This window comes from Diceros bicornis, chromosome 13, assembly GCF_020826845.1.
Source record: "Diceros bicornis minor isolate mBicDic1 chromosome 13, mDicBic1.mat.cur, whole genome shotgun sequence".
NCBI lineage: Eukaryota > Metazoa > Chordata > Mammalia > Perissodactyla > Rhinocerotidae > Diceros > Diceros bicornis.
The window spans coordinates 16780418-16889992 of record NC_080752.1 but is presented as its reverse complement, the minus strand read 5'-3'; the positions used below and the strand labels follow the sequence as shown (position 1 = coordinate 16889992).

General features: G+C 49.3%; 3 protein-coding genes across 6 annotated transcripts; 1 reads left to right on the top strand and 2 right to left on the bottom strand.

Moving 5' to 3' along the window:
- Positions 1 to 10195: 10195 nt before the first annotated feature.
- PARS2 (prolyl-tRNA synthetase 2, mitochondrial) lies at positions 10196 to 16922 on the top strand. 3 transcript variants are annotated; one of them, XM_058552511.1, is made up of 3 exons: positions 10196 to 10688; positions 13992 to 14137; positions 14757 to 16922. In XM_058552511.1, exon 3 carries the CDS (start codon positions 14786 to 14788, stop codon positions 16202 to 16204), a length of 1419 nt encoding a protein of 472 aa, XP_058408494.1. In that variant the 5' UTR covers positions 10196 to 10688; positions 13992 to 14137; positions 14757 to 14785; the 3' UTR covers positions 16205 to 16922. The 3 variants fall into 3 exon arrangements, with proteins under 3 accessions (XP_058408494.1, XP_058408493.1, XP_058408495.1); XM_058552510.1 differs by lacking the exon at positions 13992 to 14137; XM_058552512.1 differs by lacking the exons at positions 10196 to 10688; positions 13992 to 14137 and adding an exon at positions 13269 to 13292.
- A 6998-nt stretch (positions 16923 to 23920) lies between these two features.
- On the bottom strand, positions 23921 to 46227 carry TTC4 (tetratricopeptide repeat domain 4). 2 transcript variants are annotated; one of them, XM_058552508.1, is made up of 10 exons: positions 46082 to 46226; positions 45519 to 45636; positions 44618 to 44779; positions 41090 to 41167; positions 39494 to 39618; positions 33312 to 33398; positions 31237 to 31454; positions 30549 to 30630; positions 27357 to 27439; positions 23921 to 25254 (listed from the first exon to the last, which is right to left on the bottom strand). In XM_058552508.1, exons 1-10 carry the CDS (start codon positions 46190 to 46192, stop codon positions 25152 to 25154), a joined length of 1167 nt encoding a protein of 388 aa, XP_058408491.1. In that variant the 5' UTR covers positions 46193 to 46226; the 3' UTR covers positions 23921 to 25151. The 2 variants fall into 2 exon arrangements, with proteins under 2 accessions (XP_058408491.1, XP_058408492.1); XM_058552509.1 differs by lacking the exon at positions 27357 to 27439 and having other exon boundaries at positions 46082 to 46227.
- Positions 46228 to 50512: 4285 nt separating this feature from the next.
- Positions 50513 to 94446, bottom strand: MROH7 (maestro heat like repeat family member 7). The gene is made up of 22 exons (XM_058551992.1): positions 93222 to 94446; positions 84213 to 84286; positions 81482 to 81565; positions 80446 to 80525; positions 79973 to 80102; positions 78024 to 78119; positions 77441 to 77545; positions 77095 to 77230; positions 74437 to 74549; positions 73846 to 74022; positions 73316 to 73470; positions 70694 to 70832; positions 67463 to 67653; positions 64682 to 64819; positions 62294 to 62408; positions 58509 to 58649; positions 57660 to 57839; positions 56922 to 57077; positions 56521 to 56643; positions 53496 to 53598; positions 51316 to 51378; positions 50513 to 50757 (listed from the first exon to the last, which is right to left on the bottom strand). The coding sequence occupies exons 1-22, from the start codon at positions 94444 to 94446 to the stop codon at positions 50513 to 50515; spliced, it is 3969 nt and encodes a 1322-aa protein (XP_058407975.1).
- Between the last annotated feature and the right edge of the window lie 15129 nt (positions 94447 to 109575).

Sequence of the window (109575 nt, the reverse complement as noted above, 5' to 3'; positions counted from 1 at the left end):
GGGGGAGGCTAGTGGGTGGGTGATCTTTATTTAGTTACAGCTCTGAGCCCTGCAGAACACCCCCGCCCACTGGGCAGCTGGGAGGACCACTGCCTGTCACACAGCTGAGGCAGCAGGAGTTCCTTAGGGAGCCCGCAGAGTCAAAGCCTCCATGACCCATAATCCGAGTGATGAAGGTGAATCCCACCTTGTGCCGCCTGTCGGCTCCTTCTACTGCGTCTAGCGGCCAATGTCAGACAGCTAGAAACTCTTCTTTAGTCAGTGTGAGCAAGGCATGTTAAAGTTCGTGAAAACGGGTGAGATTTTTCAGTTATAGATTTCTAGACTCTCAGGTTGGAAAGAACCTCAGGTTGGTCATCACCTCTTCCAGCCTGTACATCTAGATCTGAACTCCTCTCAACAGTGAGTGTTCTGAAAGGAGCATCTAAACCGCTTGCCTGCCTCTGGAAGACAGGCAGCTCACTACCTATTGAAGGAATCAATCCGTTTTTCACCATGTCTAAGTCTTCTGCATTTGTCCTTCTATTGACTTGAAATCTTCTTTTCTGTAATGTCTATCTCCTAATTCAAGTTCACCTTTTGGGGCCACACAGAACAGACCCTAATAAGCAGCGTGACTTTGAACAAGTCCTTTTCCTCTGGCCCCCATTCTCTCTTTCTGCTGTGGCACCTGTTACAGTGTTTGAGTTGTTCAGAGGGCAGCTGGCTACTCCACCAGCCGCCAAGCTGAGCTCGACCTGACCTCCTGCTGCCGGCGCCCAGCCTAGAGCCTGCACAGAGCGGGGTGCTAGCAGCTGAAAGCTGAACAGAACAGGGCTTCTCCCCATCCCTAATCAGGCCCCAAGGGAGCAGCACCCTGCGTGGATGCTGGTGGCCAGATGCCAAATGAAGTGAAATATCTCCTTTTCTCAGGCTGTTAACTTTTTTTCTTGTTTAAGGAAAGGGAGGATAATGACATTTAGCACTTCACAACTCAGCAGTAAAATGAGCAGATGGAAACAGATCCCCAGCATTGCGGGCGTGCTTCCAGGGAGAAACCATCCCTAGCTCCAGCTCCGGCTCTATGGGGCCGAAGTCACTGGCAAGGCTTGCTGATGGGGCTGGGGACACGGCCAGCTCCCTCCTCCTGCCCCAGCTCCTCCCCACAGGCTGCCCCTCCAGGCGGCACGTGGGAACGCCAGCCCCCACTTCCTGCTTCCTGCCTCTGCTCACCCTGTTCCTCTACCTGCAGCACCTTTCCCACCTCCCACGTCTGGTTGGAATACACCCTCTCTAGTTTTGGGATGAGGAGAAGAGACGGAGCCCCCTCCATCCGGACGTTCTTGGCGAGACAGTGGTGAGCAAAAACCCCTGTGGAGCTGTGGAAAAGCCCCAGCAGGCCTCTAGGTGGCCACAGAAGAACAATTTGACTGAGCAGGGAAAGTTCCTGCAGGGAGGGCAAAGAAAATCGTTGTCATCATCACCATCAAAACTATTTACTGCGAAATTGCCACGGGCTGTCACTGTGGCTCGCGTTCCACACGCCGTGTCTCACTGGACCCTCACAAGCCCATTAGCTATGTATCAGCACCGTCTCCTTTTTACACACAAGGAAACTGAGGCTCAGAGGTTGAATAACTTTCCTGAGGTCCCTCCATGCTGCCTTGAATGGCAGGCAGGCTAAAGAGTACTAATGAATGGCTTTCTAACTATTTGGGTTTTAGATACTTTCTCTTCTATCACATATGTTGCTCTATATACTGAACGGTTAAAAATCAGAATGCATTTTTCACGTTTATTTTTCCAAACCAGTCACTAGCTCTGTGGCGGGCTTGCTCTATTTGGGCATGTAAATTGTTTCATTAACTGCAGCACCTCTGTGAGTTTTGTCATCCACAAAGTAAAGGAAACAAAAGAGCCCCTACTGTGGTGGGCTCTACTGTTCCATCTGCCCAGCACCCCTCCCTGCTGGGAACAGCACACCTCCTCCTCCTGGACTGCTGACTGCCCCTTCCCCACCCTGCCAATCATAACACCCCCGGACCACACATGCAGACAGATGACCCAAGTTGGGCTACTCAGAGTCCTTCCCAGAGGGTTTTCCAACTGGGGCAAGGGACAGAAAATGCCCTTGTCTGCTGGAACGGCTATTAGAGTCTATCAGGGCGAGGCTTAGCCATGGGCATCAAAGACCTGAAAACAGTATCTCAAACGAGACGGTGTGTATTTATCTTGCAAGGCCAGCTCAAGTATCGCCTCAGTGCCCGCCATGTGCCCTCTCCCCTCACCCACCAGGTACCTGCCAAGGTGGTCCCCTGTGAACCCCTGCCGCCCTCCGCCTGACTGGGAGCTCTTGGTAGCTGACGTCCCAGGAGTAGGCTTCAACCAACGGGGAGTGGAAACTGGAGGACAAATATCCCAGCCTCACAAGGGGGGACAGGGAGATAGTATAAACCTGGGGCACATGCCACACCATCTCCCTACGTCCCATTGGGATTCAGGCCAGTTGCCACAGCAGTAACCAGCTCCTTTGTTATCACACCCTGTATCATTTCCCGCCCTTCCCTCTCTCCCCTCCCCACTCCACTACCAGTCCTTCCTGGGATCGCCTCCCAAATAAACTGCTTGCCCTTGAATCCTCAACTCAGGGCCAGCTTCTGGGGGAGCCCGGTTTTAGACACCCTTGACGTCCTCCCTCATCCCAAGAGGAGGACTCCACCTCCTCAATACTCCCACGGCACTTCCTTTGTACCTCTCATAGAACATATCACGGCCTATCTTGTATTTGTTAAGTATAAAAAAGAGAGGAATATGCATTTACTGAGTATCAGCTGTGAGTGACGCACTGTTCCAGGTGTCTTGTGCTCATTCATTCATTTATTCACTAATTAATTCATTCAACAAATACTTATTGAGCATTTACAACGTGCCTGGCAATGATCTAGGCCAGGGGTTGGTGAACTATGGCCCACAGGTGAAATTTGTCTTACCACCTGTTTTTGTAAATAAAGTTTTATTGGAACACAGCCATGCTCAATTGTTTACATATTTCTATGGCTGCTTTCACGCTATGACAACAGAGTTGAGTAGTTGTAACAGAGACCATATGGCCTGCGAAGCATAAAAATATTTATTATCTGGCCTTTTACAGAAGTTTGGTGCCCGTTTGTCTAGGCACCGGGGATGCTGAATGAACAAAGTCAATAAAAATCCCTGCTCTCCTGGATAGAGCTTACATTCTCCTGGGGATGGGGCAGGAGAGGTAACACAGATAAACCAAATACTGGGTAAGACATTTGCTGTGTTAAATGGCGATGAGTGCTGTGGAGAAAATAAAGCAGGGAGAGAGGATCAGGAGTGCTGGGGGGAGGGATGGGGACTGCAGTGAAAAATCGGGTCTCAGAGAGTCCCGACTGTGAAGACGGCATCCCGGCAAAGACCTCAAGGAGGTGAGGGAGTGAGCCACAGGGACGTGGCGGGGAAGAGCCACTGGGTAGAGGAGCAGCAGAGGAGGGCCACACTGGAGTATTAGCAATAGTTAATCCCACACTGAGCACTAGGTGCCAGGTCCTTTCAAGTGCCTTACATACATAATCTCATTTAATTACTTAAAAGTCATCATCTCATTACACATTTAATCTTACAAACGAGTGATCTGAATATATTTCTATTACTAATATTTATACAGAACTTTCAGTTTACAAAGTTGTTTGTTTGCTCTTCACAACATTTTGAGGCGGTTCTTGCCCCCATTGGAGTAGAGCCAAGGGCCAGAATGGTTGAGTCCCTTCCCCAGGTCACACGGCTAGTAAGTGCTGGGGCTGGAAAGCAAAGCCGGGTCTGTTTGGCTGCAGACACGGATTCTTCTCTCTAAGCCACCAGCTTTGAAGGGCACGAGCTCCACCTGGGTCCACTCACACCTAACCCAACCCTGCACCAGAGAGAAAAGGCAAAGTCCTGTTGGAAGGAACTCAATTCCCATCCACCTTCCAGATGAGAGTGACCAGACAAACAGCTGGAGTCACAGCCAAAACTCACAGACATTTGATTGTTCTGTCTCTCCTGGGACACCTACACTGTGCCCCAGACTTCCAGCCATGCCCAGTGCTCTGGAGAACTAACCCAGAGCAGGTGCTCAGAAAGGAGTTGTTGTTTGACAGATTAACGATTGCTGAGGTTTTGCTTTGTTGCATTTTTAGCAGGGCATTCTTAAGAATTGAGAGAATTATTTAGAAAGACACTAATTCAGCAGATAGGTATTGAGATTTACTGTGTGCGAAATCTTTTTACCTGGTAAACAGATTTACTGTGGCGGGGCTAGAGGTGAGCAGGACATGGGCCCTCCCCTCTGGGAGCCCGCAGTCTGCGGGGGTGAAGAGACAAAGTCTTGTCCCTACTGTGTGCCATGCACTGTGCCAGCCGGGGCACTTTCATTGATGATGATAATAATAATAAACATTACTGAACCCTGACCGTGTACCAGGCACTGTGCTGAGCCCTTTCGACAGGCGTACTCCTTGCATCTTCATCCCAACTCTATCGGGGAGAGGGCACTACAATTTTAAGGATGAGGCATCTGAGCCTGAGAGAGGCTGAGCATCTCACCCACAGGCACATAGTCAGTGGGTGTCAAAGTGAGGATTTGCACCCAGGTTTGCCCCACGTGGACACACTCAGCTGTAACATACCTCAGAGAGCAAACAGCCAGATGAGAGACTCAGACGAGATTCTGGGGGGAGTGGAGTCCCTGCCAGTGGGGGCTTCAAGGAAGGATTCCTAAAGAGGGACCTCAAGAGCCAACCTCCAGACAGAGGGCACCCAGCCAAACAGAAAGGGTCTGTTTGGGTGACTGCCCCCACAACTTTGGTTATAGGTCAGGACATATTTGAGACAAAGAGGTTGCCACTGGATGCTGTGAGTGTGGAGATCAGGCTGTGCCCACACAGACCTGGAAATGAATCCTCTCTCTCCCTTTTACTGGTTGTGTTGACCACGGACAAGCTCACCAACTTTTCCAAGCCTTGGTTGCCTCATCTGTAAAATGGACATGACAGTGATATTCATACCTCATGGGTTATTGTAAGGATTTAATCAGACACGGGCGTGAAGTGTTTAGCACTGTCCCTGGCACATAGCGAGGGCTCTAGAAATGTGAACAAGGGTGATGATGATGGTGATGACAATTGGTGGCCAGTCTTGAATTCTGAGGAATCTTGGTAAAAAAAAAAGAGGCCCATCTTCCCAGCCCCCTGCTGTCTCTAATCATCCTAGACTTAGACACTGAACAAATGAACCAGTGGTGGACTCTGGGCCCCAAGAGAAGAGGTCCCTGAAGATGGAAGGGGACTGGCGTCCCACACAGCAGCGGGAGTGGGGAGTCCTTCAGAACCAGAGGCGGCAGCAGAATGATGGTTCTCGCCTTATGGTGAGGGAGCCATGGGGTCCCCAGAGTCGGGATGGGTTGAAGGATGAGCCAGATGCTTTCAATTACATCTCTCACTGAACCTTCCCAACACTCCTACGTGGTGGTATTGTGACTTCCGTGTTACCTATGAAGAAATGAGGGAACTGGCCCAAGGTCACACACCTGGGAAGAGGCTGGGCAGGATTCCAAGTTAAGGCGGCCCTCCCACCTCCAGCCCAGTCTGTCTGGGCCGAGCTGGGCTAATGGGGCAGGGGCCAAGGGTAGGGGTGGGAGGAATGAGCTCAGGAGTCCATGAGGTGGACTGTCCCAGTGCTTGTCTGGAGTCTGTCCCCGCCTCTCCCACCCACTACCCCAGTCTGGGCCATTGTGGGAGGCTCCCATCCAGCCTCTCTCTGCATTTTCTTCCTCTACTCTGAGTTCACACCTCACTCAGGCAAAGAAACGGAGTTGACCGTGTCCTTCCCTGGCGTAAAACCCTTCCACTGCCCACAGGCCTGCTTCTCACACTGGTCAGCGTCTGCCTAGGGGCCCTCAGCAGAGGAGGACGCCATCTCCCTGGAGTGACAATTATACTTTTTTTCAAATTATAACAAATACGTGCTGTAGAGTGGAATGCAAAGCGTCCAGGGATTTTTCTCAGAGGAGGAGTTGTTTGGGCTAAGCCTCAAAACAGATTGTGTGTGTTGGAGAGGAGGGAGTATCATTCTTCACAGAAAAAGTTTCACTGGCCTCAAAGATGAAGAGAAACTCACAGCCTGGTCCAGCAGGCCCTGACACACTGGTGCCCACTGCCTTTCCGTTGTGCTGCCACGAGGCCTGGGGGTGCTCTGTGCTCCAGCCAGAACTATCTTTAAGCCCTCTTCTTTACATCCAGTGGTGACTTACTGCCCCTCTTTTCAGCTTGAGAAGCTCCTAGTAATCCTTTAAGGTCCAAGTCCATGTCCCCTCCTCCAGGAAGCCCTCCCTGATCCCACTTGCACCTCCTTGCAATGCTGCTCCCTCAGCATCTTGCTCTCCCTCTTCACAGCTTCTTACCATAAGCTGCTGGGACCACCCCTTTGAGAGGCAGCCTCTCCAGGAGATTATGAGCAACTTGAGGTCAAGGAGTTCACCATGAACTCTGCCTTCACTTGTTCATTGAACACATGCTCGGAGCCCCTCTCTGTGCCAGGCCATGGGCTCTGGATTCGGGGATGGCTCAGGGTGTCCTCGCAGGAGCCCCAGCCTGAGGAAAGACAAACCGTCCATTCGTTTACTGATTGATGTATTAAAACAAACAAAAGCAAAACCCTGTGCTGATCCCCAACTGGCAGGCCCTGTGCTCAGGACGGAGGATACAGAAAAGAGCAAAATCTGTGCCTGCCCCCAGGGGCTCCCCGTCTGGCCAGCAGCCAGTGGAAACCACTAAGTGCACGGCGTGTCCGCAGGGCTCTGGGGCACCAAGGCAGACACGGGGTCCTTTTGTTTTGTTTTTGATGACAATGAAAGAATGAAGGAATGAATTTTTTTTTTTTCCTGTTTTAGGGAACTTGTGGGGCTCTACCCATGAGTGAACTCTGTAAATCAAGCCACCCAATAAATGACTGATCAATTGATTGATTGAAATGTCACACAAGAAGCTGCTAGCAGGATAGGGCTAGATTCTGGGACTCCACCACCCTGGACTTGCTTAATGTGGAGCCAACCCACTCTGACCGTGGCCTAGGGCCTGCTCAAGCCGGCTCCAGGATGCAGGGCCTCCTGCAAACCGGCAGTAAAATGCAGCAGTTCCCGGCCTGCCTCCCAAGGGGGTCGTGAACGTTAATTAGTTACCATCGGTAAAGTCCTCTGAAGATGTCGGGGTGTATAAACCCTGCAAGTCATTAGGCCTCTCCACACCACTATGCTCTACAGCCTGGGAACTGCTAATTGAGAAATAATTAACACCTCAGGGTGCAGAGGAGGGATGCCTGGCTTTTCTAGGATTGGAAGGGATGTAATAACATGCATGGGGAGCAGGGAGAAATATAAGGCTATTTCTGATCCTGAAATATACTGAAGATTATTCACTTCCAGCCCCCAGAGAGGAGGCGTGGGGAATACTGCCCCGGTAAAACCTTTGGGCCTGCACCCTGGGGGAAAGCCCCACCACAGGGCTGGGCTGCAGAGGCTGAGCGACACTCAAAGCAAAAGAGCTCAGGTCCAGCCCAGCTCTGCCCGGACTCCTAGTTGGCGGGCACATGCCAGTCGTGGAGTCCACCCAAGCTGTATTTTCCTCAACTGTAAGACCAGGATGATGACACGTGTCTCTGCCCCGCCCCGCTCCCCCAACTGTCCAGTGCCTTTCCTCTAGGCCAGCAGATCTAGCCCAGACTGCACATTAGGATCATCTGGGGGACTCGAAAGTAGTGATGCCCAGGCCCAACGCAGATGGATAACCAGCATCTCGGGGCTGAGGCTGGGGGGCACACGGTGATTCCACTGCAGTCAAGGTTGAGAAGCACTGCTTTGGCCTGTGTGTCAAGCACTGTGTTAGGAACGGTGGGAAATGAAGATGTAAATCCTACCACACCCCATGCTTCCCCCACACCTCACACCCGCTCATCCTTTCCTGATCCCATACCTATGAGTGTCCTGGTCCCTCTGGCTGGACATTCCACTCCACTTGCTACCGAACCAAAATGAGTTTGCTCTCTGGAGAGTTAAAATCAGACTCTCCACCAGAAGTAGTTGTCACACAAACCAAAGTATATTTGCAGCAAATAGGAGACCACACGGGATCATTTCCAAAGACGCGGCGCTCCTCGAACAAAGAGAAGCAGGTCCTTTCATTTTGGGTGGGGAATGAATGTTTAAAAGGGAAGTTTTATCATCACATGTACTAGCTGGTATAAGCAGGTATTAGCTGGCACCGGCTCAGTCTGAAAACATGCTCTCACATACCTCGCATGTTATGCTAATCAGCCCTGGGCTCCTCCTAGGGCGGAGAGGAAAAGGGCATCTTCAGGTCATCTGCGCAGGCGCTGCTCTTGCAGTGGAGCTCGATCTGGTTCAGGCCGGTTGATGCTGGTATCTCTTCCCGACACAGCTCTGAAAAACAACCTTGAGGGAGTGTTAAGCACCTTTAAACTTCCAGCTGCTTGGGGAGTGTTAAGCACCTTTAAACTTCCTTCCAGCTGCTTAGGGAATGTGCCAGTGACACACTCCCACTGCCATCCTCGTCCTGGTAAACCCCACTCATTCTTCAGGCTCAGCTCTAAGCTCACCTCCTCAGTGAAGCCCTCCTTCCCTCTAGTCCCACAGGACTTTCTCAGCCCCCCTTACACCTGGCAGGTGTAATGTTGTTCCTGGCAGATCTTGGCGGGCTGAGAGCTTCTTAGAGCCAATATGGGAAGCATCAGTGTCTTGCATTGGGTTTGGTACATTTTAGGCACTCAATAAACTACAGTTGTTATCAGTTAGGTAGAGTTATACAATACACAGCTCCCACCTCAGGACATTCGCACTTGTTCTCTGCGTCTGGAACATTCTTCCCCCAGATATCTGCAAGGCTCTCTCAGTCTTCTTCAGGTCTTTGCTAAAATGTCACCTTCTTGATGAGGCTTTCCCTAATTATCCTATATTAAATTGCAACCACTTGGTCTCCAACCCATTCCCTTCCCTAATTAATTTTTCTCCATAGTATTTAATACCATCTAACTGCTGGATACTGTTTGTTTGTTTGTTTTTTGGTGAGGAAGATTAGCCCTGAGCTAACATCCGTTGCCAATCCTCCTCTTTTTGCTGAGGAAGATTGGCCCTGGGCTAACATCCGTGGCCATCTTCCTCTACTTGATAGGTGGGACACCTGCCACAGCATGGCTTGATAAGTGGTGCGTAGGTCCGCTCCTGGGATCCGAACTTGCGAACCCTGGGCCATGAGAGCGCAGCGCGCAAACTTAACCACTACGCCATGGGGCCAGCCCCTGGATACTGTTTTTATTTAAAATTTGGACATTTTGTTCATTATGGATTTTTTTGCATTATTTTAAAAAATTAATTGCATCATTAAAATACTACCTATCTTGATTACTCAGTTCTTTGCCCCCACCCCGCTTAAATTCCACTGTATTGGTTTATTGACTGTCTCTTCTCACTAGAATGTGAGCTACATTGAATGCAGAGAATTTCGTTTGTTTTGTTCACTGTTCCCAGTTTTTTACAACAGTGGCTGGTACGTGGTAAGTGCTCAAAAAATATTTTGTGAATGGAAAGTTTGATTCAGCGTCTTAAAGACTGTCTTGGCCTTTGTAATAAAGGTGCCTTTTCCCAACTGTTTAAAAATTTTAAAGTTATTAAAATCGAAAGCCTGTAAAATACGGTAGATTCGAAACTGCACTGCCCACTGTTATCACGCTCACATTATCTCCAGCCGTGCCAGTCTCCGGAGGGTTGGGCGGGCCCCGGCAGTGAGAAGACACGCGAGACTCAAGAGCCCAGGCTTTGACCATAGAGTTACACCTCCCTAAATCCTAGAGCGCGCTTCCGGGACGGTGATGCACTCGTTGCTGCCCAGTCCAACCTACGAGCCTGGGGAGAGCCGGATTCCCCCTCCTCCGCTAAGCTTCCGGAAAGCCTCTCACTCGCGGCTGGAGGGGGGTGGGGCCAGTTCCTGCGAGTGCGGCTTTGTGATTGGCGAGAAGGACAGGGGGCGGGGCTCGGGGAGGGCACGCCCCTGGCGCCGGCGCGCTGGCCCGGCGCGGCGGTCGCGCGGCCCGCCTTGGCGGGGGCTGTAGTTGGTGAGCGTGGGTGATGGCGAGGGCGGAGGGACTGATGGGCGGGGGGCTCGGCGCTGGGTGCGGAGCCCTAGGACCCTGGTGTCCGCTTTCCCACGTGCGTCCCGTCCTTGAATTGCGGCGGGTCACAATCACAGAAACTCTTGGATAACAGTTTTCTCGGTGGTAAAACTAGGGAGGACTTCCTCCCGCGTCTGCCGCGGGTAGTTGTGAGTGTCACGGTGTTCCTAGAAGTGCCAGCCCTGGAAAGGCCCTCAGGCCTGGTGGCTGAGCCGACCTTCCCGGTTTGCGTATGGGAAAACTGAGGTCGGGAAGAGGAGTCATTTCACCGGGGTCCCCCGGCCAGTGGAGGCCGAGCCGGTTCTCAGAACCAGCTCTGGGGTTCTTTTGCTGTTTTATGCAGCGCGGTCCGTGATGGAAACTTCCTGGGAATTGGACGCGGGGACCTTGCCTTCCATGTGTGGCCCTGCGTTCATCCCTGCGGTGTCACTTGTCATAAGTGACCTCACGTCTCTGAGCCTCCCTCCTCTGTAAGTTGGGCATAATAATAATAATAGCAAGCACTTTATGGCACTTACTGTATACCAGGCACTGTTGTAAGCGCTTTAGGCACAGCTTTCCTGATGGGACTGCCGGCCGTTGTGTCAAAGAACCTTGGAAAAGGCCTGTATGGGAAGGCCGGAGCAGGGGCTCTGTAAAAATCTGTTGAATGATTGAATGACTCTGAGGCTCTTTGCCAGAGTCTGAGGAGCAGGACACAGGAGTTACTATATTGCTTTCAAGGTATTGTCTGTGAATAACCTTGAAAAATTGAGATAATAGTCATTATTCCCCTGTGTGTGTAAGCTGAGGGGTCTGAGTACAGGCACACATTTGGAATTGGGGCAGAGGGCTTAAGGCTCTTATTTTAATTATGCACATAATTATCCCATTACACCCCTCACTTCACTCTTCGTTTACTAATAGATTTGATCAACAAACATTATTAATAATAGCCTCAATATTAGGCATTGTGCTGGGCCCTAAAATCTAAAAATGTAGGAAACCTCATGAACTCATAGTTTAATGGAGGAATAGGACATGAAACTGTTCACACAGCAGTTTCTCAAAAACGTTGAAAATTATTCCAGTACAGTAAACCATAGAGAGGTGTGTACAGTGGGAGCACAGAGGAGGAAGTGACTGTCTCTGTTTGGGGGGTTGGAGAAGGCTTCTTGCATTAAGTGAGCCTTGAGTGATGAATTGGGGTTGCTGCAGGGAAGTTGGTCTGTTCAGGGAATGATGAGCAATTTGGGGCGTGTTTGGGGAGTGTTAGGATAAGAAGCTGGAAGAGGTGTGTTGGAATCAAAATATGAAGAGACTTTAGTACTGTTTTGAGAGAATTGTGATGGAGAGCCATTAATGGGTTATAAGCAGGGGAGTGATTGGATCAACTATCTTTTTAGCTGTAATATGGAGACTGGACAGAGAGGGATCAAGAGTCATTCAGATCATTCATTGGTAGGCATTTATTGAGTGTCCACTGCATGCAGGCACCGTGCTGGATGCTGTGGATACAACTTGGAAAAAAATAGACACGGTTACTGCCCACATGGAGTTTATGGTCTAAATCAGAGTGGGTGAACCGTGAGCTCCCGCAGTGGTTTTCCCAATGTGGTCCCTGGACCAGCGGCATCAGCATCAGCTGGGAACTTGTTAGAAATACAGGTTGTTTGCCCACACTCCAGACTTACTGAGTCAGAAATTCTGGGGGGTGAGGCCTCACAGTCAGTGTTTTGACAAGTTCTCCAAGTGATTCGGATGCTAGCTTAAATTTCGGAACCCGTGGGCTACTGTAATGTAGCAGGTAGTACTGAGGGCTAAGCCAAGGTTGAGGCAGTAAGGGCCAGAAAGGTGGGGTGGACTTGAGAGAAATCTTGGAGACAGGCTCATTTGCTTTAGGGGGAGTCAAGGATGAAGGAGTTTCTGGCTTGCCCACTGGCCTGCAGTGGGCCCTCAAGTGAAGGAGCCAGGTGTGAACCACATGTGCCTGGCCGCCAGGGCTGTTCTTTTCCATGCAGTCACACTAGGGCTGTGTGGCAGTACCTCCCAACTCTTATCAGGTCGTAGGCCACACAGGAAATGATGATGCTTGTACAGAGCACGGGGTAATGGATGAAGCTGCCTCAGGTTGGAGGGGAGCAGCTCGGGGACTGGAGGCTGCTGAGAGCTGGAGGTCACCACCTGGGGGATTCCAGCTTCCCAGAGCTGAGTGGAGGCAGTGACCCGCTCTCAGCGTGCTGCAGGGGATATGCTGAAGGGTAGAGGGGCTTGCTCAGTTTGGTGATATAAGTCAAGGTCCTTGAATGAGTTTATACCCTTTGACTCTGTAATTCCATTCCTGAAAATCTCTCCCAAATATATAACAACAAAAAGGAAAAAAAAGAAAAGAGCCTTCTGTTTTCACTGTAGATTATGTATAACAGAAAGCTGACAACTCGCTGGTAGTAGGAAAATCATTTCTGATATAGTCAATCAGTGTAATGTTGGACTGCCCTTAGGAATGTGTGAATATTTCATAAAATCATAGAGGAACACACGTGCTCATTCACCAGACAATGCCTAGCAAGCCTCTGCAGTGTCCTGAGTGGAGAGCAAGTCACACGTGGTCCTGGCCTGCACCCAGCTGAGTGCCTGGGGAAGACAGGCCGCCAGATGAGTGGTAACTCCGAAGAGCGACTGGTGTTTGGCTGGGGATCAGTGGGCTGATGCAGGGGAAGCTGGTCTTTGGGGTATAGGAGTGGGACAGTGGGACATGGTAATCCTGAGGCCTGGAGGATGAAGAGATGTTGGTGTGCAAAGGGGACAGTGTGTTAAGAGTGAGTGCAGTGCAGCTGGAACACGGGAGGGGGATTGGTGAGACAAGGCCAGAGGGGGCCGGCAGCCAGCTCACGTGGGGCCGTGTGCACTGTGAAGGTGAGAATCTTAGACCTGATTCTAAGGGCAGTAGGAAACTGTTGGAGGATTTTAAGCAAGAAAAACCGTTAGCGTCCATGTTTTGGAAGTGTCCCCTGTGGCTGCAGCGTGGAGAGTGGATTAGAGGAGACAAGGATGGAAGCTGGGAGCCGAGCGAGGAGGCTGTGGCAATATCCCAGGTGAGAATGGTGGCCTGGACCTGGGAGGAAGCTGTGGAGGTGGAGAGAAGGGGCAGAATCAACAGCACGTGAAGGAGGGGGAATGACAGACAGGGCGCAGAGGGTTGGTGAATGTGGGGCAGGGTGGGGCAGAGTAGATGAAGCTGAGACCGAACCAAGTGGGCTCGCCTCCTGGTGAGTTAAATAAGACTCTACACCGGTGGAAGCTGTCTCACAAAGTAAAGTGTGTTTGCGGCAAATAGGAGGCCACGAGGAATCATTTCCAAAGTCGTGGCGTCCCCAAACAAAGGGAAGCAGGACCTTTTATTTGGTTGGGGAATGAATATTCAAAAGGGAGAGGCGGGTATTCGCTTGCACAGGCTCAGTTGGAGAACGTGCGTCCACATAATGAGGCCTGAGCTCCTCCTGGAGAGATCTTTGCACTAAAATAAGGCAAAGGTCATGGGCATAGCTCTTGTGGTGAGGCTTGGTCAGTTTCAGGATGGCTGCTGGTTACATCTCCTTAACACACAAAAGGAAAAGAAACAACCTGGAAAAACAGTTAATTGCTTCTAAACCCACCTTTGAGTTTTCCGAGGCACCTAGTCAGTGATAAAGTCAGGGTTCTGGTTTGGGTGGCTTGCAGTACCATTGAGTGATTGGCTGCCCCAGAGAGCGGGCAGGTTGGGGGGAAGATGCTGAGTTCCTTCTGGGGTGCAGTGTGTTCCCCAGGCGGCAGTTGCAGAGACAGGTCTGAAGCTCGAGAGACTCGTATGGAGTGGCAGTGTTGACTCCACAAGTCCCCAGCGTGAGGCCTGACCAGGGAGCGTGTGCTGCAAGGAGGGAAGAGGCGCAGGACATTTAAGGTAGGTTGGGGTGGGGGCCTGGGCAGAGGACAGGGCTGGCAAAAGAGACCAGGGAACAACAGCAGCGGTTGTCTCTAGGCCGAGGGATTATAGTTGATTTCCTTTTCTTTTGTTTTTGTTTTCCCCCAGTTTTCTATAATAGCAAACACTGATTGAAGTCACAGAATGGGCCAGGTACTGTTCTAATAACTTTTTATAACGCTTCTAAATTCCTGCAATAAACCTACAAGGGAGGTCCTGTTGTATTACCATTGTACAGATGAAGAAACAGCACAGAGGGGTTCAGTCACGTGTCCCGAGCCCCACAGGGTGCAGTCAGCGGGACGCTGCCTGGAGTCCGGGCTGCCTACTTCCAGAGCCCATGCAATCACCACGCACGGTGCCTCTCCACAGTGTGCTGTGATATTTGTATAAATAGGGAAATAGTGATTTTTTTTCAACAGCAGTAAGAGGTAAGAGAAGTAGTACTTGGATCTGCTAGGATATTAGAAGTGAAAGGATTTGCATCTGCAAAATCAGTGGCTGTCTTAGAAGCTTGTTAGAGACCAGACCAAGCTGGCTGCTTCCTGGTGTCAGAACACAGTTAACGCTTATTTCTGCATGACTCCTTTCTCTCCAGGCACAAGTGCGTCCCTCTGCCGGGGTGTCATGGAAGGGCTGCTGACGAGATGCGGGGCACTGGCCGCCTGCAGCCGCCAGCTCTCTGGGTCCATTCCCAGAGGGTTTCACCACTGTGCCCTGGGGAGAGGGAAGCGCTTGGTGCTGTCCCGCATGTTCCAGCCACAGAACCTTCGGGAAGACCAGGTGCCCTCCTTGGAGGGCAGATCTGGCGACCTGACTTGTAAAAGCCAGCGGCTGATGCTTCAGGTGGGCCTGATCCACCCGGCGAGCCCCGGCTGTTACCACCTCCTGCCTTACGCTGTCCGCGCCATGGAGAAGCTGGTGCGGGTGATAGACCAGGAAATGCAGGCCATCGGGGGGCAGAAGGTCAACATGCCCAGCCTCAGCCCGGCAGAGCTCTGGCGAGCCACCAACCGCTGGGACTTGATGGGCAAGGAGCTGCTGAGACTAAGGGACAGACACGGCAAGGAATACTGCTTAGGACCAACTCACGAGGAAGCCATTACAGCCCTGGTCGCCTCCCAGAAGACACTGTCCTACAAGCAGCTTCCGTTCCTGCTGTACCAGGTGACAAGGAAGTTTCGGGACGAGCCTAGGCCCCGCTTTGGTCTTCTCCGCAGCCGAGAGTTTTACATGAAGGACATGTACACCTTCGACTCCTCCCCAGAGGCCGCCCGGCAGACCTACAGCCTGGTGTGTGATGCCTACGGCAGCCTCTTTGCCAGGCTGGGGCTGCCGTGTGTCAAGATCCAGGCAGCTGTGGGCAGCATCGGGGGCACGATGTCTCACGAGTTCCAGCTACCAGTGGATGTCGGAGAGGACCGGTTTGCAGTCTGTCCCAGCTGCAGCTTCTCGGCCAACGTGGAGACACTGGACTTCTCACAAACGAACTGCCCTTCTTGCCGGGGACCACTGACGGAAACCAGAGGCATTGAGGTGGGGCACACATTCTACCTGGGCACCAAGTACTCTTCCGTTTTCAATGCCCAGTTTACCAACGTCCACGGCAAGCCATCCCTGGCTGAAATGGGGTGCTATGGCTTGGGCGTGACCCGGATCTTGGCTGCTGCCATTGAAGTCCTCTCTACGGAAGACGGCCTTCGCTGGCCCAACCTCCTGGCCCCTTACCAAGTCTGCCTCATCCCCCCTAAGAAGGGCAGTAAGGAGGCGGCGGCCGCGGAGCTCACGGGGCAGCTGTATGACGACATCACCGAGGCTGTGCTGCCGCTTCGCGGGGAGGTCCTGCTGGACGACAGGACCCATCTGACCATTGGAAACAGGCTGAAAGATGCCAGCAAGTTTGGCTACCCCTTTGTGATCATCGCTGGCAAGAGGGCCTTGGAGGACCCTGCACATTTTGAGGTTTGGTGCCAGAACACTGGAGAGGTCGTCTTTCTCACCAAAGAGGGAGTCATGGAATTGCTGAGCCAAGTGCAGGTCGTCTAAACGGCCCCGCCACCCACCCATCTCACGGCCTTGGTGGTCGTTCTAATGCTGTCTTGTCCTACACTCCTTCCTGGGCTGGTCTCCCCAGAAACAGGGCAGCTCCTGGAAGGTGAGACCGTGGTAGGGAAACCAATTTTTATCCAGTCATTTGTTCAGACTATTTGCATTTAAAGTTGTTATCTTGACCCTTTCCTCTGGACCGACCATACTGCCACATACCATTCCTTTATATTCCATTCTGGAAGCTTCTGTCAGGAGGCACACAGGCAGGAAAGAGCCGAGTCCTCGTGGTGGCCCTTAGGCGAGTCGCTTCCCTTGTCCCAGCTATGTCCCATGTCTCGGAGGGGAGTGGCTGATGGCCGACACCCTCCCGCTCCCGCAGTCTGAGCATGTGCCTCTTGGTGCATTCGGTCTGGAGAGCCGGCCCACCAGCTGTCCTCTACTTGGACACGTCCCCTTCCCTGCTGGGGCCTCAGTTTTCCCCCCTGTGACATGAGAAAATGGAACTAGATCTGTAAAGTCCTTACAGCTGTCACTGGCTGGTTCCACGAGAGGTTCATGAGCGGCAGGTCTGGTTCCTCTGATGCTCTGTAGTCTAAGCTACACAGGAAGTTGGTATAATTGGCTAATGGCCCAAAACCTCCGGAGACCTGGCTGTATGAGGCAGCTTAGCACTGAGATGGTGGTATATTGACTGAATAAAGTCTGACTGTTGGGATGAGCCTTGCGTGTTCATTTGAAACAGTGGTAGCACCTGCCATTTCAACAGTGCAGCGGCTTCCCACCTTGAGAGTCTTTTTCTATTTCTACACTCCACTCAAAAAAATAAAATTGAGTGCCTGGGAAAATGTTTTAAACCTCTCTTCCTAAGAACATCAGCGATAACAGTCTTCACGTACCACAGTGACCTTGTCCTAGGGGCAGAGCTGGATCCTGAAGCCACACAGGGGGTGAACATTAAGGTCTCTGCCTGAATTCTCTGGAAACCTGGGAGCGGACCTGAGCTGCCACAGCAGTGCTGCCTGCTCTCGCTGCTCCTGCTCACCAGCTCGGTGTCTTGGCACGTCCACATCCAACAGGAGTCTGTCAAGGCCGGCGCCTCCTGAAAATGTGCCTGACGGCCCCTGGGAGGGTTTTCCCTCTGGCTCCCAGCACTGCCCATCCGGCACTGACGCCATCCTTCTTGCTAGGCGCGCACACTGCTCACTCTTAGTGGGCCGGCCTCTCATAGTGGGTGGGCGGCTCCCTGAGGCAGGGTCCTGGCTGGTTCCCAGCCCACTGTAGTTCTTGTCTTGGCCACTTGTTCCACCTGCCAGACAGCTTCCCAGCAGCCTGTTATTGCTGCTGCTGTTACTGCTAGAGGAACCTCACTAAACGACGCGCACACCATCAGGTTTCCCGGTTAATGTACGTGACCAAGCCTTAGTGGCTCCCAGGCCTGCTACGGGAGCTCTGGGCCCAGCATCCAGGCTAGGAGATGTGGGTTCTGAGAGCCAACCTAGGAAGGCTGCACTGTAAGACGGGGGGTCTGACACTTGGCTGCACATTGGAATCCCTTGGGTCTCACCAGGGGTTCTGATTCTGGTCTGGGGTGTGGCCTGGGCATCGGGAATGCTACAGCTCCCCTGATGATCCTAATGCGCAGAGTGGCCTGAGAGCTCCCAGTATGAGGGTAGCGCCTTCTCTGAGCCACTTGGTAGCTGAGCGTTTCTCTGAGTAATTTCGGTTGTGCATTATCAGACTGATATGAGCTCTACGCTTTTAATGGTCTGGTCATTTATCTGTTGAGACCTGCCCTGTGCCACGAGGCACCTTTATATACCACTTTCAGACCTTAAAACTGTGCGAGGTAGGCGCCCTTCTCGTTTTACAGCTGAGGAAACCTGAAGCTCCGTTTAAGCAGCTTACTCAAGGACGCACAGCTGTAAGTGTCAGAGCAGAATCCGAGTACTAATCAAGACCCGTGCCGTTCCCACTGTCCTGCACAGCCTCTGCCTGGGCAAAATTGATTGCAGTAAATAAAACTGGATTATTTATGTCTGTCTCCACAAGTTAGCCAAAAGTAGGTGAGAAATAAGAATTTGTGTGAATGGGTGCTTTAAATATTTTTTTAATTTTAAATTTATGCTCCCTAAGCTTCCTTATTTATGGAAGCCTAGCTAATGTAAGCACTTTAAAAAACCAGATTCCAGGAAATAGAGAACCAATTAATTTTAAACTTCATAAATGTGCGAGTTATAGAATGATTGAGGATGATGTAGAATCATGGAGCTTTAGAAGGGAGGAGAGCTTGGAGCTGGCCTGTCCAACCCTCATTTCACAGATGGGAAGCAGGCCTGGAGTGGGAACTAACCTGCCACACACCAGCTGATTGGCAAAAGGCCTGATTGCAGGCCAGGTGCCTTGTCCCCTAAATTGCGCCACCTCCGGTCGATCTTGTTGCGTTAAAAGAGGTCTGGCTGGATCTGCCTTTAAGCTACGAAAGCCTTATAGGGATGAAGCAGGTACCCATCCTCTCTTTTCCAGTAGGGAGACAAATACAGGGAGTACAGTGATTTGCCCAAGGTCGAGCTGAACTGAAACCAAGGTGTCCCAATTACTAAGCCAGTGTTTCTTCCTGTATCCAGGGGCAGTATGATTTGGTGGAAAGATCAGAACTTGAAGAGAGGTAATCCTAGATCTGCAACTTACCAGGGATGTGACCTGAGACAAATTAGTTGCCCCTTGCACATCTCAGATTCTTCATCTGTAATATGCACTCATGATAATGGCCCCCACCTCCAGGGTTGTCCGAGGGTTGGCTGAGCTTAGTTATATGAAATGCTTAACCTTAGTGTGGTCTCAGGAGACGCTTCCTTCACACCAGACGACTTAGGACATTCCCCCATCGGAGCTCAGCTTCTGCTGTTAACTGTATCTCGAGACCTGGATCTTTTCTTGATATGATGCTTTACTACCTTCCTGGGGAATGCCATCAGCAAGAAGTAAGTAATGCCTGTGGGATGGCTCCAACTCCTTAGGGAAAGACAGAAATATTCGAACTGTGTACCTTACTCTCTCCTTCCTAACTTGCCAGTGTTACCTCTTGCCATAAATCGATGAAATGGGGATGCTGGCAAAATAACAGGTACAGACTGTATTATCCTTGCTCATTCCCTGGGGAGATCTAGAAGCAACTGGCTGGGAAATATTTAGCAGAATTAATACTCGGGGACAAAGGCTGGTGCATAACAAAACCATCGTGTAAATCAAGCTTAGAATGTAAATCAGAGGCTCCAAGCAGCACCTGCTGGGCTATCAATAAAGGAGCTTTGTAGAAATCTGTTGAAATTGTCATTTCCTTAACTGCCTGAGTGCCAGGCCTCTTCATAGAGTTCCCACTATCCATGTCTACACCAGGATGCCAGAATGCTTTCTAGAATGGATTGTTCTGCATCCGAGGACGTGTAAGGCTTTGTTTTAGTTAGGAAAAGTTTTTATAAGGTGGAAAGTTTTCTATAATGTGGAAAATATTTTTATGATGTTATTGCAAACTGAGAGAATATTTGAAAAAAATCAAGATTCTTAATTTAAAATAATGACTTACATCATAGTGACCCAGGCTAGGGACTCCAGAGTCAGGCTGCTTGGGCCACTCAATAGCTGTGTGACCTTGTGCAAGACACTTCCTCCTAATTGCTGCCCTTCCTCGCCAGTATGAGGAGGACAGCAGTGCCTGGCTCACAGCAGGTGCCTGGTGAGTGGAGCTGCCCTTACGTCAGGCCAGTTAGCCCTTTGCACCCAGTAGGTGGGTGGGTGGTGTGTGGGGCGAGCAGAATGGGGTGACACCTTTAGGCTCCCTTCGCTCAGGCACCAGCTAATAAGCCAGCAGCTCCAAAAGCTGCTGATGAGCTCCATGGTTAAAGCTTCATTGCCCTTGGCTAATGAAAACTGTAGGGCCAGGAGAGTGGGGAGGAGGCACTGAACGGTTAGTGGTAACTACCTTACCATTTGCAGGGGTAGAACTTGTTACCCAGGCTCACCCAGAAAGCTCATGGGCTGACACCCTACTGGCAGGGTGTCGGGTGCTGTGGGGATTTGGCTGGGGACCCTGGCAGGGGTTTCTGCAGACCGTGAATTCTTCTACCCAGGCAGACAGGTTGGGGACATTACGTGACAGTGAATGCCAGACTTTACCATAACCTTGGAGTGAGCAGGCAAAGGCAGCTGGGTCTCCTGCCAACTTCTCGAAGGCGGGGGCCCGGTCTTGTTACTGTTAATATCTCCTGAGGGGCTTAAGGGCGTCCTGAATTCAAGTTCTGGCTACTTTTCACTAGCTAGCTGACTTTAGGCAAGTTACTTCCCTTCTGTGCCTTTTTTTATCAGTAAGATGGTGCTAAGAAACTACTTGCCTCCTAGAGGTTCTGGGAGGATTAAGTGAGCCAGTCCACGGGAAGCAGTCTGGTATGTCGTGCGTGCTCAGTAGATGGCAGCTGTCATTACCGAGCCGTGCCAGCATACGCCCTCCCCCGGACATGCCCTCTCCAGGCTCCTTGCCTTTGCTTAAAGGCCCTTCCACGTCACCCACCCCGATTCCTTCCTCAGCTTCATGGCCCACATCCATCATGCGTGGTGGCTGCCACGCCTCATCTGTGCGGAATTCCTCACTCCTTCCTCTGTGTCATCAGTCAGTAATTTGTCGTGCACCTACTCCGTGCTGAGCAGGTGCTGTGCTAGGTCCTGGCAGTAAAAGGTACCCAGTTCAGGGCCCCTGACTCAGTTTACAGAGAAGTGAGAGGACCCATCCAGTAAGCAGACAATTACAGTGCAGTGTGGTAAGTGCAGTGATGGTGCAGGTGCCATGGGACGTGGGATAAGAGGCCAGAAGGGCTTCCTGGAGGAGGCAGTCAGGCCTGATTGAAGACTCAGTGTTAAATAGTAAAGGGAGGAACAGTTGGGGGTGGAGGGTGGTGAGCAAGTGGGGATAAGAGTGTTCCAGGCAGAGGGAACAGAATGTGTAAAGGCCCAAAGCTAAGAGTATGGCAAGATTGGAGAATAAAAAATGAGTGTCACAGATTGAACATTTAGTATGAGGCAAGCTCTGTTCCATGTGCTTCACACAGATTAATTCATTTCATCCTCACAGCACCTTCATGAGGTTGGTGCTATTACCCTGCTCGTGTTGTAGATGAGGAAACAGAGGCACGGTGCCTAAGCAAAGTGCCCGAGGCTGTACAGCTAGTGAGTCGGGCTGGAATTGGAAGGCAGGCAGCCTGGCTCCAGAGCCATTCCTCTCAGCCACTGCACCCTCCTGCCCCATAGCTGAACCATGTCCAGTATGGCTGGGCTAAGGAGGTCAGAGAGAAAGGAAGCTGCAGAAGTGGTAAGGGCCCCTGAAGGGCCTTGAATGCTGCCCCAAGAGTGTTGAGGGAACAGGGAGCCACTGAGGGCTCAGAGCAGGCACGTGGGCAGACTTGCGTGTTGTGGCTCTCTCCCCTCATTGGAGCAGTTCCCAGCCCAGGGTTAGATTTACGACATCCACTCAACAGCGTGACCTGGAAGGCAGAGGCTGCCCGGTGCACTTCGCCTGGACACCCTGCCCTTGGTTGGTGCCGGTTAAATCTTTGTAAAGCAAATGGAATACTGGTTGGTGCCGGTTAAATGTTTGTAAAGCAAATGGAATACGAGCGACACAGGCAAGGCACAGGTGGGCTCTGGAGTGAGGTGTTTGGGTTCAGATCCTGCCTCTGACACTCTGGTGGTAAGACTGTGCCCCATCTCCTGGTTTATAAAATTGGGATCACAGCCTGAGAGCCTGGCTGTTAGCATGAAAGGATTCAGGTACATGGTTTGCACAGAGCCAGAACTCGGGAAGCTGGGGCCTTGGCCTTGGCCCTCCTTCTCTCTGGGCCTGTTTCCTCATCTGTAAAACGGGGCACGGAAGGGTTGAGTCCTTGAGGGAGCTCTGACTCGGCTGTGCTGGAGTCCCAGGAATGGGAAGGTGGCCAGGGAAGCACCCAGGGAAAGCCAGGGCCCCATGCCCCACTGGACACATCTGCTTTGCAGGCTGCCTGTCCCCTACCCTGCTCTGAAGGGGAGTGCCCAGGGCCCTTCCCCACCCCCCACTCCCCACCCTGTTCAGCCTAGTGGAGCCAAGGCTGGGCCAGGCCATGAGGGCTCGGTAAGTGGTGGGGTCGGGGGGAGGTGAACTCACACCACCTGGAGCCCCAAGGTGGCTGGGAAGCACAGGCTGGGCTAGACATCATGGGGGTGGGGGGGGGTCTTGGGCCAGGCCTGTGTGGCCCGTGGGGCCCCCTGCTCCCTGCCCCAGCCAAATTCTAGTCTTAACCTCCACAGGCCTGCTCCTAAGTCCGTGCCCATTCCACTCACCTGGTGACCAAAGAGGACGGCAGAGGTCAGAGGAGGCAGGGGAGGCCAGGAGCCTTCCTGGAGGAGGTGTGAGACAGCCACGTTAGGCCTGAGCCCGCGACGCCGTTGCTGATGCTCATGTGTGTGCAAATGAGGCTCGGGACAGGACTCTGGTTTTTCATTCATTAGTTCCTCATTCGTTCGTTCATCATCCATCCACTCATCAGCACGCTCACTCACTGAGCTCCCACTGTGTCAGACGTGGGCACTCACACAAATCCCCATCTGGCCTCTGCCTGCTGAGAGCTCACCTTCTGGAAAGTTTAGTGCAGGTTTCTCAAACTCAGCATTTTTGACAATTTGGGCCAGGTAATTCTTTGTGGTGGGGCTGTCCTGTGCACTATACGATGTTTAGCAGTATCTGTGGCCTCTACCCACTAGATGCCAATAGCATCCCCCAAGTTGTGACAATGAAAAATATCTCTAGACATTGGCAAATGTCCCCTGGGGTGCAAAGCTGCCCCTGGTTGAGAATCACTGGTTTAGTGCTACCGGTCTGCAGAGATGTGCCCCTGGGTATAGTTCCCTGGAGTTAAGAGCTAGTTACTGAGTAATCACGTGCCAGTCACCAGACTGAGCACTTGCCTACAGTGTCTGCACAGAAGTGCCCCGGACAAGCCTACAAGGTGGGTGCAGTGAATCACTGTCCAGATGAAGCAGGCACCAAGCAGCAGGCCCTTACTCACAGGCACAGCAAGTCAGCAGCCGCCAGGACCCTACTGTGATCTAACATTCTAAGTCTCTTTTCCCCTTTGCACTTCTGCCCCACCCGAGCTAGAGGGAGGAGCAGGGACTGCAGGGAAGCTAGAACAGAAGCTGGCCTGCCAGGAGCCTTATGACAGGGCTGGGTGATGAGGATGAAGGAAGTTTAACGACCCTTCGTGGGTGTGCATGCTTTGAATGTACAACGTGCTCTCATCTGGCCACCTCCTCCCAGGCTCTGTGTCCAGGAAGGGGCGAGGAATCAGTATGTCACAGAGGAGTCAGGCGGCCCTCTGGAACCTGCTCTGCCCCGTGCGAGTGAGGTGGCTGCTCCACGGAGCCCTGCAGGGCCTGCTCAGGTTGTTGCTAACTCAACGTCAGGTCTCCTACACAAAGTGCCGAGTGCTTACAAAGAGCCAAGTGGGGAGTCCAGCTGGGGGGAGAGAGAACGGCCTCAGTATGGCCTAAGCCAGGCTTAGGATGGAGGTTGGGCTTCAGCTTCCTGGACAAGCCACAGGCAGGGACCTGCGGCTGGAAGGAAAGCTGCGTGGTTCTTTGTCAATATTCCACAGCAAATTGCCCTTCAAAGACAATGAAGCACACGGCACAAAACCCCAAATCAGTCTGTCTTAAGGGCAGCTGGTTTCAGTTTAATGATGTATTAGTTAGCTTTGCTATAGTAACAACCCCCAAATCTCAGTGCTTATTACTACAACAGACATTCACTTCTCACTCTTGTTACCATCAGTGGCTGCGGGCCAGCTGCTTCAGCTCTGCTCCACGGGTCTTACATTCTGGCGCACGGGCTGAGGGGACAGCCCCTCTCTGGGAAATACATTCTCATGGCAGAGGGGAAAGAGCAAGAGCCTGCCACGCAGCGGCTCCTTGAGCTTGTCTGGACGTGTCCACTCACAGCCTGTGCGTGGGGAGCAGGGAAGTACACTCCTCCCTAGGGGATGGGGTGGCACTGTAAGAAGTCACACGGCTACAGGTAAGGATGTATAAAATCCTCCAGGAAGGAGGAAGCAAACAGCTGCACGCAAAAATACAACCTAGGACAGTGACTCAACATGCAAAAAGATTTTCCAGTTTAAAAGGCACAAAATCCTAAAATGTGAAAACTGGAGAGGAACTCAGAGTCCACTGTCCAAGTCTGTCACAGTTCTCCATACAGCAGAAGTCAGGAAAACTGGCAAATGTTTTAGGGGTTCTGGAGGACCCCAGTGGGTAGGTCTTTATAGCTGCAGAAACAAGACGCGGCTCTCCTGGCCCCATCTCACCCCGAGGCATCTACGGCATCCCCACAGAGCACCCCTCTATGCTCGTGAAATAACTGGAGGCCGGAATCTCTTTAGTGCCTTAAAATGACATGCGTGGTTTGTGGATATGTGCAGTCTGAGGGGTAGCTTCTCTAAGGCCTCTAACTCCACAAAGTTCAGAACCGTGTCACTGGATCCTGAGTCAGTGTCCACAGGCCAGTGAGTTCCTCGGGTGAGTCGCTGTGGTTAACTGCAACAGATGGTCCCGTCAGAGATGGAGGCTGGTGGTTATCGCAGCTCACAGTGGGTCCACAGATGTCATGACCAAGGTGCGGAGTCTTGTATCAACAGAGGAGGGTGAAGACCAGCTGGAGCCCAGCACTCTGACCAGAGAGGCTGCAGTCCAGGGAGGTCAGCAGCTCCTCCCCAAGCACGATGCAAGGAAGGACCGTCCCCAAGGTGACAGAAATAAAGTCTTGGATTCTAGGAGTATGTCCAGTTGATTCAAGTACACTGGATTCCAGGTGGAGGAGGGTGAGATAGGAGATCCAGGGGGCCTGGCTCCCAGCCTGGCTCGGTCACTTTACCTGGTGCACCTTTCTCCCCCGGAGATAATTCCTACAAAAAGGAGAGGATCCTACACAGACCAAAAATGCTGGTGTCAGGGCTTTTACAGAGTACCTGCAGGGAAGACAACCAAGGAAAGGGGTTAACTTAACTGCAATCTTAATCACCCATGGACCTTCCCAACAACATTCAAGGTGAACTTGGGATATGAGTCAACATTAAAATGCAAGTTTAGCACGTTTGGTTGTTTCTAAATCCGGCAAGTCAGCGTGACCCTCTCCCCCTTACAAGCCAGCCAGAACCTTTGGCCCAGTCCTCCAGCATCACATATGTCTAAGACTAAACACAAAATAAAACTAAAAGAACATGCTTTCACTCATTTATTCAACAGTGGGTGCCCAGGGTAAGCCAGGCGCTGTGCTGAAAACAGAGATTAAAAAACAAACAAAAACCATCGTCCCTGCTCTCAAGTCCTGAGGAGAGGGAGATAAATAATGAATTAATGACAGCAAGGCACAACTGTAGAAGCTTTGTGCAGTACAGCCTTAGCCCAAGGGGTGTGATTCTCTCTAAGGGGAAGGGGAATCAGGAAAGGCTTCCTGGAAGATGCCATGTCTGAGCTTGACTTGCATGTGGAAAGGGGGTGGTCACGGGGCATGGGGGAGCAAAAGCCTGAGGTGCAGGTCACCAAGGTGTTTGCTGTTGTAGGGGCTAAAGCAAACCGAGAGGGGCAACCTGGAGAAGCGGGCAAGACCTTGGCCTCCCAGGTCAGGGGATGTCAGCATTACCCAGGGGACTTGGACCTGGACAGAGGGGCCTGTAACTTGGCTCCACCCAGTTCAGGGTCTGAAGATGCCAGAAACCTGTCCTGGGGAGCCTCTTGCCTGTGATCGTCTAAATTTAAAAAGTCATCACTTCCAATGGCATTTACATTTTCTGAGAAGCATGAAATTGGTTTTCCTCCACAGATCAGTCTGCTTTCTGTTTAGATTTCTCTACTATGTTTTGGAGATGGGGTAGGGTGGACCTCAGGCCTTTAAAGAATTCTGGGTAATTTGCTAACAACTGAGAAAATGAACAGCTAAAAATTTGTCTATCAACTAGAAGGGAGATTTGGTGCCAGAAAAAAACACTGCCAAGAGAAGTCATCAATCATATCTGAAGAAATCCTCACCTCAACTCCTACCTGCCAAGCCAAAGCAGAAGCCTCAAGACCAGCTGGACAGCCCTACCGAGTCAGTCACCACATCCCCAGTTCCCCTCCAATCTGCCTCCTAAACCTCTCTCCAATTGATCCCCTACTTTAGGCCTCACCATTGAATAGTACACTTAAAATCTGGACCTTACTTGTAAATTTTACCTAAATAAACACCCTCTGTGGCTCCACACACCACCCTCAGGATAAAGTTCATCCTTCTTAGCAAGGTGTTTGAGGCTTTCACGCCTGGCCCTAACCTAGCTCTCCAGCCTCATCCCCATCACACCCAGCACCCTTGGTCCCTAACACACTGGGCTCTTAGCCTACATGCAGAGCATCAGCTTTGCTCAGAGCTTAGGGAAATGTCATCCAAGAGTCAACTTAAAACTATACCGAGGGCATTCCCTTATAGTCCAGAACACCCCAAAGCTGAAGAAAGAGACCACTGCCAAATGCACTGGCTGCCACTGCTACTAACAAAGATGCCCTCTTACAGCAAGTCCGCCCTTCACAGTTTACACTTCGACTCCTACTCTCTCATTGGTGCTCAAATAGCTGAGAAGTGTGTAGGCAAGAGTTATTATTCCCATTCTAGAGATGAGGAAACAGCCCAGAGAGGGAGTATGTGCTTGGAGTCACACAGCCAGGCAAGGATGGTATCTGACTTCAAGAGCCAGTGCTCTTTCCACATAACAATATCAGGGGACACGGCACAATCAAGAACAGGAGGGCCATCCCAGCTGTCTTCAGGTACAAGTCAGGCAACTTCTCCCTTCTCAGCCCAGCCCCATTCACTTCTCCCAGTTTGAGGGTGTCGTGGCTGTGGTGCAAACACTGCAACCTGTTTGGCCAGTGGCCCGGGCCAGTCTCCGTGGCTGCCGTCTCACTCAGCTTTGTGTCCAGGGCGGCGGGGGGGGGGGTGGGGGTGGTGGTGGCGGCAATCAATCAGTGGTGGCATGAGAACCCAGCTTTTATCTGCATCTTCCCTGGTCTGCTCCGCCCCATGAAGGCGACTCACCTGGGGTGCTGCAGCACCTGCAGCAGGGTGCTCTTGGGAGGCACCCGGTATAGCTCTGCCCTGTCCTCATCCTCAAAGTAGACCTGCAAGATTGTTAATAGAGGAGCAGGAGTCAGATAAAAATACGAGGCTTCAGCAGCACTAGGCACGTTGAGGCCAAGTGTAGGGAGGAGTTAAAGAGATGGCCACTGTTACTAGTCGAATGCCTCCTTATGGAGTTGTGGAGTATAAAGCACTCAGTCCTCCCCAAGACACCAAGAAAGGTATTACAGCTCCATTTTCCAAAGACAGAACCAAGGCTCAGAGAAAGGAAATAACTCACCAATAAGGCCAGCTAGTAAACAGAGGGGCCAAGACTCAAGCCCAGGCCTGTGAGCCTTCTCTTCCCTAACAATTCAGTGCTAGAGCCATTAGGTGTGGGGGAAGAAAGCCATGGTGGCCCAGAGCAGGGGAAGAACCCGACCACGGTGCAAAGGATGTCCGCACAGGGGATGCCCCTGTGCAGGCGTCAAAGCCCAAGCAGGGTGAGGAAGACATCTGCACAGGAGGGCTGCCGGGGGTGAGGGGTGTCAGAGCCCAGCCAGTGGAGGAGGGCATCCCCAAGGGGGCTGGCCAGCATAAGTAGAGTGAGAAGGACTTCCAGGTAAGATAGCTGTCCAGGGTGGGGTCTCAGAGCCCACCTGGGGTGAGAAGGGTGTCCATACTTGGGGACAGCCGCTATGGGGTGTCAGGGCCCAACCAGGGCGAGGAGGGCAACCACTCATGGCAGGGTAGCCTGCTGTGGGGAGTGAGAACCCGAGCAGGATGAGGGGGACATTCATGCAGGGTGGTTGAGCAGTGTGGGGTGTGAGAGTGTGTGCAGGATGAGGAGGGCACCCATGCTGGGGCAGCAGCCTGATGTGGGAGTCAAGAGTCCAAGTAGTGTGAGGAAGGTTCCCTGTGGGAGAGGGAACAGTGGTGGTGACAGGAGGAGCGTTAAATACAGGGAGATTGATCAAACCAATAAATATATTAAGAATAATAAAAGCCACTGTTACAAATAGAGAAAGGGAGAAAACAGGTCCTGTGGTGTTGGATTAGAACTGGAGATACCAATGAGACCTCATGTTTTCTCAGACACACACACACACACACGGCATTGGAGCAGTGAGCTCCCCTTCCCCCAGCCCCATACTTATGAATATACCTATTGCATAGACACTGGTTCTAAATACCATTTTCCACTAAAAAGAACCAGGACTCCTTGGGAAAAATGGCTGATTCCAGAGCTGGGGCAGGAAAGCGTAATTTGCCAGAAAGTAAGGAAGTGCTTAAAAAATGGAGATAAGTCAAAAGGACACAGAAACAAATTTGAAGGGATTTCCATTGGCAAAGTCTGGGATTATCTGAGCATAACATAATCATAGTAATAGATTATAACTCAATAAAATAGGAAACCATAAATCCATTGATATAAATAAACGATTATGTTGAAGGTTTGATGAACAATAGGATATTTATATTGTTTCAAAGTACCTCCCTATAAAATACTAATTACAAAGGGGAAAAGAGTAACTTTACAGTAGAGAAGCCTGGTAGACCCCCACCTCAATCAGATGATCAAAGTAAACATCACCAGTAATGGGACAAACTGAAATCATGTGCACCTGATAGGATGCAAGGAGAACACAGAATTACTTCTGTGATACTCCACTCAAGTATGCATAATCCAGATCTAGTCATGAGGAAACACAAGACAAACCCACACTTATGGACTTTCCACAAAATAACCGGTCTGTAGACAACCAGCTCTGGTGGTCTAGTGGTTAAGATTTGGTGCTGTCACCACAGGGGCCCAGGTTTGTTTCTGGTCAGGGAACCACACCACCAGTCTGTCAGTTGTCATACTGTGACAACTGTGATGCTGAAAGCTATGCCACCAGTATTTCAAATACCAGCAGGGACACCCATGGTGAAGAGGTTTCAGCAGAGCTTCCAGACTAAGGCAGACTAGGAAGAAGGACCTGGCCACCCACTGCCAAAAAATTGGCCATGAAAACCCTAAGAATAGGAGCAGAGCACTATCTGTGCTGGAAGGTGAGAGAATGGCACAAAAAGACCAGGCCAGGTGCCGCTCTGCTGTACACAGGGTTGCTAGGAGTTGGAATGGACTTGATGGCACTAACAAAATCTTCAAAAGTGTTAAGATCAAGAAAGTCGAGGAAAGACTACAAAACTTCTCTATAACCTGAAGGAGACTAAAAGGACATGACCAACAAATACAATACAATATAGGATTCTCAACAGGTCTTCTTGCTGTAAAGAGCATTAATGGGACAACCGTGAAACTGACGGGAGTCTGAGGATTAGATGGTACTAGTGTATCAACATTAATTTCCTGATTCTTTTTTTTTTCCCCCGTTTCTCCCCAAAGCCCCAGTAGATAGTTGTATGTCATAGCTGCACAACCTGCTAGTTGCTGTATGTGGGACGTGGCCTCAGCATGGCCTGACAAGCAGTGGGTCGGTGTGTGCCTGGGATCCAAATCTGGGCTGCCAGCAGGGGAGCGCGCGCACTTAACCGCTAAACCACGGGGCCGGCCCCATAATTTCCTAATTCTGATGGTTGATTGAGATGAAGGAAAATATTCTTGTTTGTAGGAAACAGACACTCAAGTATTCAAGGGTGATGGGGCATCAGCTGGCATCTTACTCTCAAATGGTTAGAAGACAAATTCTTCACACTGTAAGTTGTGATTACTTTTTAAAAAATCCCAACAGAATATTATTCAGCCTTAAAAAGGAAGGATCTTCTGACACGTCACAATATAGATGAACCTTGAAGACATTATGCTAAGTGAAATAACCCAGACAGAAAAGGACAAATATTATAGGATTCCACTTATATGAGGTACCTAGAGTCGTCAGATTCATAGAGACAGAAAGAATGGCAGTTGCCAGGGGCTAGGGGAGCGGGAAATAGGGAGTTATTGTTTAACGAGTACAGAGTTTCAGTTTGGAATGATGAGAATGGAGAGGGATGGTGGTGATGGTTGCACAACAATGTGAATGTACTTAATGCTACTGAACTGTGTGCATTTAAAATTGGTTAAAATGGTAAATTTTACCACAATTTTTTTTTTAAAAGACAGTGAAACCTCACCCCCAACCAAAAAAAAAATCCCATAGAGGAACAAAATAAAACTTCTCTTACCTCTAAATTATCAGGGCAGTATTTTTGCTCTAAGTCCCAACAGGGTGTTTCACCAAACATCACCATTAGATGATCAATAAACCTAAGGACATACATGTACTTTCTGGGTATCAATAACTCATGATCTGTTTTCCCACATCCCAGTCCCCAGACACCAATTCACAAAGATATCAAGAATGTATAATACATGAAATGCAGGCTTAAGCCATTTTGGCAACAGTGCCCAAAATGTATGTAATACTTGTCCTATTATCATATAATAATTTTCTCTACACTTACTCAGGCGTAACAACATTCCTTGCATTTAGCCACATTCTAGGCATTAACCCTATGAAATCACACGTTAAAATTGCTAGTTATATTTTTTCTAATAAATACACACTTTAGTACTTTGCTGATGATTTCCTATCTCAGCAGAGCTGTGCACCAGTACTTGACAAACCCTGTACTGTGGTGTTCACTGACGAGCCCAGTCAGCGTGATGGTGAGACTGGTGTCCATCACTGCAGAGCTAGTTAGTAAAGGGAGGAATCAGTTACAGGATAGAGACATTATACCAACCAGACTGTGTGAAACCTTCCAAACCATTCTCTTCCCTCCTCAACCAAAAGTCCACCTGTCCCTCCTGCCAAGACAGCAGAAAAAGTGCATGCAAGCCAGAGCAGAGGGCTGTAGGGCAAGTAAGTACCTGGAGTCCTCGTGAAAAGCAGAGATGAAGTCTGACTGGGCGTATTCTGGGTACAGAAAGAGCACAGGCCAGCTCAATCTGCCCTGGTCATCCACACTCAGCTTGGCTCCGTAGGGGTTCTCAGAGCTGAGCCCATCCAGGAAAATCTCACCGAGACCTTCTGAGGCTGAATCTTCATCCTCAACGGCAGCTTCAGAGACTAGCCGGACGTTCCTAGCCTGGGTTCAGGACAGAAGCACACACACACCCCCCTTACCGCGTGGAAGGATGCCAATCCATTTCACCAAAACAGGGAAACGATAACACTGCAGCTCCCTGAGGGACAGCTCTACACGTGATTCGACTGCATCGTCCCTGAGGCCTGGCACAGAGTAGGCATCACTCTGGTTTAACTCACCTTCACCAGCCATCTACCACCTGCTGGACTCTGTGTCACAGAGACGAGCTAGACATGGTTCCTGCCCTCAAGACCCTGCTCACAGTCCAGTGGGGAGAGAGCTATGGAAACAAGTACCATATAAGGTCAGAAGTGGAGCTGTGGAACTGCAGACCATGAACAGTTAATTCAGCCTGGGGGCTGCAGGTGACTGGGGGAATGCCAGGCCTTGAACAATGACTTTGAAAGGCAGAGAAGCTAGAGAGTAGGGGGAGGGTGGATGGGCATTCCACCCCAAGAAACAGCATGTGCAAAGGCACTGAAAAGATCAAGAGTATAGCATGTACAAAAATGGCAAACGTTTCAGTTTAGCTAGGACATGGAATACTAAAAATAATGCACATTAACTTAATCTTGCCTGCCTCATGGAAATAAGGAAAAATCAAAGGTCTGCATAGTAGTCACCTCTTCTGTATGTGTGTGGAGGTTCCTAAGGCTAGCACATGAGGGGAAAATTACACGCAATCAGAATTATCTTTAATGGGATCTCCTAAATCACAGGCTGCCAAACTTTTCCTCAAAGGGTCAGACAAGAAATATTTTAGGCTTTGTGGGCTAAACAGTCTCTGTTGAAATTAACTACTCAACTCTGCCAGTGCAGTGTGAAGACAGCCATAGGTAACACATAAACCAACAGGCAGGGCTGCGATCCACTGGCTGCAGTGTGCTGACCCTTGCTTTAAACCACGGGTAAAGTACAGTAGGTGTGGCTTCATGTGGACTACTGTGGAGAGTGATTCCTACGTATACTGAAGTTGGAGACGTTAGACTAAAGGAGAGAACCAAAATGAGGTCTGTGTGCAAACGTCTGGGCATTCCAACATTCTGCATTTTAGGAAATGACCAAATCCCTTACTGTGAATGCGGATTCAATGGAGAATCTGGAGTATTCCACTCTGTTACTCTGTTAATATGTATTAACAGATTGCTTGTTGTGGGGAGGGACTAGTGGAGTGCATCTTAGTAGTGTGAACTTCTCAAAGTCAACAAGTAACTTAAATGGGTGCATAACTGAATGCAACAAAGAATGACACAAGAACCTACCCCACAACAGGGCAGGTGCTATCTCCCTTGTGAGGACCAAGCAAGCCCAGGCTCAACAGGAGACTTGCTGGGTACTGAGGTAAAAGCAAGACTTGGATCAGACTCCATTCATTTAAAATGCAGAGAAGAGAGGGAAGGGGAGGTCGAATTGTGTTCTTGTTGTCACAGGTAGAGAAGCAACATCCTAAAAATTCAGACTTTCTGAAGATGCAGTAGAACAGTGGCTAGGAGCAAGGACCAGGCTCTGACACACATTAGCTGTGTGAGGTTTCTTCACCTCTCTGAGACTTCGTCATCATCTAGCAAAACAGGAGCAAGAAGACCTACCTCAGGAGACAACTGTGAGGTTAAATAATGCTTAACCCCTAGCAACTATTTACTGTAGGTTACCTGAGACCAACACACGTACACAAGTGGGAGAGCTGACTGAACTCAGGGGTCTGACCCCAGAGCCCCTTCATCATACTGCTTCACCAAAGCAGAAAGAAAATGAACAAATTCATTCAGGTAAAAGCATCCCAAGAAAGGTTCCCAACAGGCTTCAGGATTAGTGGATTTAACAAGAACCATAAGGGCCTAAGGTTTGAGAACACACCTTGATGGCCTGGAGTAAAGCCTCATTCTGATTCTGCTCCTTCTTTTCTTTCAATTTTGCTTTCCTTATATCCCTCTGTTCAGTTCGCTGAAAATGAAATTCAGATGCATCAGTTCTAGAGGACTTGCTTCCTCTTCCGTTACACCAGCCTGCTCCTAAATCACTATTTCTGGTCTCTACCCAACCCAGGCTCCTGTGTCAAGGGATACCAGGGGCCGGATTCAGTTCAATAAACATTTAAAGAGGGCCAGCCCCGTGGCTTAGCGGTTAAGTGTGCACGTTCCGCTATTGGCGGCCCGGGTTCGGATCCCGGGCACGCACCAACGCACCGCTTCTCCGGCCACGCTGAGGCCGCGTCCCACATACAGCAACTAAGAAGGATGTGCAACTACGACATACAACTATCTACTGCGGCTTAGGGGAAAACAAAAGAGGAGGAGGATTGGCAATAGATGTTAGCTCAGAGCCGGTCTTCCTCAGCAAAAAGAGGAGGATTGGCATGGATGTTAGCTCAGGGCTGGTCTTCCTCACAAAAATAAAAAATAAAAAAAATTATAGCCATCCTAGTGAGTGTAAAACAGTACCTCACTGTGGTTTTGACTTACATTTCCCTAATGACTAATGATGTTAACCATCTTTCATGTGTTTGCTGGTCATTTGTATATCATCTTTGGACTTACATTTCCCTAATGACTAATGATGTTAACCATCTTTCATGTGTTTGCTGGTCATTTGTATATCATCTTTGGAGCAATGTCTCTTCAGATCTTTTGCCCATTTAAAAACCTGGATTGTCTTGTAATTATTGAGATGTTAAGAGTTCTTTATATATCCTAGATAAAAGTCCCTTAACAGACATATGATTCACAAATATTTTCTCCTATTCTGTGGGTTTTCTTCACTTTCTCAGTGGCGTCCTTTGACGCAAAAAAGTTTTTACTTTTGATGAAGTCCAGTTTTTCTATTTTTTCTTTTGTGCCTATATGCTTTCTGTGTCATAGCTAAGAAACCACTGCCTAATCCAAGGTCATGAAGATTTATGCTGATGTTTTCTTCCAAGAGTTTTATAGTTTTAGCTCTTACGTTTAGGTCTTTGATCCATTTTGAGGTAATTTTTGTATATCATACGAGATAGGGGTCCAAGTTCATTCTTTTGCATATGGATATCCAGTTGTCCCAGAATCACTTGTTGAAAAGACTATTCCTTCACCACTGAATGGTCTAGGTACCCTTGTTGAAAATCAATCATCTGTAAATGTGAGGATTTGTTTCTGAGCTCTCAATTCTATTACAATGATCCATGTGTCTATTATGCCAGTACCATGTCTTGATTGTTACAGCTTTGTAGTAAGATTTGAAATTGGGAAGTGTGAGTTCTCTAACTTTTTGTTTTTTAGGATTATTTTGGCTATTCTGAGTCCCTTGAATTTTTATATGAATATTAGAATCAGCTTGTCAATATTCTACAAAGAAGCCAGGTGGAATTTTGATGCAGATTATGTTGAATCTGTACATCAATTTGGGGAGTACCATCATCTTAACAATATTAAGATCTGATCCATGAACATGGGATGTCTTCCCATTTACTTAGGTTTAATTTCTTTCAACAATGTTTTGTATTTTCAGGGTAAAGTTTTATGCTACTTTTGTTAAATTTATTCCTAAGTATTTTATTCTTTTGATGCTATTGTAAATGGAATTGTTTTTTTAATTTCATATTTGGAAGATTCATTAAATGTCTACAGAATACAATCGATTTTGTTATACTGATGTATCCTACCAGCCTGCTCAACTGATTTATGAGTTCCAATAGTTTTCAGTGGATTCCTTAGGATTTTCTATATACAAGATCAGATCATTTGCTAATGGAGTTTTACTTCTTCCTCTACTTCATTTTTGAAGGACAGGTTTGCTGGACATAGAATTCTTGGTTGACAGTCTTTTTCTTTCAGCACTGAATTTCTTTCATCCCACCACCTTTTGGCTTCCATGGTTTCTGATGAGAAACCAGCTCTTCATTTATTGAGGATCTCTTATCTGTGAAGAATCACTTCTCTCTTGATGCTTTTAAGATTCTCTTCGTCTTTGACTTTCAACAGTTATGATTATGATGTGTCTAAGTGTAGATGTCTTTAAGTATATCCTACTTGGAGTTTGTTAAGCTTCTTGGAAGAGTAGATTACTGTTTTTCATCAAATCTGAGAAGTTTTCAGCTATTACTTCTTCAAATATTCTTTTGTCCCTTTCTCCTTCTCCTCTCCTGAGACTCCCATTACGCCTATGATGATATGCTTGATGGCATCCCACAGGTCTCTCAGGCTCTCTCCATCTTTCTTTATTCTTTTTCCTTTCTGTTCCTCAGACTGGGTAATCACAATTGACCTATCTTAAGAGTTCTGTTGTTGAGCTCCTCAGTGAATTTTTCATTTCAGTTATTGTACTTTTCAACTACAGAATTTCTATTTGGTTCCTTTTTATAATTTTTATTTATTGATATTCTCTATTTGGTGAGACATCGTTCTCATATACATATATTTTTTTAGTTCTTTAGACATTGTTTCCTTTGTTTGTAGAACAGATTTAAAGTAGCCGGTTTAAAGTCTTTGTCTTTTAAGTCCCATGTCTATGATCCTTTAGGGACAGTTTCTGTTGATTTTTTTTCCTGTGTATGGGCCATCCTTTCTTGATTTTTTGCATGTCTTGTAATTTGTTGTTGAAAAACGGACATTTTAAATAATATGTTGTAACTCTAGAAAGATTCTCTCTCTCCTCCCCAGTGTTTGTTGCTGCTGTTATTGTTGTTTAGTGACTTCTCTGAACTAATTCTGTAAAGCCTTCTTTACAGCAAGTAAACACTTTCTGTAAAACAGAAATACTTTACAGAAAGTATTCTCTGTTTTATGTGACCACTAAAGTCTCTAATTGCTTAGCTTTGTGGTCAGCTAATGACTAGACAGATTTCCCTAAGTGCCTGAAGCCAAAGTGTCCCAGTCTTTGCTGAGGGGCTCTGTGTATGAGTTGGGGCATGCCTTCAACACTCACACAAGAAGTCTACAATTTGGTCTTAGCTTTCACTTCCTGCTTGTACAGAGCCTGCAAATCAGCCAGAGGTGGGAGTTTAGGGCCTTCTTAGATCTTTCCTGAGCACATGCATAGCCCTGGGCACACATGTGACTTTCTAGATTCCCAGGAATACGTGGGAGCTTTTCAAAGCCCCTACAGAATATCATTCCCCAGCTTTCAAGTTTTCTGGTAAGCCTATTGTTTGCCCCAACATTATGCACTGCCTCAGGCAGCTGCAATTTTAAATAACTGCCTCTAATTGTTTTTGACAAACACACTCCCCTTCCTCCCTGCCATGAAAAAGCTTTTCATACTGGGATAGCTCCAAGACAGGTCAAATAAAAACAGCCTTGTGAGTGTGGTCTTCTAGGGAACCACCAGATGGTCAAAACATGACAATTCTGGGCCGGCCCAGTGGTGCAGTAGTTAAGTTTGCGTGCTCTGCTTCAGCGGCCTAGGGTTTGGAGGTTTGGATCCCAGGCGCAGACCTACAGACCAGTTGTCAAGCCATGCTGTGGCAGGCATCCCACATACAAAATAGAGGAAGATGGGCCCAGCTGTTAGCTCAGAGCTAATCTTCCTCAGCAAAAAGAGGAAGACTGGCAACAGATGTTAGCTCAGGGGCCAATCTTCCTCACCAAGAAAAAAAAAGACAATTCTCTGAGAATGGGGCTTGGAAGGAGCTCTAATCCTGTTCTGCCTCCTCTGGTGGCTGCCAGGCTGCTCATTTTCACCATGACTGTGGGCTGTTTGCTTTCAAGGCAACTGTGGAACTAGGGAGGGGGGAGATGGGAATAGGACAAGTTAAAATGCCACAAAGTTTGCTGTTCTTATAGAAGTTCAGCCTTTTTTCTTGAATAAACACTCCCCAGACTGCTACAAGCCTATGGTTCATTTCAGAGTTCTGAAAAAGTTGATTCTGGCCACTTTTGCCAGTTTTCCATTGACTTTATGGAGACAATATTTGCAGGTCTTTAGTAGGCCATTTTTGCTGATATCAACTCTCGTTACTGATTTCTTTATCTCCTTGCTCTATCAGTTACTAGGAGAGAAAAATGTTGACCATTTCCACCTATTTGTAGATTTGTCTCTTCCTTCTTTGAGCTGTCCATTTTTTGCTTCATGCATTTTGAAATTCTGTTATTAGGTACACACACATTTAGAATTGTTAAATCTTCTTGATAAGCTGACCTTTTTATCACTTAAAAAATGCCTTGCTTTATCTCTGATAATACTCTTTGCCTTAAAGTTTATTTTGTCTGATATTAATATAGCCATAAGAGGTCTGTTGCTTACATATGCCAAGCACAAAGGAATCCAGAATCAATTTATACGCAGATATAGGGAATAATCCTGATGCTCAGCAAATGATGTCATCTATACCTAATGTCAGGCTTTTGGGCCCCGAAATCTCCCTTTAATTGTGACTCTGCTGCAGGACCTAGAAGCTTTCATTTAGGTCCACTAAGGGCTGTTCTATGGATAAGCTTGGCTATGGCCTTCCACAGTAGCCCTCTAGACATTCTCTCCTGTACATACAACTTTCAGAAATTCCGACCAACATTCAGTTACCTAGGATCAGAAATCTGTTATTGAGCCTTGTGGGTCCACAGATATCTACTTTTCCTACCATTTCATGACCAGAATGGCCTATGACTAAAACCTATACCTGTTTAGGGCCAGCTGAAGGCTCCCATGGCACTGAAAATTCCCACTCCATAGTATAAGCAATGGAGAGAGACTTAGACCAGGAATCAGGAGACCCGAAATCTAGTTCTGGCTTTGTATTGAACAGACACGTGAGGCACTACTGAACAGAGACTACGAGTGTGGACTCTGGAGCCAGAATGCTTAACTTTGAAGCCTAGCTTCACCACAGTTGTGCAACTTAGACAACTTCCTGATCTCTCTGTGCTTTAGCTACCTCACTAGTGAAAGGTGAATTAGAATAGTTCCTCCCTATGGGGCTACTGTGTGGTTTAGATTGACTCATTTAAGTAAAAATTTTTAAGTAGCACCTGGAACATACACAAAATGCTATCTTAATGTTGGATATTATTATTATTTTGTGTGTGTGTGTGAGGAAAATCAGCCCTGAGCTAACATCTGCCAATCCTCCTCTTTTTTTGCTGAGGAAGACTGGCCCTGAGCTAACATCCATGCCCATCTTCCTCTACTTTATATGGGACGCTGCCACAGCATGGCTTGACAAGCGGTGCGTTGGTGCGTGCCCAGGATCCGAACCAGCGAACCCCAGGCCGCTGCAGCGGAGTGCGCGCACTTAACTGCTTGCGCCACTGGGCCAGCCCCTGGATGTTATTTTTGATAGTAATGGTATTCTGTTATTGTTTTTATCATCACTGTTGCTGTTATGTGCCAGAAATGTAGTGTTTCATCAGCAAGTTATAGGTGTCTTAATGATGGGAGTCACATAACATTGTAGAAGCTTAGGGTTTTGTTTAAACATTTAATTGTACTTTCCCCTCCTCACTATCAAGAGCTTTACACAGTGTGCAGACTAGACTATGGCAGTCTTATCCTATTTCTTATTTATTCAAATCATAATAGTCATGAATTTACCAAATCCTTACGATATATAAGAAATGTGCTAATACACACACACGCACACATATATTCTCATTTAATCCTCATAAAAACCTTTGAGGTATGTATTATGTTCACTATTTTCAAAGAGGGGACTCAGTTTCAGAAATATCAGGAACTCGCCCAAGGTTATACAGTTCTTCTTTCTCCTGTCTGGAATGTTCTTCACACCCACTCCCCTCCTTAGCTGAGTAAACTCTTGCTCAATCTTCAAGAGATTAGACTCAGGCATCACCTCTTTCAGTAAACCTTCTCTGCTACCACCATCTCTGCCCTGCTCTTGGCCAGGGCAAAGTTAGATAACCACTACTATATATACTATATTCTTGCTTGCCTCTATCACATTATAACTATTTATTTACATGTTTGTTTACTTGTCTGTGTCCTCCAGAGCTCCAAGGGTAGGGACTGGTTCGGGTTTTGTTTTTAAAGAAAAAATGTACAATGACCCAAAAGACAAAATCTGGGGAACGCTAATTAACAAATGCCAACTAGCTACTGATTCTGCCACCAACCTTCAGCTTGTCTGCTTTAGCCCTCATTTCCAGAAGCTTCTTCTCTTTGGCATCTATCTGCAGCCCCTCATCGCACCAGTTCACAGCCTCGGCAAAGTTTTTCAGTTCCAGATGGCATAAGGCACCTGCAGAACCCAGAATTCTTAGGATCCATGGACAACATGCATGGAAAGACCCTCCTTGAGCAGAACCCCCCCACCTCCACCAGCTACCAGCCAGCATCCTGAAGGGAAAAGAGATGATAAAGCCCCTTGTATTGCATTCCCCAGACAAGGAAGAATATATTTTGTATCTTAGATCAAAAAGATCTCTAGGGCCCACTCAGCTCAAAACTTCTGTAAGCATCCCTGGTATTAAGGACTCTTAAAGAAGGGAAGGCTACAGCTTAATGGAGAAGAGTACAGGCTTTGGAATCAGATCTGGGCTGGAAATCTGCTCTGTCATTTACTAACTAGACTTTAGACAAAGAACTGAGCATATCTGAGCTTCAGGTTCCTCATCTGCAAATGAGAAGAAAACAGCCCGTCTCAGATGATTTTTTTAACTGAAGACAAAGAGCAAAATTAGCCTCAGTCATTCACCAAACAGTGGCAAGACCAAAGACTTGAGGTCTCTCCTAAAATCATTCTCGATGGCTACCAGTTTAAGCTGCCTCTCCTTTAATCATGTTCACTTTTTCTCCAGTTAGCCTCTTCAGGTTTTCCACAGAATTTCAAAATATCAGAACTGCAAGGGCTTAGATGTCAATAGAATCCAACCTCACCTTCCAGAGATGAGCAAACTCACATGCTGAGTGGGTGTCTTGGCAAGGTCACATAGTAAGGTAAAATTGACAATTCACTCAAGCGTTACTTGAGGATTACAGACTTCAGCCTGTGGCCGATTCCACAGGACTGCACTCAATTTACTTGCCAATCTTTGTTCAGTACCTTCCTTCCCTACAGCTGAGGGACATGGATCTACTTACCACCCGCGAACCATGAGTATCTAAATAAGCATAACTTTGATAAAGCATTTTAAGTTGGTCCATGGGGATATGGGAAAGATTAACATGTGATAAGTAAATTAAAGTTTGCAAAGCACCTTGGAGCTTCTCAAAGAAAAGGTGAAGTATAAAAGTAATAAAAGTACTATTATTACATGGAAAGATCAGATTACAAAAGAAAAAATAACCTGGGAACATCTCAGCATCCGAGTTATCAGCAAAGGTCCCATAACTTATCTTTTAATTAACATTAACATGGCATTTGAAGATCTCACCTTTCAATTAACTAATTTGGGAAAAAATTAGAATGCGGCTTTTGAAACTGCTTTCTTTTAATTAACTATATTCTTTATTAACTTAAAATGAGGAGTTTAAATTTCTCTACAAATTCTTAAAACACAAAGGGTTAGATTATTCTCTAGAGAATTCTTTTAAAAATGGCATGTTGCTGTCAATAAGGACCAGGAACTTAATATCAAGACTGTAAAAATAAGGTGACTTCATTAGTATCTTAGCACCTTCATACCAAAACTTAAAATGTCTTAATTTTTGGTGCAGTGAGTGCCAACTTTTCCATAATGACAATCATACTGTAGTTCTACAAGACTTACCTCTTACTATTGCTTTGAGGTGGCAGGGTTTTAGCTTTCTGGCAGCCGTCACATCATTGAGAGCAGAACGAAAATTGCCTAACAAAACACCATTTAGTAAAAGAGAACAAGTTTGGAGATCAGAATATTTCCAAAATTTTGTGCATAGAGACAAAGACACTCTTGTACAATCTTGGAGAAATATAAATCAGAGCAACTGTTTTTAGAAAAAAATTTGGTTGTACTCATCAAGAGCCTTAGAAATATAACATTATAACATCAGGCAACGCACAGAACAACTATAAATGGCTAGTAAGCACATGAAAAGATGCTCAACATCACATGAAATTGGTAAAAATTAAAGACAGATAACATCCAGTATTGGTGAGGATATGGAAGAAGCGCACTCTAAGGATACATTAGAGAGCAAATTAGTATGCACTTTGTACGTACACTTTGACCCAACAATATTCTTCTAAAAATTTATCCTTAAAAATACTTGCACAAATTTAAAAGCACGTGAATTGTAGCATTACTTTTAACTGCAAAAAGCTGGAGATAACTTAAATATCCTCAATTTAGAAACGATTAAACAAATCATGGTAAATTCATACTATCGAATACTATGCAGCCATTAAAAAGAGCAAGACGGATCTGCATGTAAAAGGCGTGATAGGATGTCTTTGCTATACTGTTTGAAGTGGTGGCTCAATGTGTAGAGAAGTCCATTTTTGTACAAACAAACCAATCTAAATATACCGACATATGTATACAAACACACATATTTGCAAGTGCATTTTAAAAAGGCATGCATTCACACATACCGGTTATCCAAACTAGTAGGGCAGGAGGTAGACTTTCACTTTCTAGTTTATACTGTAAATATTACTTAACAGTTTGGTATTTACCTATTAATTTCACTTCTAACACTCTAGCCCAGGGGTCAGCAAAATTTTTCTATGAAGGGCCACATAGTAAATATTTTAGGATTTACATGCCACATATGGTCTGTTACACATTCTTCTTTGTTAGTTTTACAATCCTTTAAAAATGTAAAGAAAATTTTTAGCTCAGAGGAGGCCAGGGATCCACATGTGGCCTGTGAGCCACAGTTTGCCAAATCCTGCATTAGCCTAAGAATAATCAGAATTATTGGAAAAACTTTATCACTAACTTTGTTTATTTTTGCATTATTTGAAAAAACCTAGGGGCCGGCCCAGTGGCGTAGTGGTTAAGTGCGCGCGCTCCACTGCGGCAGACTGGGGTTCGGATCCCGGGCACGCACCAAGGCACCGCTTGTCAAGACACGCTGTGGCGGCGTCCCATATAAAGTGGAGGAAGATGGGCACAGATGTCAGCCCAGGGCCAATCTTCCTCAGCAAAAAGAGGAGGATTGGCAGATGTTAGCTCAGGGCTGACCTTCCTCACACACACACACACACACACACACAAAAAAAAACCTAAAAGCAGCTATATACCCAACAATGTACAGAATGGTAAAGCAAATAGTGTAAACACTGGTATGTCCATATGATGCAACTTTATGTAGCTATTAAAATAGTATTCACAATTTTAATGACAAGTGAAATTATTTATAATTATTTATAATATAAAATATTATATATTTATTTATGTTATAAAATTAAGTGAAAAGAAGTGAATACAAAACTGGATGAACGGTATGATCTTAACTATGGAAAAAATTGCATATAAAAGAGACCCAAAGACTTCTGGTTAAAGGCGAAAGACTGAACACATGCATTTAACTCAACCCCACCACCATCCTCTTTCCCCTCCTCAAAAAAGCCCTAAACCCAGAGACAAGAATGAGAAGAACACAGAACACTTTAAAGCTGGAAAACAAAAGGACAAAGGTTAAATGACTAACCAGGCTTGAGAAAACTGAACTCTAAGCCAGCAGAGAGAAAGCCCCAAAGCTACCGAACTGTACTGCAGAACCTAGAGTACTCAGGACTAAGGAACTGACAGCACCAAGTACCTCTGGAAATGTGGGGAAAGGTGTCTCCCATTTAGTGCACTTTGAATCAACCCGACTCTGCATCCTAATCCTAGCACTGTGCACCATGAGGCAATTCATTTTCCTACATTTATTACATTTTACTAGTTTCTTACTCTGCTGACTAGGGGTAAAGCTATCAACCTCATTTACCTTACACAGTTGCTACGAGGTCAAGAAGAATAACAAATGTGAAAGCGCTTTTTAAGCCATACCAGTGACTTATTTAAGGAAAGGCTCTGATTATGATGCATCTGCTCCTCTGGTATTGCACACACACTGTTTTTCTTGGAAGGTGCTTTTGGTCTTATTAGCCCTATACATGACATTCTTTAAGTTCCCCAAGGAAAGGAACTATGGAGCTTTTGTTCACAGTACAGTGCCTAGGACACGTAAGTGCTTTATATATATTTACTGACCGAATAAGTAAATGAATAAAACTCCTTTGGGGAAAGGTCAGGTCTTACTCATCTCTGTGATGCCAGTGCCTAGCACAGAACAAGAACTCAGTCTGTCTGCTGAATGAAGAAAACGTATTCCTCCAGAAGTCAGAAGGCTGGGTTTCTAGTCCAGGTTCTGCCACTAACCAAAGGGTCCCTCTCTGGACTTACGTAATATGAGGGGCTTGGTCGGCCCAAATAATTTCTAAAGTCCTTTACCACTCTTACTTTTTAGAATTTTATAATAAAACAGGCTAAAGGAGAAAACAGTTGGAGCAGACTATGGTTGAGGAAAAACTCTGCTCAAATAGTGACAAGTCCCAACAGACTCACCCCAGCTAGACTGCAAGGCTCATTCCCTACCAGCCCCTCAGAAATGCCTGAGGTCATTCCCAGGTCCTCTCTAAACTCTCTGATAAGAAACAAGGGTCTAACATGACGAAGACTAGTCACCAGTAATGTCACCCAAATAACCAGTGTTTCCCAAAGTCACATCTGCAGAACAGTCCTGCATGTTAATAAGTGTTACTTGAAAAGGAGGCTTACAAAACTTGAGAATCACAGGGTAAAGTTCTTTGCTGTAGGTCATCCCAGTGTTCTGAACATACTAATGTGTGCTGCAAACCTCCAACAAAGCAGCAGCACTTTCCAAACTTACTTGTCCAAATAATATTTTTTACTTCAAGGGTCCCATAGAATACTCTTTGAGAAATTCTCCCTTAATTAATTTAGTTTCTCTCACACAAAGATCTTAAATTTTTCTAGCATCCTTCAGAAGAGGGTAAAAAGGCCAGAAAAAAGTTTTTTGAGAGAGTAGAAGCATTTGGGCTCAAAAATCCCAGATCACACCAACTCACGTATGAAGGTAGCTGATGTCACGCATTTGGTTTGGATAGTAAGAATTACACCATCTATCTGGTTTCCCTTTTCACCAAGTCTGCCTGGAAGATCAGAGTTCAAGTAGAGTAAACTATCCTAGGTTCTGGGATCAGCAGCTCCTTCTCTGACACTCTCAAACCCTCCACTAGCCATCATAATGGCTTTTATCACAAATTAATTCTTTAGAAAGCACTAAGTAACGGAATAAATTACCCAGATAGTATTGTGCTGCTGCCCGGTTGGTATAAAGAACAGCATTCAAATCATGGTCTGCACATTTCTTCTTTAATCCTTCAGTGTATGAAACCACAGCTTTTTTATAGTCTTTTTCTTTAAAGTAATCATTGCCCTCATCTTTATAGGTCTTGGCCTGTTCTGCAAAGAGAAGAAATAATCACTATTCCTATTTTTTAAAAGGCTCATTAAAAATCCTCTAAATCATGCAATGTCATATGATAAATCAAATAGAAGAAACCAATAGGGGCAGAAAACTCAAAAATTAATGCTATAAAACTGAGTATCAACATGGAGAAACAAAGTCACGTGTACTTAATGCCATAATCAATTCCAAATACCTTACAAGGTAGATTATTAAATGCTTACACACAAAAAAAGAAGCACAAAGGAAAAAAGTATATTTATCCTCCCTCTTGAAGAACGTTTTTTTAAATTACTGAAGAAATGGGGGGAAATTACACTTCTGCGTTTATGTTGTTTTATTCCCTAGAATGCAAATTCCCCTCCTCACCCTAGTAAGAACCTACAAAATTGTTAAGATTCAGTTCAAATTTCCGACCTACTGTGAGCGCACTCCCATCTCCCCCGTTCGGTGTGGGCACCCAGTGTATAGCTCCATGTCAGCACTTATCACACACACCTTTGTCCTGATTCTTTTGGACAATGTGGCTGCCCACCGGAGCGCGACCTTCGAGGGCAGTCTCCTTCACGCCCGTATCCCCAGTGCCCGGCATTTAGCAGGTATCCAAAGGGGCACAGGTGGAATACATCGCGACCTGAGCTCAGCCTAACTACTCATCATCAATTAGAATCTTTCTGACTCACTACCTCAACTGGACGGAGACACGAAACAAATGTCAAGAGTCACGGAAGATACCTTCCGGAGACCGCTCTTCATCAAAAATAATCGACTGGAGGCAAGCCAGGTCAGGATTCTCCTTGGGATCAATTTCTGACGGCGCTTCCTTCATAAACAGGGGGATCTTTTCAAATTCCTGGAGATTAAGACAAGACTGAACAGGACTTTCCCCGCAGCAGACCCAATCCCAGGCCCGTCTAGCAGTTTTCTTACTCGTCGTTACTGGCTCTCCGTCCAGCCAGGCCTCAGGCTCCCGGCAGCGGAAGGAGCGCAGGAGAACGGGCCCCTCTGACGACCCCTTCAGTCCGCCCGCCCCGTCGCCCTCGCTCCCGCACTGACCCGCCCCGCCCCGTCTCCGCCCGACCCTGCTCTGGTCAGGGCCGCTCGATAAGCGCGGGACGGCTCCGCAAGTACGCGCCCCGGGGTCAGCGCGGGAAGGGGCGCAGCCAGGGCCTGTCCACTCCACAGCCCGACTCTCAAAGGTCCCGGCCGCCTACGACCCTCGGCCCCTGCGGCCCGCTGCCCGCGCTCCCGGGGAACGCCTCTCGCGGGCTCGCACGTGCGGCGCCCCGACCGCCCACCTCCTCCCACCGGTCCTCGCGGAAGCCGCCGCGGTACGGCTGGCTCCGGAACTTCTCCAGGAACGAGTCCATGGCCTCGTCGGCGGCGGCGTCCGGCTCCGGCCGCTCCATGGCAGCCCCTCGGCCCTCCCACCACGGTCCGGAGAACCGCGCGGCAACTTCCGGCGGCGCGGGCACCCGCTCAATCCTCCGGGCGGCGCCGTCCCGCGCGCCTCGAGTTCCGCGGGCCTGGGCATAAAAGCGGGCGCGGCTCCACCCCTCCCCTGCGAGCCCCGCCCCGGGCTTGCCGAAGCCCCGCCCCCTTGCTTTTTCTTGGGGGTTGAATACATTCAGTGCCCACGTGCCCCACGGTCACTTCATTCTCTCATTTGTTCAGCCAGTTAACACGTATTTCCTAAGCTCTTTGTGTGTCCCAGGCCAGTTGTAGTCATGGGTACACAGTGGTGGGCAGAGCAGGTAACATCCTCGCCCTCTGGGAGGTGCCAAGGTCCTGGGGAGACAGACAATACACAACCAAGACGTAAGAGGGTGTCAGGTGGGAGCAGGAGCTATGGGAGGAAAGTTTAAACCCGGTGGACAGGCGTTCACGCGGAGGAGGAGGACTGGGGTGGCCAGGGGTGTCGGCGGCCGCAGCCTAGGGAGGGGGCTGGGGTTGGGGTGGGCTGGAGCAGGAGAGAGGGCGAGTAGAAAGTGAGGGGAGGTATCGATAATGGGCCGTGATTCCCAGGACTTGGGTTTTCTGCAGTGTGGGACCTTTTGGAGAGTCTCGAGGAAAGGGGTGATGTGATCAGACATGTCTATTTCTGATGTCGATGACCCCCTACCCTCCACAGCTGAGATGGAAACAAGGTCTCCAGGCCAGGTGTGCCCTCCTGCAGCCGCTGGGTTACCCAGCACATGGCTCTTGGGCCCTGTGTTGGGTGTTACAGCCTCAGGGAGCCCACAGTCTGTTCTAGAAGAAAAGACAGGCAGCAGACCAATCTAAACCGGGCTGGTCAGAGGTCTGCACAGTGGAGGCACCGAGGAGTGGGTGCTACCTGGGGGATTCAAGAAGGGTTCACAGAGGTGGTGATGCAGAGCTGACAGCAGAGATGAGAAGGATGAGGCAGATGGATGGGGGCTGGAGGGACATTAGGCATTTTAGGTAGTGGGAGCCAGTGTGTAGAGAGGAGTGGAGGTGGGCAACAGCCCCACGTGCTGGGGACTGCAGGAGTTAAGAGGGAAGGCCAGCAAGGTGGGTGGGGGCCAGAGGGCCTGACTACCCCTTAGCACTTTATCTTGTGGAGGCTAGTGAGCCGCTGATAGAGCTAAGGGCAAATTTGTCTTAGGAAGGGTGGGGTTGCCAGGTGAAGGATTGATGCAGGAGGCTCGGTTAAGAGATTGACAAGCCTGTGAGAGACCAGGGGAGAGACGAGCTCTGAAGCCCAGCAGTAGAGCTGGCAGGCCTGGTCATTTGATACGGGGATGAGAGAGACAGCAGGGCGAAAGGTGACACATGAGGGGCTGTGAGCCCTCCAGAGCCAGGACTGCCTTTTCCCTTCTAACTTGCCACACCCAGCAGAAAACCTGGTCCGAGTACTCCCTTCCCTCCAAATCCAGACCTCCTCTCCACACTGCCTCCTTGACCCACTCCCTAGCGGCTCCCGATCTTATTCTCCTCTTCGTTATCTTTTCACTTCTTGAGTAGAGCTTACAAACCATTTTTTCATTTGATTCCTATAAAACCCTGTGAGGTGAGAACCTATTTTACAGGTAATGGCAGGGGAGGCTCAGAGAAGGGAAGTGACTTGCCCAGTGCCCTTTGACCCTTCCAACTCGAGACTGCTCAGGGGCCTTGACCAATAACTCTGTTGTCATGTGTCAAGGCCACCCCAGGCTTGGGTTCTGGCCAATGAAAGCAGTAGTGTCTCTGGGTGGAAAGGGCTCTGGCATGGGAGTTGGGAGGGCTTTGGGACTCTGGTGTGACCTTTGACAAGGCTCACCCATCCTTGAGCCCTATTCTCATCTGCAGAATGTGGGCAATGAAGCCGGCCTGCCTTCTCCATAACTCCATATGGCTACTGTGAGACTCAAAGGAGGCAATGCTTGTGACCGTTCTTGGCAAAGGAAAAGCTTATGCAAAAGGACCTCTCGCATTTCCCGCTTTCTCTCAGGCCCAGAATCCCGATGGCCTTGGCCTACCATTTATTGGAGGGTGATTGTGTGGTCAACTTCATGGGTTCCTCATCCCCAGCAGGAGCTTGAATATAGGTGCTGCTCAGGCTTATGTCTCTTCCCACTCTACACATTCGCCCCGAGAATCTCACCTCACCCCTGTACATGGATGAATCCCAGATCTGTTTCCACCTCAGACTCCTCTGCTGAGCTCCACCCCTGTGCAGCCAGCCACCTGGTGGATGTCTCCACTGGCATGGCGCACAGCCCCTCAAGCTCACCACGTCCAGACTGTACTCTTCCCTCCCTGAACATGCTCCTGGTCCTGAGGGACCACCCAGTGGGGGAACACCATTGACCCAATCATCCATCAGAAACCGGGGCGTCCTCCTTGACTTCTCGCTCTCCTTCCTCTTCCTCCATCCTGTCCACCACCAGGTTCTGAAAGCTCTCCTGCCTCAGTCTCCCGCAGATCTGGTCACCCTCTCCATCCTGCACTGCACCCAGGCCGCTGTTCCTCTCCGAGGCTTCCAGCCATGTGTCCCTGCCTGTGCTCGTCCCCCACCCCACCCCCCCAGCCCTTTCACTCCACCACAGTGAGCTCTCTGCAGCTCTCTTTTTTCATTTACTCCCTTTTATGCCCCAGAGCCCTCCTCCCTACCCCTCCCACCACTCTAATGTGTTTTCAGTTTTTAAGTGTTCTTGCAAAATGTGAATTCTTTTTGATATACTTTTTCACTCAACACTAGGTTTTTGTCCCATCCACGGTGCTATATGTACCCCACTGCCTCTAACTGTTGCGTGGGGCTCCCGGGCGCCCATTCGCTCCCGAGGATGGATACCCAGGCTGCCTCCTCTCCCAGGCACCACAAATAACGCTGTGATAGACTTCCTCATGCATCTCTCTTTATGGACCTCTGGGAAGATCTCCCCAAGCTGAGTGCCCATGAGTGGAAATGCTGGGTCACGGGTATGCATCAACTTAACATGACTAATAGAGACAGATCCTGCCCAGAATGGCTGCACCCATCTACCCTCCCACCAGCAGTGCCTGGGGGTTCCTGTATCCCCACAAGGAGGGAGCTTTCTAGAGCAGACATCTGCCCACGTCTCTCCCCTGCTGAACACCCCACTGCCTTCCGCTGCCCTCTGGATGAAGTCTCCCTCCTTAACACAGCCTCCAAGGCCATAGAGACCCAGCCCTTCCCCCTCTTCCCCTCCCACTAGGCTCCGTTGCTCCTATGGATGTGCAGCTGTGTCTCGGTCCCATGTGCTCTGCTCTCCTCCATACACTCCCACCATGTGGTCCTCCCTCCAAACCCTGGAAGGGGGTCTCATCTCTGGGAAGCCTTCCCTGACACCCCACCTCCCAGCTGGTCTATGTGTCTCCTCTGGACTTCACAGCCCCCACACTTCCCTTCATCTCAGCACTGACCTGCTGGGCTGCTGGGGTCTTTATATGTCCCCGATACTTCCATCAGACCAGAGTTTCTCAGCCTGGCAGTTTTGACAATTCGGGATGGATAATTCTTCACTGCGGGGGCTGCCCTGCGCACTGAAGGATGTTTAACAGCATCTCTGGCCTCTACCCACTAGATGCCAATAGCATCTCCTTCCCCAAGTTGTAACAACCAAAAATGTGTCCAGACGTTGCCAGATATTCCCTGGGGGGTCAACGGCACCCCCAGATGAGAACCACTGCATCAGACCACGAACTGCCCAGGGCCTGGGGCTGCATCTTGTTCGTTTCTGTGTCTCCAGCACCCAGAGCAGGCCTGGCCCAGGTTAGGTGCTCAATAAATGTGGCCCAAATGAGTGACGGACAATCTCTGGGTGACGACCCAAGGGTGGGACTCAGATCGGGGTTCTGGATATGCATGATATTATGGGTTGGGGGAGTCTCTTCTTTTCCTCCCCTAAAGGCCACCCAAATCCTCATCTCCTTTTGTTTTTATACTCTCCCCGTGGGGGAGGGGAAACTGAGACATCCAGCAGACTTACTGTGTGGCCTTGAGCAAGTCACTTCACCTCTCTGAGCCTCAGCTTCCCCACTTGTAAAACGTGGACAAAACAATTTATGTGAGTCTGTAAATGCTGAATCAGCAGTGAAAGCCGTGCTCATCTCACAGATCTGTCGCACAGAGCGATGGCTGCCCCAGACCCCGGGGCATCTCCCATGAGGAAACACTCAGCGGGGAGAGGTAAGCCACGTGGCATTTATAGTGAGCATGGCTGGGACCGTGGCTACCCCTGAGGAGGGCTGGGGGCTTGGGGACATCACTGCTTCAAGGACATCTTCCAGGAGCCCAGTGCCTGCATGATCCAGGAGCGCCGCTGGTGGGAAGTGGGCAGGTTCTCACAGCTAGGGCTCCAGCGGTGTGTGGTGGCTGGGTCGCACACCCATGAGTCCCTGTGTGGCAGTGGCCAGGAGTTCCTCCAGCAGCTGGCCAGGATGTGGTCCTGGGCCTGGGCTGCAGAGATGCACACTGATGCTTCTGGGTCATGTCTCAGGTTTTCCAGAGCTGGGTTATGGGGAGGGAAAAGGCCACTTGTTAAGACGAGGTCCACACACGGGTCCCACACCTCATCCTTTCTTCTCACTCCCATGCCTTGGCTTGGGCACCCTGTGCTCAGCATTCCCTCATCTCACCCTCCTCCCAGCTCTTCAATTGTTCACAGCTTTCAAAGCCTGAATCAAAACCTGCCTCCTCCAGGAAGCCTTCTGGGACTGCCCCAGCCTACCTTCATGCTCCCATCTGCTTCCCCAGTTACTAAAATAACCTGCCCCCTTAAGAGTCTGAACTACTCACCCTACACTAAGTGGTTTTTGGTCTTGTTTTCTGAGCCTGTTTCCTGGATTATAAGCTCCCCAGGGTGGGGCTGTGTATTCTGTCTTGGTAACCTCACGGTACCTGACATGAACTCACTTGGATGAAGCCCAGCACAGCTGGACACTGAACTGAAGTGCCTTGCCCTGGGCCACATCCCTCCCCTTTCCTGTTCCCCACTGTGAGTCTACTCATTTATGAGTAGACTCTCTCGCTGCCCCTGGAACCTCACCAGCGCGGGACGTGACGTACCGGCCTTAACTTCATTCAGACACTCTTCCGTCATTAGGCTCTCCATGCAGGGGACCAGTGACCCTTGAGCATAATCCAAGAGGTGAGTGCATCCCCCTCCTGACTCCGACCCCACCCCCTGACCAGACCTCCTCAGGGAAGCTCTCCCCACCCTCCTCCAGCCCCACAAATGAGGACGCAAAAGGAGAACCTCATTTTGACCCTGGGGTAGATCCCCCAAGAGGAGCCCTGGAGAGGAGGCAGGTCCAGCGGGCAGGGATGGCACCAGGACAGGAGCAGGATCTGGGCTGCAGCCGACTCTGACAGTGCAGCCGTAGGTGGTCCCTTACCCAGGCTGGCCCTTAGTGTCCTCATCTAAGACTCGGGGAGGTGCTGTCTCGGCTGCCCCCTTCTTCAGGGAGTCTGAGCAGCAGTAACGTGAAGGACACTGAGTGCCTTGTGTCCCTGCCAGGCAGGCGGTTGGTGGAGCCCCTGGAGGGGCTGAGACCCAGCTCCTCAGCCACATTGCTTAGCCCTCCTCTCCTCCAGCCAGAGTGCCTGGCTCCCAAAGTACCTGCAGATGCTTGAATGGGCCCGACCTCTCGGAAGGCCTTCCTGCACTGCTTTGCCTGGCTTGTCACCTCTTTATCCTTGAGGATTCAGTCTAACATGGTCGATTCTCCAGGATCTCCTTCCTGACCCTGCCCCCAGCTAGGTTAGGTGCCTCCCTGGGTTCCCAGAGTGTCTGTGAGTTTCTCTCTATCTGCATATACTGTGTTGTACTTTACTTGTGAGTCTGCATATCTGCCACCAGACCAGGTGTTTCTTCAGCTTAGACCCGCGGGGGACAGGGGAGGGGTGGACAGCCTCTGAGGATCTTTACGTCACATTGCACAATTGCATGCATACGTGTATTTTTCTGGAGAAAGTGTTCATAACTTTCTTCAGGGCCTCACAAGAGATCCGTAACCCAGAAGAGGTTAGACCGTGCTGGTGTGTCTGAGGGCTGGTGTGGGCGCTGCTCAGCTTTGTTTCCCCAGCACAGGCCCGGCACAGAGAGGACTCCCAGGGTGATAAACACCAATGTTTTTAGAGGTGATTAATTTGGAGCAGGATTTAGAGAAATCAGCGTCTAGGAAATAATGTCACTCGGTGTGAGAGGCTGCCTCTGAGCAGGTCCCCACATTCTGTGGGGTGCCCCAGTCCTGGGCATTCCTCCTCTGTCCCAGAACTGATCATGTTAGCAGCTGCCCCCCACTCCCTTCAGCACCTCCTGAAGGTTCTTTATTTCTCTGCACTGAGCATAGAGGCTGACACAGAGAGGAGGACCAAGCAATGGCTGCTATGTAAACCAGTGAATGGATGCACGGAGGCCTGAGTGAGTGAAAAGCTGCAAATGACTCGGGAAGGGGACCAACAGACACACCGCTCCACAAGGTGGGGGCCGGGCACGCCCTCCCCTCCAGGCCTCTGTGCAGGGACCAGGGTCCCCTGGTCCTTGGCGAAGGGCACGGTTGTTTGGGGAGGAAACACACCCAGCATGCCATCAGAAGGGCCCTGGGGGGACCTGGGTGAGGGGCTGTGCTACTTGGTTTCTCCCCAGAAAGGCGGAGGTTGGGATCATGGGGGTGGAAGAAGGAAGGTGACTGACACTGACTGAGCACGTTGATGTGCCAGGCTCCACCTCCTAAAAAATATTCTCATTCAGTCTCTGGAGCCGTTGATCCCCATCTTACAGAGGAGGAAACTGAGGCTCAGTAGGAGTAAATGACTCAGTTGGGGTCACACAGGAAGGGGGTCATGTCGCTGAGAGTCTACGTCGCTCTTTCCACTGTGCCGCTGGGCCCCTCCTGCCACCGTCAGCGGCAGGTTCCTGCTAGGCCTGGGCCCACACCGTAGACCTGGGGGTGCTGTAGACCTGGACCCATGGTACGTAGACCTGCTGCATACAGTTGCCAAGGTTGTGCCCTACACAAGGACTCCAGGCTGAGTCCAGCCTGTGGCCCACTTCCCAAGCCAGGATCTTAGAGGAGGGAAGACTTTCTGATTTGCACCATGGCTGTCTGCTGGCCAAGCCTTGCCCCCAAGGGGAGGCACCCAGCCAAGTGCTGGAAGGGCTGGCAGCTCTCTCCAAGGGGAGGAAGCAAACTGGAGAGCAGGCAGAGCCCCTGCACAGGGCCTGCTGGGCCAGGGCAGGTTACCTATGAGCATGACTGAGGACTTCCGGAGGGAGGCCCGGGGACTCCTGGCGTACTCCAGGCTCTGGCGGAGGAACATCAAGGCACTGTCTGGGTGGGTATTCACCTGGGACAAGAGAAACCCCGGGAAGGCTGGGTCCTCAAAGGGGCTAATTACCCATCCACCCCTCCCAAGCCCTGGCCCTTTGCCTCCTAAACATCTCTGCTACCCATCCTGGCCTCCGCCCAAGCCTCCTCACCCCGCCACCCTGGAGGCCAGGCCTCATCTTCTCTTAGCTGATTACAACAATAGCTTCAATGGTCTTCCTGCCTTGAATGTTTCCTCTTCTAGTCCACCCTCCTGCTGCAGCTGGAAGGAAAGTTCTAAAATGCAAGTCCAGCCAGAGGGGAGAATGGACATGGCATGAAAGGGACCTGAGAGGTAAGGAAACAGGTCTGACCAGGGTGAAGGATTCAAGTTACAGAGCAGTGGGAATAAACTGGAGAGTTAGAAGGGTCTTAAAAGCCGTATGGGAATAGGCCTTACTATGCATTAGAAAATAGGAAGCCTGCGTTTGTTCTCCATAGGTCAATGAAAAGCAATGTTTTTGGCAAAATAGTCTGACAGTGGTGTTTAGGATGGGTTTGATCAAGTAGAAACCAGAGGCCAGGTGTCCTGCTAAAAGGATGTTGAAGGAGAAGAGATATCTGATCTGATCACTTTCCTGTTGACAACCCCTGCATGTCCAGGAGTAAACACCTGGGCCTGGCATGCAAAGCCTTCGTGTTCATGTTCCTTCTCAGCCTCAACTTCCACCACTGTCCCCACCTGCCATGCATACTATGCTCCAGTCTCAGGACGTGGCCCATCTCTCCCCAGATGCGTGCCTGGTACAAGCGATTGCTCCTGATTGGAGTGCCCTTCCCTCTCTTCTTCACCTGATAAATCTCCTCTCATCCTTTAAGGCTCAGCTCCTCCTCCCTGAAGACTTCCACAACCTCAGGCAGGCTGATCCCACCACCCTTGATGTTTCTGCAGCATGTTGCACAGCCTTTATCATGTCACCTATGACATAGTGCTCTAATTATTTATACCTGTTTCCTCCACTGGATCTGGAGCTCCCCCTCTCACTCAGCTCAGAGTCCTCAGCACCCTGGACAGAGCCTGGCATGGCACAGGTGCCCAGAAATTGTTGGATGAATGATTGAATGAATGAATGAATAGGTCACCGAGCCCGTCTTAAGGCTAAGGCTAGAAGTTGACCTTCATATGAGCAAAGCTGTTGCTGCCCGGAGAGCAAAGAAGAATCCAGAGGGCTCTAATGCAGAGGTCACAAGCTGGCAGCCCACGACCACAAGTGGCCGGCAGAGCAGTGGCCAGCACAGTGTTTTAAACAAGCTAAATTGGTTGCTAATTAATGTCTTATAAATGTCTGGGTTTCTAGCTTTTCTTGTGAAACTGAAGGACCTGGCAAGAGGGGCCTGCACGGTGACCTGGAGCACTCCACTCATGCTTTCGACGGGGCCTGAGCCCTCCAGGTTGCCACAGGCCCCACCATTTCCACGTCACTCATGATTGTCATCTGCCCAGTCACTGGTTACTGTAGGTATTTGAATGAGCGCCCTGGCCAAACACTTCCTCCAGGCCTCTTTTTCCGTCGGTTAAATGATGGTAATAACATAGACACTGGATCGCAGAGGTTTGGTATTACTGATAATGGCAATGTCAAGACCTGTTCTCAATCCTAGTAACAATCTGTCACTCTGAGTATTTTCATTAGATTGATGTGGGGGATGCTGGCGTGCCCCTTCGGGTGTAAAGGATTTATTCCCCCAGCCACACGGATTGCCTCAGCTGAAGAGAACTGCTGGCCCAAGGTCACGTCCCTTCGCAGGGTGACTGGCCTCCAATGACGAATGGACACAGGGTGTAAAGAACTGACCCCCGGCTAAGACCTCCCCTGAAGTGACACTGCAGCTCACCCTCTCCTCTGCCACTCCTGCTCCCCTCCTCCGCACAGTGCTGACCCCAAGGGCGCTCCCTCATAAACCCCTGAGTGTTGATCTCTGTCTCAGAGTCTGCATCCTGGGGAACCGGCCGTGACAACAGGGAGGGCAGATGGGACTAGCGGGCAAAGCATCCCCAATGCTGCAGCTGGGCTGTCCTGCAGTGCGGCGTTTCACTGTGCTTGTGGCTCACTCCTCAGGATGCTCTCAGGGGTTGCCTAGAGAGGGGGTGCTCTGGCTAAATAAGTTTGGGAAACCATGAATTAAACCATCATGGAACATTTCCTCAGCACAGAACGTCTCAGAGCCTTTGACGTGCTGATGGCATTGCAAAGCTCCAGGAGGAAGATGACGATGCCGTATTTCCCAGACTTGTTGGTCTTGGAACTCCTTGTCTCCCCTGTGGGGCAGATCTCGTAGCACTGCTGTCACTGAGAATATACACTGGGAATCACTGTTGTACAAAAGGGAGCCAATGACGCCCTTCGAGTAGGGAGATAATAGACAGGCTCAGGTTTAACAAGACCACTCTGGTGGCCTGGGTGGGGAATGGATTGGAGGGGATGAGATTAAAGACTGGGAGACCCACTGGATGGCTGGGCCCATGGCCCAGCTGAGAGACTTCCATGACCTGATGGCAATGACAGCGGGGATAGGGAGGGAAAAACAGATTCAGAGATATTTAGGTTATTTAAGATTGATCAAATGTAGAAGGTGAGGGAAATGAAGATGCCTAGGATGAGTCCAGGTTTCAGCTTTGGGGCCCAAGAGGAACAGAGCAGAATTGAAATGGGGAGGCCATAGAGTCAGAAGAGACATGAAGTGCCTGTGGTTCAGCTGGGGGAGATGTCCAGTAAGTCACTGGAGAGGGAACCCTAGAAGGAAGGGAGAAGTTCAGAGATGAACATTCAGGAGTCAACCACTTGTAGGTGGTCGTGGAATCACCAGTCAGGATGCTGTGTGAAAAGAAGGAACAGAAAGGAAAGAATTGGCCATGCCTGACATACTCATAAGGAACCACTGTAGTCTTGGAAGCACTCACAAGGTACTTGCAAATTTTGGCCACCGTCTGCGGCTGGGTGTCCCAGGGCTTCCGGCTGTAAGCTCTTTTTGGCAGCTCCCAAGCCACGAAGCAAGAACAGCGGAACAGGGTCTTCACACATTTCTGGGGGCCAACAGGAAGAGAACACCAGAGCTGTGGAATTCCAAGACAGCCGGACAAATTCCAGAAAAAAATTGTGTGAAACTGGATTTTGGAAAATAAATTCCTAGTTGAAACGTTCAAGTGAAGTTGGCTGCTTTGAGGAGGAGTCCTGACATGGGTGCCTTTGGAAAACAGACTTGGCTGGACGTAAGGAACTGCCTACCATAGTTGTTAGTGATTCTGACTTGGTTTCCATAAAGGGAGGCGCGCCCGAGGGCTCGGCGCCTGCGCACACTCACCTGGCCCACCTTGGCGTTGCCCTCTTGCATGGTCAGCAGCAGGGGCACCAAGGTGCCAATCAGCTGCGCCTCCATGGCCGGGGTGCAGGGAGACCGCAGCTTCTGGACCACCTTGCCGTACAGGCTGATGCAGGAGTAGCGCACCTCCTCTCGTGACTGGGGCAGACCCAGAGGCTCAGGTGTGCTTCCTCCTCCAGGAGGTACCTGGGCCTCTGTGCCCCACCTGGAGGCACCGGAGCCTTCCTTCCACTCATTCTGAGGGGCCCTCCAGGCACAAGAGGCACAGAGACAGAGAACAGCCAGGCGCACTGGTGGGGCTGCCCTGGGGTCAGTGTCCCCCCTACTGGAACCTAGACCCTAACTCTGCCCATTCCTCCCAGCCAGGGCCCCTACTAACCTATAAGGTGCCTTAGTGCCAAGTGGAAAAATGTCCCACCTTTGCTGGGACCAAACAATGTGCCCCCTCCAGGTGGACCAATGGAAATGAAGCGACCTTCCCTGGGGAGCCTTGATTACAGAAGAGCCCCTCTGTGAGCACCAATTAGAAAAGGAACTTTCTCTGGGGGAACCAACTACAGAAAGGTCAGCTGGAATGAGGTGCCCCTTCCCCTGGGCTGACTGGGCCCCGTCCAGGTCCCAGCAGGGCGTGGGAGCTACTGCACCCCCAGGGGAGTAAAGAACGTCCCTGCATGTGCCGCCCCCCCACCATCCCACCCCCACCCCCGTGGGAGTCCTTACATCACTGAAGTGCGGCAGCAGGACCTGCAGCATCTCCACGTGGACTGAACTGTCCGTCAGCTTCCGGTCCTGCGCCTTGAAGATGGTCTTGAGGTTGTGGACCGCCTCCACCACCAGCAGCCCCTCCATGCTCTTCAGGCCCTTCACCATGGACGGCAGGAGGGCCTGCACCTTGGCAGCCTGGGGGGCAAGAGCACCTGGGGTGGGGGCACCCACCTGGGCGAAGGGGTGGGAGGCCCGGCCTCTGATTCACTGAGATGAATGTGGTGAAGCAAGGTCTGCCTCGAGGCCTTTGCTTGTGCCGTCCCACCTGCCTGGGATGCTCCTACTCAAGCCCCTGCTGTCCCCAGAGCCCTCGCTGACCCCTTCCTGGCCCGCATACCTGAGGGCCTGCTGTCTACTCCCTTCCTTGGCACTAGGTGGATGAAACCCTGCATTGTTAGTTAGCTTTCCAAGTCTACGTCCTGTCCCTGCGTCCTGGCTACATCGTAAGCCGCAACAGTGCCTGACAGAGAGAAACGAGAACTTCTTACAGTGCTAATGAGGCACCGGCAATCTGGGCCTCAGTTTCCTAATCCGGAGAATTAGGAACTGCTGTCCCCACTCCCTCCTACACACGCTGCCTTCAGGCTCATTGTGAAAAATCTGGATTAGAAACTATCTCAAAAAGAATAAAGTATATAGGGAATTACTAAAGGCTGTCCATTTTACAGATGGGGCAACTGAAGCAGAGGCAGAAATGGGCTCTGATCCCAGCTACCAGCATCTGAGAATCACTGACGGCCAAGCGCCATCCTTCCTCCAGCCTGGGGCCTGGCTGGGCCGGGCTCTCTTGCACCCTCTGCTCACCTTCTCAGTCCTGCGGGCCAGGATGACCAGGCCTCGGATGGACAGCGCCTTCATGATGGGGTCCCGGTGGCTCAGGCCTTCCGCCATCCGCCCCAGGGAGTACTCCTCGGGGATCCGCCGCACCTGCTCCAACTGGAGGAGCTGAGGGAGGAACAGTAATGACTCCCTGGGCCGAGGTCCAGTTTCAATTTTTAAATTTAAATCAACGTGTAACCAATATAAAAATTATTGATATATTTTACCCTCTTTTAAAAAAATTTTTGAACCAAGTCTAAAACCTGGTGTGAATTTTATATTCACTACACATTTCGATTCAGACAGCTACATATCAAGAGCTGAACAGGCCCCCGTGGCTAGTGGCTATCGTACTGGACAGCGTGGGTCTAGTTAATAATTGCCCCTGGCTTCTCCGTCTCCACCCAGCCCCCATTGCTGGCGACCCCGAGCCCTGTCTTCTCTGCCCCGCTGCCCACTCTCCTCGGCGAGCTCCCCACTCACAGGATCTTAACTACTGTCCCTACGCAAATAACCCCCAAGTCTCCATCGCCAGTCCCAGCCCTGTCCAGAGCTCCCGACTTGGAAAACTAACTGTTCGCTGGACACCTCCACCCGATGTCCATCAGCCATGACTGACATTGCCCCCAGGCCTTACCTAGGCTGACTGCCCCCTCGTCTGGGCCCCTGGGAGCCCTGAACATGGAAACCTTCGTGTCCCCATCTGCTTTTGCATCTGCCGCCTGTATCCCACTGGGGGCTTCCTTGAGGACACAAACTGAGCCGTTTCTCCCTGGGTCCCTGTTACCGAAGACAAGCTCTGGTGTGGAGTATGTGCTTAGGGAACACTTGTTGCATATGACATGAGATTTGGTTCCTTTCCTCTTTAGAACTGCCCTTCCTCCTGTGTCCCCCACTGCAGGGTTAGCACCACCAGCCCCCCATTGTCCCAGCCCCAAACCCGGCGTCACCCTCATCTCCTTCCTCTCCCTCACTGCCCTCCCCACCCACCGCAGTCAGCCGGTCTTCAATTCCTGCCTAGTGGTCCTCATAAACACTTCTCCTATCCGTTCCCTTGCCCTACCTCTACTGTGACTATTGAGACCATGTGTCTGCATGATGAGAAGAGAGAGCTGGGGAGAGGGGGCAGGACGGGGGTGCGGGAAGGCAGGAAAGGCGCCCTCTATCCATTCATACAACTGATACTCAGTCCTGTTGTGCACCAGGTTCTGGGCTGGGCACCAGAGACACAGAAAAGAGTAGTGATAATAATCGTAGCAATAGAGCTGACTCACAGAGAGCACTTCCTATGTGCCAGGCACTGTTCTAAGTGCTTTACATGAACTCATTTAATCCTCATCAAAGCCCTAGGAGATGGGCAAGTTATTATCCCCATATTACAGGCGAGGAAACTGAGGCACAGCCAGGTTCAGTGACTCTCCCACGGTCACGCAGCTCCCTTGAGGCGTTCACCCCCATTGGGAGGAGCAAGCACCCACACAGACAGTCACAGCAGAGGAGGCTGGGGGGCACTGGGGAGGGTCATCTGAGCTACATCAAGGCATCACTGTGAATGTGGTGGGCCTGGCTCTGGCTGGAGCAGGCCATCTCTTCTGGGGAGTGGGAAGAGGACTGAACCACTGCTCAGGGCTCCAGGGGAATGCTGGGAAAGGTTAAGCCTAGAGTCCCTGACCTTGTGGTGGACACGGGAGTATCCCCTGAGGTCTGGCATGGTCCAACCTCCACCCCCTCCCCCAGGAACCCCTGTGGCAGCCACTAATAGACTAAGAGAGCAGTGCCTCTCCCACAAGGCTGACGGGGAAAGAGGAGCCAGGTAGGCAGACCTGGTCTGCGTCTCTCTGGACTCCCTGAGCTGTGCAACCTTGAAAAATGCCCTTACCTCACCTACACATGAGCATCGCGAATCTGTCTGTGCAGCCGTGCTGTGCAGATTAGTGGTGTAGCATGAACAAGGGCAACACAGTGTCTGGCATATAGTAGACCCTCGAGAAATGGTACCTTCCCTTTCCCTCTGCAGGGCCATGGGGGAAATTAGAATAGAAGCCAGCAGAGCTGGGACCCAGGACTCCTGACCCTGACCCAGGCTTGTCCTCCTGGAAGGGACACATTCTGTCAGTGCCTGCAGAGCCAGGCCAGGGGTTCATCCAGGCACTCACTTGTCCACTCAATCCCACTCCTCGGGGCCCTTTCAGGGCTTGGTGTGGGGATGCCACACAAACGTGACATGGCTCCTGCTCCCAGACTCACAGTCCAGCTGGTGTCACAGAAAAGATGCAACAAGTGCCTGGATTGCCGTGCTGCCTCCTGTCCATCTGGCAAACCAGACTCACCTGCTCAGCTCAAATGGCACCTCCTCCAGGAAGCCTTCCTTAACCCTCCACTGTCCAAGCAGACAGTGAGCCTCCTGCCTCTGAGCCCCACTGCACAGACCCAGGTGATAGCCCGGACCCCTGCCTGACAAGCAGCAGGTCGCAGGAGGCGGGGAAGGGTGTGGTGAAGAGAACGGGTTTCACAAGTGTCCATCAACAGGTGAATGGAGAAACAAAATGTGGAATATACCTACCACGGAATATGACTCAGCCTTAAAAGAATGAAATTCTGACCCACGATACAACATGGCTGAACCTTGAGGTCATTATGCTAAGTGAAATAAGCCAAACACAAAATAACAAATACTGTATGATTCCACTTGTACAAGGTACTAGAATAGGCAAATTCATAGAGACAGAAAGTAGGATCGTGGCTGCCAGGGCCTGGGGGAGAGGGGATAGGGAGTTCTTGTTTAATGGAAACAGAGGTTCAGTTTCAGAAGGAAGATGAAAGAGTTCTGGACATGGATAGTGGTGGTGGTTGCACAACACTGTGAACGTACTTAATGCCACTGAACTGCACACTTAAAAATGGTTAAGATGGTAACTTTTATGTTACATATATTTTATCACAATTTTTTAAAAAACTAAAAAAAGAAAGAGGGAGAGAGAGGGTTTTAGAGTCCAGATATCTGGGTTTGAATCCTGGATGTGCCGCTCGTGAGCTGCGTGGCCTTGGGAGAGTTACCTACGTATGTGCCTCAGTTTCCCCCTCTAAACTGGGGGTGGAGGAGTGTGTATGTTGTGGGATTATTGTGAGGGTGAAATGAATCAATATGTGAGGCTCTCAGAACACACCTGGAGGATAGTGATGTTGGGTGTTACTATCAGTGAGTCTTCTCTTCTAGGTCTGACCCCACCAACTTTCTCCTGGCTCCTCTCTCCCCAGCACCCCACCCCCAGTCACCCCCTACACTTACTCAGCTTAGATGTCACTTCCTCCAGGAAGCCTTCCTTGATGTCCCCCCCTCAAGTATCCTCTTCTCCCACCACAGCCTAGACTGCCCCCATCATAGCACCAGTCACCCTATGGCCCCTCATGTTATAATTGGGCGTCCTCTGTCTCCCTTGCCACACCAAGATTCCTTGAGGGCAGGGTGGAGTCAAATTCATATTTGTATCTCCAACCTCGTATCTCCAGTCTGGTGCCTGGCATACAGCGGTGCCCAGCAAAGGTTGGTGGTTGTGGGGCACTGGGTGAGTCTGGGAAGAGTGGAAAGGGGTGCAGGGGTAGAGAGAGGAGGAGAGAAGGAAGGAGGAGAGAGAGAGACCTACGAGGTCTTCATATTCAAGAGAAATCTGACAGCTCAGGAAAGGCTGTCAACAGTTCAGTGCTGTTTGCACAGGAGAAATGACCAGGGGAAGGCTGGGGAGGAGCCCCGCGCCCGGGCCGGTCGGTACCTCCACGAAGAAGGCGGTGGCGGTGATCTTGTGCTTCTCGTCGCCTCGCTCCAGGAGCGGGATGAGCAGGTAGAGGATGCGGCACAGCTCCTGGCAGGAGTAATGCACCATGGCCCTGGGCGGGGAGAGGGAGAGCAGGCCCCTCAGTCTCTCCAGCCCAAGGGGGACCTGCTGGGTGGGGTCTGGCCGTGACACTCGAAACTCCGGGCAAAGCAGGGTCACCTGGTTTCCTGCGTTCCCAGGATTTCCCACCTGGACAGGATCTCAGAGGCCATCTAGTTTACAGCACTAGATGTTCATTTTACAGAAGGGGAAACTGAGGCCCAGAGTAGGAAAGCGACTTGCCCGAAAGCACAGAGCAAATCAGTGAGCGAGACAGGCTTGAGACCCCCGACCGCACAGGACCACTTGGGAAGAAGAGACAGGAGGGAGAGGATGTGAGGACCACCCGCTAGGTGCCAGGCAGCAGCCATGTGCTTTCAAGCCGTTGTTGCATTTGATCCCACCAGCGCCCTTTGAGGCAGGTTACTGTTATTATCCCTTTCATAGATGAGGAAGCAGAGGCTCAGAGTGTGAAATGCCTGAGGTCACAGAGCTGGCAAAACAGCAGAGCTGGACCCGCAACCCAGGGCTCCCCACCCCAGCTGCCTCATTCATTCCGCTAAGTCAGTGGTTCTGAGTGTGGGCCCCGGACCAGCAGCATCACCATCGCCTGGGAACTTGTTCAAAATGCACATTCTTGGGGCTGGCCCGGTGGCATAGCAATTAAGTTCATGCACTCCACTGGGGCGGCCCGGGGTTCGCAGGTTCACACCCCAGGCGTCCACCGACGCACAGCTTGTCACGCCATGCTGTGGCAGCGTCCCATATAAAGTAGAGGAAGATGGGCACGGATGTTAGCCCAGGGCCAGTCTTCCTCACACACACAAAAAAGCACATTCTTGGGGCCAGCCTGGTGGTGTAGTGCTTAAGCTCGCTTAGGCGAGCCACTCTGCTTAGGCGGCCTGGGGTTTGCAGTTTCAGATTCCAGGCGCTGACCTATGCACCACTTATCAAGCCATGCTGTGGTGGCGTCCCATATGAAGAAGAAGAAGATGGACACGGATGTTAGCTCAGGGACAATCTTCTCAGCAAAAAGAGGAGAAGTGGTGACGGATGTTAGCTCAGGGCTAATCTTCGTCCAAAAAAAAAAAAGAAAACGCACATTCTTGGGCCCCATCCCAGATGGACTGAATCAGAAACTGTGGGGGTAGGCCCAGCAATCAGTGTTTGAACAAGCCCTGTGGATGATTCTGATGCTCGCTTAAGTCTGAGGGCCACTGCACTATGCTCCATTAATCAGTGCATCCAGAACAGAGTGGCAGTCGTGCAGAGTCTAGAATAAGACAGCCTGGGTTCAAATTCTGGTCCACCACTAGCTGTGTGACTTTGGGCAAGTCACTTAACTTCTCTGGGCTTCAGTTTCCTCATGCGAAACACTGGGATAATAATAGTGCTATTTCATAGGTCATGGTGAGGATTAGATGAAATAATCTGCATACATACAGCTCTTTGCATGGTGCCTAGAGCATAGTAAGTGCTCAGTAAATGCGGTTGTATCCTGAGAGCCCTGGGGAGAACACCGTCCTGGGCACTCTGGGGCAGGGCTAAGCAGCTAGGTGTTCCTGCAGGAGTCACATCATTGGAACCAAGGTGCCCCTCCTGATCCCGGGGCGGGGTGTGGTTGGGGGAAGAGCCCTGGTCTGGGTCAGCAGGTCGTTTCCCAGCTGTGCCACTTCCTGGCTGTGTGGCCTTTGGTACATAGCTGTCTCTCTCTGGATCTTGGCATCCTCCTCTACAAAACTTGCGAGAATAATCCCTGTCCCGTGTCATCATGATAATGGTGAAAACCAGCCTGTGTTGAGCTCTTACCATATGCCAGGGGCTGTTCGAAGTACTGTATTTAATCATCACCCCAAACCTTGGAGGTGGGTCCTATTATTATTTCCTTACTACTGAAGGGAAAACTGAGACAGAGAGGGGGAGTAACTTGCCCCGGGTCACACAGCTGGGAAGTGGCGAGCTGGGATTCTCAAAGCCACACTCTTAACTACTTGGCTCTCCCACCATTTCTGTATCTGAGTGGGAACTAAATCCACAGTGTGGGGAGACAAGCGCTTTGTGAACAGTCTCGGCGCTCTGCAGTTGCAGGGTACTGGTGTAACCACAGTCGGCCTCCGCAGAGCGTGTGCCGTCTCTCACACTGGTCTTGTCTACCCGCCGGGGTGCAGAGAGGAGGAGACGGACTGAGGGAAGGCTCCTGCCCAGAGAGATGCACAGCCAAGTCTGTCTGAAGATGCTGCGGTCCCTCCCCACCCTCTGACCTGCCCCCAGCGGTCCCCGCCTCACCTTGCTAGCAGGGACACCCCGCGGTGGTGGCTCTCCGCCTGCGCCATGAGCTCCCAGCCGCCCTGGTCCTCCAGAAAACTGGCCTCGTACGAGCAGCCCATCTTCAGCAGCAGCGTTTTCACCACTTTGATCACCCAGCTGCCGAGACAAGGGGGCTGAGACCTCCCTTCGCCCTGCCCCCTGCAGGCCGGGCCTGCCTCCCCACGGGCCTCTCCACCATCAGCTCCCATCTGGCCGGACAAGCTTCTCTCCGCTGTGTTGTTAGAGAATGGTGTTCGGTGTATCCACAAAGCGTGGCTTTTTAAAAATAGTTATTAGCTTTGAGAACAAGAGAGTCAACGGAAGCAACATTCCCCTCCCTTCGGGGATGGGGCTGTCACCCCCTTTCTCCTGAGCCTCCTTTCCTGGAGGGAGAGGTCGGAGGGAACTCCCCAGCCCGTGGTCCTGTCCCCCTCTCGCCCTTGGCATCCCCACGGCTGGGCAGGTGCCCAGCGGGACAGTCCTCTCTGCTCACTGGGATACAGTCTCCTGTCCAGGCCCGAGTCCTTCACCCCCGTGGGACACTGAAGGAGTGACTCCAGACTTGGATGCACAGCAGAAGCCCCTGGGACTTTGACCACCTGTGGACTGACCAGCTGGGACTTGGGCCTCTGTGCTTTTGAAGCTCCTGGTGAGCTCAAGATGGCCTGCTGTGAGGGGGCAAGGGGAGCGCACGGCTGCGTATGCACATCCTACTGCGGGCCTGGCACAGCCTGGGTGTTCACAGATGTGAGATAGACACACACATAAACCTTGATGAAAATAAAACCAACAACGTGTGGAATAAAGTGTACATTTAAACAAAGTTTTCCAGGAACCTAAACACTCAAAGAGTTTATGACACACCTGACCACTCACCCCTTTCACAGGCAAGGAATCCAAGCCACCAAGAGGTTCGGTTAGTTTACCCAATGTACAAAGTGCTAAGTGATGGAGCCAGGACTCAGATCCAGTGTGTTCTCACTTCAAACCTGGCTGCTCCACTGCCTGCCCTCTGCCCCTCAAAGCGCGCCTTTCTGAGTGTAACACACAATAGAAGCCAAGAAGGAAAAGACCGATAACCTCAACTACATGAAAAGTTTAAAATTTCTGAATGGCAAAAGACCATAAAATAGTTGCAGGTTAAGTGACAAACTGGAATACAAATGACAAAGAGTTAATTTCCTCAATATATAAAGAGTTCTTACAAATTAATAAGAAAAATTCCCAACAGTCCTACATAAAATTGGGCAAAGAAGAACAGGTTGCTCGTAGAAAAGGAAACAAAAATAGCATTTAAACCTCAACCTCACTCATAATAAGAGAAATGCAAACTAAAATTACAGAAAAATGCCATTCTTTTCAACTTTCAGATTGGCAAAGATAAAAATGTTTTATAACACATTGTGCTGGCAAAGGTATGGGGGAATCAACACTCATACGCTGCTGCTGGCAGCGCCCTCTGTGGGAGGCAATTTGGCAACTTGGGTGCTTTAGGAGGTCTTCCTTTTGCCCTTTTATCACTCAAAGGTCAAGAACTCTTTCCAACATGTATTCCTGATCCGCCTTAACATGTAAATGCAGAAACCCTTTGATGCACCCATTCTACTCTCAGGAACTCATCCTACATATACCATCGCCTGTGTGCCTGAAGACGTAGGAACAAGCAAACTCGCTGCAGCAGTGTTGTAATTGCAAAGGGCTGCAAAGTACCTAAATCAAGAGGATCCTGGGTAAATGAATTCCAGTACCTTGGAATTCTACACATAAGAATATTATGTGGCTGTTAAAAATAATGAGGCAGCTCTATGTGATATAGAATATGATCAAAGAAAAATGTGTAAGGTACGCTATCATCAGCGTAAAAATCTAGAATGTAAACACACGTGCTTTTCTCTGCGTAAACCACCTCTGGAAGGGCATGAAAGAACCCGCTTATTTGGGGCAGATAACCAGGGTAAGAGAGGAAAGAAGACTCGCTTTCAACGTCTTTTGAGATTTTTGCCATGTGCATAAATTACCTATACCGATTAACAATTAAAAATAAAGGGGCTGCAGAGCCGGCCCCGCAGCTTAGCAGTTAAGTGCGCATGCTCTGTTACTGGCGGCCCGGGTTCGGATCCCGGGTGCGCACCGACACACCGCTTCTCCGGCCATGCTGAGGCCGTGTCCCACATACAGCAACTAGAAGGATGTGCAACTATGACATAGAACTATCCACTGGGGCTTTGGGGAAAAAGAAAAAAAGGAGGAGGATTGGCAATAGATGTTAGCTCAGAGCCAGTCTTCCTCAGCAAAAAAGAGGAGGATTAGCATGGATGTTAGCTCAGGGCTGATCTTCCTCACAAAAAAAAAAAAAAATCAACCTGAAGTTTCTTGAAAATGCCCTGTTTGTTTCATGTACTTAACAACATTTCGCAAGTTCTGTCTTCTGCCTGGAATGCCTTTCTTTCCTTATAAAAAATAAAATAAAATAAAATAATAAAGGGGCTGGGCCTTGGGTACAAACCTAACACAATAATATCTCCAGGGAGGGAGGAGGCAAGATGGAAGGGAGAGCTCCCTGGGCGAGGGCTGATCTTCCCCGACACCCACGGCAGGTGCTCACAAATGGTTGTTGAACAGATTATTGGCTCGCATAAAAGTGTGCTTCTGTTTTCTTTTCTGGTCCTAAAGCTAATTTCCATTGATTGATTGCCCTAGAGACTTTGGGAAGAGCCCTTGCCAGGTGGCTCCCCCCTGCCAGGGACAGCAGGAGCATACCGCACGGGGACAAAGACGGAGGGCTGTGCGTCCTTCCTGGCGTCCTTGTGGGAAGCCACGCGGCCAGGCAGGTTGAGGCCGATGTGGTAATGGACCTGGATGAGCAGGGCCAGGAGCAGCTGGGGGTAGATGCGCCTCACGCGGCCCACGCAGCTGTTGACGGACAGGAGCTCGCACAGGCCGCTGGCTGCCTGGGGGCAGAAGGGAGGCCGTTCGGACTTCCTGGCCCATCGGCCCAGCACTCCTGGCAGGGGCCTGGACTGCTCCTCTAGGAGGCTGGACCCAGGTCTTTGCTCTTCTCAGCCGAGCCTGGAAAAGCTCAGATCCCCCACCACCACCGTGCCCTGATTCCCGGCTCTCTGGGTGAGCCCTGCCCCAGGATAACAGTAGCCCCCTCTCTGACATTGACACAACCCTGGAAGAATCATGGTGGAGGGACCCCTTCCCACATCAAGGTAGAGTTTTGATCCCATTGTGCAGGTGAGGAGACAAGCTCAGAGGGATGAAGCGGCTTGCCAGAGGTCACCCAGCCCCTTGGGGGCAGAGCTGTGACTTGAACCCGGGTTCTCAGATATGGGCTGTCTCGTGCCCTGCCTCTTCCTCAGTCATAACACAGGCACACAGACTGTGAGGGGCACCAATTGCCTCTTCACTTTGGGCCATTCAACTAGGCTGCACCCCCCCCACCGCCTCCCCATGTGGCCAGCAGCCAAGAGAAACAAACCCCAGCCTTGGGTGGGGGACCAGTCCTGGACTCTGTCACTCCATACCCACCGGCCTCACAGCCCTGCCCCTTCCAGACCGTGGCTCCCACACCAGCCCTCCAAATTCCCGGGAACCTGAGGACTCTGGCTTTGTTGGCATTTGGCCCACGGTGTTCCCAGGGACCCAATGTGTGCTCACCCCCCAACTTCTCCACCTGCCAGCCCAGCTCTGGTCCTGGCCTGGGCCCACCCCTCACACTCGGCCCACCAAGTCCCCTCTAACTGGCCAAAGGACAATGTGGGGAGAGGTGACAGGCTGGGGTCACAAGACCTGAGGCCTCATTCTGGCCTCACCGCTCTCTGGCCCCATTTGGGCCTCAGCTTCATCCTCTGTAAGTGTGGTTGCTGGTCCTCATCCAGCCGGCCCCGCAGGTGCGGTGGAGACTGAATGAGAGGAGAGGTGAGAACACTTACAAAGAGCGGTCAGGAGCTGTGCCACCAAGACCCACGCAGCTGGCAAGAGGGAAGGGCACTCAGCTGTGATGTGAGAGAACCCTGGCCTGTTCCCACGGAAATAAGTCACGTAATGTGGGCTGGATGAGAACAATCAATGACAGTTATCTGTACTTTATAGCTGAGGAAGCCCTTTCTCACACACTGGCTCACCCTTCTCAACAGGTGAGATAGATCAAGTGGGAGTTAGTACTACCCATCTTACAGATCTAAATACCACGGCTAGAGAGGGGAAAGTGATTGACCAAGGTTATGTAGTGAGGCACTGGCAGAGCTAAGACAAGCCTCTTGAACTCAAGCCTTGATGTTTTTCAGTAGCCGAAAGCTAGTGATTGTATCCAAAGAACACAGTCTGCTATGTAGAGAAAAGTCTCTAGTGACGTGCCATAGGGCTCTACTCCTGGCTCAATCTTGCTCAAATGGTTTATCAATACCATAAGGTAAAAATTAGTCCAGGCTGTATCTATGCTCAAATTATGCTTGTTGAACAAGAAGCATGGATAAATGACTCGAAAATACACTAACACACACTGATGGAAGGAGGAGTGGATGAATGCCCAAATCAGGGAAGGAATGGGTGCTGGTGCCTTATTCACAGAACTCAGCGCTGGGGGAGAGAGGCAGAGAGATCCAGATCCAGCCTGGGCTTCAGAGGCAGGAGATCTGAGTGTGAGTCATGGCACCACCACTCACTAGCTGTGTGATCTTCGGGAAGACATAGAATGTGACTGAGCAGCAGGTTCTTCCCCTGTAAAGAGATAACACTGCCCGCTCCTCCATCCACCACATCTTGGTTTATTTCTTCCCTCCACAGACTGTCTTGGTCTCTGCTGATTCCCCATAACTTATGAGTGTGCCAGGCACACGGTAGGTGCTCAGTAAATATTTGTTGAATAAATAAATCAGTCGGACAAAAACTTTTTGAGTGTCTACTATGTGCCAGGTGTGTGTCAGACATTGGGGATATCGTGGTGAGCAAAACAGTCTCAGGCACTGAATTCCTGCATCTCACAGATTAATCAAATGACCCTCTACTATTTTCAAATCACAACTGGGGTAAATGCTCTCAAGATAAAGTGTGTGAAGCAAAGTATAATATGCACCGATTTGATCTGGTCAGGGAGGTCAGGAGGGCTCCCCTGAGGAGGTAATACTTGAGTTAAGGGATAAGTAGAGGTTAAATTGGTGGAGGGCGGTCTAGGCAAAGGGTACAGCATGTGCAAAGGCCCTGGTGTATGAAGTTCTGACAAAGACCAGTGAGGCTAGAGGCCTCAAGCAAGCAAGAGGACCATGGAGAGTGGTGCGGCGGAGAGGGTGCAGGGCCTTGCGGCACAGGAAGGAGCACTGTGCTACTCTCAAGGGCCATGGGAAGCCATTGAGGGGTTGAGGAGAGTAGATGTGCGTTTCTCAAAGACTTCTTGGCTGCAGTACAGGTTGGAGGGGCTAGAGTGGGAGGAGGGAGACAGGCAGGGGTGTTATCCAACTGGCTGGGACCAGGGTGGCAGTGACAGAGGCAGAGAGAAATCCATCACTCCCCAGCCACGTCCCTGCAGTCCAAGCTGCCCTTCCCTCTGTGTCCCCAGGGCCGAGCTCTGAGACTGGCAGCAGAAGCACTTGAATATCTTGTGTCGCTAAATGAATGAATGAGTTACCTCATTTAATCTTCACGACCACCATCTGAAGCAGTTATTATTATTTCCACTTACAGATGCAGAGCAGAGCCGGAGCCTCAGAGAGGTGAAGTGACATGCTCAGGTCACAAAACAGTGACGGAGCAAAGCCAGTTCTTAGACTAAGGCCTGTGAGTCCCGGGTCATTCCATTCCCGCTATCCCAGGCCGCTGCTGTCGCCGTAATAGCAGTACTGTTATCGCCCAGTGGATCACTAAGAGCCCAGAGACAGCCTAGCCCAAGGCCACAGCTGTGTGTGGCAGAGTGGGCACGAGAAGCGGGGTGCGCTGAGCTCAGCCGGAGGGGGCGGGAGCGGGGGAGGCAGGACGGCGGGGGGTCCTCACCGCGAGGGGCACGATGGAGGCCCGGCCCTTCTTGGTGACGGGCTTTTCCTTCAGGCTGCTCAGGAGCAGGTCCAGCAGGTCTCGGATGTCACAGCTGGGCTTGCGCAGGATCAGCTGCCGCCACATCTCGGCTCCATTGCTGGGAAGGCAGGGATGGGCACGGTTAGGGGGACCAGGGCAGTGGGCCCACCCTGCCTCCCAGTGGTTTGGGGAAGGAAAAGGGAAGAGGCCATCGAAGTGGCATCCGTGGGCACACCAGCAAGGAAAGGTCCAGAAAACACTCCGGAAGAGGCACGGGGCTAACGATTATTGAAAACACTGTTTCCAGGTGCCACACAGGTGCTTTGTACACAATTTACCACTTCAGCAAATACTGAGCATCTGCTGTCCGCCAGGTACCAGGCAAGTCTCCGGGCACACAGACGTGAACAAGATATCCAAGACCTTCAAGGTAACTGAGTTCTCACAACGACCCTCCAGGGGGGTTGTTATTCCCATTTTGCAGATGCAGAGTTGAGGATCAGAGAGGTGAAATCACCAGTCCAAGACCACACAGCTAGGGGGCTGCAGAGTCCAGAGGCGACCAGAGCTGATGCCTCCAGGGCCTGTGCTCCTTCCTCTGTCCCGAGGAGCCCTTTGGGGACTGGATCTTGCATTTGTCACGTAAAATCAGGGTGCGCTGGCTCCTGCCCCTTAGGAGGCAGGGGAAAGCACGTGAGCCAGCACAGCCTGTGAGCGCGCCTGCCGCGGGGACTTGGCAGCACTGACAGGCCAGCGCACTAAGGGTCAACCAAACCCTCTCCCCTGCTGCATAAGGTTTGAACCTTCCATTAACTTTCCAGCTCTGTTCCTCTGGAAGCCTGATAAAGATAGTATGTCAACTATGCTGCTAAGCAACATTGCTTATGGTAAAAATGACCCAATTGGTAAATTGCATCTGGGCTGGGAAGAACCATAAATTAACTAAAAGAACCGATGGGGACGCTGCAGCATTGAGCTTCCCAGGCTGCGGTGACACTTGTGGCTGGGTTTGTCCCTGTGGGGACCCTGGAAGCAAAATCTATCGTTATTGTAAGAGATACTAGTTCCTGTAAGACTTTAAGCCAGGGCAGCGGCCGCACCACCCACCCTGGGGTCTCAGCCCCTCACCTGAGATTTTGCCTGTGAGGCCCGAGAACCCAACTCGTGGACTCAGGGCCAAGACCAGGGTGAGGAAAGTGAGTCAGCCGGGGCACAAACTTCAGGAGGCTGTCACGCTCAGGCTCACCCTAGTGCGGGCGTGGTGCTGAGAGTGGGCACCCCTTGCATTCTGTCCCAGCTCTGTCGGGCCTGCTGCCTGGGCTGCTGTGAGGACTCCTGCAAAGAAAAGCCCCGACCCTGCCCTGTCCTATACCCTGCCGACGTCCAGTGTGGCCCCAGTCTGGTGAGGCTGGATGTTTAGTGGCTCCAAGGAGAAAACCCCCTGGTGGGCAGTGCAGCCAGAAGGGTTAGATTTTTCCAGGTGGGAGGACAGGATGTGTCACTCCAGCCCTCGCCATCTCTACTGATCCCCTTGGTTTCTATGAACGACACCGACTGTCCTTACCAGAAGCACACCCAATTTTCACAGCTCTGCACAGTTCTGTTTTTTTTTTCGTGAGGAAGATCAGCCCTGAGCTAACATCCATGCCAATCCCCCTGTTTTTGCTGAGGAAGACTGGCCCTGAGCTAACATCTGTGCCAATCTTCCTCCACTTTATGTGGGACACTGCTACAGCATGGCCTGACAAGCGGGGCGTCAGTGTGCAGCCAGGATCCGAACCTGGGCCGCCAGCAGCGGAGAGTGCGCACTTAACCGCTACGCCACGGGGCCGGCCCCCTGCACAATTCTTTTACATTCGCTCTCAAACAACCATCTTAAGATGTGGATCACACACTCACTGCCTGGTTTTATTCCTTTGAAAGTGTGGGAGTGTTTCCTGGGCTTGGAGGCTGGAGCAGTCAAACTGGTCTCTCCTGCCCATGAGTTCACCATCTGGCTACAGTCCCTCTGCCCATCAGACCACGAGCTCCCTGAGGCTGAGAGCACGGAGCATCCTCCCAGGCCCAGGCGGGTACTGAGCACATCTGGCTGCATCACTTGTCACAACCACCCATCTGGGGTGGGCATGCAGGGATTATCTCCTCCTTTTGCCTATGGGGGAAGACCGAAGCCCAGAGAGGGCAAGCAGTTTATGCAAGCCACACAGCAGTTAGAGGCAGAATCAGGATCAACACCCAGGCCTCCTTTCTATGGCACCATTAAAGAGCTCTGGGCTTGGAGTTGGTCAGGTCTGGGGTTAGGTCCTCGTTCTGTTCCTTGCTCATGGGTGCCTAGGGCAAGAAACTTCCCGCGAGCCTCAGTTTCCTCACCTGCAGAAGGGGTTGTTGTACTACCAAGAGAATGTATTACTGCTCAGCACTGACACCCAGCAGTGCTCAGGAAGTGCTCACTGATGGTCATAAGCACCACAGATCACAGAAGAGAGGCCATATGAGAGGGCAAGGGGCTTCTACAGGTAGTAGGAGGGGCTCCCAGCCTGGGACGGGGGCGCTGCTTCAACCCTCTGAGATGCAGTGGCTGGGACTCCCCTCATTTGGTACCTGTCCAGTGGGAGGGGGCACATGAGCAGGGCCACGATGACCTCGGTCATGAAGGAGCTAGCCAGGAGAGAGATGGGCAGCAGGGCCACCTCGCGGGCCCGTGGCTCCTGGATGTGGCTCAGCTGCATGTAGATGGCCTGCATGATCTCTGGGATCTGGGCACACGGGAGTGAGCAATCAGAGGGCCAATGGGAGAAGGCGGGGGGCGGGGATGCGGAGAGAGGGAGACGGGAGGAGAAGGGAAGGGGTGACAGGACAGAGTACAGGGGCGGGGGGAGGGAGGGGAGAGGAGCGTGCACGGGAGAGAAACCGGGAGACAGGGGCCGTCAGAGCCCTGCTCCTTTCCTGGGAGGGAGCCGGTCTGTCTTCCGTGCCCTCCCCCCTCCCTCTCCAGAGAATTGAGTTCTCAGCCACCACCACCCCTGCCCTGCCCAGTGCTTAGGGTTCCAGCACCCCCACCCTGCCTGGTCCCGAGGGATGAGCAGACCGGGTGGGGTCTCCCAGCCCAGCCCTGCCCCAGGGGGCCTTACCACCTCCAGTGCCCTGTGGCTGTACCACTCCAGCACGGAGCTGAGCGTGACCTCCGAGGCCAGCTGCATCATCTCCCCCGTGTCCTTCCCCCGCGCCTCCGAGCCGCCTTTCAGCCCTTCCAGGGCTGCTAGCAGCAGATCCTTTACCTGCTGGGGCCCCAGGAAGTCTCCAAATTCCTGAAACAAAGGCACAGAGATACTGACACACATGGACAGACCTCGAGGGAGCCGTACACAACGCACAAGCACCATCAGGCACACGCGGAGGTCGGCAGGGCGGGCCGTGCATACTCGGTCAATCTGTGAGTGTCGAACCCTTTGGGGAGGAGCTATGAAAAAAGGGTCACATGGCCCCTGCCCCCAGAACTGGGTGACATGCTTCCAGGAGAAGGAAGTCACGGCCCACACACTGTGTCACAGGTCAGAGAGGAGGGGGCAATCAAGACAGCCCATGTGGTTGGGGAGGGCTGCCTGTAAAGGGGACTTGAGCCGGCCTGGAGAGATAGAGGGAGAAGGCATTGGGTGGCCGATGCTGCCCCTCTACCCACAGTCCCCGGGGGTGCCCAGGGCTGGTGGGCAGCAGGCGGTCACCGCGATCACACGCAGAATGTTCTGGCATGGGCTGACAGGGTTGTAGGGCCCCAGGAAACGCTTGTTGGTCTCATACAGCTCCTTCTTGTTAGTTTCTTCCTTATCTCTGGCTCCTGCAAGAAGTGAGCCTTCTCAGCAGGGCCCAACCACCCTCTTTTTAAAAACTTTTTGTTAAACCTAGATGTAGGAAGCGCACAAATCATAAGTAACCAGCTAGATGAATTTCCACACAGCGAACCTACCCAGGTGGTCAGCGCCCAGGTCATGAAGCAGAACATGATCTGCAGCCCAGAAGCCCCCTTTCAGTCCACTAGCCTCCTCTGCCACCGGAGTAACCACTATTCTGACTTCTAAACCCCCTGATTAGATTTCCTTGCAGCTGGACTTGATATAAATAGACTCCTGCAGTACGTTACACTTTGTGTCTGGCTTTCACTCAGTATTACGTGAGTGAGATTCAACCACACTGTTGCAGGGAACATTAGTTCTTTCTTTCTCAGAGCTGTGTAATTTTCCATGATGTGAATATACTACAATTTATTTATCTGTTCTCCTTCTGATGGACATTTGGGTTGTTTCCAGCTACTATGCATAGCACTGCTATAAACATTCTAGTCTGTTTGGTCCATGCCTTTCGCTGATTATGTGTACCCATCTTTAGCTATAAGGCCAGGAGTGGAATCGCTGCATCCTAAGGTAGGAATAGTTTCAGCTTCAGGGGATGCGGCCAGGTTTCCGCAGTGGGGACCAATTCTGCTCCCACCAGCCGTGTGTGACAGTGCCAGCGGCTCCACGTCTCACCAGCACGTGGCAGTGTCTGTCTGTTTCATTTCTGCCATTCTGGGGGAGGGAGGGGTGTGTGTAGCAATACCCATTTTAAATCACAATCCCCTATTCCCCTTTTCTGCTTTTTTTCCTTAGTACTTATCATCATCTGACTTACTACCTGTAGATTACTTGTCTATTTTGTTCCTTGTCTCCCGATAAAAGGAAGGTCAGCTCAACAGGGAGGATTATTGAATAATAAGTCTCTTTTCTTCACTACCATGTCCCCAGTGCCTAGAACAGTACCTGGCACATGGCGGCTCCATATTTTCTGTTGAAGGAAACTGACTTCAGGTACAATTCCTGAGCCCTTACTGTGGCCTGGCCTGGGTCCTACCTGGATCTTATGCCTACGGGCATAAGAAAGGGCCACCAAGGCAGAGCAACCATATGGACCAAGTATGTGGGTTGTTTGCACAGGGAAGGAGGCTGAAACCTGGAATCAGGTGAACCCAGGTTCAAGTCCTCGCTTTGCTGCTCCTACAGTCAGGGGACTGAACCACCATTTCACTCCTCGAAAATCTAACAGTGTGCGTTTGGCCTAGGGTTGCCAGATAAAATACAAGATACCCAGTTAAATTTGAATTTCAGATAAACAAGTAATTTTTAGTCAAAGTATGTCTCAAATATACCAAAAATTACTCATTGTTTATCTGAAATTTGAATTTAAATGAGGGTCTTATATTTTTATTTGCTGCATCAGGCAATACTAATTTGGTCTACACTATTCCTGCCCGTGAGGCTGATCATTAGCGTGGCTTATACCACCTTCACCCGTCACTCAGGAGGTATGGATCCTTCTTTAGACAGAGGGAGAAATCTCCTAGGGGCCAAACCTTTGCCCCAAGCACTAGAGATCAAGAAGAGCAGGGACACCAGACAGATCCCAAAAGGCTGAAACTAATAAGATAATCCTTGTACGAATGGAAAAAAGGAAACCATATTTGATAAGTGCTATAATGTGTGGTACCAAGCTGCCCTCTTTATATATATGATCTCATTTAATCTTTCAAAAAGCTTGTGAGTTATATGCTATTGTACCCTTTTTTACAGATGAGGAAATCTAGGCCTGCACAAGAAAAGTGCTTGTCTGAGGTCACATGGCTAGGAAGTGACAGAGCCAGGTCTTGTACCCAGGTTACTCTGCCTCCAGAGGCAGGGAAGTTTAAACAACATGCCAAGGTCCCCTGGTGGGGGCAGAGTTGGGACTATGGAGAAAGGAAGGAGGTGAGTAACAGCTGATACCACACACCTCTAGGTGCAGTGCCAACTGGTACCTGTGTCAGCCTGTGCCACATCACTAGCTCCCTGAAGCTGGATCCAGGGATGTTCTCCCACTTACAGGGTTTAGCCACTCCAGATGCTCAGATAGGACCTGTTCTTTGTTCATTCATTCAGTAAATATTCACTGAGTACCCACCACATGTCAGGCCCAAGGCTAGACCTTGGGAATGCAGTGATGAATGGGACCCAGCCTTGCACTGCCCTCAAATGGGGTTATTGTCTGGTGAGGAAGACAGACCACAAAACAAGACATTAGGGCTATCATGACTGGGTGTACGTGGTGCCATGGAAATGTGAAAATGAAAGTCATAAGTTAAACTTGGAAAGATGAGGAGGGGCTTATATAGGAGGATTGCTTAAATCAAAGTAGGTTTGTTTGTAGCCTTTGTCCCTTGGTTCTGGGGGCACTAAGGCTTCACGCCAGTCTCCACTGGACCCTACGCTGGTGTCCTCCATCTCCCACCAGAGCCTTGTTGCCAAGGCTCCAGTCAATTCCCAGGCTGAGCACCTGCCAAGAAATCTCACTTGGGTGCACTCCAAAGGGCTTACGTTTTTGGAGCTCCAGGATGGTGTAGAGGATGATGATGCCGTCCAGGGCCTCCCGGCCAATCTCCTCTTCAGGATCCCCGATGCGAAGGACGAGCCTCCCCAGCAGAAGCCCCAGTGCCGGGAACCCCGAGGACATCTGTTTGTGTTGTAATCTTAGGAATTGAGTCTTATAGGTTCAGTAATGCTATACAGTAAATAGTGAACAGAGCTGGATGGTCTGGCCTTGATAGCAGAGCCCTCTGGAGATGGTAAGGGCCACCTGGGAATCTCTGGACAGGTGCACAGGCTCCCTGAGATCTGGGAAGATTTTCCCTAGGAGTGCCCCACCCCCCAAGAGGCCACTCACGAAGCAAGGCAGGGTCAGAAGTGTGTGGTTCAACACAGAGACATTGCTGTTGACAGCCCGTGCTCGCTCCTGGGCCTTCCCAGAGTTCATCCAGGGCCCCAGGGGCTGTGAGGACAAGGGCAAGACTCAGAGCCACAGGCTGGATGCCAGCCTCTGCTGCTGGGGTGGGCAGGCCAGCCTATACCAGTCAGCAAGAAGCTTCTGGGGAGGGTATAAAGGCAACTTGCCATAACCCTCCTCCTCTTCTTGGAGCATAGGGAGACATGGGGTCCAGAAGCTGAGAATAGGACTGAAAGACCAGAAGGAAGATGAAGATCAATGAGTAGAAAGATGGAGAATCATGAGGACAGAAGAGAAAGACAGGGAGAGAGCAAAGATATAGGGGCAGCTATAATGCAGGAGTATGAGGGTTAGGGAGAGAGTGAAGGGGCAGGAGTCTGGGACAGGGCTTATAAGGGAGGCAGAACACTGGCACAAGATGACATCCTGAAGTCAAATCACTCCTTCTGGGTCCAGCCCCCCCACAGCTCCTGAGCCAATTCTCCTTTCCCCTCCATCCTTCTCCTTGTCCCTGCCCCCACACCTCCAAAATGCTTTTCAGCCCAGCAGGAGTGGGATCCTCAACAAAGAGGGCGTTGAGCAGTGTCTGCAGGGCGTCCAAGGTCTGACGGTAAAGTGTCTGTGGACAGGAGAAGGACCAAGCCACTAGGGGTCCTCTGAAGGAGACTCCAGCCCCAGACAACCCCTGGTGTGGGCCCGGGGAGGAGGGGGCACTTGGACTCAGAAGAGCTGCCTTCTGGTTCCCCCTCTGAGACTAACTTGATATGTGATATCGGACAAGTCACTTCCCTTCCGTGGGTGACAGTTTCCTTATCGACACACTGGTAATCGTTACCCCTGCACTTCTCACCTTACAGGGGAGCAGGCAGAGAGCCAGCATGATAATCCACCAAGGCCAGGTGAGTGCCTGGCGATCTGCACAACCACATCACTTGTCCTCAAAGTGTTCTTCTCATTTAACAAATGAAGAGACACTTGTCCAAAGCCACACAGCAAGGAAGTTTCAAGTCATGTGGAACAAATGAGCGAATGGGTGGGAAAATGTTCTAGAGCAGTAAGAGCCAGATAAACTATTATTACCATCTCTGGGGAAGTGCTCTGATTCTGTTTTTGATTGCTACTCCTAGACCCAAACAGACTTTCCACGTTGCCCCTTCAGGGGGCCGTTTCTCCCTGCCCAGAGCCCTCCTCCCTCACCCACACCATAGTCCTGGGATTGTCTTAGGAAGGTGCAGGCTTTACACGGTACACAAGGCTGCAGCAGATTTGAGCAACTCTGGGAAGACCCCTCTCCCTGCCTCCCCTCCTGCCAGCTCCCCACGTCAGTCTCCCAGGTCGTCATTGTCCAGACTTCCTGAGTCTGTGCACACCACGGTTACACCACAACCACCAAGAAAGCCTCCCTCACCAACTACTTCCTCCTTCCCCCCATCTGCAGCCCATCACTGTGTGGCACTGACCTCTGCTGGCCGGGCCTGGTACTACAAGAGGGCTGCTTTTTCTCTCTCTTCCCACCCAGCAAGGATTCCTCACCTTTCCTTGGGTCTTCTCTCAGGGCACCACCTCCAGGACCCAGGGTCCTCCTGCTGCCAGTGTGGTCTGGCCCCCACTGCTCTCTAGCCTTGCTTCCCAGCACTCTCGCCTCACCGTCTGGGCTACAGCCACACTGCCTCCTTGTGATCCTTGCAGTCACCATGTTCTCTCTGTCCTCTGTTCCCTGTGCCTGTCATGCTCTTCCTCTGCCATCCCCAACCTTCATCTAATTAGCTCTTCTTTAACCTCTCGGCTCTAGCACCACGACCCCTGACCCCCATCTAGGCCAGGTACCCCGATTCCAGGCTCTTCACAGCACCAAGTACTTCTTGTGGTAATTTTGCACTAATTGTGTGATTCTTTGGCAACGTCCCTCTGTCCCCTGCCCTCGCCCCCGCTGTATCTGGCGCCTCAGTTCTGGAGCAGGCTCTCAGTTAATATGTGCTGGATGGAAGGAGGAATGGATGTGCCTCCCTCTGAGCTGAAACCTCGCTCCCTTAACCTTCCCCACCGACCATACGTCCTACACTAGGGGTCACCTCTGCCCGCCCCTCCCGGGACAGCCCTGCAGAGGTTTGGAGATGCTCGCACGAGCCCCTAGAGGTTCGTCTTCTCCAGGCCTCAGCCCCGACTCGCCACCTCCTCTGGCCACACCAACGTGTGTCCAAGTCCCCCTCCTAGGGCAGGGCCCAGAAGTGGGCAGAGCACTCCAGATGAAGGATCCTTTATTCCGAAGATTCATTCATTCACCAAATATGTATCGAGTGCCTGCTCAGGCCAAGAGAGGTGAGGTGAATGCCCATGGTGAGGGCCACACAACTTGAGTAGGCGGGCGACGATCCTTATCTACCTCTGGAACACCTTTTCTCTCCCGGCTGGGAGTCCATGAATGGCCTCACGCTGAAAACCCTGGACAGCCATGGGGAGGGCCCTGCTCACCTGTATGGCCTCAGCCTTGGCCTCATCTTTCTCCTGCATGGCCTGCACGGAGGGCAGGGAGAACACACTCTTCACGCACGTGTTCACGAGCTCTGACCTCTCCCGCACATCCAGGATGGGCTGCGTGTGACTGGCGAAGAGACAGAAAGCAAAGGCATGGAGTGAGCAAGGGCCCTGCGGCTGGAGGCAGGACCCTAAGGCTGCAGGGCTGGGATGAGGGCGCCTCGCTGGGGGCTCCTGGGGGCTCCTGGGGGCTTGGGACTCAGCCTGAGATTCAGATCCACAAAAGAGCAAGATGAGGTGGACGGAGGAGGGAAGAGGGTGTGGAGGGCAGACAGCCCTGGCAGGGACTGGGCAAAGGGAAAGGAAACGGCACAGGAGTGCGTGGGGACCCAGCAAGAGGCCCCAGAAGAGACAGGAGGGGCCCATGGGAAGAGGGGAGGGGCTAGGATTGGGGAGGGGGCCGTGGACACCTCAGCTGTGTCAGGGTCTCCATGGCCTGCTGGCGGACGGAGCTTGAAAGGGAATCTAGCGGCTCCTCCTGGATCTGCCTCTGGACAGGGGACCACAGAGGGGCCGATGAGGGGAGCAGGCCGCTGCAGCCCACCAGGGCCGAGGCTGCCCCTCCTCACAGGGAGCAGGCCGGGCAGCCCTTAGCCCGGGCAGAGCTCCCCCACTGCTCCACGCCCTGCCCGGCCTCCTGCCCGGCCTCCTGGGGGGGAGCAGCTCACTGCTCAAACCCCGTCCTGAGCCCTCCGCTCACGGCTGCCAAAAACACCCCCCATCCTCACGGGCTGCACCCCACACGTAGGGCTTGGCAAGAACGGTGTCAGCAGCCTCATGGTGGGGGGGTCTGTTTAAACCATGGACTTTTGCCCATGGGTTTTGCCCAAAGCAAAAACCAGCATGCGTGGCCCTTGAAAGCAGTCACGCTGAATTCCTTTACAAGGTCCTTCTCACTACTTCTCGGTTTTGATCTAGCACCCACAAACAATAGGTGCGCAATTAATATTAGTTAAATGAAGGTATCAAGGGCAGGGATTTTTTCTCGTTAAGGGTCCCAAAGCTAAATATAATTTTGGAGACGTCAGTGGTTACCCCTGCCCAGCCCATTCTGGTGGAGAACTGAGAAGGGATTGTATTTAGCAAAATGATAAGGAAACTCTTGAAGTTTCCCAGCAGGAGGAATTTCTGGTGTTAAATAGCAGTAACTGCTCCCAGGTGCTTCAGTGAGCTGACCACAGTGTTGTGTGCTCCCAACAAGCAATGACGCGGGTGTTAGCACAGTCATTCACGAGACGAGAAGAGTTAGGCTCAGAGAAGGGAGGTGACCTGCCCGACCCCTCAGGTGCGTGGAGGGCAGCAGAGGAGGTGCTGAGACTCAAGTCCCAGTGCCCTGCCTCCCCCTCTGTCCTCGTCCCACCTCCGCCCCCTGTCTCACCCGCAGGTGGACTCAGGACTTCGCCCTCTCCCTGCCCAAGGCCACAGACCCGCGTGGGGCTCCCGCACCATCATCTTCTTCATCATGCTCTTCTTCTCTCCTTCCACTTCCAGCATATCCTGGCTCTTCTGGACGGTGATGACATTCTCAGCCTCAGGGCAGCAGAGGGCAAAGCCACAGGGTGAGAGCCACACTGAACCAGCCCTCAGGGAAGGCCCCAACACCCGCATTAGCCACATTGGACGTTCCACCTGCAGGCAAGCCAGCCTGCTCCTGCCCAGCTGCCAGCGCCTGCATCGGCTCCAGAGACACGAGAAACCACAAGGGGAACGGGGGGGTGGGTGGAGATTTGAGGAGGTTGTGGTGGCTGCGGCAGGGGGAGGTGGCAGATAGTCCGTAAGGCCAGATTTGGAGGGGAACCAGGTATCAGGGGCTGTAAAGCACCCCCCTCTCCAGTCAACTAAGGGGGAGGAGGCCAGAGCCGATGGGACAGAAATGGTCCCAACACCTCGAGCTGAAGTCCCACCATTAGTAACACCTCTTAAAGGCCTTCTAGAATTTACACTTCTTAGGAGCAATCCTACTCAGATCAAGGCATTTTGCTATCTGAGAGAGAGAATACATTCACCAACATCCAGTTAATCTGTTAGTTCTTATTCTCTTAAGGCAGAAGAAGAAAAAGACATGAAATAGATAATATAACTTCATACAGTTAAGACAGCAACACCAGTGACTGATGGGCAGGGTGGTGAGTTAGAGATGTCACAGGTTCCTTCCCACTCCTCCTACCAAGAAGACAGATGCCCTTGAACCCGGGCCCATCTTAGCACTTGCTTGGACCCACAGAATGCTGGGGAGTGATGCTGGGCCAGTTCCTGGCCTAGCCCTTAAGGGAACTGGCAGCTTCCACTATTCCCTCTGGACCCAGCCACCATCCTGTCAGGGAGCCCATGCTGGACCGTGGAATGATGACGCTAGGAGAGAGACCCTGGAAGATGAGGGTCATCTTGGATGTTCCAGTTCCCTACCCCCTGCCCTGAGCAATCTCAGTCTGCACCACGCAGAGCAGAAGAACCACCCCGCGGAGCCCAGTCAAATTTCAGAACCCTGAGAAATTGGGCCCCTCCCATCCTTACTGCCCTCGGCAGCCAGAATGAACCTCTACACCACCAAGTTTGGGGGTAGTTTGTTAAACAGCAATTGGTAAACTGTAAAAGTGGTATAGAGGGATGGCTAATTTAGACTGAACGGTCAGGGAAGGCCTCTCAGAGGAGACGATATTTGGGCTGAGTCCTGAATCACCAGAAAGAGGCAGCATGTGAAAAACCAGGGGGAGGGGCTGCCTGTCTCCCCAGACTGGAGTGGCAGTTCACTGTTGCATCTCTAGTGCCTGCAACAATGCCTAGCACATAGTAGGGGCTCAATGAAATTTGTTGAATGACTGCATTAATAAACCCTTTCTGTTGCAGGCGCCATGCTCAGTGTTATGCATACATTATCTAACACAGGCCTCACTTCAACTTTATGTGCCCATTTTATAGATGAGAAGAACCCTCCTGGTGGAAGAAACGAGTGTAAAGGCCCTGAGGCAGGAATGAGTTTGGCACATTGAGAAACAGAGAATGGCCAGTGTGGCAAGAGCAAGGTAGACAACTGGAGGAATGCCCCGGGATGAGGACAGATGTTCCCAAAGTGCAAGGCCTCTCTTAGTCCTTCGCCCTCTCCCCACCCCCACTCTGCACTCCGCCCTCGGGGCCGGAGCTTGCTCTGAAGCAGCCTGAGTGCACTGAATTGCACTGCGCTGAACTGCAGCCTGAATCCTCAAGCAGCAAGTCTCCTGCCCTGCAGGGAGAGGGGCCCGCCCAGCCTTCTCTGCTGGCCTGGTGTCCATAGCTGAGGAGGGCTGCTTCCTCCTCTTCCCATCCCCCACCCCCACAGGCCTAGAAAACAAGTATAATGGTGGGGTCTGTGACTGTCACCCAAGGCTGGCCGCACCAAGAGTGAGCTTTCTTTGAAAGGTTCTTAAAAATTCACGCAAGTGCATTCCATGCATTCAATCCAGTTTTGTAACTACGCTATGTCCCTTTCATCAAGGAAAACCAGCCCTCTAAAGAGCTCTGTCTTGTGTGTGTCCTGTGATTTAGCCCCAATTTAAGAAAAACTATGATGTTCTGTACCCTTTCTGTTGGATCCTGTATCTACATGTAATTATCTCATTTTACCCTTATAACCTCCTTTGCGGGTGGGTATAATTGTCCCATTTTACTGATGAAGGAACTGAGATTGCAGGCCCCCCTCCTGCACATCCTGGCCTGGGTGGATCCCCTGCCTCCAGACTCTGTCCACCAACCAGTCTCGCCCACACTCCGTGTGCCACACTCGTGTCCACCAGCCTGTCCAGTCTGCCCCACTGGCCCTCACCAAGTCCTGAGATGCTGGCTTTCTCTCCCAGGCCTCCTGGGGCCTGCGGCATGGCCAAGACCTAGGCTGGGCCTGTGTCCTGAAAAAGACCATTTCCAGCTTTTCTTCCCCCTTTAGAGACCCTCTCACAATTCACTCAGTTGTTTGAAACACCGTTGTTGAGCACCTGCTCAATAACGCTGCTCTACGTGCTGGGGATACGGCAGTGAACGAGACAGACGAGAGTCCCTGATTCAGGGGGTACGTTCCCGTGTGAGAGATGGTGATGAGTACCATGGAGAAAAGAAGAACCGGGCAGAGAAACCAGGAATGCTGGGGCTGGGCAGTGGGGTGCGGGGCATCCCCGGGAAGGCAGGTCGGGGTGGGAAGGAAGCATACCAGAGCCATTCTGCTGCCTTCCTTTCTCTTCCCTGGCACCTTCACCAGGCATGAGGCCACTTCATCGAAGGCTCCTGCAAGTCATAGTTTCAATGAGGAGAGAAGAGGGAGGGTAAAGACATGGTGTCCCTCGGGTGCCATAGTCCCGTCTCCCCTCCCTCACTGGGCCCCTCCAATCCTTACTCCTCCAGCAGCCAGACTGAGCTCCTCTCCCTAAAACCTTCAGTGACACCCCATTTCACTGAGCATAAAGCTGGCATCCTTGTCAGTGCCTTCAAGGCCCTGCGGGGTCAACCCTCCCCTGCCCTCCTCCCTAGCCTTAGCTCCCATTGCTCTCCCCTCACTCACTACACTGACCACAATGCCCTCCTTCCAGGCCCCAGGCAAGCTTCCCCCTCAGGGCCTTTGCACAGGTGGTTTCCTCTACCTGGGCCTCTCTGCTGCCACACCCCCTTGCCCAACTAGGGCTCCCCTCCTTCAGGTCTCTGCTTGCCTGCCACTCCTCAGAGAGGCCTCCCTTGACCTTCAGGATAAGGAGGGCCCATTGTGATCCTCTCACGTGTCATCTTATTCTCTTCTTTAAGCTGTTATCACAATTTATAATTAAACACCTATTGGTTATAGTAGATATCTGCTGTTTTGTCAGCCCCAGATTTCCTCATCTTTCCTTGGTGAAAGAGCCCTTGTCTTCCCTGCAGGCTACCCATTTCATGTAGCTAGGTGGAGCTGAACTCTGCAAGCCCCACCTGTTACCCCTCCTTCAAGTAGGGGTAGGCCTGGAAGCCAAGCCTGGCCAATAAGAGAGTCCCATGCCCCCAGCCACAGTGATAGGCCAGGGATGGGGCATTGGCTGAGCAAGGCCAATAGAGCCCTGTATTAAGGGGGCTGAGGGGAACCCCAAGGAGAGCAGGTCTCTCTCCTTCCAAAGTAGACATCACGAGGGGCCTATGAGAGCCTGGAACTTCAGGGGCATCTTGGCCACCAGAGGCTGCTGGAGGATGGAGTCTATAGGGAGAAGCAGAGACACCCCAAAAGTAGTGAACACAGCTAGCACCAAGATCTTGGCTTCTAAGCACCATTCTCCACTAAAAGGAACTAGTCTCTTTGGAGAAATGGCTGATTCTAGGACTTGGGCAAGGAAATTACGGGATGAGCCTGAGACATCTTGTACCAGAACACAAGGAAGAGAGCTCACAGAATGATGGGGACATGTCAAAGGGACACGAAAGCTTGCTCAAAGGGGATTCCACTGGTCAAACTGGGGAAAGTTTGAGTACCACAATAAATAATGTTAGCAACTGATTACAGCCCATTGAATAAACTAGGAAAGCACCAGTCCGTACTTATATAAACAAGTAAATGAATAAATTGAAAGTTTGCTGAGGAATGGGAGAGTTACACAGTTTCAAACACTATCTACATAGTTTCAAAGTACCTCCCTACATAATATTTATTACAAAGTGGTAAACAGTGACTTTACAGTGGAGAACCTTGAAGCAACTGTCTTACGCAAGTGATGGAAGTAAACATCATCAGTAACGGAACAAATCAGAGTTATACACCACCAGACAGGATGCAGGGAGAAAACCCAGCATCACTTCTGTGCTATTCCTGCCAAAGATGCGTGACATGGATCTGATCGTGGGGAAACATCATACAAACCCAAACCCAAGCACATCTTACAAAGTAGCTGGCCTGTAACCTTCAAGGGTATCAAGGACATGAAAGTCAAGAAACAGCTGAGGACTGGAGGAAACGAAACAGACTAGACAAAACGTGCAATGAGTGATTCTGAGCTGGATCCTTTTCCTATAGAGAACATTACTGGGACAATTGGTGACATTTGAACAGGGTCGGAGAATTAGATGGTAGCAGTGTCTCAATATTAATTTCCTGATTTTGATGATTAATTTTTGGCTTTTTTTGTAAGAAAGGCACACTAAAATTCAGGGGTGATGGGGGCATCACTTGACAACTTATGCTCAAATAATTCAGAAAAAAATATTTTTATACTGTACTTTCAACTTTTCTGCAAGTTTTCATTGTTTTAAAATTTTTAAAAGAATGAAGGAGAAATAGAGGCATTTTCAGACAAAAATGGGAAGAGTTTGTCATCAGCAGAATCCACTAGGGAGATTCTAACGGATGTTCTTCAGGCAAAAGGAAATCAGTCCCAGCTGGAAGGTCTGAAATGCAGTAAGCAGTGACATGAAGGAAAGAGGTTGATATCTGGGTAAATGCAAGAACATTAACTCTATGAAATAACAATAATGTTTATAGGGTTAAGGAAAAGACAGAATTAATATACATTACCAGGACAGCATATAAACGAGGTTAAAGTGTTCCTGAGTCATAAACTGCATTGATTAATGTGGACTTTGATTAGTTAAATATGCACATTGCAGCTTCTAGAGAATCACTATAAGACTTAAAACAGTGTATAACTTCCACACAAGTGGGAGAGAAAAAAATGAGAAAAGAAAACAACCCGAAAACCAAAAGAGGAGAAAAAAAGAAATAGAACAAGCAGAACAGAGAACACAAACGTAAGATGATAGATAATCAAATTATCCGTAATTGCATTAAATATAAGTGGACTGTGATGTGAAAACACAGTATTATAAAGAAGACAATGCTACCTAAATTGATCTGTAGATTCAATGAAATCCCAATGAAAATTCCACAGATTTTTATTTTATTTTATGGAAATTGAGAAGCTGTTTCTAGAATCTATATGGAAAAGTAAAACACCCGGAATAGACAATCTTGAGAAAGAACAAAGTTGGAGGACTTACACTACCAGACATCAAAGCTTCCTCTAACCACAGTAACTAAGGCAATGGTTAAGGACACACAAATAGCCACAGCAAGAGGAAGAGGCTGGAAACAAACCTGCACACACACAGTCACTTGATTGACCTCAAAGGTGACACCGCACTCCAGGGGGGAAAGTGTGATCTTTTCAGTGAGTGGCCTGGAGCAATGAGCTGTCCGTGGGCGAGAGGTAGAAAACGAACAGTAAGTCCCTCTCTCACACTGTTCCCCAAAATTAATACAGGATGTATTATCAAATTAATGTGAAAGACAAAACAATAAAGAATCTGGAAGAAAATATGAGCCTACTTTCACAGCCTTTGGGTGTGTAAAGATTTCTTAAACAGGAGACGAAAGGCAATCGCCAAAAAAATTGGTAAATTGGGTTCTTTAAAGTTAAGAACTTCTGTTTTTCAAAAGACTTCAGCAAGCCACAGTCTTGGAGAAGATAGTTGCAATACATATATCTGGAAAAGAACTCATATCTAGATTATATAAAGAACTCCCACAAGTCAATAAGAAAAAGACAACCCAATTTTTAAAAAATGAGCAAAAGACTTGAACAGGCATTTCATAAAAGAGGATATAAAAATTGCCAGTAATCATATAAAAAGATGCTTAACATCAATAGTCATCAAGAAATGCAAATTAATGAGCCAGTCCTGATACCTAGTGGTTAAAATTTGGCACGCTCTGCTTCGGCGGCCTGGGTTCAGTTCCCAGACGTAGAACCACGTCACCTATCTGTCACTAGCCATGCTGTGGCGATGACTCACATAGAAGAACCAGAAGAACTTGCCATTATATACAACTATGTACTGGAGCTTTGGCCGGAAAAAAAACAAAGAAAAAGGAAGATTGGCAACAGATGTTAGCTTAGGGCAAATCTTCTCCTGAAAAAAAATGCAAATTAAAACCACAATGAAATATCACTAAACACCCACCAGAATGGCTAAAATTTTTTAAACTGACAACACCAAATGTTGGTGAGGATACAGAGCAATTGAAACTCTTCAATGTGGGAGGGTAACTTCATTCAACCACTTTGAAAAATGGTTCAGCCATATCTACTAAAGCTAACCATGCTTATGCTATGACCCACAAATTCCACTTCTAGATAAATTAGTGTATCTGTGTACCAAAGACATGTACAAAAATGTTCAAAGTAACTTTATTTGTAATATCTAAAAAGTATAAATAATCCTAATGTCCTTCAGCAGAAGAATGGATAAACAAATTGTGTTGTGTTCATAGGGTGGAACACTACAGAACAATAAAAAAGAATCAACTGCTGATACATGCGGAAATAAGGATGAATCTGACAGACATAATGTTGCACTAAGGAAACCAGAGTCAAAATAGTATATACAGCATTATCCTATTGATAATAAGTTCAAAAACAGGCAAACCCAGTCTATGGTGATGCAAGTCAGAAGAATTGTTACCTCCACAGCAGTGGTTATCAATTGCGGGGATCTTGCCCCCCATGGAACATTTGGCAAAGTCTGAAGACATTTTTGGTTGTCATGACTGGGGTGGGGGTGGGGGTTGCTACTAGCATCTACTAGTAAAGTCCAGGGATGCATCTTACAATGCACAGGACAGCCCTCCCACACCCACACTACAAAGCGTTATCCGACACAAAAGGTCAATAGTGCCAAAGTTGAGAAACTCTGCCCAGGAGAAGGGGTATTGACTGGAAAGCGACACAGGGAAACTTCTGGGCTGCTGGAAAAGCTCTATGTCTTGACCTGGTTGGTGTTATGAGCGTGTATGTGTGTGTAAACGTTCATCAAGCTATACACTTGAGATTAGTAGGTCACTTTACATGTTTTACTGATACGTGCTGTAATTTGAAAAAGTTTTTGAAAAGTTAATACAATTTGAAAATACATTGTTTTTTTAATACAAAGAGACAAAACGCTCCTATTAAAAAACAAAGATTGACCCTAAATAGCCAAAGAAATCTTGAAAAAGAACAAAGTTGGTGGATTTTCCTGAAACTTACTTCAAAGCTACAGTAATCAAAGCAGTGTGGTACTGGCATAAGGACAGACATATAGACCAATGGGATAGAATAGAGAGCCCGGAAACAAACCCTCACGTTTATGGTCAATTGATTTTTGACAAGGGGGCCGAGACCATTCAATGGGGAAAAGACATTCTTTTCAATGAATGGTGTGTGGGAAAACTGGATATCCACATGCAAAGGAATGAAGTTGGACCCCCTACCTTACACTATATAACAAAAACTAACTCAAAGACTTAAACTTAAGAGATAAACTATAAAACTCTTAGAAGAAAACATAGGGGGATATCTTCATTACATTGGATATGGCAACAATTTCTTGAATATGACACCAAAAGAACAGATAATAAAAGAAAAAGTAGACCAATTGGACTTCTTCAAAATTAAAAACTTTTGTGCATAAAAGGAGACTATCAAGAGAATGAAAAGACAACACATGGAATGGGAGAAAATATTTGCAAATCATATATGTGATAAGGGATTAATATCCAAAATATACAAAGAACTCCTACAACTTGACAACAAACAAACAAACAAATTCAAAATGGGCAAAGGATTTGAATAGATATTTATCCAAAGGAGATATACAAATTGCCAATAAGCTCATGAAAAGATGCTCAACATCATTAGTCATTAGGAAAATGCAAATCAAAACTACAATAAGATACCACTTCATACCCTTAAGGATGGCTATTACAAAATTTTTTTAAAACAGAAAATAAGTATTGTCAAGGACATGGAGAAATTGGAACTTTTGTACATTGCTGGTGGGAATGTAAAATGGTGCAGCTGCTATGGAAAACAATTTGATGTTTCCTCAAAAAGCTAAACATAGAATTACCACATGATCCAACAATTCCACTCCTAGGTATATATCTAAAGGAATCGAAAGGAAGGATTCAAACAGATATCTGTATGCCAATGTTTATAGTAACATTGTTAACCAAAAGCCAAAATGTGAAACCAATCCAAGAGTCCATCCATGGATGAATGGATAAAGAAAATGTGGTACATACATACATATTACTGGAATATTACTCAACCATAAAAAGAATGAAGTACTGATACATGCTACAACATGGATGAACCTTGAAAACATTGTGCTAAGTGAAATAAATCAGACAAAAGGACAAATATTGTATAATTCCACTTACATGCAGTACCTTGAATAGGCAAATTCACAGAGACAGAAAGTAGATTATTGCTTACCAGGGACTGGCAGGGGGAGGAGTGAAGAGATATTGCTTTATGCTTAGAGTTTCTGTTTGGGGTAATGAAAAAATTTTGGAAATAGTGGTAATGGTTGCACAATATTGTGAGTGTGACTTAATGCTACTGAATTGTATATTTAAAATGGTTAAAATGGCAAATTTATGTTATATATATCCTACTAAATTTTTTTAAAATTAATAATGTAATATACCAAAAGCCACTGAATTGTACACTTTATATGGGTGAATTGTCTGTATGTGAATTATACCACAATAATAACTAGACTTCCACATGCAAAAGAAGGAAATTGAACCCCAATTTCATACCATACACAAAAATTAACTCAAAATGGATCAACCACCTAAATGTAAGAACTAAAGTTGTAAAACTCTTAGAAGAAAACAGGCATAAATCTTCATGATCTTGGATTAGGTAATGATTTCTTAAATATGGCACCAAAAGGACAAAGAAAGAAAGAAAAAACATAAATTGGACATCAACAAAATGAAAAACTTTTATGTTTCAAAGAACACCATCAAAAAAAAAAAAAAACAGACAACCCATGGGTTAGGAAAATATAGTAGCAAATCACGTATCTGTTAAAGGATTTATATCTAGAATACATAAAGAACTCTTACAACTCAATAATAAGAAGACATATAATCCAATTTTAAAAATGGGCAAAGGATTCAAATTGATATTTCTCTAAAAAAAACATACAAGTGGTCCATAAGCACATGAAAAGATGTTCAACATCATTATCCATCAGGGAAATGCAAATCAAAGTCACAATGAAATATTACTTCACACCCACTAGTATGGCTAGAATCAAAAAGACAGGCAATAACAAATGCTGGCGAGGAAGTGGAGAGATTGGAGCCCTCATACACTGCTGGTGGGAATGTCAAATGGTTCAGCCACTTTGGAAAACAGTCTGGTATTTCCTCAAATGGTTAAACATGGAGTTACCACACGACCCAGCAATTTATTCCTGGCTATATACCAAAGAGAAATGAAAACATATCCATACAAAAATTTGTACATGAATGCTCATAGTAGCGTTATTCAAAATAGCCAAAAGGTAGAAACAACCCAAATCTCCATCAACTGATGAATGAACAAACAAAATGTGGCATATCCATACAGTGTAATATTATTGATCCATAAAAAGGAATGAAGTACATGATTCATGCTACAACATGAGTGAACCCTGAAAACATTACGCTAAATAAAAGAAGCCTATCACAAAGGACCACGTAGTGTATGATGCCATTTACATGAAATGTCCAACATAGGCAAATCTATAGAGACAGAAAGTAGACTAGTTGTTGCCTAAGGCTGGGGGTGGGGGTGGGGGCATGGGTTGGGGGTAATATCTAAGGGGGTTGGGGTTTCTTTTTTGCAGTGATGAAAATGTTCTAAAATTGATTGTGGTGATGGTTGCACAACTCTGTGTATTTTTTAACCCATTAGATTGTACATTTTAAGAGGGTGAATTTTATGGTATGTAAGTTATATCTCAATAAAGCTGTTTAAAAAAAAGGTCAACTTGTAAAAACAAAGTTCCTCTACGCCATCAGCATCATCAGTACAAAATAGGAATTGTATTAGTAAATAAGGTATAATTCACAATAGCAATAAAAACTATCAATAAAAAGTACCTGGGATTTAACCTATCAAAAAACGCACTAGACCTGGGGGCTGGCCCCGTGGCATAGTGGTTAAGTTTGCACATTCCGCTTTGGCGGCCTGGGGTTCACAGGTTCGGACCCCTGGTGCGGACCAATGCACCACTTGTCAAGCCATGCTCTGGTGGCATCCCATATACAAAATAGAGGAAGATGGGCACAGATGTTAGCTCATGGCCAATCTCCCTCACTGGAAAAAAAAAAAATAATGCACTAGACTGGGGCCAGCTCCGTGGCTTAGTGGTTAAGTTTGGCATGCTCCATTTTGGCAACCTGGGCCCAGTTCCTGGGCGTGGACCTACACCACTCATTGGTGGCCATGTTGTGGCAACAACCCACATACAAAACAGAGGAAGATTGGCACAGATGTTAGCTCAGGGTGAACTTTCCTCAGCAAAAAAAAAAAAAAAAATACACTATACGTTAAGGAGAATTTTTAACATTCTAGTAAACAATATATCCTATGTAAAGGAAAACTTGAATAGATGGATAAATTAATAATATTACAATAAAAGTACCAGAAAGGTTTTTTGAGGACCTAGACAAACATATTCTAAAATGTATATAAAAGAATGAGGATCTACTAATAGCCTCCAAGACATGTCTGTGGATGTTGTGTCCTCAGAATAATTTTGAGAAGAACTTTAAAAGAGGGCTTCTCACCATACCAGATATGAATACATATTTATGAAGCCATGGTAATCTTTTAAAAATCACAATATAGTATTGGTGCATGAACAAACAAAAATATTTGGAGATATAAATAATTGGGAGAAGATCTTTACAACATCAAACACTGATGGGGGATTAATTTACAGAACGCCTGCATATCAGAAGTGAGGTGCAGGCTCCAGACGGGACCTCAGGGCATCACTCAAGTGGGGACCTCAAACTCTCAATAGAGGCGGGCTGAGCCTAGAGCCTGCCTGCTCCACTGGCCAAACCCCGACCTGAGAAGCCAGGTCTGGAATTTATCAAGAAAGAAAGAAGCATACATTTTGAAAGGAAGGTATAGTTAGCTGACTTGTAATTTGACATAATTAAAGCATTATTATATGGAGATATTACAGTTTAGGAAGTTGAAGCCCAGAGAGGTTAAGTGGCTTGTCCCAAGCCGCACGGCAAGCAGAGGCTGGGCACTAGATCTCATGCAATATTATCCATTGCGTGCTGTTCCCTTCCTCTCCCCTCCCCGCACTAAAGGTCTGAACGCAGAGTTCTTCTAGGTCAGTGTCCTCTCTGGGCTGTCACACTTGCTTTACTCACCCTCAGGGACACTTTGGAAGGCCGTGGTGTCCCTGTCCGCGGGTTCACAGGCAGAGAACCCCAGCGGGAACTGGCCCACCTCGACGCCGACCGTCTTGCTCCAGCTCCCCAGATCCAGGGGCACAGTGTGGATGCTGTTGTCCTGGGAATAATCCTGCTGGCTGCTCAGTGTCAGGGTGGAGGTGTCGCTGAAGAGGAGGCTGGAGCCCAGGCTCAGGGTCTCATTGGAGCCCAGGATCAGGGTCATGCAGGAGGATGGAGAGGGGGTGGAGCTGGGTCCATGGGTGCTGGAGTGCAGGCTGACGCTGTCACTGGAGCCAGGAATCAGGGCGAAGCACGAGGCCTGAGTGACGGTCATGTTCAAATCAGACCTGGCGTTGCCGTTTGAAGCCACGTTGACGATTTCCCTGGAACTCGTGTTCCAGGTTGCACCCAAGGCTCCTTTCGAAACAGACCCAGAGATGTTATGTGAAACCCAAGTGACGGTCTCATTGGTGTTTGGGATTAGGGTCCTACACGAACCTGGAGCTGCCTTCAGGTCCTGCTTGGAGGTGTTTGCTGAGCCCATGCTGAGCGGCTGATTGGAGTCAGGGTCCAGAGAAGAGTTGGAGGCTGGCATAAGAAGTGCTTTTGAGCTCGGCCTGGAGATGCAGTGGCCCAGAACAAGGGCTTCTCTTGAATAGGGCCTTACAAACGGGTTTGATTCTGGCCTGGAAGGATTGGAGTTGCTCTGACCCAAATCAAAAATCTTGCTTGAGGGGGAGTTGAAGGCCTCCTCAGAATTCGACCCAGAGAGGTTCCCTGAGCTCAGACCCTGGGCCTCAGTCGAGCCAAGGCTCAGAACCAGGTTTGAGGATGGACATAGGGACCCCTGTGGGTTAGGCCTTGAGATGTGATTCGACTCCAGGCCCAGGGCTTCATCAGAGTGGGAAGTGGTGATCTGGAGGGAGGCTGGAGCCACGGCCCTGCTGTCATCAGATCTGGGGGTGTTATCAAACACCAGGCCAGGGGCCTCCTCTGGGACGAGGATCAGAGTTGGATTAAGGTCTGGAACAAGGGCTGAGCCAGGACTCAGGGGTGGATTCAAGATGGGAACAAGGTCTGTATCTGGGTTGGGCACAGACGTGGTGCCAGAGCCTAAACCTGGGGCCCCAGTGGAGTTGAGACTGGGTGCCATCTCTGAGTCTTCACAGAGGACCAGACTAGCCCCTGGACTCAGGGCCATGCCTGGTCTGGAGGTCTCTCAATGCCACTGCCCCGTTCTCTCCAATAGCTGACGGTCGAGCTCCCTGCAGTGCTCCTGAGAGAGAGAAAAGGAAAATTCAGCCACGCCTCACTGGTTAATACCGTTCCATGGCTCCCCACTATCCTTAGGATGAAGGCCCTTGTGTGACTTACAAGGTCCTCCGCGACGCCCAGCCCACCTGTGCAGCCCCATCCTACACAGCTCTCCCCTTTGCTCTCTCAGTTCCGGCTGTATCCTCCACGTTTCCCCTCTTTGAGCACACCCTGCCCCTCTCAGCTCACAGCCCTTCACGAATGCAATTCCCTTGGCTTGGAACCTCCTCCTACTGTCCTTTGCCAATCCCACTCCTCCTAGCAAAATATTCATCTCACTTTGTTCCAATGACCGTTTAGTGGTCTAGCCCCTGCTAGAGATGAACTCTACACTGGCAAGAACTGTGCATATCTTAGTCCCTGGAGCGTCCCCAGCACCTAGCACTGTGCCAGGACACAGTAGAAAGTCCACAAATACTAGACAAACGAGGAGCCTCTCCCACCTTAGGTAGAAAAAGGGAAGGAGGGGGCTCCTTATGGGCTATCCTACTTCCAGCCAGTCCCCAAGTTGCTAGAACTACTCTGCGAATGGCTGTGGCACTAGATTCCCAAAGCAGCCTTGGCAGAGCTGCCCACTGCCCTTAACAGTTTGCCTGTTCCAGGTGAGGCAGGCTACGTGGAGGAGAACCTGGGGCCATCATCAAAAACAGAGCCCGCCTCAACCCAGCAACCTGACTGCTGGCTGAACTCCCCCACCCCCCCACACACCTGGGCCGCCCTCCCTGTGGGAACTATGGGGACAGCTCACCTGCATGCATGGTGTTCTTAAGCAAGAGTGGGCCCCTGCGACGCAAAAGGAGACCAAGTCAGGCAAAGAGTAGCTTTTTCAATACTTACTGAGAAAAGTCTACAGGTCAGGCATGCACATCTCCTAATCAAATCCCCCCCCCACACACACGCACACACACAGAGTCCTGGAAGTTAGATACTATTGCTCCATTATATACTTAATAAAGTGGAGGTCAAGGAGAGGAAGGTCACCCATCCTACCGGCCCTCAGGGCAGCCAAGACCATCCCTTTGTACCACCTGTCTGCCTAAACCCCTCCATGGCTTCCCGTCGTCTTCGGGACAGCATCCCTAACCCTTAACAGGACCCAAAAGGCCCTTCTGTGTCTGGCCCCAACTCGCTTTTCACCCTTCTTACTCCCTTCTCCCCTCCATTCCACCATCCCTCAACTCCTTTGAGTTTCCAAAGAGCCAGGCTCCCGGGTTAGGTCTGGGCCTTCCACAGGTTAGGCATCCTCTTCTCTAGCCTCCTTCCCCGGCTAACACCTACAGCTTCACCCTTTCAGATTTCAGCTCATATGTTAAGAGCCTTCCAGGTCCCCCAGACAGGTGAGGTCCACTTGTAAGTTCCCAGGGCACCTTGTCCATTTCCCCTTTCTTGGCACACAGTATCTGGTTTCCCCACTAGACAATAAGATCCATATGAGTCCAGCATAGCACCTGGCACACAGTAAGTCTTCCATAAATTAGCTTGTTATTTCATCTTTTTAATCTCTTCTGCATTCACTCATCCATTCTTTCACTAGCTCATTTCATCACTTATTCATTTATTATTTATTCATGCGCTAACTCATTCACTAAATCATTTACTCACTCCACAAATTTTGCTGTGCATGTTTATAGCTCGACTTTGGAAAGACCATAGATTTGGAGTCATGTAGTCCTGGGTTCAAATCCCAGCTCATCCTCTTACCAGTGTTAGTGAACGTGGGCAAGAGGCTTTCCCTCTCTGGTCCTCATCCTCCTCATCTCTAATATGGGGAGCATAAAGCCTGCCATCCAGGATGGCTGTAGTTTCCAGTGCCTGGCACAGAGCACATGGCCCACCAAAGGCCTTCTCTAAATGATAGCCACGTGTACTATGGCTCTCTCCCGGGCCCTGTGGGCAGAGAGGAGGAAGGCGCTCAGAGCCCAGTGGGGGCTGCCTTCCTTCAAAGCGAGCAGTTCATGCACAGGTTTGCATCCTGCCTCAGAAGCAGGAAGTGTTCACTTACCATCAGCACCAGAGGTGATTTTACCCTGAAGCTAATGAAATTTAGCATTTCAGGGCTCCTTGCTTGCACAGTCCCTTTGGAAAGGGACTGTACTTAATTTTGTGTTCACAATTTTGTCTTCTTTTACTTAAAGAGGAGTGTCAAAATTATAAAAAAAGTTTAGGCTCCAAAAAACCTTAGATCTGCCCTTGATCACCCCTCCCACTTGTGTGCATGCTCCTGTGCGTGCACACACACACATATACACACACATACACACACTCCATAGTTCACAAAGGGAGTCATTTTCAACCTGGAAATATATGGACCAGGTACAGCCTATGAAGCAGCGAGTAGGATTTTGGAAGGCCTAACTGGCTGGGGCTGTGGAAGAGAATAATCTCTACCCCTCTGACACAGTAGATGCACAGTGCCAGGTCACTGGGCAGAAAGTTTCAGATCTCAAACCTGGCTGACCCTCCCTCTTCCGTGAGAAAAGAGCAGATCTTCCCTACTTTCTCCTGTTCCCTCAGTCCTCCTCCATCATCCTGCAACAGACAGGCAAAGTTTCAGAGCTGCCTGACAGTGACGGGGCAGCCCACATCTTACCCTCCACCAAAGGGCTGCTGTGCATTGGGAAGAGTGGTGGTTGTTGGGGGGCTTGGATGGGACCCAGGGGAACCAAAGGAGCTCACTACTGACTCATCAGCCCCTAGCTGCCATTGGCCTTTGCCCTCAAGCCCTGGGGCCCCAAGTGGGGAGGGCAGAGGATGGCCATAAAACAGCTAATCCTGTCCAAGACCGAGAGAATCATTGACTGATTCCCGTCTTCTCTCCTCCACGTCAGTGAACGCTTCCAGGCCCTGGATAAGGGTTGTTGGAGCTCTCAGGAGGTAGAACTATCAGTGGATCTTCCATTTCCTCATTGAGAACACGCTTATCAGATGTATGGGCCTGGAACGTGTCAGGCGCTCATATGAGCATGCATGCGCACACACACATGCACACACACATCTGGCATTGGGGCACCTCAGACCTGGAGAATCCAAAACAGAACTTGCCATCTTTCCCCCAAATGAGACCCTCCTAGTCTCTTCTGTTGCCAGGAAGTGGCACCACTACCCAAGCCAGAAATAGTATCCTCCTTGACTATTCTCTTCCTGGCTTGCTGCATTCAATTTTGGCCAAGCTCTGCTAATTCTGGCTCTAGAAAAGCTTCCAAATATCTCCCCATATCACCATCACCACTGCCAGACCGCAGTGCAGCTCCCATTGCCTTGGGCCTGGGTCTTAGACCCTCTCAACAGGGTCCCTGTATCTTGGGACAGCTCCCAACAAACCATTTTCCAAATTAAGCCAAAAAGATCTTCCTCTAAAATTGCATTCAGCAGCGTGTTACTGACATAAGCATAGACACATAGGCCAATGGAATAGAATTGAGAGCCCAGCAATAAGTCCATGCATCTATGGTCAATTGATTTTTGAAAAGGGTGCCAACTCCATTCAATGGGGAAAGAATAGTCTCTTAAACAAATGGTGGTGGGACAACTGAATGTCAACATGTAAAAGAATGACATTGGACCCCTACCCCACACTATATGTAAAAATTAACTCAAAAAGGATTAAAGACCTAAATATGAGAGCTAAAATTATAAAACTCTTAGAAGAAAACATAGAGGTAAATCTTTATGACCTTGGATTTGGCAACGGTTTCTTAGATATGACACCAAAAGCACAAGCAACAGAGGAAAAAGATAGATAAATTGGACATTATCAAAATTAAAAACTTGTACATCAAAAGATACAATCAAGGGGCTGGCCTGGTGGTGTAGAGGTTAAGTGCATGTGCTCTGCTTCAGGGGCCTGGGGTTCACAGGTTCGGATCCCAGGCGCGCACTGACGCACCGCTTGTCAAGCCATGCTGTGGCAGTGTCCCATATAAAGTGGAAGAATATGGGCACGGAGGTTAGCCCAGGCCCAATCTTCCTCAGCAAAAAGAGGATTGGCATCGGATGTTAGCTCAGGGCTGATCTTCCTCATACACACACACACACACAAAAGATAGGATCAAGAAGTGAAAAGACAACCTACAGAATGGGAGAAAATATTTGTAAATCATATATCTGATAAGACTTGAGTATCCAGAATATATAAAGAACTCTTGCAACTCAACAACAAAAAGATAAACAATCCAATTTAAAAATGGACAAACAACTTAAATAGGACACTTCTCCAAAGAAGAAATACAAGTAGCTAATAAGCACCCAAAAATATGCTGAATGTCATTAGTCATTAGGGAAATGCAAATCAAAACCACAATGAGATATCACTTCACACCCATGGACAGTCATAATTTTTAAAAATGGAAAATAACAAATGTTGGCAAGGATGTAGAGAAATTGGAACCCTTAAACACTGCTGGTAGGAATGTAAAAAAGTGTAGCGTCTGTAAAAACCAACTTGGTGGTTCCTCAAGAAGTTAAACAGAATTGCCATAAGACCTAAGAATTCCACTCCTAGGTATATACCCAAAAGAATTGAAAATTGGTGTTCCGACAAAAACTTGTACACAAATGTTCATAGGAGCATTATTCACAAGACCCAAAGGTAGAAACAACCCAAACATCCATTAACTGGCGAATGAATAAACAAAATGTGGTATAGCCATACAATGGAATATTATTGAGCCATAGAAAAGAATTAAGTACTGATACATGCTAAACATGGATAAACTTTGAAAATATTATGCTAAGCAAAAGAAGTTAGACACAAAAGGCCACATATTGTATGATTTCATTTATATGAAATATATAGAATAATCAAACCTAGAGAGACTAAAAGCAGATTAAGGCATACAGAATGAGGTTGCCCAGGGACATGGGAAAGGAGAGGATGGGAAGTGACTGCTTACTGCATACAGGGTTTCCTTTTGGAGTGACAAAAGTGTTCTATAACTACATAGTGGTGATGGTTGCACAATATTATGAAGGTACTAAATGTTACTAATAGTAAATTTTACGCTATGTGTACTGTACCACAATTTTTTAAATATGTGTAATAGACAAGAGGGCATAGACTTACCTTTTCCCTGCACCTCTCTTCTACATACAACTAAATATCCTGGAAATAGTTCAACAGACAACCATAAAAGGACTCTGAAAGCTATAAAGGCGGCAGTGGACTAGCTAGGAACCTCCACACTTGAGGGATGACACTGTGGCGAGTTCCTTAGGTTTTTCCTTTTATCTCCCATATACCCCAGACTGGGCACCAGAGAGGCCTGCAACAAGGTCTGCCAAGAGCATACACACATGTGCAAAAAAGAAGAAGAAAAGCTTGCTCTCTTTGGCCAAAGGACCAGAAAAGGGAAAGCCCAACAGAGAGGGAGCCCCAGTGGGGAGCCCCAATCCCCATTCCATACCCAGGGCAGTGGCAGGCCAGTCCACCTGCAGTGACAATGTTAGCAGAGCCATACATCTCTGGACCCTCCACTCAGTGGCAGAGAGCTTACCAGGTCCCACAGCCTCTGGGCACCCAATGACAACAGATGGCCCAGGAAAATACCTTCCGTTCATGCAGGCAGCACCAGCAGGAATGAACAGGAGCCTCAGCAGTGCCAGAAGAACAAAGCAGACCAATGTTCTGAAAACTATCATTGAAACTACAGTCCATAAAAGACACCAGAACCTACCCTCTAAACCTTAACAGGTGGACTGCCTGCTAAAATAGAAGATTTAAGTAGGATCAAGAGTCTCTTAACATAATGTCCAAAATGTCAAGATACAGTCAAAAATCGTTCATGATACCAAACACTAGGAAAATCTCATCTTGAGAAAAGGTAACTGAGGCCAACACTGAGATGAATTAGATGTCAGAATTTGTGATAATCATTTTAAAGCAGTCATTATAAAAATGCTTCAACAGGCAATTACCAATCCTCTTGAAACAAATGAAACAATAGAAAATCTCAACAAAGAAATAGAAGTGATCAAAAATACAATAACTGAAACTAAAATAGAAGTTATTTTAAAAGCACAAAACTGAAATTTTTTTTTAACTTGCTGGATGAGCTCAATAGTAGAGTGGAGATGACAGAAGATAGAATCAGTGAACTTGAGGACCGATCAACAAAATTTACTTAATTTCAACAACAGAGAGAAACTGGGCTGAAAAAAATGAACAGAGCCTCAGGAATTTGTGGAACAAAACAAAATATCTACATTCTTATCATCAGACTTCCAGAAGGAGAAGAGAAAAGTACTGAAAAAATATTCAAAGAAGTAATGGCTGAAAACTTCCCAAACTTAGTGAAAGACATAAACATACAGATTCAGGAAGCTTAGAAAACGCCAAACGGGATAAACTCAAAGAAATCCATGCCAAAACACATCATGATTAAGCTTCTGAAAACTAAAAACAATGAAAAAAAATCTTGAAAGGAACCAGAGAGCATTACCTATAGGGGAGCATCCATTTGAATGACAGCAGATTTCTCATCTGAAACCATGGAGGCCAGAAGGAAATGGTACACATTTTTCAAGTGCTGAGAGAAGAGAACTGTCAATCGTGAATTCTGTACCTGTCAAGACTATCCTTCAGGGATGAAGGGGAAATAAAGATATTCTCAGACAAAGGAAAAATGCATGCAAACCCAACCGTGCCATTCCCCTCTTAGAACCTCTCTATGACTTCATGGGTTTCCAGACTCTGGGGTGTGGGTAGAGCTTATATTTTTTAAAAGACAGGTTCCTGGGCCTCACCCTCAGAAACGCCACTTTGTAGCTCTGAGGGGGCCTAGGAATCTGCCTTTTTATCAAGTTCCTCTCCTACCTCCTCTCCTCAAAGTGATTATCACATAGTTGGTGGACAGGCCACTGGTGGGGACATCCTGACCTGCAGTCTGATGTCTGTGTTTCTTATACCAGGACCCTCAGCCCACAGGCCTGGCCCCTCCACCTCTCCAGCTACATCCGTCCCCTTCCCTAGGCCCATAGTTGAGCCACTGTCAACCAAGTTGCACCCCATACTCAAGCTATTCTCAATTTCCCCCAGGGTCTCAGATGTGTTGGCTTCCCTCTTGACTTTGGGCCTTTGCAAATACTCTTTTCTCTTCCTGTAAACTTCCCCAAGTCTACCCACCTAAACCTCCATCACTTCCCCTGGCTAACAGCTAGTCACATTTCAGGCCCCAGCTTAGGTGTCCCTTCCTCCAGGAAGACTTCCTGGGACCCTCAAATATGGGTGAGGCGCCCTCCTCATGTGATCACTCTGTATTGGAGGATCACTTTGTTTACTTGTATGTCTCCACTCTAGAAAATGAGCTTGGTGGGCATCTGGCTGTCTTGTTACCCCTGTTTTCCCAGCACACAGCACAGTCCTAGCACACAGGTAAGGTTCACAAAACATTCATGGAGTAAGGGAACGAATGAAGGAATGAATGAATAACAACTCTTCAAGATGGGTATCATTATCCTTATTTACTGGCATGCTAATTCAGACTGTTCAGGGATCTAAAGTGATTTTTGCAAAGCCTCCAGGAAGTGGCAGAGGCAGGATTCAAACCCAGGACCTCTCAACTCACAGTTTTCCCTACAATACCCCAGAGATCCCTGAGGCGTGAACCACTCTGTGAAGCCACATCTTGCCATTTCATATTTCCTGGTCACTCCAACGCTCTTAGGCCTCTATCCTAGCGGAAAAGTCCAGTGACAACAACACACCTCTCCTGAGGCCCAGCTATAATGCACAAATCCAGGGCTTTGGGGTCAGCTAGACCTGAATTTGAAACCTGCTTTTTCTCTCACCAGTGGGGTGAGTAGCCTCACCACGGCCAATAGCCTCACCACACTGAGCGTCAATCTTAATACTCAATCCACAAGATTAGTGTAGGGAATAAAATGGGTTCATGCATGTAGTGACGATCACAGCATCTGGCCCCAAATAGGCTCTCAATAAATGTTCATCCTCACCATCCCTTCCTCCCCCTGGGCGAGGGTAGGGTCAGGGGACTTGAGAAAAAGACCGAGTCTGGTATCCAGGTTGTCTACCTTCTCTTTCCCCCAGTCTATGGTACTCCCTCCCTCCTTCTCACTCTCCTCCCCCTCACCTTCCCCCCACACTCTCAGAACTCGATAGCCTAAACTCTTTCTCCATGAGCCTTGAGCTGCTGATGTAAAGTTCAGTGTGTTACCTCCACCTGGGGCGTCCACATGGTAAGAGAAAATTCAGCTTTAAGCCAAAAGTATGAAGTTCTAACTGGAATTACAGTCAGGCGCGGGGGGACTTTTACCCAGGGGGGTGGGGTCAAGGTGGTAACTGCCTTGTGGAGACAGTGGAGGCTGTCCCCACCCCTGGGACTGTCCCACACCCACCTCAGCTTACCTAGGCTCCCCCAGCCCAGGTTGGTGTTATGGTCTTTGTGAGGTCACCATGACTCAGGCGTTCCCAGCCAATGAGGCCCCTGCGCGTGCCTACACGGTAGGGAGAAGCAGGGAGGTGCCCTTTCAGCCGAGGGTCTATCTTCAGACCCTCCACGCCCGCCTGGAAATGACCTCACTCAAATGAAGACCAAATTCCCTTCCAGGCATTCAAGCCCCTCACCATATGACCTCATGCCTGCACTTAGCTTGGGGTGACAGCCTGGTTCTGAGGAGCTCTGCGGGTTTGGGCTGCAGCAGACCTGAGGTGGAGTCCTGAGGGTGGTGTGGCATGAGCAAAGGGCTTGGGAATCAGGCGGTCTGTGACGAGGAAACAGACCCATGGAGGGAAAAGAGGGGCCCAAGGTCACGAGCCAGGACACTGCCCGTGTCCCTCAGCTCTTCCTACTCCACACTGTCTCCTCGCCAGAGGCGCAGGGAACAGTGTGGACAAGTAACAGCGTGGAGCAGGGAAAGCCAAGGGCCGGGCCAGGAGATGTGGAATGTGAAGCCTGATTCTGTGATAAGGAAAGGAAGACACTGCTCTCTCTCTTGAGAAAAGCATTTTTTGTGTGTGTGTGAGGAAGACTAGCCCTCAACTAACATCTGTTGCCAATCCTCCTGTTTTTGCTGAGGAAGACTGGCCCTGGGCTAACATCCGTGCCCATCTTCCTCCACTTTATATGGGACGCTGCCACAGCATGGCTTGCCAAGTGCTGCGGCGGTCCGCGCCTGGGATCCGAACCCGTGAACCCCGGGCCACCGCAGCGGAGTGTGCGCACTAAACCGCTACACCACCAGGCCGGCCCCTAGAGGAAAGCTTTTTAACGATGAGCAATAACTAAGCTAATTAAGCTTACCAGTGACTAGATAGAAAAACTTCAAAATGATAGTGGAACTGTCCGCTAAGCTATATTCCCGTTTACCCAGCTCATGAATCTCAGGATAGTTCGCGTAGGTCACGTGATGTTCTGAGCTGTGTGGCCCTGGAAGCGGCCTCATCAGACGCAGTCCCCACTGCTGGGGGCCTCAGCGCTTGACAGTGGATTCCCTCCCGTCCACCTCAGATCTGCCTTCCCCTCTCCTGCCCTGCCTGCATCTAGCCCTGTACATCCCTCTCCCTCCTGCTGCTTCAGGGGCCAGAGTCACTGAGTTCTTCCTCCTCTCACTTCTTCCCCATGGCCTACCTACATGGCTGAGTTTTCTCTCTTAGCCAATCCTTCATTCAGACTTGCTGCTTCCCCCTGCAGCCCCTCACTCGCTCCTCAGCTGCAGTGAGGAGCCTGTCCCAAGAACCCTTTTGACTCCTCTCTCTCCTTCCCTGGCCTCATGCACCCAATTAACCACCAAGTCCTTGCAATTTTGCCTCCAAATCTGTCCTGCCCCTCCAACCCCACACCCTTTGTCCTGGCTCAGGTCCTCATCAGCAGAGGTCCAGGTTCTGGCCAGTCTTCTCAACAAGGTCCCACAAGGCAGGCTCTCCCCTCTGCTAGCCACCTCCCTCATTCACCTCCCTCTGCCTGCACAGTCACGTCCACACTCCTTGGTCTGGCACTGAGGCCCCGTCACGGTCTGCCCCTGCCTACCTGTCCGCCTTCTTCCTGCTCCCTTTTCAATTTTTAAATTTGTACCGAAGCATCACATACATACAGAAAATTGCAGGCATCATGTCAATTTCAGTGAATTTTCACCACGTGAGCACACCCATGTAACCGGCACCCAGATCCAGAAATGGAACGTTACCAGGACCCCAGAAACCTTCCAGCCACTATCCCCCACCAAGGGTAACCACTCTCCTGGCTTCTAACACCATCCTTTGGATTTGCCTGTTTTTATACTTTATGGGAATGGAATTATACAGCAATACTCTTTGGTTTTGGGTTTCTTTGGTTCAATATTATGTTTGTGAGATTTTACATATTTTTGCACGTGGTAGCTGTTCCTTTTTCTTTTCTTTTTTTTTTTTTTTTGGTGAGGAAGATCAGCCCTGAGCTAACATCCATGCTAATCCTCCTCTTTTTGCTGAGGAAGACCAGCTCTGAGCTAACATCTATTGCCAATCCTCCTCCTTTTTGTTTTTTTTTTTCCCCCAAAGCCCCAGTAGATACTTGTATGTCATAGTTGCACATCCTTCTAGTTGCTGTATGTGGGATGCGGCCTCAGCATGGCTGGAGAAGCGATGCGTCAGTGCACACCCGGGATCCGAACCCGGGCTGCCAGCAGCGGAGCACGCGCACTTAACTGCTAAGCCACAGGGCCAGCCCTGTTCCTTTTTCTAAATGTCGGCTCCCCCCCAGTCTCTTCCTGCTTTTGATCTCTTTCCAGAGCCTTCAGACCTTTGTTTTTCTACTCTGTCCAGAGTTCACAATTGTTATCTGGAGGAGGCTGGTCTGATAGGGGCTCCTTTGCCGTTACCAGAGTGGAATCTCTCCTCTTTCGTGTCGTCTTGTTTTCTCCTTTCTCACTTTCTTTAGGATTGCTGAATTCGCCTGCTTTCCCCAACTCCTTTTTCCCCCTTTTTCTATTTGTTTGGAACTTACATATTATATGTCTATTCTTCAGGGTTACTCTAGCCATCTTGACACGCATGCTTTACATAGCAAAGTCTAAAATTAATGCTGTTATCCTCCTTCAAAAAAACCAAAACCCAAAACACACGAGGACCTTAGAAGAGTTGAACTCCCGTCAGCCACCTCCCGACTTATATACTGTCGCTGTCCTTTATTTCAGGACCGTTCTGTTTTTTAAACCCTACCAATTAGGCATTGTTGTTTCATGGGATCAGTGTTTGTCTAGATTTAACCAATATCTTAGGAACGTCTTGGCTGACCATTTTTTAAATTGAATCACAGACCTTCTTTCTGGAATCAGTTTCCTTCTGCCTGAAGAATAACAGCCTTTGTCATTTCCTTAATAAGAGTGTGTTACTGGTAAGCCCTTTCAGTATTTGTTTCCCCCCAAAAATCTTTATTTTATCCTCGTTCTTGAAAATAATTTCCCTGCATGTAGAATTCCAGGTGTCGGTTAGCACATCGAAGTTAATAGTCCACTGCCTCTGGCTCCCAGTCATGCCGTCGAGGGGTCAGTCGGCCACCTTTTTGGTGATCAAGCTATCGTTTCCGGCTGCTTCTAAGATCTTTTTCTTTGGTGTTCTGCAATTTTACTATGACACATATAGTTATGGATTCCTTTCTACTTTTTCCTACTTGGGATTCATTGTGATTCCTAAATCTGGGAAATGGTGTTCACCAATAATTTTGAAAATTTTCCAGATATACTGAAAAATAATTGCCTTTTCCCCTTTCTCTCGCCATTCTCCTGCAGCTGTGATTAGAGGCAAGTCAGGCTTGCTCTCTAATGCTAACCGTCTCTCTCTCGACTGCTCTCATACTTTCCAGCTCCTTGTTTCTCCGTGCTAATTTCTGATGACATTTTCAGACTTTACCGAATTTTCTAATTGGCTGTGTCTGAGCTAAGGTTAAACCATCCCCTTGAGTTTTTAATTTTAATTATATTTTTCATTTCTAGAAGTTCTATTTGGCTCCTTCTCAAATCTGTTTGATCATCCTATGTAGTTGTTTGTTCATATTTTCAAGATTTTTAAAAAAAATTTCTTTAAACACATTATTCTATGTCTGAATTCTAAAGACTTTGTGGATCTGATTCTGCTGTTCACCCTTTCTGTCAGTTTTCACTCATGGTGCCTTATTTTTTTCTGAGTTTTGGGATTGTTGACTATGAGCTGCTCTTTTTCCTTGAAACTTTGCCTGGGATTCTTTAGGTCCTATTTAAAGCTATGCTCCTCTTGAGACTTGTTTTCGCTTCTGCTCATCGCCTTGGGGCACCACCTACAGGAGACTATTGTAAACAAAATTCTACCATTTACAGTTTTTGGACCACCCAGACAGTATAAATTGGAACCAAATATGTATGTGAGGGACAGCCTGAGGTTATTAATTTTCAGAGGAATTTTTTTCCCACTAGGTGCTAATATCAAAATAGGCAAGTGCATTATTTCTCTTTAACCCATCCTGAGGTCACAGCCTTTGGAGAACCATTTTATGAAGGTGTTTCCTACTAGAATCCCCCTTTGGAGGGGGTCCTGGGCTTTATCTCTTGTCACCATAACCTGTACAGCCACTAGCGTGGAGGCTCAGGGTCTCCAGGGTTTGGCAAAATTCCTCTGGACACAAGTGAGCCTTGACAGTTGCTTCCTTCTCAGAGCTCCTGCTCTCATGTCGTTTCAGTCTTGTGGATTATTACTATGATAGCAGCTTAGAGATATACTTTAAAAAATTATTTTTGGGGCCAGCCGGGTGGTGTAGCAGTTAAGTGCACGCGCTCCGCTTCGGCAGCCCGGGGTTCGCAGGCTCGGATCCCTGGTGTGCACTGACGCACCGCGTGTCAAGCCGTGCTGTGGCGGCGTCCCACATAAAGTAGAGGAAGATGGGCATGGATGTTAGCCCAGGGCCAGTCTTCCTCGGCAAAAAGATAAGGATTGGCATCGGATGTTAGCTCAGGGCTCATCTTCCTCACAAAAAACAAAAAACAAATAAAACATTATTCTCATCCTATCTTATCCAGCATTTAAGTTGTTTCCATTGGGAGCTTTGTTCGATGTTTCTACTTCATTCCACCACTGGATTTAATCCCCAGTCTCATCTCCCACCTTTTCTTCCTACACAGCTTCTGCTTTAGCAACACAGACAGCGGTTTAGTGGTTTCCCAAACTCACAGTGATGTTTCTTGCCTCTGTGCCTTTTCTCATGATGTTCTCTGCATTCAGAATGCTCTTTCCCTCTCATTCCTCTCACTTCACCTGTATAACTCCTACTCATCTGTCAAAACCCAATGGTATCTTCTCCACGATGTCCTCTCTGATCCCCTCCCCACAGCTGGGTTAGGACTTTCTCCTCTGTTCTTGCAGCATAGATCAAAACACTTATGACATTGTGCTATAAAATTCAGTTTGCTTGCTTATTTCCCTCGTTAGACTGAGAATGTTTTAAGAACACAGATGATATCCTATTCATCTTTGCATGCCTGGTACCCAAAGCCTCGCTCATTCCTGTTACCCAAGACCTTTGTAGGGGAGGAAGAGATTTCCTCTACCCACTCTAGGTCCTTCTGGCTGGACTGCAAATTAAATTGACATGAGACAGAATAACAGGAGAAAATAAAACAAAGCTTTATAACATGTATACATGGGACAGACCCAGGAAAACTGAGTAACTCGCCAAAATGGCTGAAGCTGCCAGTTTAAATATCATCTTTAGCTAAAGACAAAGGAGGATGTTGGGAGTAATGGTTTGGGACTTCAAAGGGGAGGAAGGCAATTCACCTGGAAATGGAAAAGCAAATGTTTGATAGATAAGAATGGGCTTAGCAAGGACCCTCACAGTCTACCCAGAGTTATCTATGGTGATGGCCCGTCCCCGGGACAGGCCTTTGATCTCAAATTCTTTTAGGCAGTTAGGGGGAAAGTCAAAGTTTCTTTCAGTCTTTTGTTCTATCAAGGCAAACAGACACATTTTGGGGTGGCCAATTTTATCCCCCACACCTTCAATAAGTATTTGCAGAAGAAATGAGTCTTATTCTTACTCTGGCCTCCCCTGCCTCACTCGCTGTCCCATACTTAAAGACTTAATGTAGTCTCTTCCACCTCCCCTCTGTTGAGGCTCTGCCTCTGAGGACATCGCTGCCTGATCCCTCAGTTGAAAGGCTTGTCCTCCCTCTTCATTCTTGGCCTTCTCTGGAGCACCCGTGAACTGCTCCAGACTTGAGACTTTCTCCTTCCTTGGCCTCCAGGGCACTCCACTCTGCTGGTTCTCTTTCTGCTCTGGATTCTTTTTCTCCTGTGTCCTTTTTGGTGTCCCCCAATCTCCTCCCACATCCTACATCTGTGTCCCCAGGATTATGGCCTCAAGTATCTTCTCTATTACTTGGGACATCTTCCATACCTCTTGCTTTAATTATGGCGTCAATGCAGATGGCTCCTGGACCCATCAGGGTCCAACCAGGAAAGCAGGAAACCACGCTAAGTATTTAAAACAGAGAGAATTTATTCCAGGGGATTGGTTACACAATGACCAAAGGGCTGAGAAACCAAATGGGCAGGAGGCAGGGTTACCAAAGCCCAGGTTCCTGGGTCACATGGCAGGAGCTGGAGCTGTAGGGGAGACCCAGCCACTGCCGGAGACGCTCCCTGAGGCAGAGGGAGAGATGAGGAAATACTCCTCCTCTCCCTTTCTCTCACCTCCCTGCTCCTGCCAGTGGTACCCATGGCTGAAGGCAGCAGGAAGACAGTGACTGGAAGGCTGGGAAACGCAGCCTGCAGGGTTAGATATAGTGCAGCACAAGGGGAGAGCCAGGAGTGTGTCAGCGGATACTCCTGCCCGGGACTAACACAGCCCCGTACCTGTACTCCCAGCCCCAAGCTTGTTCACCATCTACATACCCTACCACTTGTGCGCACCTACTGGGTGGCCCTCAGGCCCCTCCAATTCAGCAGGTCTCAACAAAATCTCCTTTGCACAAAACCTATTCCTCCTCCCAACTTCCTTATTTCTATCAATGGTTTCTGATTACCCAGACGAACAGGCTGAAAACTTCCCCAAGT

Coding starts and splice junctions, on each gene's coding strand:
- TTC4 (XM_058552508.1), bottom strand. CDS start 46,192: ATGGAGCGGCCGGAGCCGGACGCCGCCGCCGACGAGGCCATGGACTCG. Junction 33,399..39,493: donor CTAAAGCAGACAAGCTGAAG/GTTGGTGGCAGA, acceptor TTTCATTTTCAG/CGAACTGAACAGAGGGATAT. Junction 30,631..31,236: donor GCTTTTCACGAGGACTCCAG/GTACTTACTTGC, acceptor GTATGTCCTTAG/GTTTATTGATCATCTAATGG.
- MROH7 (XM_058551992.1), bottom strand. CDS start 94,446: ATGGCCCTGAGTCCAGGGGCTAGTCTGGTCCTCTGTGAAGACTCAGAG. Junction 73,471..73,845: donor GCCACAGGGCACTGGAGGTG/GTAAGGCCCCCT, acceptor CCGTGTGCCCAG/ATCCCAGAGATCATGCAGGC. Junction 53,599..56,520: donor CCAAAATTTGCAAGTACCTT/GTGAGTGCTTCC, acceptor CTCTTGTCCCAG/GTGAATACCCACCCAGACAG.
- PARS2 (XM_058552510.1), top strand. CDS start 14,786: ATGGAAGGGCTGCTGACGAGATGCGGGGCACTGGCCGCCTGCAGCCGC.